We start from the raw sequence: 144179 nt of genomic DNA on the forward strand, positions 1-144179 counted from the left end.
CCTGGGCTCAAGTTATTCTCCCACGTCAACCTCTCAAATTAGCTGGAATATAGGGGTATGCCACCATACCTAGCTAATTTTTTGATTTTTTTATAGAGATGGAGTCTTCCTGTGTTGCCCAGGCTGGTCTCAAACTCCTGGTCTCAAGTGATTCTCCTACCTCAGCCTACCAAAGGGATGGGTTTACAGGCATGAGCCACTGTGCCTAGCTCAATATCTTTTTTTACAGACAATCGAGGGCACTGATTTAGGTTTATCATATAACTGGTGATTGGTGGAAAGAAATTCTGGTCTATAATTAAAAAATTTTTTTTAAATATATATTTTATTGCATTTTAGGTTTGGGGGTACATGTAAAGAACATGCAAGATTATTGCATAGGTACATAGATGGCCATGTAGTTTGCTGCCTTCCTCCCCATCACCTATATCTGACATTTCTCTCCATGTTATCCCTCCTCAAATCCCCAACCCCCACTCTCTCTCCCCTAGTTCCCTGACAGACCCCAGTGTATCATGCTCCCCTCCCTGTGTCCATGTGTTCTCATTGTTAAACACCTGCCTATTAGTGAGAACATACAGTGTTTGATTTTCTGCTCTTGTGTCGGTTTGCTGAGAATGATGGTTTCGAGGTTCATCCATGTTCCTACAAAGGACACAAACTCATCGTTTTTTATGGCTGCATAGTATTCCATGGTGTATATGTGCCAGATTTTCCCTGTCCAGTCTATCATTGATGGGCATTTGGGTTGGTTCCAGTCTTTGCTATTGTAAACAGTGCTGCAGTGAACATTTGTGTGCATGTGTCCTTATAACAGAACTATTTATAGTCCTTTGGATATATACCCAGTAATGGGATTGCTGGGTCAAAGGGAATTTCTATTTCTAGGTTCTTGAGGAACCACCACACTGTCTTCCACAATGGTTGAACTAATTTACACTCCCACCAACAGTGTAAAAGTGTTCCTATTTCTCCACACCCTCTCCAGCATCTGTTGTCTCCAGATTTTCTAATGATCGCCATTCTAACTGGCGTGAGATGTTATCTCAATGTAGTTTTAATTTGCATTTCTCTAATGACCAGTAGTAAAGAGTATTTTTTCATATGTTTGTTGGCCTCATGTATGTCTTCTTTTGTAAAGTATCTGTTCATATCCTTTGCCCACTTTTGAATGGGCTTGTTTTTTTTTTTTTTTTTTTTTTTTACCTTGTAAATCTGGTTTAGTTCTTTGTAGATTCTGGATATCAGCCCTTTGTCAGATGGGTAGATCACAAAAATTTTTCCCCTTCTGTTGGTTGCCGATTCACCCTAACAATTGTTTCTTTTGAGGTGCAGAAGCTCTGGAGTTTAATTAGGTCCAGCTTGTCTCTTTTGGCTTTTGTTGACAATGCTTTTGGTATTTTAGTCATGAAGTCCTTGCCTATGCCTATGTGCTGGTTGGTTTTGCCTAGATTTTCTTCTAGGGTTTTTATGGTGTTAGGTCTGATGTTTAAGTCTTTAATCCATCTGGAGTTAATTTTAGTGTAATGTGTCAGGAAGGGATCCAGTTTCTGCTTTGTGCACATGGCTAGCCAGTTTTCCCAACACCATTTATTAAACAGGGACTCCTTTCCCCATTGCTTGTTTTTGTCAGGTTTGTCAAAGATCAGATGGTTCTAGATGTGTGGCATTGCCTCTGAGGCCTCTGTTCTGTTCCATTGGTCTATATCTCTGTTTTGGTGTCAGTACCATGCTGTTTTGATTACTGTAGCCTTGTAGTATAGTTTGAAGTCAGGTAGTGTGATGCCTCCAGCTTTGTTCTTTTTGCTTAGAATTGACTTGGCTATGCGGGCTCTCTTCTGGTTCCATATGAAGTTTAAGGTGGTTTTTCCAGTTCTGTGAAGAAGGTCATTGGTAGCTTGATGGGAATAGCATTGAATCTATAAATTACTTTGGGCAGTATAGCCATTTTCACAATATTGATTCTTCCTAACCATGAGCATGGAATGTTTTTCTATATGTTTGTGTCCTCTCTTATTTCGTTGAGCAGTGGTTTTGTAGTTCTCCTTGAAGAGGTCCTTTACATTCTTTGTTAGTTGTATTCCTAGGTATTTTATTCTCTTTGTAGCAATTGTAAATGGCAGTTCATTCTTGATTTGGCTCTCTTTAACTCTACTACTGGTGTATAGGAATGCTTGTGATTTATGCACATTGATTTTGTATCCTGAGACTTTGCTGAAGTTGCTTATCAGTTACAGATTTTGGGCTGAGATGATGGGGTCTTCTAAATATACTATTATGTTGTCTGCAAGTAGAGACAATTTGACTTCCTCCTTTTCCTAACTGAATACCCTTTATTTCTTTTTTTTTGCCTGATTGCTCTGGCTAGAACTTCCAATACTATATTGAATAGGTGTGGTGAGAGAGGGCATCCTTGTCTAGTGCCAGATTTCAAAGGGAATGCTTCCAGTTTTTACCCATTCAGTATGATATTGGCTGTGGATTTGTCATAAATAGCTTTTATTATTTTCAGATACGTTCCATCAATACTTAGTTTATTGAGAGTTTTTAGCATAAAGGGCTGTTGAATTTTGTCAAAGGCCTTCTCTGCATCAACTGAGATAATCATGTGGTTTTTGTGTTTGGTTTTGTTTATGTGGTGAATTACGTTTATTGACTTGCGTATGTTGAACCAGCCGAATGTGATGGATAAGCTTTTTGATGTGCTATTACAATTGGTTTCTGTTAAATGTTTAAGAGCAATGAAATATATTAAACTGCATTTCTTAATCTTTAGGAGCTTGAGAAAAGGTAGAGAAGAGTAAAAATGTAAGACTTCCTAGTTGGATACAAATCCACACTTATGTTTCTGGAAGTGAGGTTAAATGCATAAAGCTGAATAAAGGTGAATTCTATTCATCTCAATGAGTTTTGATTCAATTCAGAGGGAAAGAAAGAAGATCTTTTTGTTCTTGATGATAATAATGCTGTGACAATAATGACTATCAGATTTAGGCCAACCATGTATTTCCTCTAGATTAAAAAGTTAAAAGCCTGAAGTTCATTCTACACTTCAGAGATGTTTCAGTGAGGTCGATTCAGGTGCTTAGGAGTTGAAAACATATAAATAAATGAAAAATATATGATGAAAAGAATAATAAGCCTGCTTTGGGAGGCCGAGGTGGGTGGATCACAAGGTCGAGAGATCGAGACCAACCTGGTCAACATCTCTACTAAAAATACAAAAAATTAGCTGGGCATGGTGGTGCGTGCCTGTAATCCCAGCTACTCAGGAGGCTGAGGCAGGAGAATTGACTGAACCCAGGAGGCTGAGGTTGCGGTGAGCCGAGATCATGCCATTGCACTCCAGCCTGGGTAACAAGAGCAAAACTCCGTCTCAAAAAAAAAAAAAAAAAAAAAAAGAATAATAAGCCTACTGATGACAAGTAAAATATAAGGATCAGGAGCAGTGGAGTCAAAGAGTGACTGTTCTTTTCAAGTTTATCTCAATGACAATAATAGTAATGAACAACAGAATCTAGTCTAAAAAAAAGTATGAGGTTGAATTTAATTCTATACATGCTAAGTTGACATTAATAGTTGATCATCAACTATACATTTCCCAAATCAGGAGGGGGTAAATACTTGGGACCCATCACCTTGAAAAGTAGTAATGCAATAGATGCCTATTCTACAAGAAAACAATCAGCAAAGTGAAGAGACATCTCATAGAATGGAAGAAACTATTTGGAAACTACCCATCTGACAAGGAATTGATAAATAGAATATACAAGGAGCATTAACAACATAATAGCAAGAAAGCCAAATAATACATTTCAAACATGGACAAACAATCTGAAAAGATGTTTCTCAAAGGAAGAAATACAAATGGCAAACAGGTATGTTTAAAAAATGCTCAGCAACATCACTAATTGTCAGAGAAATGCAAATCAAAAGCACAATGAAATATCATCTCATCCAAGTTGGAATGGTTTTTATCGTAAGGAAAACCATGGATGTTGGTGTGGACATGGAGAAAGGAGAATTCTTGTACACTGTTGGTGGGAATGTAATTAAGTACAGCCACTGTGGAGAACAATATGGTGTCGGGGGGTTCTCAAAAACTAGAAATATAACCGAGGGAATATATTCTCTTCCTGGGTCCACAAGAGGGCATAGTTTCAAAGACAAGAACTTCCCAGTGCCATACTCCCACTTCTCCATCAGGGATCTTAAGTGTCTTTGTTTAAACTTTGGCACACCGGAACAATCAAAGACCAATCACTCCAGCGGAAATTTAAAGGAACTCCTTTCATAGACCAGGGGGCTTGGATGAGCTGGGAATCCCTCCCGGGTTAAAAATCCCCTTCTTCCACATCTCTTTGGACTCCAATCTCTTGGAAGCTTCTCTTGCTCATCTTTTTCTCTCTCCTTTCTCTCTTTCTCTGCCTGAATAAATCACTTTCTGCAAAACTCTTTGGGGTCTGTTATTTACTTAATGGCTCACCGCATCTGGTGTGGTCCCCTCTCCCATTCTTGGGTATGTGAGAGACAAAGAGCCTGGAAGAACACCTTCTAGGGGGAGCTGAGACTACCCTGCTCCCCGGAAATCAGTTAAGGAACTACCATATGATCCAGCTATGTCACAACTGAGAATATATCAAAAAGAAAAGAAATTAATTTATTTAAAAGATATCTGGCTCCGATGTTTATTGCAGCACTATTTATTCACAATAGTCAAGATATGAAATCAACCTAACTGCCCATCAATGGATGAATAGAAAGAAAATGTGGTATATACACACAATGAAAAATTATTGGACCATTAAAAGAATAAAATCTTATTATTGCAGCCAATGGATTGACCTGGAGGTCGTTGTATTAAGTGAAATATTACAAGCACAGAAAGACAAATATGGCATGCTCTCACTCGTATGTGGGAGTTAAAAAATTGATTTTGTGGAGATAGAGAGTAGAATGACAGTTGCCAGAGGACAAGAAATGTAGAGGGGTCAGGGAATAAAGGCAAGTTGATAATAGGTACAAATTCACAGTCTGATAGGAGAAATAAGACCTAATGTTTGATAGATCAGTAAGGTGGCTATAACTTACAATATCTATTGTATAATTAAAAAGAGCTAGAAGAGAATAATTCATATGTTTCCAGCATAGAGAAAAGATAAATGTTTAATGTGATGGATATCCTAAGTTCATTGATTTTTTTGTTTACAAATTGTATAAATATATTGAATTATCACATGTACCCAGAAAATAAGGGATGGAACCAACTCTAAAATGAGAAATAAGAATGATGATTAAAAGAAAATTCTTAACTAAAAAGTGCAATTATACGTGGAGCTACTGCAGTTAAAATCATGATTCCGATTAGGTTTAGAGTAAAAGAAAAATGTTATCAGCATTTATTTCAGCAATTGTCTTTATTTTCATGTAATTCTACATCCTGCATATTGTAAGTTTTGGAACAATAAAAATAGCCTAGATTGAGAGCTAGTCTGGTAAATATTTGGTTTAAAAAATAATTTGCTTTTTTGGTATCTTCTCTTCAGCTGTACTGTCTAGGCAAAGAACACAAACATTATAATCACCACTTTAAGCTTTAAATTGAAAACATTTTATTGGTTGACTAAATTTATCATCCGTTAGGAATGTCCACATCTGGTCAGATAGGGATTTCACTGTTTGCATTCCCCAATACTCACTGTTGTGTTATGATACTTTGCTGGCTAGTTTACAAAGATTTACTTTTTTGTTGCTACCCTATGTACAGACTTCTATAGCATGTACCTCCCTGAAGCAGTTTCTTTCTGATACCATCTGGTAATGAGAGGATTATTTACAGTACATAAAACCATGACATCTGGAAAGGAAAACTAATCTGATAACATCAGATCCACTACCAGGAATGATTGCATTTCTATTTTATTTGGGGGAAATTATTCAATACTAAAACAAGATTAAAAAGAACCAGTATTAAGTAAAAATGTGATGAAGTAATAGCAATCACATTTTTTATTGGTATCGTCCGTATAAACTTTTTTAGGAAAAATGTTCAAATAATTTAAAGTATTTTTATAATTTTAGTGAGAGTTAAGGCAAACATTTGAAGAGTGAAGGAAGTGAATTTGAAATGAATGTCAACATTATTCTTTAAAATAAATTTGGAGGTTGTGACAAGACCTCCATCCCCACATATGTAGCTTTTTGTCGCGTCTGAAGAGCAGTTCAAGACACCAGAGCCCCTGAACGTGGTGGTCAGCTGTGAAAGTGCTTACTGATTATGTATTCTAGGGAGGAATAAGAGATGAACTCATTCTCTCAGGTCCCTATCTCTGTACTTACTGTGTGCCCTGCATTGTTGTAGGCACTAGGAGACAGTGCTGAATATAGAGATGGTTCATGCCCTCTTGGGCTTACATTCCAGTGAAGGAGGAGCAAAATGATACAAATAATGTACATGCTGCAAAATAAATTTAATAGAATGAGTTGAGTAAGTAACATGATGGGAGAGTAATGGCATGGTCGAGGTGAGATGGCTACTGAAAACAGGTTAGTCCAAGGAAGGCCTATATTAGGAAGTGAATTTAAGATGGCTTCTGATTGAATAATAAGAAACGACCCTGCAGATAACGTGGCAAAGGTTATTGGGAGCAAAGACATTGAGCCCTGGTTAAGGAAAAGCCTAGGAAGTGTCAAAGAAAATAAATGGAGTGAAGAAAGATTGCTGTGAAATCAGACTATTGGACTAAGAAAGGAAGTGTTTAGTACTAAGAGAGTTGACCATTTCTCAACAAACTGTTCTGTCACTTTAAAAAAAAAAAATCCTAGTTTTTGTGATTTGTAATTTTTTCACTTTTACTGATTGGGAAGAAATTTCTAGTATTTAGTGAGCAAAGGCCACAGAGGCAGTGCATAGAACAGTCCTGCATATCAAATAATGTCTTCATAGAACACACAAACTATAAATAGTCTGTGGACAAAACTTATTTCAATTCTAGGAGTCTGTACATCTAATTATCATATTACTGAAAACAAAATTTTCAGGAACTTTCACCCAAGAGGCTAACAATTTAGGAGAAAATCAGTGTGTACATGAAAGATTAATAACAATAAAAGTATCTTATTGATTCTACTAAGCATTAGAATTTGTTCATTCAGACATCCTATCTAGTCTATCAGTAAGTGCCTAATTTTGAGGCCACTGTACTAAAAGTAAATAAGCTGAAAATAATGTTGCTAATTTATTATATATCTCTATTTATACATTTATACCCATGTCTGTATCTATATGCATTTATGGTATATGTTCATTTTAACATGTTAACACCTTGGTTGAGAACAGAGCTAGGTATTTCACACCTTAATTTTTTCACTTTGGTAGTCAATAATGTATGATTTTGGCCTGACCTGTTTTTATTTTACCCTCTTTCTCATCACAGACAAGTAAGTCTAATTTATCATTACTTATCTTAATAAGTGTTTATGTTTCAATGCCCACATGTCTTTGCTTTTCATTTTCCTTTATTTCACATGAAGATTAACTTCTAGGCATCATAAATTAAATAAGAGATATATTCATTATAAACTGGTGAAAACATCTATTTAATTAAACATTTTAGGATGACCATGCCATAGGATTCATAAAGGTTAATTTTATCTCTGAATTACATTTTAGGATAGTAAAGAGAAAAATGTCAAATTATTTATTAGTTGAAAGGTGCTTGTGTCTGATGAAACTGAAAAATTACAGAACAGAAACATCTATTTTAGAAGATGCATTTTGGACTTGTTTTTGTGCAGCTGTAGTCAAATTCCAAAGTAATTGGAACTTTAGTTCATGTCAATAAAAGCCCTTTAAAAGAGTGCTTGAGTCAGGCTAGAAAATTGTTGATATTACATCAAAGCTCTTTCTCAAGTTTTTAAACATGATATGAGAAACTTTAACCCTCACATGATTAATTTTATTTGTAAATATTGAGAGACATATGTAAATATTGAGAGACAATAAAGAAGAGTTATTTTTATATTCTCTTGTAGACTTGAATATGGAGTTTTCAATGTTTTTTATATCAATTATTCTTTTAAATTACCCAGATAAAAGTTCTAGGTATAGATTAGAGATTAAATTTTCTAATTTATTTGCACATAATCCTAAATAATAGTTTATAAAAATAAGCAATTGATTAATTTTCCTCATGCTATGTGTGGTTTATATTTCTGGTCAATGGGGAACTCTATGTGAGCAAGTATAAATGTAGCACACACAATGGAAGGAAAATCCAAAATACTATAGATCATTCAATACAGTTTTCCAAAGTCAGCCGAGTTTCCATACATCTCAACAGTATGGGAAATTTTCCAAGTCAAAGACAGTCTAGAAGTGATATTTTTTCTCCCTCCCAAAAGCTGAATAGACTTCTAAAACCCTTTCTTTGTGTCGGTATAACACAAAATGAATAGCTTGTACAGACACAATTTGCACAGGCATCAGCCATGTTGGAGAACACAGTTTCTTTTTTTATTGCATGAATTTGGAGAATTAAGAATTATTGAAAATATATATAAGAATTATTAAGAATAATAGCAGCTAACATGTACATACAAGTATTTAATGAACATTCGTTTTAACATACCTTCTATTGTGAAGAATATATAGGATGTACAGAGACTAAAGAAAGGATGCACAGTGAGAAAACTGAGCAGCGAGAAACTGACTAGTGCCAGGACACAAAAGCAGGCATAAATAATGTATTGACAATTGCATAATGAGGCTGGATTGGCATTGAAATAGGATGTATGGGATGTATCCACAGTATATCTGATATGTAGCCCCATGTTATATGCTTTAACACATGCCTTCTCCTTATTTACTAACTTGCACATATTTTCATTGACAATTGTGACTATAAAAAGTACTTCATGTAACTATTTTATCATTGGATCCCAGAATAAGTAGAGTAGTTAAGAACCAAGAACCTGATTGATAAATGAATAAAAGGTTTCATAGTTATTTATTTAATTCTTATTGAATATGTGTAATTTTCTAACAACCATGTGATACTGATATTAATTTCTCTGATATACTTTTAATGAAGTTGATGAATTAAGATCACACAATTGTAACTAATACTAGGTTTTGAGATACCTTAATCAGATTCCAAAATCCATAAGCTGCACTGTAGTATGCTGTCTCCAGAAACCTGAATCCAAGTTTCTATTCCATTAATCCTTGTGAGAGATGTTATATTAAATTACTATATTTATGTGACAGTTTCCTTTTTATAACTATTAAATGCAAATTACAAAGGTTGTGCTTGACATATAGTGTTCAGAAAGTCTTAACTACCTCCTATTGTCAACCAATATTTTAGGAAAGTCCTACTGAACATTTTCAAGTGTTTTGATGACACATTCATTTTTTTCTGTCAATCACTATTAGCTTTTATTTATTTATTTATTTATTATTATATTTTAAATTCTGGGGTACATGTCCAGAACATGCAGGTTTGTTATGCAGTATATATATGCCATGGTAGTTTGCTGCACACATCAACCTGTCATCTACATTAGGTATTTCTCCTAATGCTATCCCTGCCCCTGCCTACTCCAGCCCTGACAGGCCCCAGTATGTGATATTCTCCTCTATTGTGTCCATGTGTTCTCATTGTTCAACTCCCACCTATGACTGAGAACATATGGTGTTTAGTTTCCATTCATGTGTTAATTTGGTGAGAATGATGGTTTCCAGCTTCACCATGTCCCAGCAAAGGACATGAACTCATCCTTTTTTTATGCCTGCATAGTATTCCATTGTGTATATGTGCCACATTTTTTTTTAATCTAGCCTATCATTGATGGGCATCTCGGTTGGTTCCAAGTCTTTGCTATTGTGAACAGTGCTGCAATAAACATATATGTGCATGTGTCTTTATAGTGGAGTGATTTATAATCCTTTGGGTATGTACCCCGTAATGGGATTGCTGGGTCAAATGATATTTCTAGTTCTAGATCCTTGAGGAATCGCCACCTGTCTTCCACAATCGTTGAACTTATTTACGCTCCCATCAACAGTGTAAAAGTGTTCCTATTTCTCCACAGCTTCTACAATATCTGTTGTTTCCTGACTTTTGAGTGATCGCCATTCTAACTGGCATGAGATGGACAGATTGCAAAAATGTTTTTCCATTCTGTAGGTTGTCTGTTCATGTTGATGATAGTTTATTTTGCTGTGCAGAAGCTCTGTAATTTAATTAGATCCCATTTGTCAATTTTTGCTTTTGTTGCCATTGCTTTTGGTGTTTTAGTAATGAAGTCTTTGCCCATAACTATGTCCTGAATGGCATTGCCTAAGTTTTCTTCTATGGTTTTCATGGTTTTTGGTCTTATACTTAAGTCTTTAATTCATCTTGAGTTAATTTTTGTGAAAGATGTAAGGAAGGGATCCAGTTTCAGCTTACTGCATATGGCTAGCCAGTTCTCCCAACAACATTTATTAAATAGGGACTCCTTTCCCCATTGCATATTTTTGTCATGTTTGTCAAACATCAGATGGTTGTAGATGTCTGGTGTTATTTCTGAGGCCTCTGTTCTGTTCCAGTGGCCTATGTATCTGTTTTGGTACCAGTACCATGCTGTTTTGGTTGCTGTAGCCTTGTAGTATAGTTTGAAGTCAGGTAGTGTGATGCCTCCAGCTTTGTTCTTTTGCTTAGGATTGTCTTGGCTATGTGGGCTCTTTTTTGGTTCTGTATGAAATTTAAAGTAGTTTTTTCCAATTCTCTGAAGAAAATCAATGGTAGTTTGATAGAAGTAGTGTCAAATCTATAAATTACTTTGGGCAATATGGCCATTTTCACAATATTGATTCTTCCTATCCATGAGCATGGAATTTTTTTCCATCTATCTGTGTACTCTCTTATTTCCTTGAACAGTGGTTTGTAGTTCTCTTTGCAGAGGTCCTTCACATACCTTGTAAGTTATATTTGTAGGTATTTTATTCCCTTTGTAGCAATTGTGAATGGGAGTTTACTCATGATTTGGCTGTTTGTCTGTTATTGATGTATAGAAATGCTTGGATTTTTACACATTGATTTTGAATCCTGAGTCTTTGCTAAAGTTGCTTACCAGCTTAAGCAGTTTTTGGGCTGGGATGATGGGTTTTTCTAAATACACAATCATGTCATCTGCAAACAGAGGCAATTTGACTTCCTCTTTTCCTATTTGAATATCCTTTACTTCTTTCTCTTGCCAGATTGCCCTGGCCAGAACTTCTAATACTATGTTGAATAAGAATGGTGAGAGAGGGCATTCTTGTCTTGTGCCAGTTTTCAAAGGGAATGCTTCCAGTTTTTGCTCATTTAGTATGATATTGGCTGTGGATTTGTCATAAATACCTCTTATTATTTTGAGATACATCGCATCAATACCTAGTTTATTGAGTGTTTTTAGCATGAAGGACTGTTGAATTTTTTCAAAGGTCTTTTCTGTGCCTATCGAGATAATCATGTGGTTTCTGTTATTGTTTCTGTTTATGTGATGGATTATGTTTATTGATTTGTATATGTTGAACCAGCCTTGTATCCCAGGGTTGAAGTTGACTTGATATATACTTGGTATACAAGCTTTTTGATGAGCTGCTGGATTCTGTTTGTCAGTATTTTGTTGAAAATTTTCACATGGATGTTCATCAGGGATATTGGCCTAAATTTTTCTTGTTTGTTGTGTCTCTGCCAGGTTTTAGTATCAAGATGATGCTGGCCTCATAAAAGGAGTTAGGGAAGATTCCTCTTTTCCTGTTGTTTGGAATAATTTCAGAAGGAATGGCACCAGCTCCTCTTTGTACCTCTGGTAGAATTTGGCTGTGAATCCGTCTGGTCCTGGACTTATTTTTGTTGGTAGGCTATTAATTGTTTCCTCAATTTCAGAACTTGTTATTGCTCTATTCAGGTATTTGGCCTCTTCCTAGTTTAGTTTTGAGAGGGTGTATGTGGTGACACATTCTTTTTTTTTTTTTTTACTTTTATATTTTATTTTATTTATTTTATTTTTTAATTTTTTTATTGCATTTTAGGTTTGGGGGTACATGTGAAGAACATGCAAGATTGTTGCATAGGTACACACATGGCAGTGTGGTTTGCTGCCTTCCTTCCCCTTACCTGTATCTGTCATTTCTCCCCATGCTACCTCTTCCCACCTCCCCATATCCCCATCCCTCCCCCATTTCACCCCAATGGACCCCAGCGTGTAGTGCTCCCCTCCCTGTGTCCATGTGTTCTCATTGTTCAACACCCACCCATGAGTGAGAACATGTGGTGTTTGATTTTCTGCTCTTGTGTCAGTTTGCTGAGAATGATGGTTTCCAGGTTCATCCACGTCCCTACAAAGGACGCAAACTCATCGTTTTTGATGGCTGAGTAATATTCCATGGTGTATATGTACCACATTTTCCCTATCCAGTCTATCGTCGATGGGCATTTGGGTTGGTTCCAGGTCTTTGCTATTGTAAACAGTGCTGCAATGAACATTCATGTGCATGGTGGTCACACATTCTTAAATGTGTATGGTCCCAGACACAGGCCAGCCAATTCCCACACACTTACTTAAATTAAAAACTAACAATAACGTCTCCAATAATAATTGTTAACATGGTGAGATTTTAACTATATTCTGATTAGGATGTCAAACTAAGTTTCATAGTGAGAAAATCAGTTTGAAAATCATGTTTCTCTGAGATGTAAAGTGCATATTAGGACAAGAGCAAAAACAGTTTTGTTAAAAATACGATTGATCTTGAAATTAATTTTATTCAGGTTGGCTACTCTACCATCCTCACATAAAATAACTTCCTTATTGCCATAACCTAAGCTTGACAATGTATTTAGTTAATTTGTATCATACTTTCTTTTCAAAATTGATAAATATTTTCAATGACAACATAGGTTAAAGAAATATACATCAAGTTTAATCTTACTGTAATATGTCACTATAAAATATACCCTAAAGTGCCGGGCGCGGTGGCTCAAGCCTGTAATCCCAGCACTTTGGGAGGCCGAGGGTGGATCACGAGGTCGAGAGATCGAGACCATCCTGGTCAACATGGTGAAACCCCGTTTCTACTAAAAGTGCAAAAAATTAGCTGGGCATGGTGGCACGTGCCTGTAATCCCAGCTACTCAGGAGGCTGAGGCAGGAGAATTGCCTGAGCCCAGGAGGCGGAGGTTGCGGTGAGCCGAGATCGCGCCATTGCACTCCAGCCTGGGTAACAAGGGTGAAACTCCGTCTCAAAAAAAAAAAAAAAAAAAAAAAAAAAAAAAAAAATATATATATATATATATATATATATATATATATATATATATATATATATATTTATATATATACCCTAAAGTAACATGGGTTCTGTCAGACATATCCTCATTTTTTTTAACCTTTATTGGATCACTTTGCCTCATACGTTGTTACTCTTGTAGAAAAAACATCATTCTTATTAGAGATTTAGAAATACTTAAACAGAAAAAATGCATATAAATTTTGTGAGAGGCTTTAAATCTTTAACTCCCAGATCTTATTTGAAAATGTGTGTGAATCAAAACATGTTACTTTAGGGCAATAGCATGCTGATTCTCCAAAGGATGGGAGAAAGAAAGAAAACTAGAAATAGAGAAATCTTAGAATGCAAGGAATTCTCTTACTTTGGGATTATTATCACTCTTGCATTAGGGTTCTCTAGAGATACAGGACTAATAGGATAGCTGTATATACAAGGGAGTTTATTAAGGATTATTACTTGCATGCTCACAAGGTGAGGTCCCACAGTAGGCCGTCTGCAAGCTGAGGAGAGCAAGGAAGCCAGTCTGAGTCCCAAAACCTCAAAAGTAGGGAAGCCAATAGTGCAAACTTCAGTCTGTGGCCAAATGCCCAAGAGCCCCTGGCAAGCCACTGGTTTGGGTCCAAGATTCCAAACACTGAAGAACTTGGAGTCTGATGTTTGATGGCAGGAAGCATCCTGTGTGGGAGTGAGATGGAGGCCAGAAGACTTAGCCAGTCTAGTCTTTCCACGTTCCTCTGCCTGCTTTTATCCTAGCTGCGCTGGCAGCTGATGGTGCTCACCGGGTGGGTCACCTCTCCTAGTCCACTGACACAAATGTTAATCTTCTTTGTCAACAAGCTCCCAGACACACCCAGGAACAATACTTTGCATCCCTCAATCCAATCAAGTTGAGTGTATTAACTATCAGAGCTCTTGAATGAAACATGAGTTTGTATACGTCTCCAAGGAAATCTAAGCAGGTTAGAGAGCATCAGAGTGGAACCCTGGACAAAAGTAAAATTATTAACGTGGTAGTTGACAGCACAATTCCTAGAAATCTTCTTAGAGAAATATTCTAGCTAGACTATGCAGAGAAGCGTTCATGTTTTGAAGGCAAGGGAACTTGCAGACCCTGGGTAAGGGTTCAAGCTCCCAGAAGGACTGGATGTAATTCAGAACAGGGATCCAGCCCTAACAGACAGATAGGGGTCTGATAGGGGGTCTGGAATATATGCCTAGGGAACCAATGAAGAAGAGCAGTCATAAATTCTTCAAAAGAAGGTGGAAAACAGGACAGACACTGTGAAGATACAAACATATGTATTCTAGCTCTAGTCTGACCTCCAGAAGCACAACTAGGATCAGCCATTGAAAAGGAAACACTTCCTAATACAGCTTCTCAATAGGTCAGTAACTGAGTGGTGCATAAATTTTTGCCCTGGAGTGGGATAAAACTGGGTCTGGCAGGAATTTATATTCAATACTGTCATCATTATGTACAGAATCTTTTATAATATCATATATATTAGAAATTTAAGTTGGTTTTATGATTTAAATTAATGTAGTTTATAACCAAAAACAAGTTTAAAAATGTGTATTTAAACCGAGATTCTTAGAAAATAAATGTGGAGGGGTAAACATAATTGCCAAATTTCATTTCAGTCCCAGAGAAGGAGTAAAATAATTCAGACTTCATACTACAGATCCTTAATCTTGTTTTTTTGTTGTTGTTGTTGTTTGTTTTTTTTAGACAAAGTCTTGTTCTGTTGCCCAGGCTGGATTACAGTGGCAATCTCAGCTCTCCTGGGCTCAAGTGATTCTTCTGCCTCAACCTCCTGAGTTGCTGGAATTACAGGCGCATGCCACCATGCCAGCTAATTTTTGTATTTTCCGTAATGACAGGGTTTCTCCATGTTTGCCAGGCTGGTCTCAAACCTCTGACCTCATGTGATCCACCTACTTCCCAAAGTGCTAGGATTACAGGTGTGAGCCACCACAGTGGGTGCCTAATCTCTTATCTGAAGCCCTTAGAGTCCAATATATTAATTTTCAGAAAATTTTCGGCATTTGTAAAGATATTAAAGTACAATTATTGCATTTTTTGTAACGTCTAGAATGGACATCTAGGGAAGTTACCACTTCATCAAATAAAAAGGAAGTATAATAATTGAGATTAGGAGTTGAGTCCTTACTAGGAATTGTATTTCTGTACCTGTATTTCAGAAAACCCTCAAGAAAACATTCATTTAAGATTGTCTGATACAACTCTCATAGATGACACAGAAACTGTCCAAAAAACTGTACCATGAACAAGCCTCAAAGGAACATCAGTTTTCTGCCTTAACCTCACCCTGCATTGTCTGTTCCTTTTCAGAACTCACCTACTATTACTCTAACCCTGTAAATCTCTCTAGCCACTCTAATCTACTAGTAGTTTTCATATACCAGATGCACTTCTCCTCTTAACATCTAGCTAGCCGTTCTTTCTGCTGAAATGCTCTTCTCCCAGATAACTTCATAGGAAATTCCTTTATGGGCTTCAAGTTGTTGCTTAAATATTACCTCCCAGTGAAATCTATATACCCATTTTACCTAAAACTGCAACACAGAAAGGAAATTGCTAGATCACATGATAGTTCTATTTTCAACATTTTGGAGAACTTCCATGCTGTTTTCCATGGGATTTATAAAAATGTTCAACCCCACCAACAGTGTACCATGGAGTTCCAATTTTCAATTTCTCCATGTCTTCAGACTTGTTATTTCCTCTCTCTTTCTCTCTCTGTTTCTCCCTTTTTTGAAGGGATTTGGGCAGATAGTGGCCATCCTAATGGGTATGAGATGATATCTCATTATGGTTTATATTTGCATTTTCCTATGATTAGTGATGTTGAATATTTTTTCATATGCTTGCTGGCCATTTGGACATCTTCATTGGAGAAATATATAAATGTCTATTCAAATTCTTTTCTTTTTTAAAAAAAATTAAGACTTTTTTGTTGTTTCTGAGTTGTAAGAGGTTCCATTTATTCTAGATATTAGTTTAACCCCTTATTAGAAATATAATTTGTAAATATTTTTCTCATTTTACAGGTTGCCTTTTTACTTTGTTCTTTCCCTTAATGAGAAGTTTTAAAAGTTAATGTGTTCCCACAAAACTATCTCAAAGAGACATTTGCATGCCCATGTTCATTACAGCAATATTCACAGTAGGATATCCTGGTCACATGAATGACTTAATAAAATGCATTTAGGGGAAAGTACATAGCATAAACATTATTTTTATGAGAATTTCAGCTGGAGGATGAGCAGAACAGTTGTCAAGGAATAACACAATCTTTTAGTCATCATCTAGTTCAGCTTCCCTGATGTAAGCTTAATCTGCTGTTAGAAAAGATGTCCCTGGTGATCCATGTTTTTCTATTAGCATAATAATGTCTGTAAAAAAAGTCACTTATTGAAAACAGGACTCAAAATTTTGCCTGACAAGGCAAGTATACACTCATGCTTTCCTGCTGCATTGACACATCTTGGCACAATTATTCTGTTCTTGGCATTTTAAGCTTCTGTAGGGACTATCTCAACAGTTGTAGTCAATGTTTTTTCTAGGACTATAACACCAAGGCAGTTATGTTTTGTCAGCATTATAGAGTTGTTCTGGCAACAGGTTTTCATTAGTGATGACCTTGGCGAACTTATTAATGAATTTCTTCACTGCTATGTGACCAGCTGATGCTTTATCAAGACAAATCTTTAAAAACTTAATTTTGTGTTCTTTTCTTAATTTTCTGCAATCAGTCTGTTGAATATTTATGGTTCCCTTCAGTTTATCATGATAGATCTTATTTCACGATCAGCATATAATTGTTATGTGCTCATTGTGACACTGATGGATCCACTCTTTTAATACATGATCAAGATCTCCATTTTTTTTTAGCTTAATGCAGTGTTTTCCTATTTTTTCATTAACTTCTGCTCATTGTTTTCCACATGAAACTTCAACAGTTTATCTTTCCGTTTCTTCAGGTTATATACAGTGGTCATTCCAACACCATACTCTTCTGTAAGATGTTTCACACTTACAGCACTGTCCAGTTGCAATGACTTGACTTTTGGTGCTATAGATAAAGGTAAGTTCTTCTGCTTTTTGTTGTCACTCTCACTCATTGGGATATCTGCAGGCCGTTTTGATGTTTTCAACAACATCTTTACATCACAGAGCAGATAATAAGCAAAAACAGTGACTAATGCATGTAGGTCTTGGCTCAAACTGGTGTATCATGGGGAGACTCTTATTGGTGCATGCATCATGGACATGTGCCATTTTATGACCCTTTTGGGGCATGCTTACATGGGGAAATCTGGGCATGTGCAGAAAAGAAATATTGCAACTGAAGGTGGCCACAAGGGTCTTTTTTCTCTTGTCGATATTAAGTGAATTGTGTATTGTGCACCTTTACCCCTCACATAAGGTCAGGTGTAAAACTTTCTACTAGTAAACATTATGTTGACACTTAAAAAGTTTTGGATTTTGGAGCATTTTAGATTTTGGATTTTCAAATTAGGGATGATGAACATGTACCATCATTAGGAGCTAACATTCTACTGCCCAATACAAATTACAAACACTTCTGTGTATTAAGTCATTTGATTTTCTCAACTACCAAATTGATATTTTCAACAAAATTATGATTCACATGTTATAAGTGTGGAAAGTGAGGCAGAGAAAAGTTAAATGATCAAAGATTGGCCGGGTGTGGTAGCTCACTCCTGCAATCTCAGCACTTTGGGAGGCTGAGGCAGGTGGATCACAAAAGTCAACAGATAAAGACCCTCCTGGCCAACATGGTGAAATCCTGTCTCTACTAAAAGTACAAAAATTAGATGGGTGTGGTGGTGTATACCTGTAGTCTCAGCTACTCGGGAGGCTGAGGCAGGACAATCACTTGAACCCAGAGATTGAGGTTGTAGTGAGCTGAGATCATGCCACTGCATTCCAGCTTGGTGACAGAGCGAGACTCTGTCTCAAGAAACCAAAAAAAGATCAAAGATCAAGTCACATAACTAACAAATGATGGTACCAGGAGTATAAACTTCATTCCAAAAGAGTAGAAAACATAACCCACATGTCTCCGGAGTCTTGTGCAGTGTGTGGCACTTAACGGTGCTCAATTAATAAATAAACAAATGAACAAATGAAGAAACAAGATGTGGAGGTTTGCATACCATGTTTTCTTGCTTAGCAGCATGTAAATAATGATGCAACATCAGAAAAAGATAATTTGACAAGTTATCTGATGAACCTTATTTCTCAGTAAAGACTTAGATTATGTCCACATGGATACAATAAATATACTACAGCATATTGAATCTTCCCTTTATTCTGCTTTCAGTGAAATGAAGCATAATATTATATCACTGATTTGATCTCAGAGACAAAGTAAAATTAGGTTAATTGGGTATGAAATGTATTCAGAACTTAACATTGAGGATTCCTGTACTCAGTTAATAGATAAAATCATCAGGTATATTTAAATAGATGAAATTCACTTATATTGAAGAAGAAATAATAGTCAATTTTTTTATAAATAAAGGTAAAATAGGCAATATGAAATCATTAGAAATATTTGCAACTGACAGAAACCAAAGAAGAAACAGAAAACCAGGTGAAGCTTATTTTTTGTAGTGATAAAGAATAGGAAAAAATGATGAAAATGACTGTGTTGGGGCTTAGATAAAGGGATCTAAGAGTCTTTCAATATCTTTAAAGCATTTAAAATGCACATTAAGTTTTGAATTCTTCTGGGAAACTTACAGAACACATTGAAATCAACTAATTTTACATCTCTAATTTTTCTTCCCAAAAGACAAAACACTATTTTATTACAGAAAAATATACTTTGATCTTTTAGGTAAACATTTGTCACAGACTAAGATAACAACTTTATATGATTCTCATATATTTCCGTGTTACCAGAAAAGTCTGAAGTTGATTTCAAGGTCAAAGCTATCAAAGAAGTAAGATACAACAATTTACTTTTATTTTTAATCCTGTACAAAAGCAACTCATATTAATTCTAAAAAGAGAAAAATTAAAAATATGTAGTTCAATATTTACATATTTTCTTCATAACAAAAATGGTGTTTAATATTATTAGTCAAAAGGGAAATGGGAAAAAATTGGGAGGTGAGCTGAAAAGCAAGTGCAATTCAATTGTTTAAAAAAGATTCTAAAAATAAAATATTTTAAAATGTGAAGCAGTTTTACAGTGTAACACTATTTAAAATATTTTGCTCTCTGGTATTGCACATAACATGAATCACTGCTGGTAGTTTTATAGGAGTAAATAATGTAAATAACTGTATGTGAGATAAATCACATAGCCTTTGACAGATTTTCTTCATTAACGTGTATCAGTGCAAGTTGAATATTGTACTCTTCCTCTTCTCAAAAGATCCTTGGAATCAAAAGTGGCCTCTTAAATCTACAAATGCAACTTATTCCAATTCCCTTATCTCAAAATTGTGAAGATGAAAAGACTTGTCTCACAGGAAAAAACGCTTTAGGTGAATTAAGTACTGTTTGACAGTCGGCACAAATGCAGAGACATTAGGCTGTTACGTGATCACATGTATATACACATGTTTAGTGTTAAGGCCATAAAGCAAACATTAGCAATCAAGAACATCAAATTGATTTGGGAGCATATGTCTTCCAAGATCCCATGAAATCTGGACAACAGCTTGGGAAAGATTCAGACAAGTTCTTACACAGTATGTCTCATTGTCAGTTGCAAGAGACCGTGCTCATATGCTAAACTCACTCCGAGAGTACCTACAAATCCATCTGTACCTTTGATAGAACCAAAAAGTGAAAATAAAAAAAAAATCTGTATCATCATCCTTGACCAGAAGACAGAAATCAGTAAGCGTCATCAAACTCAACTGGCACTTCTGACACATTTAGAGACATTAGTGCAAAGTTTGCTATTATGCATTCCTGTATGTGCAGGCTCACATTATCTTAATTGCATGGTATGAGGTATTTGCACATATGCCTACAACATGTTCCCACCAGGCACAGTAGGTCATCTTTGGCAGCTCAGGAACAATAACAATGCTGTTTTGTTTGGTTGTTATGGTTTTAGACAAAACTTGTCATTTATGCACAAAACTTTCCAAGCTTCTCATTTATGTGTAAAATGAGATCTGCACAATTGTGATCATCTAGATAATTTATACCAAAATATCACCTATTTAGAGCAGTGGCTTTCACATTTTTTTTTCTATTTTTGCAATTAAGAAAATTTTTCCAAGCACATCTTGCACAGATGAATCAGATAGAAAAATGGTGTGTTGACACAATAGGTAGGATGTAAAGGGTGGGAGCTTCACCTTCTTCAGGGGCTATTTCATTATTAAGCAGCCCCTGAAGTACCTCTTAATTACTTTGGGGAGCTGTGCAGCACTCTGAAAATTACAGAAGCCCAGAATGGCAGAAAAAGCAGTATTATTCTTTTCCTGGGTTAGACTAATTCAGTCAGTGAAGCCATTACTGTAATGACACAATAATTAAGGAAGGACATTTGATATTATATTGGTACAAAAGTAATTGTGATTTTTGCCATTAAAAGAAATAACCTAAAAACCTATAACTTTCAGGCACAGAACATTTCTCCCGAGGAATTAGTTAGTACTCATCCTAGTGTAGGACCCAAATTAATGTGGCTTTTGGCATTTTAAAATAATTGGACATTGTATTAGCCATCATCAATCATCACCATAAGGCAGAACTTTCATTCTGTAGTAAAAATGGGCAGCTTGAAGTTTCATCAGTTCAAATCAGGGAATGATTTGAATTCTTACTCTTATAATAATTCTTGGATTATTATATGTGCATGCAAGCCTCAGAAGTAAAAATATACCTGATCCTGGAATTTTAAGAGAGTAATTTTATCTGCAATAGAGCCATCTGAGTTTCTGAGTATCCTTCCTCCTTTCAACTCACGACAACATTTGACAAAAAAAACAGGTAATCCCCTCAACCACATTTTGTGAATGAAAATGAGTTTTTTAAATGTATTTCTAATGAAACAATACAATTACCATATATTAAAATATGAGCTTGAGCAAGGTTTTCTCCTCAAGTTTAAAAAGCTGCTCTCTTATTCTACTCTGAGCTTCATCATTGAAAAGTAGAAACATTCTGACATGTTATATATTGTTCTGCGTCCCAGGATTCAAAATTGAAAACATAGTTGGGCATGATTACTGGAAACTCTTATTGGGGAGAATCACATTGCAGATGTAAGTTCATTGGTCCAGTGACATGAAAAGTGTCTGCTACTAAATGTAGCTTATGTAAGGCCTAAGCTGTAATTTTAAATGATTTCTAAAAATGCTTGTATTTCTTCCATGACTGCTGAATAAGAAACTCTCATTTGTCAGGCCAAAGCACTATGGCAATGATAAGCTATAGTTTTCTGTTGTTTAATACCTTAGATTTTGGTTAGCACCAGATCTGGGGAAGAGATAAAGAAAACAGAAAGCTGTAAGAATTGAGCCTGAAGTACTCATGTTATTAATCTGGTGGTGTCCTATGAAAGAATAGATACCAGAATGCAAGATGGAGCATCGGGACAGATAATACTGTACCTAAAAATATTCTGCAGAAATAGAATTCTATTTTCTATATTTATGGAAAGAGAAGCAGTGGGATGTACTCACTCAATTTTTTCACTGCAGTGTGTTTCCTATAGTCAAAGGAAACTATAGTAACCTAACTCAGAGGTTCTAGGAAAGCAAGGGGCTGACTTTATGTGAGCAGTCGTGAAAAAAAAGACATGTTTATATTTTGTTTTAATTTAAAGCACCTGTATTGTTAGGTAAAATGCTCACTTTGACTTTACTGTGTCTATATTTGTATTAGGTTATTTCTCATATTGCTACAAAAAATAGGTGAAACTGTGTATAAAAAAAAAAGAGGCTTAATTGGCTCACAGTTCTGCAGGTTGTACAGGAAGCATGATGCTGGCATCTGCCTTGCTTCTAGGGAGACCTCAGGGAACTTGCAATCATGGCAGAAGGCAAAGGGGGAATAGACACTTCACATGGCTGAGGCAGGAGCAAGAGAGAGATGGGGGTCTGCTACACACTTTTAAACAAATAGATCTCATGAGAACTCACTCAGTACCACAAGGACAGCATTGAGAAGATGGTGCTAAACTATTCATGAGAAACTGCCCCAGTGATCTAATCATCTCTCACCAGGGCCCACCTCCAACATAGGGATTATGACAGAACATGAGATTTGGGTGTAGACACAGATCCAAACCATATCAATATTTATTCTCCACTATATGAGAGCTTATGAGGGATAGGCTTCTTAGCAAAGTATCTGTACATATCACTGTAGGTTTAGGACCAAGCACAATTAGTTCCCTAAATGTGACCTGTGGCCAACACCTTTTGCAATTGCTAACATTTAACCCAGATCTAAGGAGTCGAAAATGCCAGTGTCAGAGTCAACTGTGAGATGATCCTCTTATAAAGTGAATAGAACAAAGTGGGTATAATTTGGGGTATATCATGTTTCAAAAATTCAGGTGCATGTTCCTGTTGTTGTATCATGGGCACTCACTTCCCAGCATATTAGGTGAATTTTGCCTGCTGCTTTATATTTTTAAAATTGGGTCTGTTGGCTTCTATGAAGACAATAGTTTCTGTGACTTTCTTGAGAGGTACTTTTCCTTCACTCCTGAGTGTACAACCACCCCAAACCATTTTAAACTAAATTTTCAGCTTGGAATGCCTTGGGGGAGCATAAAGTTCATCTGTAAACACATATGAGCACTATCTAGTGTGGATAACTTCTCATGGAAATGATTTTTTTTTTCTCTTTTATTTAACTATGTGGCAAGGTCTAAGGCAAGCAATTTCCCTTGCTGATTTGTGTATGTGTGTGTGGTGGTAGAGTTTATTTCTAGTTTACCCCATATATTGCAGAGCTTCATAGAGAGGATATCTTCTTGCACTCTTAACATTGGACAAGCTCTGAATGTTTTCTTGCTTTCTGTCCCTTGTGATTTGTGAAGACAACTCCTTGTGATTCAAAACATTCCCCAAGGTTACAGTCACCTTTGACCCTCTTTCTACCTCTCAGTCACATTTTTTGGCCTTCCAAGTATTACTTGCTAGATTATCAATTTGTTTTAAAAGACTTTCTACATTATTTATCATATTTAAATTAATTTCATTGAGGGTGTACCTATTAATCCTAATAAATGATATTGTGGCTATCACTACTGCTTTTACTACCAAGCTCCTGAGAAACAGGTATTTAGTAATTCTGTATACACTTTATTTTTTAGCATTTAAATAAGAAAGTTCTTCTTAAGAGATAAAGGGGTTGGATAATGCTTCTCTTTTTACAATACTTCTACTGGCAGACGAAAGTGGGTTAAGGAGTGAACACAGAAAAGAGTTCAGAATTTTAATAAGAAAGTAAAAAGTTCAAGAAAAGAGGCAAATGTGAAACTACCTACTACTAAAGCTTGAAATGTTACTATCTTACACTCTGACAACGATCCATTTCTCTTCCATTCATTCTATTTCTTCCCTAATGTCATCAGTTATCAGTCTCTTCTATCTTTCCCCCAGTTATTGTTTACTTTCTTGTCTATCCAGGATATACCACATATTGTTTTGCCTTATTTTGCCAGTAACATTAAAGGTTTTACTCCTTACCATCCCCATCTTGACCAGTTCTTCTTCCACACTTACTGGTGAAATTCCAACCCAGAATTCATTAACTACAACAAATAAAATCTCATTTTTTAAGAAATGTGTTCCATAATAAACCCAAAGTTTCACTTCCAATTGGATTTTCAAAACTGCACAATTTTTGGTTGTATCTGTCACTTCCTCTAATTCCTCCCATTTATTTCAACCTTTAACAATTTTTTAAGCTCCTTTTCTAATATATACCCCTTCACTCCTGCAAACTATCCCATACTTCTATACATAGCAAATGTGTATCTTGGATGTGACTCAAATACGTACCCCTCTGCCTTCCAATTAATGTTCATCTACTTCCACCCTTAATGCCTTATCTCAGTGAAAGTAGTTCTTCTACCACACTACAAATTTACACCCTTTCCCAATAGCTCTGGTTTCACCTTCTTATATTTTGCCATATTTTTGTGTACATTTTATATCTGGCATTCCATTTTAGTTAAAAATCCTCTGGTTACTATGTTATCTTAATCTTTATGTCTTAAAAAGTGAGTATAAACTCTAAGTAGTTTGTAGCCTGTTGAAGATCCAAACTCAACATTGTTATGATGTTATAATAATATTTACAAAATTTGAATAGATGGCATAATTATGCAGAACTACTTAGGTTATACTTACTGATACAGCAAGACTATAATACATTGTGTATCTTCTAATAATTTTACTTCTTTATATACTTCTTTACAATTCTCCTGCATTACAACATATTTATCAAAAATTTATGCTCTGGTACTTTTCAGTTATTTTAGCTGCATCAAATGCCAGAAAATTCTAAACAAACAAATACAAAAACTTCTATAAGCTTTCAGTTTAAATACAATTTTACCAGATCTCTGCTAATTTTATTTAGTTGCAAGTTCCATTTCCTTAAATCTTCTATTTTTTCTTATGTGTTTTAAGTGACTAAAGGAATTGGATGTTTTGACTAAAGCTTTTAATGTCTAACTAGTCTTGGAAAATGAAATGCTTCAGTGTACTTTATTGATAATTCAAATATTCTTAAATAATGCATACTTAGATTTCCTTTTTTTTTTACTTTTATGTCACTATCAGGGTCTTTTGCAGGGAAGATCCTGTTAAAATTTTGGGTCATTAGTTATGGCTGTTTTAAAAAAAGAGCTTGATAATTTAGTGGAGATATGAATCCATATATCAACGTGCTGAGAATTATTCTCAAGAATTTCTGGAAATATTGGGAAGAATAAAAGTCATTAATGGAGTGATCATTTGTGTAATTGTTTTACTGCTGAAGAACAAAGTGACTCCGTCAGCCTAGAGAATTTTGGTAATCACTGCTGAGAAAGAATAATGGAAGATGACAGGCTAAGAAGTTGAAACCTTAAAGAGACTTAGAAAAGATGTTGAAAGTTGTAACAGCAAGATTAATCTTCTGTGAATGACAAGAGGAGATATCCAAGTCCTCCTTTCATTAAATATCAGCCTATCAAATGCCAATGAGCCCACAAGAACAATGGAGTTAGGAGGAGAAATAATAATAATCAAGCATTCATTCCTTTAAAGGAAGTATAATTTTCTTCTGCTCTAGCATCTTTTATGGGAATGTCTGATACATTCTATGGGAATGTCTTCTGTGGTTTCAGGTAGTGAAATGTCTTTTGGTTTCAGATACTGATATAAAAGTAAAAAACTGCAAAAGGAAATCTAAGTATGCATTATTTAAAGAGTATTTGAATGAGCAGTAAAGTACACTGAAGCATCTCATTTTCCAAGACTCATATTCCATAGGTGATTCCCATTCTACCGAGTTTTGGGATTCTAAGGTTCACTGAGCGTGAAAAAGCCAGAGTACATGAATTTGTTTTCTGTTTCTATCCAATTCACTCATTCAGGAGTTGTAAAAAGGCCGAACTTTCTATGTAACTTGTACTTTTAATTTGGGTTGCCAATATGTAGTAGAATTATAAACTACATTTTTTAAAGTAAAGGTCAGTGAGGTCTAGCTGAAAAAAGCAGAGTAGTACTCAGGCCACATAGCCTGCCTTGGTTAGATTCTATTTAGGTTTAATTGTTTAGAAAATGGGGTTTCAATATATCATTGATTCTCATACATATTTCGCATATTGAGAAATCTAAGCAGAGGTAAGTGTTTTGAATGGAATTCAGACGTTGCTGGCATCCTGAAAAAAAATGTTATCTTAGTATCATTTGATAACAACCCAGGAATTTGTAAAAATACATTTCTGTGCATTCACTCACCAGGTGGAGAAGGCTCAAACTTTCATCTTAACAATAATGATTATAATTAAAGCAACAGTAGATACTGACCAAGAAGACCTTAATGTTCCCCTCGGCGGAACTATATTATAGACATTTTTCCTGACTGTATACCCTGACTTAAGAGCATTTATTTACTTTAGAAAACTTGTTTTGTAAATTCTTTCTTTGTTCCTTTGAGATGTAAATCTTTTTTAAGGCCTCCTGCCAGTTTTCTAACAAAAGAATGTCTTCCTCAAGGACCTGGGAGTCATCCTTTCCAGACACAATAGCTCCTACCTCGTAGCCCCTGTGAGAGGGTACCAGCCTAATGTGGGTGAGTGATGTCACTTAATAAACAAAGATGATCTAACCATGCAGAAAAATAAAATAAAAACTCATAAATAACTCAGTATGCTCTGCACAGTGACCAACTTCTCTGCCTTTCCTCTAGTACTTTTTCACTCTCTTACCACAGCACTTAAGAAGCCTCCCACCTTTTATTTCAGGGTAGTTGAGCTCAGTCTGAATTCTGGTCTCTCTCCCCTATTTCAGTAGGCTTAAATAAAATATCCCTTTCTGTTTAACTTGTCCAGTAACAATTTTTGCTTCAACAAAACTTGCATAGCACTCACGACTTGCCAAGTGGGTGAAAAAGAGGCTCAGAGAGATTAAGCCAAATGTGGGTGGTTAACCCGGTTACTAAGGAGAACTGGGGTTTGAACTCCAGCTGTCTGACTCTACAATCTATGCTCTCAACCCAATGCCTTAATATCATCTGGACAAGTTCAAAGTTCACAAGTATTAATACAGAATTAAAAAAATAAAAAGAGCAGAGACACAAATCACAAAACTTGTGTAAGATGCTGTGGAAAAAAACACTTCAAGGTGTTTCTGAATGAAATGTCTAGTTATATTGAAACAGAAGTGACACCCACATGCATTTAAAAAAATGTTTTTAAAAATTTTAGTTCTTGGCATAGGACATTAGAAGAAAGCTTTAGGACTCATATAGATCAGGGGTGTCTCCCATTATTTGTCTATGCTCAAATTAATCATTTTTTTGAAAGTAGTGAGATAAATATTCAAACTTTAAGAGAAGAGACTCTCCCTTTCAGGCCAAATAAATTTAACAATACAAACATTCTACCTTAAGGTTACCTGATTGTTGTGTGATATTTTGCAGTTGCTATGAATTAATAATTTTTATATCACATTTTGCTTGCCATTCTGTGGTGGATGGAGGGCATTTCTTTTGAAGGAATGGCTTTTCAAACAAGAGAAGATATTGCTAAACCCTGGGTGGTAAACCTTCCACAAAGAAAGTCTTGTCTTTCAAATGTCAGCAGCAGAACATTCTTACCAAGAGAATCTTGTCTTTAAAATAGCAGCAGTAGAGCATCATTAAGGTGCCTTTGGTTTAAGAATTTTTTGGGCAGTGTTCTTTTTCTCCTGACTCCCAGTTTAGTTTTGCTGGCCAATCTGGCTTGACTCACACATGGTCTTTATGGGTCAGTGCTTCTCAGAAGAGGGGGCCACAGGCTTCCTTGGTGGTCTTTAGCAGATCCGTGGTGTTTGGTTTGCTAACCTGTAGCCTGTTCAATACCAGCTGTATCTGCTGAATACAATTTAAGTAAACTTTCTCTGCAGGTAATGAACTCTGTGCCTTCTTATGAACTCTGAATCCTACTCAACTGGCTTACATTCATAAACACTCTTACTTGATTTTGACAACAATCTTTTTTTTTCTTTTTTTAAGTACCAGTTTTATCCTTTTCCCAGTATTCTACTTGCAGTTCTTTAGCCGATACCTTATGTCATTCATTGAACAGAATACTGAACTCACAGACCTCAATTTGGAATACAACCTTTTATATTATAAAGAAGAGCAGAATAATACAGCAATGTGGGTCTTTAGGCTACTGATCCTTACTAGTGCACATAACAGACATGGGAATTTCCCAGTTTTATACTTCTTAATTAATTTCTGCTAGTTGAATTAGACTCTAATCAGCTTATGTTACATAGCAACATATAAATCTATATCAAGAAAAAAACATTAAACTAAAAAACAATAAAAAAAAAAAAAAGAAACATCTGGCCTTATATGACCTTAATGATACTTATAAACAGGATCCCTTTATTGCTCTCAATTCATTAGCACTTGTGAGTCTTAACTTTCTTCTTTATTTAATGGGCTTAGTTTACCTGGAGCACCTTTTTAGTAATAACATACGTTCTTGACTCTCTGTTGTTTTGCATTATATCCCCACACACAATCCTAATCTTGGATGATCCCAACCTTGCATTTTCTCTGGACAAAGAATGTGGAAAGAGGCCCATCAGCAGAGGCAAGTTCTATTATAAATTGTTCACAACTCAATTGGGAGGCCCTCAATGCACTGCTTGTAATTTTGTCATGTCTCAAGTCCAGTCTACTCACGTGGTCTCTGAAAAATTATGTCAACACTCTAACCACTCTTATTCTAACCACCCTCACTCGCCTCTCTCCAACTGTTTGATGGCCATTTCTAATTAATAGAAAATTACAACCAGATGCTGGGGAGCTCGTCATTTATTAGTATCAAACATAGAAACACAGCCTTCCTGCTCAAATGTGATCTGCTTACTGCAGCATAGAAACACCCGGAAATCTATTAGAAATGTGCAATCTAAGGCCCCAACTCAGACCTAATGAACCCAAATCTGCATTTAAAAGGCTCCTAGTTGTTTTTTGTCTATATTTAAGTTAGAGAAATACTGAAATGGAAGAGCTTACCAATTGTTTCTGATTGTTTCTTTTTCTCTTTTGAAAAGTAGGTTCTTTGCCTGAACAACGCATATTTCTTTTCTTTCTTCTCCTAGTTACTCAGAAACTTACATTGAAATTTTTCCTTCTCTCTTCAGTATGTTCAATTTCCCTCTCAACTAAAATTCGTTGTACTCTATTATTAATTCTCAAATTTCTCCATTAAGCACTCACATTTAACCAATTAAAGTAAAATAAACACACTGGTTACAGCACTATTTTTTTTCTAGTCTCCTGAGCCAAACTGATGAAAAATGTTTATAATCAATGTGTCCATTTCTTCATCTGACACTTTCTTTTCAACCCATTGTAAAATGGCCTTTGGGCCATCACTGCATTAGATGTTGTTCTACGTTGTTCACCCAGTCTTTCAGTTTCTTCACATGTGATTTCCCTCCTTACTCCCTCAGCAACATTTAACACAGTGGAAAGTATGTATGAATGACCAAAGGACAATATAAATCATTGACATTTCAGGATTGTTACCTTTCTACTCTCTTTTCCAAAATATAATATTTTACCCTTTTCCCTTTATATTTCTGATACCTAAAGAAAATAAGCATACATACATACATACTTTATGGTCACATGCAAAGAAGTTTGTTTTTGTAACTGCTCTATGTCTAGCACACAGCATAAAACTAGACACTCAAATTTTATCAAAAGAACTAATATGTGCTTTAGGTGAAATGTTCTTCCCCTGATCTTCTACTAGAAGTTTTACTTCCTTCTTTATTTTAGTTCATGTAGTAATCACCCATTCATTACACAAATAAAACATCTAGCCTATTTTCGTTACCCACCCGGGGATAGACTTGTGTGTACATCAAAGAATGACCTTATATGTTGAATAAACAGGATGAAGATAAGGAGCTTTTCTACGCTTTTATTCTTGGGATTTTATCCCTTATTTAACTCTAAAGTTTCTTAAGGCTTATGAGCTAGAAATTGGGTTTTTACCACTTTCATTATTTGAATAACTGTTAGAAGTAGCTACCTGAATTCATGAAAAGGATGAGAGAATTTCCTAAGCCTTTTCCTTATTACAGAATTCAAAAGTTTTAAAAGCTTAACTCAATTTTATTTTCAAAGACCTTATTTTCTGCCACTGTACACAGAAAACTTACTCAATTTTTGATTTTTCTGCTGGTTATCACAGAAAGACAATTGGGAAAAAGTAGTATAAGCTCATTACAATTGTGTTGTCTCAGGGTTCAATCAATATCCTACAGGAAAGAAAGACCCTATTGTTAAAATAATTTTAGGAATGATTATATATTATAATATTGTTATACCTCCATTACAAAATTCATAATTCTCATTATTGTATAATCCTTATTTTCAGGGATCACTACTATTTTATTTTGTAATTCTTGACAATTTTAAGAAATAAGTTTGAGGAAACACTGATTAAGAAGGTGACTCAAAAGCAACCATTAGAAATAGGAATAAGGTGATATGACACCAAAAGCACAGGCAAGAAAAACAAAAACAAACAAATAGAACTACATAAAACCAAAAAGCTTCTGCTCTGTTAAAAACAATAAGAAACAGAGTGAAAAGGGTGAGGAATGGGATAAAATATGTACAAACAGTGTATTTGATAAGCAGTTAATCTGCAAAAAATATGGGAAACTCACAGTAAAAGCAAAAATCTAATAACCTGATTTAAAAGGGATGAGGGTAATCCCAGCATTTTGGGAGACCGAGGTGGGAGTATCACTTGACTCCAAAAGCTAGAGACCAGCCTGGCAATATAGAGAGACCACCATCTCTATGTAAATAATAATAATAAAAATACTAGGGACCTGAATAGATATTTTTCCAAAGAAGACATAAAAATGGCCAACAGGTATATGACAAAGATGTTCAGCATCACTAATCATCAGAGAGATGCAAATCAAAACCACAATGAGATATTACCTCATACCTGTCAGGATGTCTGTTATCAAAAAATCAAAAGACAACTGCTGGTGAAGTTGTGGAGAAATTGAAACCTTTGCACACTGTTGGTGGGAATGCAAAAATGTGCAGTTTCTATGGAAAATAGTATGGCGGTTCATCAGAAATTTAAAAATAGAACTGTGGTATGACATACAGCAATCTCACTTCTAGATATTTATACAAAAGAATTGAAATCAGTATCTTCAAGCAATATGAGTTCTCCCATGTTTGTTTCAGCACTATTCACAATAGCTAAGATATGGAAGCAACTTAAATGTCCATGAACAGATGAATGGATAAAGAAAATCTAGTAAATACATACAATAGAATACTATTAGCCTTCACAAAAAGGAAATACTGCAATATGTGGCAATATGGGTGAATTATTTTGTTTTGTTTTGTTTTGTTTTTGGAGATGGAATTTTGCTCTTGTTGCCCAGGCTGGAGTGCAGTGGCATGATAGCGCACTGTAACCTCTGCCTCCCAGGTTCAAGTGATTCTCCTGCCTCAGCCTCCGTAATAGCTAGGATTACAGGCAAACACCACCACACCCAGCTAATTTTTGTAAATTTAGTAGAGATGGAGTTTCACCATATTGACAAGGATGGTCTTGAATTACTGACCTCAGGTGATCCACCCACCTCGACCTCCCAAAGTGCTGGGATTACAAGTGTAAGCCACTGCACCTGCCCAATATGGGTGAAGTTTGAGGATATTATGCTAAGTGAAATAAGGCAGTCACAGAAAAACAAATGGTGCATGATTCTACTTACATGACACATTTAAAATACTCAAATTCATAGAATCAAAGAATGACATAATGGTTGCTAGGGGCTGGAGGGAGGAGAAATGGGACTTACTAATTAACAGACACAAAGTTTTGGTCAAACAAGATGAATAAGCTCCAAAAATCTACTATACAGCATTGTACTTATAATCATGTGTACACTTAAAAATTTGTAAAGAGTGAGATCTTGCATTAAGTATTCTGATCACAATTATTTTTTAAAGAAAACTAATTAGGAAAGAAGCAAAAATAAAAAGTACTTATAAGAGTAAGGCTGGCTTACTAATAACACCACTTTTGGAGCTCCTACTTGCTCAGGCAGTATAGACATAGTTATAGCTATATAAAAACATTTAATAATCTGCATATTTCTTTTATATGTGACAATAGTAAAACTGAGATGAATTAAATATCTTACCCAAGATCACTCTTTACTGAAAGGACCACAAACCAGGAGGCTCTGAATTAAAGTTATCTTTCTTTTACCTTCTCTTTTTATCTCCTCTACAATTGTCAACTAAGCCATTAGAGTAGAAAAACCATCTGTTTAATGCAAGTTATCCATGTTTTTCATCCATTATTTGAGTTCTGATGGGGAATGTCTGCTTAAATTGATGTAATCTTTGTGTACTTATTTATTTGGCTTTCTAAAGAAACAGCAGTAACATGATGGCTTGATTGAATGTCCTGACAGCTGTGCCTTCCGAGAGTGTAAGGTAAAGCCTGCAATTTTCTGAAAGACTTCGGTTATTTTCCACTGACCCCAATCAAAATTTTTCCATATAAAAATAGAAATTTCCATACAAGGAATAACCAGTATCATAGTAAACTTTTCCAGTTTCCATTGTTTATTTCTTCTTCTGTAACCTCTGTCACTGAAAAAATAATCTCTTGCTCACTCTTAGACTTTCTGACATGAACTAAGAAAATGATGAACATAAATGAATCACTTCTAAAAAGAGAAAACTATTGAAGATGCCTCCTTATATTTTAGCTGTGTGATGAGGGATTTGTCTCAACATGGATATTTACAAAGCTTTAGTAGAAATTACATTTTACTTGTAGTCTTTCTATATAAATTAATAATGTTAAAAGTCTATTTATAAATTATCTGAAATTTAGCCATAATGGAGTTAAATTATCAACAACATTTTGATATGTTTTTAAATATTACCCCTAGATAAGAACTTTTGAGCACTTTACATACTGGGCTCACTTACTACGTGAAACTTAAGGAGTTATTCTTCTAAGGTTTCATTTATAAAAAGGAGCCATTATTAGTTTCCATGGTTTAGAGTTGTTCTCAGAATGAATAATATAATCTTAATAATATTCTTAGCACAAAAGCCGGTAAATGGCATGTGCACATAAAATTTTAGAGATTTGGTGTATTATTTGGTGTTTTGTTTCCAAAATAAAGGTTGGAATTAGATAAAGATCTTATTTTCAGCATTAAAAATGCTCATTTACATTATTACACTTGTCTTTTCTTCTGCAACACATTTGGAAGTAATCTTGAATTTTGTCATTTTAATTCTTTGATGAGAGGATTACATTCAACATAACTCTCCCTCTGTTCTTTGGAGGAGCTTTTGCCTATTGCCTCTGCCCTCCCGGCACCATGGGACACATAAAGTAGCCTTAGTTCCAGCAGGAGATGATAACATCAGGTAAAGTGCTTTTAACTCATATATGTTTCATGCTTCATGATATATAACATTCTTTTTTAAGTTAATATTAAGATCCCTATACTTAGGGATTACATTAAATTTTTTATACTCTTAAGGGCATTTGAGATCAATTGACTGATCTTTCAGAAGTCCAGCTGATGAATAAAACAGACATATTTTGAAATTGGAACTCCTAGTAACACCTACTTATCCCTTCTTCCAAATAAGAAAATTATATTTAAATACACACACACACACACACACACACACACACACACACACACACACAGACACAGAGAGAATGGTAAACATTTGTATTATTGTCTCATCACTCTTTTAATTCTCACATATAAGATCTTTTAATTATTCACTCAAAGTTTTAGTTAGCCAGATTTCTAAAATGTGACATTTAAGCTGCCAAAAACCAGACAGAGTTTTGATTTACAGGTCTAACACCATGTTATTCGTGTGTATGGTGTTTATGCTTTCTGTTAGAGATATTTATATTATTTGAGATCCTACTTTTTTGCAGAGTGACTATGAGCTGCTAGCACCTTGGCATTCTCCTTGAAAGTTTGATTTGATGAAAACATAAAATTTGGTTATAGGATCATATTAATAGGCATTCAAGGTGGAGCAATAATTTTTTAACATGAAATCAGCTTTCTTTTTTTCCCACTATTGTCCGTGAACGTAAACAATATTCACAAACAACAAAACTCATATGAAGACTAGCACTATGCTGTGGGAGAATTAGAAAGCTACATTAAATGTATTGAATTCCACTTTTGCCCAAGAAAATCCTCAGTTTTAGTGTCTGTAGATGATGGTTCTATATTCCTAATAGCATTCATTTCTCAGTGACATAGCTTAAAAATAAACTCTATATTGAATATATTTGTATGTGTGTTGTATGTATATAATCTACATGTACACATCTTTAGCTATTTTATGACACATAGCCCAGTAGATAACATACCTCAACTAACTGTCAGCATCTTCTGCTAAATTCCCCCAGCTGGTACAATCAAGAAGAATTACCACACCAATTGCTGTGTTTATGCTGTATGAAAAAGTTTTGGATATATGCTTTGCAATTCATTCTGATTGCTACCAAGTAATTCTTTACAGACCTGTAAGTCCAAACTGTGGCTGAGTTTTGGCAGCTTGTCACGTTTTAGAAATTTGGCTAATTAAAACTTTGTGTGTGAACAATTAAAAGGAAAGCTCTTATACTTGAGAATTAGAATGGTGAAGAGAAAAGAATGCAAATTTTTATCATTGTGTATATGTGTGCATGTGTGTACGTAAATATAATTTTCTTTTTTTTTGAGACAGAATTTTGCTCTTGTTGCCCAGGCTAGAATGCAATGGCACGATCTCAGCTCACCACAACCTCCACCTCCCAGGTTCAAGTAAGTCTCCTGCCTCAGCCTCCCAAAGAGCTGGGATTACAGGCATGTGCCACCATACCTAGCTAATTTTGCACTTTTAGTATAGACAGGGTTTCTTCATGTTGGTCAGACCGGTCTCGAACTCCTGACCTCAGGTGATCGGCCCACCTTGGCCTCCCAAAGGGATTACAAGGTGAGCCACCGTGCCTGACCAATATAATTTTCTTATTTGGGATTGGGGATAAAGTTATTAACACATGCAATGATAATTTTTATTTGCCCTCCAAGTCTTCTTAAAGTGTCATTGTCCTTGCCTTCATGATGCAAATCTACTTTCTTTTTTCCAGTATGTCATGATACCATATGCCACACTTTCCAGGGCAGATTCTCTAAATTTAACTAAAATGAAATATGCAACTAATGGGCAGAAAAAGTTTCAGTTGGATGTCTGCAACTATAAGCTCTCATAAAGGATCTAGGAGAAAAGTTTTGTTTAAAGTGTTCCTTAACAAAAGTGAAATACAATATCTAGTTAAAGGAAGGGAAGAGTTGGAAGCCTGGCAAGACTTTTTGGTTCTCCTAAGTTTTGTATTTGACTAAAACCACTAAAACAACTGAACACATTTGCTTAGTGGCGGATTTAATGATAAGCTTAGTATTATGACCTCCGTATTTATTTGAGAATACTGGTTTGCATTTGGTTTAGATTCTCATTTACAAGACTTTTCCAAATGTCCCAAAGAGACCTGACATAAATAAAGCAACACAGTATTTGTAGTGTGCTTTACATTATGTTTGCTATTCCATCGGCTGTCATTTCTGGAAACACAGGACAGAACGGTCTTAACTCCCAGGTGCTATGGAGCCTTTGTAAGAACTTCCTATATGATATGATGAAAACATAAAACTCACTTATTTAATGAGGCCTGTTTGTATGTGCTATCTCTGGGGGTGGTAACATTTTAATATGTCAACCACTTAAATTTATTAGACTGAAAGCATTTGGGGGTAGATTTTGAAGTAAAGAAATCAAGGAGGGTGTGTGAAGCATGTCATTCTGTTAGGATGTTTTGATACGTAGTGCTTTACTAACCCTGCCAAGACTGTCTCTCCTAGGGCTAGCTAATTCCTAGAACCAGTAAAGGATCCACTGTGTGTGTGTCTTTTATATGCAGACTAATTGATGTAGAATTCACAGCCACCACCACACTCCACCTCTTCTATAAGGTTCTGAAACTCTGGACCAATATTCCTTTGCTCTAAACACCCCAAGGCCAGGTACCAGGCATGTAGAAACAGTCCTTATGCCTCAGAACCTGTGGAGATTACTTAAACTAGTGAACCCTAAACCTGCTACCCCCACCGGGTCCATTACTTTCCCTGAAAAACCACAATAAAGTCTCCTGACCTTGTTTTTCCACAGCTTCTTGGCCAACTCTGGCATTTCCCCAGGGAAGAAGGGAAGAGAGAATAAGGTTATTAATATATTTAAGTGATAGTTTTTTTCTTTAATTTTTTTTTTTAAAAAGTCTCATTTGACCTCAGTGCTTATAAATGAATTAATGTGGTTTTTCATGGCATGGTGTACCCCTTTTGTGAACTTAACAACAAGGTATGTTTTCAGTGTCAGTCATCCTTTGATCTGTTGGCCTGGCTAGACTTGAATAATAATAGGATCTATATTGTAAAACAGAAAGATGCCTTGAAAACTAACATTGGGAACAAAAGGAAGAAAAGTAAAATAAAAATAACTGGAGGTTTTCAATTTATGAAATTCACCATTTTAGGATATAAGATGAAAAACGATACTTTCCCAAAGATACTTCGCAAAGAAAAGAAAAGATGAGCAAATTTGTCTTTATTATGCATCTAAAATATTTTATAAACAAGTTCAATAAATTCCAAATTGCAGGTTGTTGACGATTAGTTGCTCAAAATAATAAAATTTCTTTCACCATGTGATATGGTTTGAATCTGTTTCTCCACCCAATTCTCATCTTGAAATATAACCACCAATGCTAGAAGTGGGGTCTGGTGGAGGTGATTGGCTCATGGGGGAGGTTTCCTCATGGTTTAACACCATCCCTCTCTTACCACCCCGCCATCCCCGGTTTTGCTGCAACAGTGAGTTCTCCTGTGATCTGGTTGTTTAAAGGTGTGGTCTCCCCACCTCCTTCCTCCTACTCCCGCATGTGAAGTACCTCCCGTCTGCTTTGCCTTCAGCCATGATTGAAGGCTTCTTAAGGCCTCCCCAGAAGCACAAGCTGCTGTGCTTCCTGTACATCTGCAGAACCGTGAGACAATTAAACCTCTTTTATTTTCTTTATAAAGTGCCCAGTCTCAGGTGTTTCTTTATAGCAGTACAAGAATGGACTAATACACTCTGATTTTAAAACTTTATGATGTTCTTTATTGAGATATAATTCACATATCATAAAATTCACTACTTTATAGGATAAAACCCAGTAGTTTTATGTATATTAACAAAATTGTGCAATCGTCACCACTACCTAATTCCAGAATATTTTCACCATGCCAAACGGAAACCGCTTGCCTTAACAGCCATTTCCTTTCCCTCCCGCCCCACTTCAAACTCTGGTGAACACTTAGGTACATTTTAATCTATTGATTTGTCTGTTTTGGATGTCTCATATAAAGTGAATCATACCATATGTGGTCTTTTGTGTCTGGCTTCTTTAATTTAGCATAATGTGTTTGATATTTATCCATGTTTTGATATGTATCAGCATTTTGTTCCTTTGTTGTTGTTGAGTAATATTCCATTGTATAGCTATATCACATTTTGTTTAGCCATTCATGGATGGATGGGCATTTTGGTTGCTTGCACTTCTTGGCCATTTTGAGTATTCCTTCAGTGTACATTCATGTACAACTTTTTATATGAATATATGTTTTCACTTCTCATAGGTATATACCTAGAAGTAAAATTTCTGGTTCATATGGTAGCTTTCTTTAACATTTTATTTTTGAGAAAAACTATTTTTTAAAGTAGATATACAATTTTACATTTCCACAGTAATGCACAAGTGCTCAGTTTATCCCCATTATTGCCAACACTTTTAATTATTAGTCTCTTTGATGTACAATTATCCCTTTATTTATTATATGAAGAAGATAATTGTATTGCACTGTGATTTTGATGTGCGTTTCCCTAATGACTAATGATGTTGAACATCTTTTCATGTGCTTATTGGGTATTGGCACATCTTCTCTGGAAAAATGTCTATTCACACTTAGCTCATTTTTTAATTGGGTTATTTATCTTCTTATGTTTGAGATGTTAGGGTTCTTTTTATGTTCTAAATACTTTAGATATATGCTTTGCAAATATTCCTACACATTCAGTGGATTGTCTTTTCGCTTTCTTGATACTGTTCTTTGAAGCACAAACATTTTTTAAATTTTCGATGATGTCCAATTTATTAAAATTTATTTTGTTGCTCGGGTTTTGGTGTCATGTTTAAGAAACTATTGCCTAACTCATGACGTAAATGTTTAAACATATGTACTCTTCCAAGAGTTTTATAAATTTAGCTCTTACCTCTAGTCTAGACCTTTGGTACATTTTGAATTAATTTTCATGTGTGATATGAGCTAAGGTCCAACTTCATTCTTTTGCGTGTGTATATCCTATTGTGCCGGCATCATTTTGTTGAAAAGAAAATTTTTTCCTCATTGAATTATTTGGCACCACTGCTGTAGATAATTTGACTATAAATGTGAAGGTTTATTTCTGGAATCTGAATTCTATTGATCTTTGTGCCTATCCTTATGTTAGTACGACAATGTCCTGAACACTGTAGTTTTGCAGTCAGGATGTGAGAGTTCTCCCTCTTTGTTTTTTCTTCGATATTTTTAGTTATTTTCAGCTCCTTAAATTTTCATCTGAATCTCACAATGAGCTTGTAAATTCTTCAAAGAAGCCAGCTGGAATTTCAGTACTAATTGCTTAGAATCTATGCATAAACTTGAGGAGTACTGGCACTGGCACTATAACAATAGTAAGTTTTTCAATTAATAAACATGAAGTAGCTTTCCATTATTTCAGGTCTTCTTTAGGCTTTTTTTTCTCTTTTTGAGATGGAATTTCACTCTTTTGCCCAGGCTGGAGTGCAATGGCACGATCTCAGCTCACTGCAGCCTCTGCCTCCTCCTGGGTTCAAGCAATTCTCCTGTCTTAGCCTCCCAAGTAGCTGGGACTACAGGCACATGCCACCACTCCCAGCTAATTTTTGTATTTTTAATAGAGATGAGATTTCACCATATTGGTCAGGCTGGTCTCGAACTCCTAACCTCATGATCTGCCCACCTCAGCCTTCCAAAGGGCTAGGATTACAGGCATGAGCCACAGTGCTCAGCTGTCTTCTTTAATTTCTTTCAACAATGTTTTGTAGTTGTTTCTAGGTGTTTTGTTATTTTTGATATTATTATAAGTGATTGTTTTCTTAATTTTATTTTCAAGTTGATCATTGCTGGAAACATAGTTGATTTTTGTATTTGAATCTTGTGCTCCACATCATTGCTGTACTAATTAAAACTTTCTATGTACATCCTTTATATATTTTAAGATAAATTTCTGTATATCTTTTGATCAATTTAATATTTAATAACTGTACCAGTCAGGTTTCTTCAGAGAAACAGAACCAATAGAATTAAATAGAAAATGGAGAAATATTCAATAGAGATTTATTTTAAGAAATGGTTTATAGAATTGTGAGTGCTGGCAAGTTGGAAACCTGTAAGACAGGCCAACAGGCTTGAAACTCAGGCAGATTTTAGGCTGTCATCTGGAGACAAAAATTCTTTTCTAGGAAATCTAGTATTTGCTCCTAAGATCTTCCATTGATTGGATAAGGCCCTCCCATATTGTCATGAGTAATCGTCTTTACATAAAGTAAACTGATTACTGGTGAAAATGATATCTACAAAATAGCTTTGTTGCAAATCTTGATTATGGTTTAAATTGACACTTCAGACAATCACAGTAGCCAAAATATTACTTCCTGCTGTGTGCATTGTTAGCTACATTATTTCCAGAATTTTCAGTGAAATTTAAAATATATCAGGGACAGACTCAAAAGAAACTAAAAATCTCTGTTGTTTTGAGAAAAATCTACAGGTTTAAACATATCATTTATTTTTCTTTTTTTAACTACTCTTTGCAGAGCAAGCCACCCCATAGACAATGTACCCAGAATAGCCTAAACACTACTTTTTCTTTCCTAGGGTACATTGATTAAACATATAATCTCAAAATTGTGCTTTGGGCACTGAATATTTTCTTATTCACCAGGTGATCACAGTGCAAAGAACATTACTTAACTCTCTGGTATGACAAGGGAGAGAGCCCTACCAAGACTTTATCTTTTCCCATATCACATTTAGTTGCAGTGTGTGTGTGTGTGTGTGTGTGTGTGTGTGTGTGTGTGTATTACATATAACCATGCCTGTATTTAAACAAGCACAGGGGGATGAGCCACTGATTCACAGAGTGGCAGTGGGAATACTTCAGGTCTAGACTTTGTCTAGAGTATCCTTTCAGAGCTACTCCTACTGGTTTCTCTTTGTCATGCTGGGAGTTGTTGGGTGGTCATTAAACAGTAGGTGAAGGGTGAGTGAGTAAAGAAAGCAATCCATTCTGATCTCCATAACTGGCCATTACCTCACCCCCTGCTGGGTCAGCATCTCCAGGAGGGAATAAGATGGGGCAGTTATAAAAAAGGAACAGCTATAGAATGGCTTTAAAATGTTTATAGAACACCTATAAAATGACCCTCGAGGCTCAGTGTAAAGGCTGTTTTATGGTTAAAGCATAGATTCCAGACTACTGGCAGGCCCTCTGCTCAGCAGAGAGGCCACCTTCACACTCTCTAACCCAATTCAACCCACACTTGCTTCTACTGTTCTTTTTACCCTCTTACTTAAGAGGCTTATGATTGGGCAACAAAACAAAACAAAATAAAAACAAGTGCATCACATTTGACTTTTAGTTCTTTAAGTTACTTAAGTTGTTGAGTCAAATCTGCTGATAAATATACTTACACTTATGTTGCTTGTCCATATAAAATATCAAGATCTGTTTGGGCTGAATTGCTATCAGTTATTTATTGAAGCAATGATAGGTGGGACAGTTTCTTGATCCTGGCAAGGTGATGTTGGTGGTTTGTATAGTGAACAGTGAGACAGCCTTGTCCTCTAAATAAGTTTTATTTTAACTTGTAATTTATTAAATAAGTTTGTCCTCTGAGAGATATTAAGTAGACTAAGAAATTACTAAAAATATAAGTAAAAAGATTAGAACATTCTGAAACTCTAGGTCAGGTAAATGTATAATTCCTTTATATTTTTTGATACATTTTATTAAGAGGTTAACCTGTGATGAAAGAAAATTTAGAGTGATACTTCAACTATAGTATGATAAGATAAGATGAGTCATTCCCCCTACTTGCTAAATTGACTGCTTCAAGAGCTACAAAATTTATATCTGCTGTATTTAGTTCCTGACTTTTGGATATTACTAGAAATTTTCTTGCTTTTGTGGCTTGAGATTATCATTTTTATTCTTTTCTTAATAAGTATGAGAAAATTAGATATTTTCTTTTTAATTATATTTCAGTCAGACTGTCTTTTAATATTATACTTTGATGAAAATAAATTGATGGACCATGAGATACTAGAATACCAATACCTGGGATTAATAACTGGAATATAGAAGGAGCTCAGACAACTCTATAGGAAAAAAAACTAATAATCTGACTTAAAAATGAGCAGAAGATTTGAAGACATTTCTCAAAATAAGACATTCAGATGGTAAACAGACATATGAAAAGGTTCTCAACATCATTGATCCTCAGAGAAATGCATATCAAAACTACAATGAGGGATCATCTGAATTCCCATGTTTGTTACAGCTCTGTTCACAATAAACAATATTTGAAGCAACCTAAGTGTCCATCAACAGATGGCTAAAGATACACAACGGAGTACTATTCAACCATTAAATAAAAATGAGATCCTGTGTTTGTATCAAGGTGAATGGAACTGGAGGTCATTATATGTTAAGTGAAATAAGCCAGGCAAAGAAAGAAAAACATTGTAGGTTTTCACTTATTTATGGGGTATAAAAATCAAAACAATTGAATCTATGGAGATAGAGAGTAGAAGGATGGTTACCAGAGACTGGGAAGGATAACGGGAGAGTTGGGGGTAGGTGGGAATGTCTGTCTAATGGGTAGAAAAAAATAGTTTGAATGAATGAATAAGGCCTAGTATTTGATAGTACAGCAGGGTGACTACAGTCAAAAATAATGTATTATACATTAAAAATAACTAAAAGAGTATAATTAGATTGTTCATAACACAAAAGATAAATGGTTGAGGAGATGGAAATTCCATCTTCCACGATGTGATTTTTGTGTATTGTATGCCTGTATCAATCAAAACAGTTCCTGTATCCCATAAACATATATACCTACTGTGTATCTCATGTAATTAAAAAAAAATTAAACACATACTATGTGACAGGAAAATAAAAAAGAACAACCTCAGCAGAAACACTAGAACTTAATGTCGCAACACAGCCTTCATGTAATTTGCATCTTTCTCCAAGAGAGGAAGCAAAAAAATAGGCAAGAAGAGACTTTCTGTAAAATTAATTACTAAAAACTCAAAGCCAAATGATGTCTCAGGTTTTTTTTTTTCTTTCTAAAATATTATCTTATTAAGTGTTAAAATAAATTCTTTCTTTTGTTGGTATTCAAATGTATTCATTTATTCTATATCAATTCTCTTTATTGTTTCAGACTTTGGTAGATTCATTTGGTGAGATCTTTCATCAAAATTTAGAATATTTTATTGCTATAAATGTAATTACAATAATAGTAAATATCTGATATGTTAAGTACTACTTTTTTGCAGAAGCTTAGTAATACTTTACTATTTTTTAAAAATCTCACATCAAGAATGGATTTTAAAATATTTTATGTAATAAAATACAATTTTTATATAAATCTTTTAAATATATTATTAAGGAATCTTTTTTTTTTTCTCTTTGAAATCCTGATTTAAATTTTTAAAAATTTTTTTTATTTTACTTTAAGTTCTGGGGCACATGTGCTGGTCATGCAGGGTTGTTGCATAGGTGCATACATAACCAGGTGGTTTGTTGCCTCTTTTCCCCCTGCAACTATATCTGGCATTTCTCCCTGTGTTATCTCTCCCCACGCTCCCCCCACACCAGTGTGTGATGCTCCTCTCCCTGAGTCCATGTGTTCTCATTGTTCAGCATCTGCCTATGAGTGAGAACATGCAGTGTTTGGTTTTCTGTTCTTGTGTCAGTTAGCTGAGAATGATAGTTTCCAGATTCATCCAGTTCCTACAGAGGATGCGAGCTCAGTGTTTTTTTATGGCTGCATAGTATTCCATGGTGTATATGTGCCACATTTTCCTTGTCCAGCCTATCATTGATGGGCATTTGGGTTAATTCCAAGTCTTTGCTACTGCACACAGGGCTGCAATGAACATACATGTACATGTGTCTTTATAATAGAATGATTTATAGTCCTTTGGGTATATACTTAGCAATGGGATTGCTGGGTCAAATGGAATTTCTATTTCTAGGTCCTTGAGAAATCGCCACACTGTCTTCCACAATGGTTGAACTAATTTACACTCCCACCAACAGTGTAAGAGTGTTTCTATTTCTCCACATCCTCACCAGCATCTATTGTCTCCAGATTTTTTAATGATCACCATTCTAACTGATGTGAGATGATACCTCAGTGTGGTTTTGATTTACATTTCTCTAATGACCACTGACGATGAACATTTTTTCATATGTTTGTTGGCCTCATATATGTCTTCTTTTGAGAAGTGTCTGTTCATATCCTTCACCCAGTTTTGAATGGGTCGGTTTGTTTGTTTCTTGCATATCTCTTTTAGTTCTTTGTAGACTCTGGATATTAGCCCTTTGTCAGATGGGTAACTTGCAAAAATTTTTTCCCATTCTGTTGGTTGTCAGTTTGCTCTAATGATTGTTCTGTTTGCTGTACAGAAGCTCTAAAGTTTAATTAGATCCTATTTGTCTATCTCAGATTTTTTGTCATTGCTTTTTGTATTTTAGTCATGAAGTCCTTGCCTATGCCTATGTCCTGAATGGTTTTACCTACATTTTCTTCTAGAGTTTTTATGGTGTTAGGTTTTATGTTTAAATCTTTAATCCATCTGGGGTTAATTTTAGTGTAAGGTGACAGGAAGAGGTCCAGTTTCTGCTTTCTGCACATTGCTAGCCAGTTTTCCCAATACCATTTAATAAATAGGGAATCCTTTCCCCATTGCTTGTTTTTGTCAGGTTTGTCCAAGATTAGATGGTTGTAGATGTGTGGTGTTGCTTCTGAGGCCTCTGTTCTGTTCCATTGGTCTATGTCTCTCTTTTGGTACCAGTACCATGCCATTTTGATTACTGTTGCCTTGTAATATAGTTTGATGTCTGGCAGAGTGATATCTTCGGCTTTGTTTTCTTTTACTCAGGAATGTCTTGGTTATGTGGGCTCTCTGTAGTTCCATATGAAGTTTAAAGTGGTTGTCTCCAGTTCTGTGAAGAAGGTCATTGGTAACTTGATGGGGATAGCATTGAATCTAGAAATTACTTTGGGCAGTATGGCCATTTTCATTATATTGATTCTTCCTGTGAGCATGGAATGTTTTTCCATCTGTTTTTGTCCTCTCTTGATCTGTCGAGCAGTAGTTTGTAATTCTCCTTGAAGAGGTCCTTTACATCCTTTGTTAGTTGTATTCCTAGGTATTTTATTCTATTTGTAGCAATTGTGAATGGGATTTCGCTCTTAATTTGGCTCTCTGTCTGTTACTAGTATAGTACTTGTGATTTCTGCACATTGATTTTTGTATCCTGAGACTTTCCTGAAGTTGCTTATTAGTTTCAAGAGATTTTGGGCTGAGACAGTGGGGTCTTCTCAATATATAATCATGTTGTCTGCAAATAGAGACAGTTTGACTTCCTCCTTTCCTATGAATAGCCTTTATTTCTTTTTCTTGCCTGATTGCTCTGGCTAGAACTTCCAATATTATGTTGAATAGGAGTGGTGACAGAGGGCATTCTTGTTTAGTGCCTGATTTGAAAGGGAATACTTCCAGCTTTTGCCTATTCAGTATGATATTGGCTGTACGTTTGTCCTAAATATCTTTTATTATTTTATGATACGTTCCATCCATACCTAGCGTATTGAGAGTTTTTAACATGAAGGGCTGTTGAATTTTGTCAAAGGCTTTCTCTGCATCTATTGAGATAATCATGTGGGTTGTGTCTTTGGTTCTGTTTATGTGATAGATTACATTTATGGACTTGTGTCTGTTGAAACAGCCTTGAATCCCAGGGATTAAGCCTACTTGATTGTGATGAACAAGCTTTTTGATGTGCTGTTGTATTCAGTTTGTCAATATTTTATTAAAGACTTTTTTCGTTGATGTTCATCATGGATATTGGCCTGAAGTTTTCTTTCTTAGTTGAGTTTCTGCCTGGTTTTGGTTTCAGGATGTTGGTCTCATCGAATGAGTTAGGGAGGATTCCCTCTTTTTGTACTGTTTGGGATAGTTTCAGAAGGAATGGAGCCAGCTCCTTTTTGCACATCTGGTAGAATTTGGCTGTGAACCCATTTGGACCTGGACATTTTTTGGTTGGTAGGCCATTGATTGCTGCCTTAACTTCAGACCTTGTTATTGGTCTCTTCAGGGTTCAACTGCTTTCTCATTTAGTCTTGGTAGAGTGCAAGTGTCCAGGAATGTATCCATTTCTTCCAGATTTACTGGTTTATGTGCATAGAGCTGTTTGTAGTAATCTCTGATGGTAGTTTGTATTTCTGTGGAATCAGTGGTGATATCCCCTTTATTGTTTTTTATTGCATCTATTTGATTCTTCTCTCTTTTCTTTTATATTAGTCTGGCTAGTGGTCTATTTTGTTGATCTTTTCAAGAAAACCAGCTCCTGGATTTACTGATTTTTTTTGAAGGGTTTTTTGTGTCTCTTCTCCTTCAGTTCGGCTATGATCTTAGTTATTTCTTGTCTTCCACTAGGTTTTGAGTATTTTTTTATCTCGTTCCTCTAGCTCTTTCAATTTTTATGATAGAGTGTTGATTTTAGATCCTTCCTTGTTTCTCATGTGGGCATTTATTCCTATAAATTTCCCTCTTGACACTGCTTTAAAGGTGTCCCAGAGATTCTGGTAAGTTGTGTGTTCATTCTGATTGGTTTTGAAGAACATCTTTATTTCTGCCTTCATTTCATTGTTTATCCAGTTGACAATGAGAAGCAAATTGTTCTGTTTCCAAGCAGTTGTGTTGATTTGAGTAAGTTCCTTAATCCTAAATTCTAATCTGATTGCACTGTGGTCTGGTAGACTGTTTGTTATGATTTCCATTCTTTTGCATTTGCTGAGGAGTCATTTGCTTCCAATTATGTGGCCAATTTTAGAGTAAGTGCAATGTGGTGCTGAGAAGAATGTATATTCTGTGGATTTGGGGTGGCGTGTTCTGTATATGTCTATTAGGTCGGCTTGGTCCAGCTCTGCATTCAAATCCTGGATGTCTTTTCTGTCTTGTTGATCTGTCTAATATTGACAGTGGAGTGCTGAAGTCTCCCACTATTATTGTGTGGGAGTCTGAATCTCCTTTTAGGTCATTAAGCACGTGCTTTATGTATCTGGGTGCTCCTTTGTTGGGTGCGTACATATTTAGGATAGTTAGTTCTTCTTGTTGGATTGATCCTTTTACTGTTATGAAATGCTCCTCTTTGTCTCTTTTCATCTTTGTGGGTTTGAAGTCCGTTTTATCAGAGACTAGGATTGCAACTCCTGCTTTTTTTGTTCTCCATTTGCTTGGTAAATCTTCTTCCATCCCTTTATTTTGAGTCTATGTTTGTCTTTATATGTGAGATGGATTTCCTGAATACGGCACCCCAATCGGTCTTAACTCATTATGCAGTTTGCCTGTCTGTGTCTTTTGATTGGGGCATTTAGGCCATTTACATTCAATGTTAATATTGTTATGTGTGAATTTGATCCTGCCATTTTGTTACTGGCTGGTTTTCTTGCTCGTTAGTTGACTCAGTTTCTTCATTGCATTTTTAGTCTTTGCCACTTGGTGTGTTTTTGCAGTGGCTGGTACTTGTTCCTTTTCATGTTTAGTGTTTCTTTCAGGAGCTCTTGTAAGGCAGGTCTGGTGGTGATGAAATCTCTCAGTAATTGCTTGTTCATAAAGGATTTTATTTCTCCTTCATTTATGAATCTTAGTTTGCTGGATATGAGATTCTGTGTTGAAACTTGTTTTCTTTTAGGAAGTTGAATATTGGTCCCCACTCTCTTCTTGCTTGTAGGGTTTCTGCCAAGAGATCTGCTTTAAGTTTGATTGGCTTCCCTCTGTGGGTGACCTGTCCTTTCTCTCTGGCTGCCCTTAGCAATTTTCCTTCATTTCAAACCTGGTGAATCTGACAATTATGTGCCTTGGGGTTCCTTTTCTTGAGGAATATTTTTGTGGCATTCTCTGCATTTCTTGGATTTGAATGTTGGCCTTTCTGTGCTGTGGAAGTTCTCCTGGATAATATCCTGGAGCATGTTTTCCAGCTTGAATTCATTCTCCCCATCACATTCAGGTACACTGATCAAGCATAGATTAGGTCTTTTCAAATAATCCCACATTTCTTGGAGGCTTTGTTCATTTATTTTCACTCTTTTTTTCTCTTGTCTTGCCTTCTCTTTTTGTTTCATTGAGTTGATCTTCAATCTCTGATATCCTTTCTTCTGCTTGATCGATTTGGCTATTAAAACTTGTGTTTGCTTCACATAGTTCTTGTGCTGTGTTTTTCAGTTCTATCATATCATTTATGTTCTTCTCTTAGCTGGTTATTCTAGTTAGCATTTCATCTAACCTTTTTTCAAGGTTTTTAGTTTCTTTACATTGGGTTAGAATGTGTCCCTTTAGCTCAGAAAAATTTATTGTTACCCACTTTCTGAAGCCTGTTTCTGCTAATTCATTGCACTCTTTCATGGTCATGTTGTGTTCCTGTGCTGACAAGGAGTTGTGATCCCTTCAAGGAGAAGAGGCTTCTGGTTTTTGATGGTTTCATTATTTTTGTGCTGTTTTTTTCCCATCTTCTTGGATTTACCTAGCTCTCCTCTCAGGGAGCTGCTCGATGAGCTCTCTTATCTGCCTATGAAGGCACTAAAGGGTTTCCAGGGACTCCTTTAGGTTACTAGGTAGGTTTCCTGTGTCTTTTTTGTTTACACTGGGAGGCTAGGCCCACCTCTTCCACTGACTTGGAGGCACTGCCAGGTGGTCAAGAACACTATCCCTTTGTTACATAGGTTTCCTGTGTTTTTGTTAAAATATGAAGCCTAGTCCCACCTCTTTAATGGTGAGTTGGTCTTTCCTTCAAGGAGCTGGATCATTCAGGTTCAGCTCAGACTGAGGCACTGGCTGTGTAACCCACCAGAGTTAGTGCTTCAGCCCTCTGGGGGTTGTGGGGAAGGGTAGGGACCCACGCGGCCACACTGTCTGTCTCCCACTTTCAGCTCCCTCTCTCTCTGTGCAGGGGAATGGGGTGATAGCTTGGTCTGCAGGCTCTCCCGGCTGGCTTATGGGCTTATGCATTTGCTTAGATCTGTGCGACAAGCCAGGACATGGTTCTGGATTATTATTCAACTCTGTGCTTGTAATTCCCGGCACTTGACTGGCAACGATCCCCTGTTCTGTGTATTGCTGAGGCTTTGGGGGAAGTGCTGTATCTGAACCAGGGTATCAGAGGGGGACCCTCCAACTCACAGGTCAGATGCACTTTCCGGGTGAAGCAGCACCCCTCCCCGTCTCGGTCTGCTCTGTCTGGGCTTTGCTCATTGTTTGACCAGACCCATTGAAATGTACCTGGTACCTTGGTTGGAGCTAGGAGATCTCTTGATTTCTGCATCTCTCTTGCTGGGTGTTGTGCACCAGAGTTGTGTCTGTTCAGCCATCTTGTTCCCCCATCTCTGGAATCTTTTCTATAGCAATGTTTGCTGTTTCTATTTCAACTTTATTTTTTAATTTATGATTATTAATATTATTTTTCATTGAAAAATCATAATGGTATATATTTAAGGGATATAATGTGATGTTTGCTATATGTATACAATATGAAATGTGTAAATCAAGCTAACATATCTATTATTTCACGTATTTACTATTTTTTATTTTAGACCATCATTTTACTCAGTACATTTGTGAGTTCAACTTTTTTATGTTATACCTATAAGTGAGATCATGTGGTATTTGAACTTTTGTGTTTGACTTATTTCACTTAACATAATGTTCTTCAGATTTATCCTTTTCACAAATGACAAAATTTCCCAATATTCTATTGTGTATATGTACTACATTTTCTTCATTCATACACTGATGAACACTTAGGTTGATTCTATATCTTGGCTATTGTGAATAATGCTTCTATGAATGTGATAATACAGATATATCTTTGACATACTAAATTTGCTTCCTTTGGATATATACCCAGAATGGTTTTACTGGATCATATGGTAGTTCTATTTTTAGTTTTTTGAGAAAACTTAGGCTGTTTACTATAATGGTACAAATTTACATTTCTACCAACAGTGTATAAGAGTTCTGCATTTGGCCATTCTTGCATTGCTACAAATACCTGAGATTGATTAACTCATAAGAAAAGAAATTTAATTGGGTCATAGTTCTGTAGGCTGTACAGGAAGCCTAGCAGCATCTGCTTCTGCAGAGGCCTCAGGAAGCTTCCAATTATGTCAGAATGTAAAGGCAGAGCAGGCATGTCACATGGCAAGAGCAGAAGCAAATGAGGTGAAATGGGGGAGGTGCCACACACTTTTAAACAACAAGATCTTACAAGAACTCAGTCACTATTGCAAAAAGAGTACCAAGCTATAAGAGATATGCCCCCATGACCCAAACATCTCCCACTAGCTCCTGCTTCCAGCTTTGGGGATTACAATTCAACATATGATTTGGACAAGGACAAATATCCCAATTGTATCAAGTTTCTTTTTCTCTGCATCCTCATCAACACTTATTATTTTTCATCTTTTTGCTAAGAGCCATTCTAACAAATGTGAGGTGGTATCTTACTGTAGCTTTTTCATTTCCCGAATGATCAGTGATGCTGAGTATTTTTTCATATACATGTACGTCTTCTTTGAGAAGTGTCTATACAGGTCTTTTGCCAATGTTTTAATTGGATTGTTTGTTTTCTTGAAATAGAGTTAATTTTTTTTTTTTTTTTTTTTTTTTTTTTTTTTTTTTTGAGACAGACTCTTGATCTGTCACCTAGGCTGCATGGAGTGCAGTGGTGCAATCTCAGCTTACTGCAACCTCTGTCTACCAGGTTCAAGCAATTCTCCTGCCTGAGCCTCCCTATTAGGTGGGACTACAGGCTCTTGCCACCACACCCGGCTAACTTTTGTATTTTATTAGAGCCGGGGTTTCACCATATTGGCTCTGCTGGTCTGGAACTCATGACCTTGTGCTCCACCCACCTCAGCTTCCCAAAGTGCTGAGATTACAAGCATGAGCTACCGCGCTTGGCCTCGAGTTAATTTTATATGCAAAAAACACCCTAAAGACTCCACTAGAAAACTGTTAGAACTCATAAATAAATTGCTGTATAATACACAGTCAACAGACAAAAACTGGTAGCATTTCTATATATTAATAATGAATTATTCTAAAAGGAAATTAAGAAAACAATTAAATTTATAATAGCAACAAAAAGTTAAATACTTAAGTGTAAATATAATGTAAGCAAGGAAGCAAAAAAACCTGTACAGTATGCCATTGTTACCTGCAGATTCTGAATCCATGGATTCAACTGTGGATCAAAAATATTTTTTAAAAATTATCTCTATATTGAGCAAGTACAGACTTTTTTCCTAAAAAATAATTTTCTAATCAATTATTTCCCAAGCAACATAGTTTTAACAACTATTTCCATAGCATTTTCTTTGTGTTAGAATCATAAGTAATCTAGAGACGATTTGGAGTATATGAGAGGATGTGCATAGTTTACATGCAAATAATATGTGACTTTATATCATAGACTTACGCTTTCATGGATGTTGGTAACTGTGGGAGGTCCTGGAAACAATACCCAAGGATACCAAGTAATGACCGTATACTGAAAAATATAAAACACTGGTTAAAGAAAGGCAAGAAAACACAAATAAATAGAAAGTTAAGCCACATTCATGGACTGAAAGAATATCTGTAAAATGCTGATGCTACCCAAACGATCTGCAGATTTATTGCAATCTCTATCAAAATTCTCATATCTTTTCTTACAGAAATAGAAAAAAATCTTAAATTAATGTAGAACCACAAAAGATTCTCAATAGCCAAAACAACCTCAAGCAAAAAGAACAGAACTGGATGTGTAAGACTCCCTGATTCCAAAACATATACTAAAGTAATTGTGATCAAAACAATATGGTCCTGGCACAAAAACAGACTTATCAACCAATAGAACAGGATAGAGAACTCAGAAATAAACCCATGTTTAATCAATTAATTTTTGACAAAAGTTCCAAAAATTCATAGAGAGAAATGACTCTTGAATAAATGATGTTTAAAAAAAACTGAGTATCCACTAGAATGGCGATCATTATAAAGTCAGGAAACAACAGATGCTGAAGAGGATGTGGAGAAATAGGAACACTTCCACTGTTGGTGGGAGTGTAAATTAGTTAAAACATTGTGCAAGACAGTGTAGCAATTCCTCAAGGATCTAGAACTAGAAATACCATTTGACCCAGCAATCCAATACTGGGTATATACCCAAATGATTATAAATCATTCTACTATAAAGACACAGGTGCATATATGTTTATTGCAGCACTGTTCACAATATCAAAGACTTGGAACCAACCCGAATGCCCATCAATTATAGACTGGATAAAGAAAATGTGTCACATATACACTATAGAATACTATGCAGGCATAAAACAGGATGAGTTCATGTCCTTTGCAGGGACATGGGTCAAGCTGGAAACCATCATTCTCACCAAACTAACACAAGAATAGAAAACCAAACACCGCATGTTCTCAGTCATAGGTAGGAGTTGAACAATGAGAACACATGGACACAGGGAAGGGAACATCACACACTAGGGACTATCAGTGGGTGAGGGGCTAGGAGAGGGATAGCATTAGGGTAAATACCTAATGTAGATGACGAGTTGATGGGTGCAACAAACCACCATGGGACATGCAACAAACCTGCACGTTCTGCACATGTATCCCAGAACTTAAAGTATAATAAAAAAATAAAAAATTTAAAAACTGAGTACATACAGAAGAACAAAATTGAACCATTGCCTCACATGATATACAATGACAAGTTGATGGGTGCAGAAAACCACCATTGCACATGTAACAAACCTGCCCATTCAGCACATGTATATCAGAACTCAAAAGTATAATTAAAAAAAAAAAAGAAAAAAAGAAAAAGAAAAACAGAGAGCCGGGTGCGTTTTGTAATCCCAGCACTTTGGGAGAACGAGGTGGGTGGATCACTTGAGGTTGGGAGGTCGAGACCAGCCTGACTAACATGGAGAAATCCCATCTCTACTAAAAATACTAAAAATACTCGGCTAAAATTAGCCGAGCATGGTGGCACATGCCTGTAATCCCAGCTACTCAGCAGGCTGAGGCAGGAAAATCGCTTGAACCCAGGAGGCGGAGGTTGTGGTGAGCTGAGATTGTGCCATTGCACTCCAGCTGGGCAACAAGAGTGAAACTCCATCTCAAAAAAAAAAGAGAGAAAAAAATAAACCTGGTATCTACATACAGAAGAATGAAATGGAACCATGGCCTCACTTTACATACAAAAATGAATTCAAAATAGATTAAAAACTTAAACATAAGACATGAAACTGTAAGACTACTACAAGAAAACATAGGGAAATATAACTATATTTGTTTTATAAAAAGTATGAAATTATTTCTCAATAGGTTGATTTGATTCACAAAAAATAAAACTATAAATTTGTTTCTTGTCTCTAAATCTTCATTCTGAAAAATCACTCTTCTGTGTAATATGTGCAGATCACAAAGATCATGCATATTGCCTTGGAGCCTGGGGATTCATTCAGCCCCACCAACCACCACTGGCTCGCATGCACACCATACTTCATGGGGCCAAGGAGAGGACTGGCCTACCCATCACTAGTGCCCATGCATATGATTTGGGAGTCTGGGGATCAATCTTGCTTCACTGTGGGTGTCCACATGTACCATTAGGGACCTGAGGAAAGACCTGACTTGCCTTCCACTGATGCCACATTAGCAAGTTATTGGGAGGCCTAGGGACTGACCTGCCCTACCTGCTACAGCCAACACCTGTGCATCAACTAGGGGCATGAGGATAGGCCTGACACACTTTTCATCTCTACTGCAAGTATCTGAGAGCAGAGTCCAGGAGTCTACAGATTGACCTGCCCTGACCACTGTAAGTGGTACCTGTGCACATGCCATCAGAAAGTCTAAGGACAGACCCATCCTGAATTTTGCTGCTGCTGCCACCATAGATGTGCATTATTTGAAAGCCTGGGGATCAACACACTCTGCCCACTGCTGCCAGTGCACACAATCACTATGCAGGGGCCTTAGGCCTTCTTTACTAACTGCCACTACTGCCAGCACATGAATATGCCATGCAGGAACCCAGGGATTAAATGGCCCCACCCTCTGTTTCCAACACTTATGTATATCATCGAGGGACCTGAGGATAGGCCTGCTCTGCCTACTACTGCTATCACTGGTGCCTGAATAGTGATCTTCCTGGAGTCACTCTCTCCAGCAAAGCCTCACCAAAGCCTCCACTAACAATCATTGTCTAAGTCACTGAGGAACTCACAGGAACCTCTGATGCTGATTACAGAAAAATCCTGAGGAAACTACACTATTGTGTCCATGCAGAATCAGAGCCATGTCACCCTACTCAGCCAACACTGTAGATACATCTAAAGGAAAAAGTATTTTCCTACAAAAGCCAATCCATAAAATAGACAGAAAAGACTGACACCAAATGCACAGATACCAACTTAAGAACACAAGAAACATGAAAAAAAAAAAAAAAAAAAAGAAGGAAGCATAACATCTTCAAAGGAACATAGTGATTCTCTAGAGACAGATTCTAATGAAAAGAAAATTTATAAAACGACTAAGAAAATCAGAATAATATTAAAGCAACTCAGTGAAATATAAGAGGGCATGGATAAACAATACAAAGAAATCAGGAAAACAGTGATCTGAATGACAAATTCAGCAAAGAGATGGTTATCATAAAAAAAGACCAAACAGAAAGCTTATAACTGAAGAATTCAACAAAGAAAATAAAAAATACAATTAAGAGTTTTAGCAACATAGTAGATCAAGCAGAAAAAAGAATTTCTAAACTTGAAGCAAGTGTTTTGAAGTAACACCGATTTTAAAAAGAATATAAAAGAATGAAGAAATTTTATGTGACATAAGGGATAATATAAAATGACTAAATATCTAAATTCAGGAAGTGCCAGAAGGAGAAAGAAGGGGAAAGACATAGAAAACCTATAGAATAAAATAATAGCTGAAAACTTTTTTTAAAGAGTGACAAGAGATGTAAACATCTAGATACAGGAATCTCAAAGGTACCTGAATAGATTCAAACCAAAAATGTATTTTCCAAGATATATTATAGTAAAAAAGAGAATGTTAAAAACAGCAAGAGAAAAGCACCAAGCTATAAAAAAGGTAATCCCCATCAGACTAATGGCAGATTTATCAACAGCAACCTTATAGACCAGTAGAAAATGAAATGACACATTCAAAGTACTGAAGAAAAAGCATATCAGATAAGAATATTATATTCAACAAAGCTATCCTTCAAAAATGAGGAAGAAATAAACTATTTTCCAGAAAAGCAAAAGCTAGGAATTTATCACCACTAGACAGGCCCTAAAAAAAATGAATAAGGGAGTCCTACAGATGGAAACTAAGGGGTGATATCTAACATCATGAAAACATACAAAATTATAAAACTTACTGTCAAATATATACTCAAATGAGAATGAGAAAAAAAGTTAAATGTTACCACTACAGAAAACCACCAAACTGCAATGTTAATTAAGAGAGTACAGAGGGGCAAAGGATACACAAAACAACTAGAAAACAATTAAGAAAATAACAGGAATAAATTCTCATCTATTAATATAATATTGAATGTCAACAGATTAAACTCCACACTTAAAAAGTTTATTAATGGGTAGAAAGACATAACTCAACTATATGCTACCTATAAGCAACTTACTTGGCCTATAAAGACACTTATAGACTGAAGGTAAAGGGATTGAAAAAATATCCCACACAAAAGGAAACTATACATGAGCAAGAGGTGCTATATTTATGGCAGTTAAAACACACTTTAAGTCAAAAACTGTAAAAAGCCACAAGGAAGGTTATTATATAGATAAATATAAAAAGATCAGTTCAACAAGAGGATATAACAATTCTAAATATATGTGTACTCATCACCAAGACATCCAGATATATAAAGTAATTATTAGAGAAAGACTCCAATACAGTAAGAATTGGGGACTTGGGAACTCCACTGTCAGCATTGGACAAAACATCTAGACAAAAAGTTAACAAAAAAACAGTGAATTTAAACTGCTCTTTAGACCAAATAAACCTAATGGACATTAATGGAACTTTTCATTCAATATCTGTGGAGTAAACTTTCTTCTTATGAGTGCATGAAACATTCTCCAGGACACACCATATGCTAGGCCACAAAACAAGTCTCAGTAAATTTTTTTTAAAAATCAAGATTATATCAATAATTTTCTGAGACCAAAATAAAATAAAACTAGAAATTAATAACATGGGGAAAATCAGAAACTGTAAAAATGTGTGAAAATTAAACAAGATGCTACTGACAAGTACTGGGTCAATGAAAAATTTAAATAAAAAAACCAAAAAGTTCCTTGAAACAAGTAAAGACGGAAACACAGCATACTAAAACCTGTGGGATACAGCAAAAGCATTGCTAAGAGTGAAGTTTATAGTAACACCTACAATAATAAAATAGACTTGAAATAAACAACAATGCAGCTTGAAGAATTAGAAACTTCAAGTTCTTTTTCATTATGTGAAAAAATATTCTTGATGCTTTTGCTTTCATTCTGGTCTAGGCTACTTTTCTGCCAAGATCCGCTGGATGATTTCTAGCCACACTATTTAAAATAAATACCTATATTTTTTATTGACAGCAGCTATCTTGAAAATGTCAAATCTACTAATAAGTGTGCAAAATATTTTAGCAGGTGCAATACTGAACACTAAGGCCAAAATGAAATGCCAAAAAAATTGACAAGACTTTGTGCTTTGAGAATATTTATGAAATTCTTGTCATTCTCCCAGTTCAAACGACGGTCAAGGAAAAGAATTTGTGTAGGGGTTAAGGTGACAGTATAAAATGGTTTGCTCTTGTTATAACCATTTCAAAAGATAAATTAAAAAATCATTATAGAATGATTGCCTACTGAATAATGACTAAGAGAAAAGATAAATTTAACTTTTTAAAATAAAAGTTTCCCAGGACAGGTGAAGCAGAGGGTCTGGACAGAAAAAAAAAAAAAAAAAAAAAAAAATGCTCTTTTACTTCAAGGATTTTCATGCAACTAGCGTTCACCCTGGCACATTCACACGGAGACCTCGGCTGTGACTGGCTATCTGGTATGAAAGTGAAATGTTTCCTACTCACTGAATCTGTTGCACTAAATCAGACTTACATTAACAGAGTAAATTTGTCAACATTCACTCAGTTGTAAGTAAAAGAAATCCAATGTGCCTTAGAAATAAATATCTGAGACAATCTCCATTCGTCATTTGGGCCTAGGTTAAATAAACTAATGAAAACAACAACAAAATCCATCTTGGTATGAAACTTTTTTTCATCGTTTACTGAAGTGCCCTCAAGAGTTAAATCCACACACCATATTTATAAAGGTGGTGGGTCCAATTTAAGGCTAATCCAGTTGTCTTAATTTAGGTAACACTGATATGTCAGTGGTAGCACGTTTTATCCGTACATTTGCAAAAAATTGAGGGGTCACATTTTGCCTAGAGATTTCCAAATCCTGTCACCTTTGCAACTTTGAAGATAGTATATAAATCCATTATGATTATTTTTTTTAATTTAGGTTCAGGTGATGTATAGGCAGATTTTTAAATGTATATATTGCATATGGTGAGGTTTAAACATTGAAACCAAGAGTTAAATTTTTAACCCTCACCACCCCCACCACCCTCCCTGCTTTTGGAGTTCCTAGTGTTTATTATTACCATTTTATGTCTACATGTACCCATCATTTAGATCCCACTTAAAGAGAGAACATGAAATGTTTAATTTTCTGTTTCTGAGTTACTTAGAATAATGGCTTCCAGTTCAATCCACATTGAGGCAAATGACATGATTTCCCCCCGCTTTTTTGGTTGCATAGTAGTCTATGCTGTACATATAGATATTTTCTTTATCCAATCCACCATGATGACACTTAGTTTGATTCTATGATTTTGCTACTGTAAATAGTGCTGCAATAAACATATGTGTGCAAGTATTTTTTTTTTTTTTTTTGTAACAGAATCTCACTCTGTTACCTAGGCTGGAGTACAGCGGCATGATCTCTACTCACTGCAGCCTCTGCCTCCATGTTCAAGTGATTCTTCTGCCTCAGCCTTCTGAGTAGCTGGGATTACAGGTGCATCCACACCCGGCTAATTTTTGCATTTTTAGTAGAGATGGGTGTCACCATGTTGACCAGGCTGGTCTCAAACTCCTGACCTTGGGTGATCCACCCACCTTGGCCTCCCAAAGTGCTGGTATTACAAGCCTGAGCCACAATGCCTGGACATGTGTCTTTTTTTCATAACAGTTTTTCTTTTCCTTTGGATAGAAAGGAAAAGAAATCCTATTGGGATTTCCGGGTCAAATGTAGTTCTATTTTTAGTTCTTTGAAAAGTCTCTATACTGTGTTCCATAGAGATTGTTCTAATTTACATTCTTACCTACAGTGTATAAGGGTTCTCCTTTCTCTGCATCCATACCACATCTGTTGTTTTTTGACTTTTTCATAGTAGTCATATTGACTACTATAGCATGGTATCTCATGTGGTTTAAATTTGCATTTCTCTGATGATTAGTGATGAGGAGATTTTTCAAATATAAATGTTGGTCATTTATATGTCTTCTTTTGAGTAATGTCTATTCATGTCCTTTGCCCTATTTAAAAAATTATTTTTATTTTAAGTTCCAGGGTACATATGCAGGATGTGCGGATTTATTTCATAGGTAAACGTGTGCCATGGTGCTTTACTGCACATAACAGTCCAGTGCCTAGGTATTAAGCCCAGCATGTATTAGCTCTTTTCCCTAATGCTCTCTCTGCCTTCCTTCTCTCCCATAAGGCCCAGTGTGTTGTTCCTCTCCCTCTGTGCACACGGTCTCATTGTTCAGCTCCCACTTACAAGTGAAAACATGTAGTGTTTGGTTTTCTGTTTGCATTAGTTTGCTGAGGATGACGGCTTCCAGCTCCATCCATGTCCCTGCACAGAACATGATCTTGTTTCTTTTCATAGTTGCATAGTATTCGATGGTATATATGTACCACATTTTCTTTATTCAGTCTATTATTGATGGGAATTTGTGTTGATTCCATGTCTTTGCAAGTGTGAATAGTGCTGCAATGAACATACGTGTGCATGTATCTTTATAACAGAATGATTTCTATTCCTTTGTGTAAATACCCAGTAATGGAATTGCTTGGTCAAATGCTATTTCTGGTTCTAGATGTTTAAGGAATCTCCACACTGTCTTCCACAATGGTTGAACTAGTTTATATTCCCACCAACAGTGTAAAAGCATTCCTATTTCTCTGTAACCTCTCCCAACACCTGTTGTTTCTTAACTTTTTAATAATTGCCATTCTGGCTGGCATAAGATGATACTTCATTGTGGTTTTGATTTGCATTTCTTTAATGATCAGCAATGTTGAGCTTTTTTTTCATATTTTTTCGCTTCATGAATATCTTTTTCTGAGAAGAGTATGTTCATGTTCTTTGCCCACTTTTTAATGGAGTTGTTTGTGTGTGTGTGTGTTTCGTACATTTATTTAAATTCATTGTGGATTCTGGATATTAGATCTTTGTCAGATAGATTTCTTTGTCCTATTTTTAAGAGATTACTTGTTTTCTCTTGTTCAGTTGTTTTGTTTCCTTTGTATTCTGGATATTAATCTTCTGTCAGAGGCATACACTGCAAATATTTTCTCCGATTCTATATGTTGTCTGTTTAATCTGTTCCTTTGCTGTGCAGAAGCTTTTTAGTTTAATTAAATACCATTTGTCTAATTTTGGTATTGTTGCATTTGCTTTTAGGATCTTAGTAATAATTCTTTGCCTAGGCCAATGTCCAGAGGAGCTTTTCCTTTGTCTTCCATGACTTATATTTTCAGGTTTAAATTTTGGTCTTTAATCCATATTGAGTTAATGTTCATATATGGTAAGGTATATATGTTGAGATATAATTGGCTAGCCATAGTTTCATTCTTCTGCATATGGCTAGTCAATTTTCCCAGCACCATTTATTTAATAGGGATTCCTTTCCCCATTGTTTACTTTTCTTGATGTTGTCAAATATCAGTTGGTGTAGGCATGTGGCTTTATTTCTAGGTTCTCTATTATGGTCCACTGATCTATGTGTCTATTTTTGTACCAGTATTATGTTATTAATATAGCTCCATAATATAATTTGAAGTCAGATAATGTGATTGATCCCCCTGATTTTGTTCCTTTTGCTTAGGATTGCTTTTGCTATTCGGAGTTTTTGTTATTGTTGTTGCTCTACATACATTTTAAGTTTTATTGTAATTCTTTGAAGACTGATGGTACTTTGAAAGGAATTGCATTGAATCCATAGACTGCTTTGAAAAGTATGGTCATTTTCATGATATTGATTCTTCCAATCAATGATCATGGGATATTTTTCAATTTGTTTGTGTCAGCTATTTTTTAAATCAGTATTTTGCATTTCTCCTTGTACAGCTCTTTCATCTTGTTGGTTAAATGTATTCTTAGGTATTTAGTTTTTCTTTCTGGCTATTGTAAACATCATTGAGATTTTGACTTGGTTCTCAGCTTGAATATTATTGGTGTATAGAAATGCTACTGATTTTTGCATGCTAATTTTATATCCTGAAACTTTATTGAATTCACTTTTCAATTCTAGTATTTTGGAGGATGATTTCGGGCTTTTAAAGTATAAGATCATATAATTAGTAAACGGAAATAATCTGATTTCCTCTTTTCCAGTTTGGATGACTTTTATTTCTTTTTCTTGCCTGATTGCTCTGGCTAAGAATTAATTCCAGCACTAAGTTGAATATGAGTGGTGAGAGTGGACATCCTTGTCTAGTTCTATTTTTTAGGGGGAACGTTTTCAACTTTTCCTTATTCATTATGGTGTTGAATGTGGTTTGCCATATATAGCTCTTATTATTTGAGGTATGCTTCTTCAATGCTTAGCTTATTGAGGATTTTCTTTTTATCAAGAAAGGATATTGGATTGCACTACTAGACAGGCTGAAGTGATCCTCCCACCTCAGCCTGTCTAGTAGTTGGGACTACAGACCTGCACCACCATGCCCAGCTAATTCTTGTATTTTTTGAGAGATGAGATTTTGTGGTGTTGAACAGACTGGTCTCAAACTCTTGGGCTCAAGCAATCCTCCTGCTTTGGTTTCCAAAGTGCTGGGATTACAGGTGTGAGCCACCCTGCCCAGCCACACTTCGCTAGTTTTTTCCTAAGAAGTTTTGCATCTATGATCATTAGGAATATTGGCCACAGTTTTCTTTTTCTTTTCACTTTTTTTGTCATTGCCTGAATTCACTTTTCAGGGTGACACTCGTTTTGGAGAATGAATAAGGTAACAACCCCTCTTCATTGATTATTTGGTTTAGTTTCAGGAAGGTTGGTGCCAGTTCATCTTTGTACATCTGGAGAAATTTAGCTGTGGATTTATCTGGTTCTGGTGTATGTGTGTGTGTGTGTGTGTGTGTGTGTGTGTGTGTGTGTGTGTGTTGGAAGTTATTTTTATTACTTATTCAAATCGTTACTCATTTTTCATTGATTCAAGGTTTCTATTTCTTACTGGTTCAATCTTGGAAGGTTTTCTGTTTCTGGAAATTTATCCATTTCCTTTAGATCTTCTAGTTTGTGTGTATGTAAATGTTCATATTTATCTCTGATGATCTTTTGTATTTGAGTGGTATCAGTTGCAGTGTCACCTTTGTCATTGTGCTTATTTGAATCTTCTATCCTTTTTTATTGGTTAATCTATATAGCAGTCTATCAGTTTTGCTTATCTTCTGAAAGATCCAACTTTTCCTTTTATTGATCTTTTGTAATTGTAGTCTCAATTTTATTCAGTTCTGCTCTGATCTTTGTTATTTTTTTTCTTCTGCTAGCTTTGGGTGTGTTTTATTCTTGTTTTTCTGTTTCTTTTAGGTGTGAAATTAGGTTGTCAATCTGAGATCTTTACTTCTTTTTGATATAGACCTTGAACCTATAAGCTTTCCTTTTTGCATTTCTTTTGTGGTATAGCAGATATTTTGAAAAGTTTTGTCTCTGTTTTTACTCATTTCAAACAATTTTTAAAATTTCTGCATATTTTTGTTCAATATGAATTTTAGAAGAGTTTTTTTTTTTTCTAGTTCTGTGAAAAATGGCATTGGTAGCTTGATAAGAATAGCACTGAATCTGTAGATTTTGTTGGGCAGTATGACCATTTTAATGATACAGATTATTCCAATCCATGAGCATGAAACGTTTTTCCATTTGTTTGTGTCATCTATGATTTCTTTTAGACGTGTTTTGCAGTTTTCCTTATAGAGATCTTTTACCTCCTCGGTTAACTGAATTCCTAGGTATATTACATTATTTTATTTTTTGGCTGTTGTAAATGGGATTGCCTTCTTGATTTGGCTCTCAGCTTAAATATATTGATGTATAGAAATGTTACTGATTTTTGTATGTTTATTTAGTATTTTGAACCTTTACTGAAGTAGTTTATCAGTCCCAGAAATCTTTTGGGTTTTTCAGGTATAGGATTATATTGTCCATGATGAGAGATAGTTTGCTTTCTTCTTTACCTATCTGGATGTCTCTTATTTCTTTCTATTGTCTTATTGCTCTGGCTGGGACTTTCAATACAATGATAAGTAGAAGTGGTAAGTGTGGGCATCCTTGTCTTCTTCCAGTTCTCAAGGAGGATGCTTCCAGTTTTGCACATTCAATAAGTTTCTGGTTGTATGTTTGTCATAGACGACTGTTGTATTTTGAGGTATATTCCTTTGATGCCTAGTTTCTTGAGAATATTCATCATGAAGTGAAGTTGGGTTTTACTGAAAGCTTTTTCAACATCTACTGAGATGATCATATGAGTTTTATTTTTAATTGTTTATGTTGTGAATCATATTTATTGATTTGCATGTGTTAAACTAACCTTACATCCCAAGAATGTAGCCAACTTGATTATGGGAAATTAACTTTTTGATATGCTATTGAATTCAGTTTGCTAGTATTTTGTTGAGGATTTTTATGTCTATGTGCCTGTGGAATATTTATTTATAGTTTTATTTTTTCACTGTGTTTTTGGTAGGCTTTGGAATCAGGAGATAATATTGGCTTTGTAGAATAAGTGAAGAAGGAGTACCCCTTCCTTGAATTTTAGTAAATGGTTTCAGTAAAACTGAATCAGCTCTTTGCATGTCTGGTATAATTTGGCTATAAATCCAGCTGTTGTATAATTTTCATTTTAATCTTTGGTTCATTTGTTTTTAATTAATTATACAATATTGAAATTTGATATTTGTTTGTTCAGTGTTTCAACTTATTTCTGATTTAACTGGGGAACTTGTGTGTTTCCAGGAATTTATCCATTTTCTCTAGATTTTTCTCATTTGTGTGTAGAGGTGTTCATAATATTCTCTGATTATCTTTTGTATTTCTGTTGGATTTGCTGTAATGTCACCTTTGTCATTTCTGATGTACTTATTTGGATCTTCTCTCTTTTTTTGCTTCATTGTTAATCTAGCTATCAGTCTATCAACCTTTTATCATTTCAAAAAGCCAACTTTTGATTTTGTTGATCTTTTGTATGTATTTGGGTGTCTCAGTTTTGTTCAGTTCTGCTCTGATATTAGTTATTTTCTTCTGCTAGCTTTTGTGTGGTGTTCTTGTTTTACTAGTTTCTCTAGGTGTGAGGTTGGATAATTAACCTGCGATCTAATTGTCTTAATGTAGGCATTTAGTACTATAAAATTTCCTTTTGACACTGCGTTTGCTGCATCCCAAAGATTTTGGTATGTTGTGTCTCCGTTTTCACTTATTTCAAGAATAGTTTTTTATTTCTGTCTTAATTTTGCTTTTTACCCAAAAGTCATTCAGGAGCAAGTTATGTAATTTCTATGTAATCATGTGAATTGAAAGATCTCTTTGGTATTCATTTCTGTTTTTATTCCACTGTTGTTCAAAAATACGGTTAGTACAACTTTGTTTTTTTAAAATTTATTTAGACTTGCTTTATGGCTGAGCATGTGATTGGTTTTGCAGTGTGTTCCATGTGCACAATGACAAAAGCTTCCATGTGCACAAAAGCTTTCATAATAGAGACAAAGGCTTTCATAACAGAGAACCTAGAATGTAAATTCTGAAGTTGATGGATGGAGTATTCTGTAGATGTCTATTAGATCCAATTGGTCAAGTGTCATGTTTAAGTCCAGAATTTCTTTGTTGATTTTTTCCCTCAGTGATCTGTCTCATGCATCTGTCACTGGGATGTTGAAGTTCCCCGCCAGTAGTATGTGGCTAAGTCTTTTGGTAGGCCTAGAAACACTTTCTTTTGATTAACCTGGGTGTTCTAATGTTGGCTGTATATATATTTAGGAGAGTTATGTCTTCTTGTTGAATTTAACCCTTCATCATTATGTAATCTCCTTCTTTGTCCTTCTTTACTATTGTTGCTTTAAAGTTTATTTTATCTGATATGAGAATAGTAACCCCTGTTCTTCTTTGTTTTCCATTTGCATGGTAGATCTCTTTATTTTACTTTGAGTCTATGGGCATCATTATGTATGAGATGGATTTTTGATGAGAGCTGAAGAATGGATTTTATTTTTTAATCTATCTTCTTATTCTGTGCCTTTTGAGTGGGACATTTAGACCATTTATATTTAAGATTAATCTTTATTTATGAGGTTTAGATTCTATCATGAAGTTATTTGCTCATTGCTTTGTAGTTTCTGTTGCCTGGTTGCTTTATAGGATCTGCAAATTATGCAACTATAGTAATTTTTTTTTTTGTTTTAACAGGTATTGTTTATTTTTTCCCCATGTTTGGAACTCCCTTAAGGATCTCTTTTAAGGCTGGTCTAGTGGTAATAAATTCCCTTAGTGCTTTCATATCTGTAAAAACTGCTATTTCTTCACTGCTTATGAAGCTTAGTTTAGTGGAATAAGAAATACTTGGGTGAAACTTATTTTCTTTAAGAATGCTAAAAATAGGCCCTTAATCTCCTCTGGCTCGTAAGATTTCTGTTGAGAAGTCTTCTGTTAGCCTGATAAGTTTCCCTTTAAATGTGATCTAACCTTTTTCTCTAGTTGCCTAAGATTTTTTTTCTTTAGCAGTGAGTTTGAATAGTCTGGTGACTATATGCTTTGGTGATATTAGTTTTTAAAATAACATCTTGCAATTGTTCTCTGGATTTCTTGTATCTTAATCTCTAGCAACATTTGAGAAATTTTCTTGAATTATTCTCCCAAATATGTTTTTCAGGTTGTTTACTTTTCTTTTTGGCATTTCTCAGTAATGCCAATAATTTATAGTTTTAATGGCTTTACATAATCCTGTATTTCTTGAAGACTTTGTTGATTTTCAAAAATTTCTTTTTTTTTTTTAAATTTTTGTCTGACTCATTTATTTGGAAAGGCTGGACCTCAAGCTCTGCAATTCTTTCTTCTGCTTCGTCCACTCTATTGATAAAGCTTTAATTGTATTTGTTAGTGTTTTATTCCTGAAGCTCTGATTGTTGTATTTTCATGTTTAATTCTTCCATCATTTCCTGGACTGCTTTGAAAGTTTCTTTGTTTTGATTTTTAACTTTGTCTTGGATATTATCGAGGTTATTTGCAATCCATGGTTTGAAATCATCAGCTGTCATTTTTGAGTTTCCATTTTGGTTAGACAGCATTGCTAGAGAGCTAGTATAATTTTTTGGTAGTGTCACTACATTGAGATTTTTTTCATGGTGCCACAATTCTTGTACTGGTTCCTTCTTATTTGGAGATGCTGGAATTTTTCATATTACTGTAATTATTTCCATGAGGCTAGGATTTTTTTCTTTTTCTTTCATACTCAATAAAATGATAATTATGATTTTCCTTTTTCTTCCTCTACTCCCTGGGGGAATGACTGTACAGAACACTACGTAAGGTCTTTTGTCTTTGCTTCTATAGCTCTATGCATTTCATTTGGCAAGTTTTATATTGGGCTGTGCAGTTTGACCTACAAGCCAGTAGATGGCACTTATGGGTAAGAACTCCCTGTTGCCAATGTGCTGCGTATATACTTGATCCTTATTTAGTGGCAGAAGATTTCTGTTGCTTAAGAAAATAGACTAATTCGTGGAGTGCGCAGTGGTCTGAGTTCTCTGCTCAACCCCAAGTCGTTGGGGGAACATCATAAAGGGTAGGGGCAGACCAGGCAGGTCCACTTACAGGGTCCAATGGCAGAAACACGCAGCATTACTTGAAAAGATTCCAATGGGCTGCTGCCATGTGCTCAGTAATGTGCCCACTTGTGGAGCTGGGAAATCTTCCTAGCCCCATGTTCTCTGCACAGGGATAAGGGGCCCCAAACCCTAATCCAAGGGAATGTGTGTTCCATATGCCTGGAGATCTGTCTGGGCTTAAAGTGGGGAGGGCCACGCTGCAGCAAGATTTCTGCACAGAAAGGGTCAGGTAACTCAGGCTCCTCATATGAACTGGTGCTCCAAATGCCTGGAGATCTACCTGGGCATTGAGTGAAGGCCTCGCTGCACCGTAATCTATGTCCGGGAATGATGGGGCAGCTCAGGCTTCCGAACCAAATGAATGGGTGGTTCTAATACCTGGTGATCTACCTGGGCCTGAAGCAAAGAGGGCCTCTTTGCAGCAGGATCTCTGCTTAAGAAGGGTAGAGAAGGTCAGGCTCCTGCTCCAGGTTTGTGGGTGTTTCTAATGCCTGGATATCTGCCTGAGCCTGGAGCTGGGTGGACCCCTTGCATCAACATTTCTGTACAGAAAGAGTAGGGTGACTCACACTGCTGGATCAGGCAAGCTGGTGTTCTGAAAGCTTGGAGATCTGCCTGGGTATATAGCAGAAAAGCCCCACCTGCACCAGGATCCCTGCACAGGAAGGGTGGAATGGCTCAGCCTACTACTAGATGAGTGGACACTAAATGTTCAGAGATCTACTTGGTCATGGAGTGGAGAAAGTCCCTCTGTACCACAATGTATCTGTGAAGGGTGGGGCATCATATGCTACTGGTCCAGGCAAGGAGGCACTCTAAATGCCTGGATTTCTGCCTGGAGTAGAGCAGAGAAAGCCTTGCTGCACCATGATCTCAGGGGAGTAGGATGGGGCACCCAGCAATGGCACAAGCAGATTAGCTTCACATTGCCAAGCCGGCCCTGCCTGCGTTACTTGGCCTTTGTTGATGGAGGAAGTACTGGTGCATCCCTGGTGATGTGCAGGGCATAGGGTTCTCAGGGTCCTGTCCTGTAATCTCCTGCCAAGCCAGCCAAAGGAAGAAAACCTGGGTCAGTCTCGACCAGGCAAGCTGGCATCCAGGCTCTCCATGGCAGGTCAAACACTGGCCTTGGTTGGGATCTAGTGGCAGCTCTCAGGCCACTGCAACAACCCTCCAGGGTTGGGCGGAGGCACCTCTGCTGCACCACAGAGTTAACTCAGGTGAAGAAGGGTGGCCGGGGTTTTAAGCCCAACAGTTTGCCATGGGGCCCACCCAGCTCCCACTATCCTGACCTAGCAGGTCTCTTTACAGCATCTGGCCCTAGCAATAGGCCCACCATTTAGGCTATTCCCAAGCCGTCTACGCCCAGATACAAGGCCCTCCAATTGTTTCAGTCTGTGAGACTCTGTGGCAGAAACCATGGCTATCAGGCCACACCCCTCCCTATTCAGCTCACAAAAGAAAGACCTAAATTCTTGACCGCTATCTTTGGGACCAGGTTCCACATTCCAAAATGCCATCTTTCCCTAAAAAAAGCCAAGGGAGGTTTTGGGCTCTTTCTGGAGCATCCCAGATCATCATAAGAGACACATTCTGATTCAGGTATTACTGATGCACTTGCTAAGACCTACAGACAGAGCGTTTGCTCCTCTTCTGACAGTGAAGAATAAAGGTTGTTTCAAAGATATCTGGGGAAGTGCAAGCCATTGTGACTTGATTAATTCACACTTTTCTTCCCCACTGTTGATAAGATTCAAACCAGACAAGAATTTGCTTCTTTGTCTAGGATTCCACACCATAATCTTTCACAATAAATCTTGGAAAGGAAGGAGATAGCTTCATAGATGGTTTGTGTTTTACCAGACTCTAATTCATGTGTTAAGAAAAGAACCTGCTCTAGTTTTAACTATAAAATCAAACTATTGAACTCATTGAAATTGATAATCCAACAATAACAAAAACAATAAAACAAAACACATATATACACATATTTCTATATAGAAACATATATAGATATGTGTTTATATGACCAAGAGATAAAATGATAAACATGAATTTAGATATGTCATAAAAATGACAAATTGGCCAGGCACGGTGGCTCACACCTGCAATCCCAGCACTTTGGGAGGTTGAGGTAGGCGGATTATGAGGTCAACAGATCGAAACCATCCTGGCCAACATGGTGAAAACCCATCTCTACTAAAAATATGAAAATTAACTGGATGTAGTGGTGCACACCTGTAGTCCCAGCTACTCGAGAGGCTGAGGCAGGAGAATTGCTTGAAACTGGGAGGTGGAGGTTGCAGTAGCTGAGATCGCACCATTGCACTCCAGCCTGGTGATAGAGTGAGACTCCGTCTCAAAAAAAAAAAAAAAAAAAAAAAAAAATGCAAATTAACATCCTTTCTAAATATCAAAACAAATAGCCTTCATAAAATTTTGGCATTTTCATCAAAACCAGTTTGAGTTTATTTCAGAAAGGCAGGGCTAGATTTTTATTTGAATATGAATAAATATAAATGTATACGCAAATGAGAAAAAATAATATCATCTCAATATATGCAGACAAAACATTTGATAACATTCAACACACATTTTTTCTAAACACTCTCAGGTAACTGGAAATAGTAGGTCATTTAATTAATGTCAAATTATATTTATGAAATATCAATAGCAAAATTATAAGTGAAACACTGAATTCTTTCTCTGAAGAATGTCTGCTCTTGACATTTTATTCAACATTGTATTCAAAGTTATATCCTAGTTAATAAGACAAAAAGTAAAATAATGACAAAGAGTGAAAAGAAAAGTTAAAAAACTTTTTACACACAGACTATACACTGTTGCGCAAAAATATTCTAAGGAATCTCTCACTCTCCCTTGTTCACCAGATATATTAGAATTAGTAAGCAAACTTAGCAAGCTCATAGGAGAAAAGGTAAATAAACAATAATCAAATTTTATTTTTGTATTCAATTAAAGAAAAAATGAAAATAATTTTTAAATGCCATTTTTAAAGTACATCAAAATGAAATTATTAGGTATGATTTAGAAGGTATATGCAAAACTCGTACACGGAAAATGAATGAAACGTTAATTCCCATATTGATGTAAAGATTCAAATCAATTCAAAGTAAATGTTTTCTTTCATTTGTTCATTTATTTTACAAATGAAAACTAAATCATATAACAAGAAATTTTACATAACATAAAATTTCCAATTTTAAAGTGTATAATTCAGTGTTTTATCATATATTCAGAAAGTAGTGCAACTATCACCAGCATATAATTCCAAAACATTTTCATAACCCCTCAAAAACATCCCATACCTGTTGGCAGTCACTCCAAGTTCCTTCCTCCTCCCAGTCTGTGGCAACCACAGATCTGCTTTGTCTCTACAGATTTGCCTATTCTGAACATTTTATATAAAAGGAACTATGCAGTGTATGTCCTTTTGTGTCTTTCACTTAGCATAATTTTTGTGAAGACTTATGAATGTTGTAGCATATATCAGCACTTCATTCCTTTTTATGGTGGGAAAACATTCCATTGGATGGATGGACTACATTTTGTTTAGCCATCGTTCATTCATTTAGCAATATTTCAAATCATGGCAAAATGCATAAAACTTAAGATGTGCCATGTTTCAAGTGTACAGTTCAATAGCATTAAATATTTTTATATTGTTGTACAACCATCACCACCATTCATCTACAGAACTCTTCTCATTTTCAAAACTAAAACTCTATTCAACAGGTTTTTCAGTAAATATTCTCAAGCATGTTCTACAATATATGTGCCAAAGTATAGTACCAATAATCATTTGAGTATTTATAAAATAAAATATCAACATTGGAGGAATATATTGCCTGAGTTGAGGAGTTATTATAAAGCTATAGTAATGATGAGACTGTATTTTTGGCATAATAGTAGAAAAATAGATCAAAAATATGAAATAGGCATTTTATAAATATAAACATTTTTGGCTTAGGCACCAGGTCAATTCAGAAGAGAAAGAAAAGTCTTTTTTACATATGGTCCTTTAAAAAAAAAAAAAACTTAATAGGGAAAAAAATACTACTTCACTCCTTCATACTTCACACAAATATTAATTTTAAAAGGATCAGTTATAAATTCAATAATCATATATGATGTTAGAAATCAATAGTGATAGAACTGAGTTAATGGTGGGAAGCAGAGATTGAAAATGAGGGAAGGGAATTTTCTGGTGTGATAGAAATGTTATCTATCTTAAGCCGTTACTTGAATATATATATTTGTCAAAATTTATCAGAATATACATTTACAATTCCTGCTTTTCTTTGTAGGTAAATTTTATCTCAATGACTCAAAAAATAAGTGCTAATTTTGCAAAATTTTATTTGCATGACACCCACGAGTTATATTGAACTATCCAAAATAAATAAAAATAAGTTTATTGCAATTAAAATCTGACTTGACTTAGTGAAAATACAACCGTCCCTTCAATTTAGCCAAAAAGGAAAAAAAATAAACTAAAAAATTATCTTTCAAGAATTGAAGAACTGACCTCCAAAAAAGTCAATTATTTAAAAGAAAAATATTGCCATGTCTCTGGAATACAATTATGTCTATATGACATTAAAACATCCAAGAAGAAAGTGAAAAATTCAATAATGCAGATATTTTCATTCGGGCCAACCAATATTCTGATGCTTCCAACTCTAAAGATAGAAGTTTTTGTATAAAATTGAGTTTTGTTGGAATAACCAATTATGTTAGACAAAGATGAATGAGAATGCTAGAGATAAAGTTAAAATTACATACTGATGAAAGTTAGCTAAGAAAATGTGTATTTCTGAAGTACAAGCATCCAAAAAATTTTGTTGGAATTAAAATTGAAATGATGTTTGTGACTGAAGCTCTACTTATTTTTATTTATTTTTTTCCCAATTTGTGTTCGGTTATTCATGCATTTTCTGAAAGTGCATGGGATTCTATTTTTAAGTACTTTTAATTTGAAAAGAAAATCATGACAAAAGATCTAAAATATATTACCAAGTTACTATCAGACCATGGACAAATTACACTTTCTATATTTATTTTTTTACCTATGTAAGAAAGCTTATCCTGATCCTCCCACATTATGAAACTATGAAGCTTAACTGACAGTGTGTGAATGAAGTCAGAAAACTATTAAATGTCATGCTCACTACATGTGCCATCTTAAATATTATCACTGCATAGTTTTCAGGTCTGAAAGATATTAATAGTGTCTCATAAACCTGTTTTAGGGAAATATTTATCTTTTTACCTTTATTTTTCTCTATTTTATATTTATCATTTTTTGTTTTGCTAAAAATATTTTTGCAAAAAACCTCTAAATTCAAGTAGAGGCTTAACATTGCTCCACACTTGGTTAGCCTAATCTTTTATATTTATTTTGAGACAAAAACCAGAACATTTTATTTTTTATAAAAATCTATGACCATTCAGAATCCCTTTGATGTTCAGGATAAATATATATGAATCAAACAGCTTTATTTTGTTGATCATAGTTAGCATTATCTTCTTTTAGGGTTTTAAAAGGAAGACTGGACACTAAGCAGAAAGGAAGTATTAACATTTTGTTTATGAGGAGAGACTCAGAGGCCACTCTACTTGGGCTAAGGTTATTACTTTTTCAGTTTACCAGCCGCATAATTTTGAGAAGGACCCTAAGCTCACTGTGAATCCATTTTCTCATCTTTAAGTGTATATCTTTAATTTTATAAATTTCATAATTTAGTTCTGCAAATTTAAAATTATCATATTTAAAACACTTTTAAAAGGGTAAGAATATAGCATATAGTCATTATTTTATTAAAAATAAACATCATTAGTATCAGGCGTCTTAAAAGTACATAGGTTAAAAATAAACTGCATGAAAGGAAGAAATAGATTCATAAAAGGAAGTTAGATTCTGGAAGAAAGTTTATATAATTATAGTTAACTGGGTTCTAGGAGCTTTAATGTGGCACTTAATTAAAAAGCAACAGGGCCTGGCTGATTTCTAGTCCAAATCATCTTTGAGGATTATTCGAAGCAATCTGGCATTAATAAGTGACTTGATATTTTTCTTTTTAGTGGTTTGGCCTCAATTATATATGAAATTAAGTAAATCAGTCTTAACACTCAATAAAATTGTTAGAGGAAAAAGTGTTTTTGTGTTTTTATATTTCAGAGCTACCAATCAATTAATCTCTTTTTTTTTCTTAAAAGTCATTTTAAAGAGAGGCTTCAAGAAAGCAAACAACATACGGAAATATCAAATCTTCATTTTTATATTCTCAACTTAAAAGCTTAAAAAATGATAGAACATGATACATTGCAACTTTAACTATCTTCTTTTCCTGAAGATGGAGGATGCTGGTTCAAAGGTTATTTATGACTGAAGATGTAATTGATTACAGGGGTGGACATTGACTTAAGAGATGATCATAGTTTGAGAATACTAGCTTCAATAATTATGTTGCTTTTCTTTTCTTTCATCTCATTTTTTCTGTTGATAAATGACAGATTTTGGCTATGAGAGAAGTGTGTATTTTTGTGTTTCATGTATATAATATAGATAGATACAGATGTATATTGTGATAATCTCAGCTAAATAATGCATAGGAAGTTGTAGGATTTACTGGAGTGTATTGAGAAATTACTTTGGCAAGAAGAACATAATCTTTTTTGACGACAGTGCTGCCTTTACTTGTACTTATTTTTTTCTTGTCTTCAAATGTGTTTAAGATGGCGTGGGCATATGCTCAGATACAATTTGTAAAATAAATCACATTTTTATTTTCTGGGACATGAGATTTTAATTATTTTATAAAGTTACTATATACTGTTTCTTTCATGTAATTCTGAAACACGATTCTTCAAAATAAATTTCATTTACTGATATATAATCCATTGAAGTACATATGTACACAGAAATTATCGCATAGTGCTGCAATTAAATCGGTTTAAATAAACCATCTTTTAGTGATTCTTTAATAGTTGAGCAACTGTGTTCCCCCTGTGTGGTCTACAGTGCATAGGTATGACTTTGTAAGAGCAGCTGTGAAAATAGTCTGCCTTCCTTATGTTTAGATACCTATCTAGGATCATGATATAATGGAGGAAATAAAAACTCCAAAATGTAGTAAGACTGGAAAATACACACTAGGTGTATTTCTCCTTAATCCTACTAAGAGAACCCAGCTTGTACACTTCTTTTTTTCTGTCATATATTTAATATATTGACCTCTTTTAGAAACCATATATACTACATATCATGTTTCAATACCTAAACCTACTCTTTTGTGGCTTTAAACACAAGTGATACACAAATGCTGTAACTTCAGAAAGTGTAAGGGTAAAAGGATAATTCCACTGTATAGGAACACTCCATTATGAGATATTTTTTAAAATTTGGATTGTTGGAAAGCTTTGTGGAGGTGGTCTGGCATTTCATTTTAATCAAATATTTCTTTTCTATTGAATCCTTTAAATGATGCTGAATGAATCAATTTGAATTATATTTAAAATACGGTAAAAATGAGTCCAGTTCATTCAGTAATGTGTTTAAGGTAGACTTCAGATGGGGTAGGAGAGAAACTCAAATTAATACACACATATGCGATAAAAATTTTATTTCATTTTATTTAAATTAAAGAAGCAAATGACAATATCTGCTGCATCATTTTGTATTTAGAATAAGAAATGGTTGGCAAAACTTTTTACTTTATGGACAAAACCCTTATATTTGAGGAACGCAAATTAATATTTTTTGAAATATTTAAATTTAAATATTTACTTAAGAAAAAAAAAGAACAAAAACTTTAAAGCAAAATATTTGTTGTAAAACCTAAATCTAAATTAATTCAGAATCCTCTCCATTAAGAGAAAAATATCAGAAAAAAATGTGGCTTAGGGCTTTTAGTTTTCTTGCATTAATGAGTATTATCTTGATAATTCATAAATCTCTTTCTAACTGACACGTTTTAGTTGGATACTGGATATCTTTTTGGAAATTATAAGAACCATGATATATTGAAAAAATAAAATACATTTTAAAATAGAGTTATGAACTTGGGAATTAATAGATTATAATACAATAGAAAATGTTTATTCAAGTTCTTGCATACTAATATAAAATATAGCTTTGGTAGGAAATGAATTGTTGACTGGCCAGTACAGAAAAAGGCAGGGAGAAAAGTTCAGTGTATAATACCTGGAAGATACCTTTGGCAGGAAGCTGTGCTAAAAACACACAACAACCTTTTGATGGTAGGAGAATTAAGTTTAGGGAAAAAAAAAAAATGCCCATGGCTAATGGAAGCATAAAAAATCAAAAATAAGTAATCCAGATCTATGGAGGCAGAGCAAGATGGCTGAATCAAACCCTCTGGTGATCATTCCACCAATAAAACACCAAATTAAACAACTGCCTACACAAAATGTCATCTTTACAAGAACCAAAAATCAAATGAGTGATCACAGCATCTGGTTTTAATACCATTTTAAGGAAAGAGGTACTGAACAGGATATGAAGGACAGCCTTGAATTGCCTATATGGCCTCTCCTCTATCCCCTGGCAATTCCATGTGGTGAATGGAGAGAGAATCTGTGTGTTTGGGGGAGGGACAGTGCAATGAATATGGGACTCCAGATTGGAATTAAGTGCTGCCCTGTCACAGTGGAAAGCATGTAGGGCAGAATTTTGCTGCCAGCAACAGAGGGAGCACTTAGATCAGCCCTAGCCTAGGGGAGAAATGATCTATCCCAGCAGTCAGAACCGGAGTTCCTAGTGAAGCAAGAGCAAACAAAACCCAAAATTATTAGAAGAAAAGAAATAAAGAAGATTAGAAGAGAAATAAGTGGAACTGAAAACAAACCAAAAAAATACAAAAGATCAATGAGATGAAAGCTGATTTTTCAAGAAGAAAAAAAAGTTGGCAAATCTTTAGCCAGACTATAAAAAAAAGAGGATCCATTCAGTAAATGCAGCTGATTGGTTAAAATTTTAAAAGTATACAAGAGGATCCAAATGAATAAAATCAGAGATAAAAAAGGAGACATTACAGCTGAACTGAAGAAATTCAATGGATCATTAAAGACTATTAGCAACAATTATATGCCAATACATTGGAAAACCTAGAAGAAATTGATGAATTCCTAGACACATACAACCTAATAAGACTCAGCTATAGAGGAATCCAAAAGCAGAATAGACCAATAACAAGTAACAAGAAGAAAGCTATGATTAAAATGTCTTGTAGTAGAGAAAAGTTCAGACCTAATGGCTTTACGGCTGGCTTTTACCAAACATTTAAAGAACTAATACCAATCTTATTCAAATGATTCCACAAAAAACAGAGGAGGAGGGAATACTTCCAAAGGCATTCTACAAGGCCAGTACTATTCTAATAGCAAAACCAGACAGACACATCAAAAAAAGAAAGCAACAGGCCAATATCTCTGATGCACTTTGATGCAGAAATGCTCAACAAAATACTAGCAAACTGAATTCAAGAGTATACATAAAATATCATCCATTGTGACCAAGTGCAATTTATCAAAGGGATGCGAGAATGGTTAAACATAAGCAAATCAATCAACATAGTACTTCATAATCAACAGAATGGAGGAAAAAAACATATGATCATTTCAATTGATACTGAAAACACATTTAATAAATGCAACATCCCTTCATGATAAAAACCCCCAAAAATGGGGCATAGAAGGAACATACCTCAACACAATAAAAGCTATAACAGAACAGTCCCACAGCTAGTATCATACTGAACAGTGAAAATGAAATATTCTTTAAGATGTGGAAGATTATAAGTATGACCACTTTCACCACTATTATTCAACATCGTTCAGGAAGTCCTAGCAAGAGCAATCAGAAAAGAAAAATACATACAGGGCATCCAAATTGGAAAGGAAGAAGTCAAATTTTTCATGTTTGCTGATGGTATGATTTTATATTTGGAAAATCCTAAGGACTTCACACACACACACACAAAACTATTAGAACTGATGAACAAATGCTGATGCAAATACAATACTGTATTGATTTTGACACAAAATCTATATGTAAAAATTAATGGCAGTTCAAAACGCCAACAGTGAACAATCTGTAAAAGAAATCATGAAAGAAATCTGATTTACAATAGTTACAAACAAAATAAAATACCCAGAAATAAATTTGATCAAAGAAGTGAAAGATCTGTATCATGAAAACTCTATAAAACATTGCTGAAAGAACTTGAAGATGACACAGACCAAAAAAAAATGTCATGTTCTATGATTGGAAGTATCCATATTTTGTTAAATTATCCACAGTACTCAATCTACAGATTCAATGCAATCCCTACCAAAAGACCAATGATGTTCTTCACAGAAATAGAAAAAATAATTTTAAAATTTCTATGGAACCACCAAAGTCTCAAAATAACTAAAACTGTTCTGAGGAAAAGGAACAAGCCTGGAGGAATCACATGACCTGACTTCAAGGAATATTACAGGGCTATAACAAGCAAAATAGCATGGTACTAGTATGAAAACAGACACATAGACCAATGGAACAGAATAAAGAACCCAGAAACAAATTCTTCTATCTACAGTGAACTCATTTTTTATAAAGTTGCCAAAAATATACATCGAAGAGCGGACAATCTTTTCAACAAAAAGTGCTGGGTAAACTGGATATCCATATGGAGAAGAATGAAACTAGACCACTATCTTTCACCATTTTAAAACATTAAATGAAAATGCATTGCAGACTTAAATCTAAGACCTCAAACTGTGAAACTTCTAAAAGAAAACACTGGGGAAGCTCTCCAAGACATTCGACTGAGGAAAGATTTCTTGAGTAATACCCCATTAGCACAGGCAATCAAACAATGGAAAAATAGGATCACATTAAGTTAGAAACGTAATGCACAGCAAAGGAAGCAATCAACAATGTGAATTAACAACCCACAAAATGGGAGAAAATGTTTGCAAACTATTTATTTGACAGGAGACTAATATTCAAAATATATGAGCAGCTCAAACAATTCAACAGGAAAAATCAAATAATCTGATTTAAAAATGGTCAAAAGATCTGAATAGACATTTGTCAAAAGAAGAATACAAATGGAAAATCGTTATGTGAAAAAAGGCTCAACATGATTGATATTCAGAGAAATGCAAATTGAAATTACAGTGAGATATCATCTTAGTTAAAATGGGTTTTCTTTAAAAACAGGTAATAACAAATGCTGGTGAGGATGTGGAGAAAAGGAAACTCTCATACACTGTTGGTAGGAATGTGTATTAGTACAGCCACTATGAGAACAGTAGGGAGATTCCACAGAAAACTAAAAATAGAACTATCACATGATCCAGCAATCCCAGTTTTAGGTGTATACTTGTTGGGAAAAACAGCAGAGGAGAAAGGACTTACAGAGTGCCTACATACATTGGTTATGAGTAACACATAAACAAGGAGCAACAAACTGCAGAAGGCCGCAGGAGGCCTCTGAGGAGGAAGGCCTCTCCATGCCTCATGTTCTGGTGCAGGGTGACCTCGGCTCTGTTACCATAAACATTGTGCTTAAGGACATAAAACCCCTTCGTAGCACTATGATGTAGCCAGACTTGTAGGCTCCTTGTAAGGCCCGCGTTCCATCAGCTGCACATAGATAATAAGTTAAAGATAACCACATGTTCTTGTTTTGTGAAACTCCCAAACCACCACTGTTATCAATCCTTAGGATGACACACCAGTTCCAGCTCACTGATTCACTTCTGGCTCACTGATTCACTCCGTCATCACTCCACCCGTACCCTGTAGATCAAAGTGATTGTAATCAATAAATAGTGTGGATGATCAGAGCTTGGGGCCTTCACTGTACTCCTCCAGAGTAAAAAAGTGATGGTCCCCTGATCCCACTGTCTCGCTTAATCTGTCTTTTTCTCATTCCTTTGTTGCTACTGAACTCAGGGTACCCACAAGTGAGGTAGGGCTGGCTCCCAACATTCTGGTACCCAGTGTGGGGCTCATGGACTCCCTACATTCTGGCACCCAATGTGTGGGGCTCATGGATTCCATACATATACCCAAAAGAAATGCAATCAGTATGTTGAAGAGGTATCTGAAATTCCATGTTTATTGCAGCACTATTCACAGTAGCCAAAATTTGGAAGCAGGGTAAGTGTTCAACAGAGGAATGGATAAAGAAAATGTGGTAGACATACACAATAGAGTACTATTCAACTCTAAAAAGAATGAGATTCTGACTTTTGCAATAGCATGAATGAAACAAGAGTTTATTATGTTAAGTGAAACAAGCCAGGCACAGAAAGGCAAACTTTGTATGTTTCCACTCTTTTACGTTTGCTGAGAATTAAAACAATGGAACTCATGGAGATAGAGAGTAGAATACTAGTTGAACAGATGCTAGGACAGGTAGTTTGGAGGGGAGGGAGAAATGGGAATGGTTAATGAGAACAAAATATAGTCAGATAAAATGTATAAGATCTAGCATTTAATCACACAACAAGGTGACTATAGTCAATGGTGATTTATTGTACATTTAAAAATAAAAGTATAATTGGAATATTCATAGTACAAAGAAATAATAAATAGTTGAAGTGATGGATACCCCACTTAACTTAATGTGATTATTATGCAGTCTGCTGGTATGAAAATACTTCTTGTGCCCATATAGACTTTGTTTGTACAGCTAATGGCTGTGATCAAAACTTCAACAGAAATCAAACTTGAAACATTTTGAATGCAAACAGGAAAATCAACAAAAACAACATGTATGCAATTTTGAAGGTTGTAAGAACCTGTAAGAAACATCAGCAGCTGAAAATCCATCAGTGCCAGCATACCAATGAGACCTCTATTCAAGTGTACCCAGAAAGGATCTGGGAAATACTTTGCATCACCCAGCAAGCTGAAATGACATGACAAGGCCCACGAGGGGTATGCATATCAAAAAGGGTATTTCTTTGTGGCAAAAACATGGACAGAATTTCTGAAACATACTAGAGAAACCCATAAAGAAGAAATACTATGTGAAATATGCTGGAAAATATTTAAACACAAAGATTACCTTAAGCAACACATGAAAACTCATGCCGCCATAAGGGATGTATGTTGCTGTCCAAGAGAAGGCTGTGGAAGAACTTACACAACTATGTTTAATCTCCAAAGCCATATCCTTTTCTTTCATGAGGAAAGGCGACATTTTTGCTGTGAACATGCTGGCTGTAGCAGAACATTTGCAATGAAACAGTCTCACTAGGGATGCTGTTGCACATGATCCTGACAAGAAGAAAATGAACCTCAAAGTAAAAAAATCTCATGAAAAACAAGAGTTTGGCCTCTCATCTCAGTAGATATATCCCTCCCAAAAGGGAACAAGAGCAAGGCTTATCTTTGTGTCAAAACAGAGAGTCACTCAACTGTGTGGAAGACAAGGTGCTCTGACAGTTGCAGTACTTAACCCTCAGCTAAGAACCACACTGCTTTATTTAAAGGACTGTAGACCAGTGAACTTAGTTACTTTCTCTCAGAAGCATATTTTTATTAAAATTACTGATGTAAAAAAAATTTAAAATAACATTTTAAATTTTAAATTAGGTAATTCATAAAAAAATAGAGACAGTGGCCTTCATATCAGAGGAGTTAAGATATAATGAATTACTGATGATTTTAAAACTTCTGCCTTTTTTCTTTTGCATCGTCCATCTAATAAACCACATGCCGGTAGTTGAAAATAATTGCTAGAATAGAAAGAATAATAGATAGAGTGCCCAGGCTTTTAAGGTTGGGTAACTGAGTTTGCTTCCTGTTTCCACTATGGGAATATAAACTGAGGCCAATCATATTAAACTCTTTGATGATTACATCTAACTTGATTTTAACAGACACTTCATATATTTTCTTTTCCTTCTACCTCTACACTCTTTAAGCAGATTTTTTAGGGTTTACAACCAACTTTGCTATGCTCATTAAACTATTTATGGTCAAGTTATTATGGGATTCTTAGCTTAAAGATTTAGAATTTATGAATAAGTGTGTTAAATTTACTCTTTGCCAATTTGCTTGAATAAGGCTATTTTCACTTTCTGTTTGTTTTTCTGGAAAACAATTTCCTCTTTCCAGAAAGGAATATGTCACTTCATGTAGAACAAGGGAGGGAAACACTTCTTCCATTTCTCAAGCAGGAGTAAAAGTGCAAATAACTAATTTGCCCAGTCAGGAGAGGGAAATGCGTGATGTAGACCACGTGGGCAAATGGAAACAGATGTGCCTTAGTCAAATGTTGCTAATAAAATTGAGAGCTTGGTTTGGCCACATGCTCACAATTTTAAGGAAAGCTGGAAATGCAGTTTTTTTAGTACAATACTCTGATTTTTGCTATATTAGATAAATCTAAATATTTTAAAACAATAGGTGAGAGAAACAAAACTTAAGTTGTGTCAGATAGTTCTTGCTGCTTTTAAAAAATAGGCACCAGCAACAATCAAACCATGAGAGGGTAGCTGCAGATTTAAGTTCTCTGAAGTAAAGTTGAATAATTTTCTCTGTATCAAATAGGGTGACTTCTGAATGATGAACCTCACTTCTTCCAAAAAGCTTTCCCAGGTCCATGGTACTACATAACAAGGTTTAATATGTCTTTTCTTAATTTTCTCATAGCATGTTTTGATATTTTTATCAGGAATATGTAGTAATACTGTTCTATAATTAAAGTAGAATATGAGATATAAAAGGTAAAATTATAATGATGTTGTATTGTAGAAAACATAACGCATGTACTATCAGAAAAGCTTTAGAGCTGTAGTTTGCATGATAGAGAATATATATCAACATTTCCTCACATTAGAAATACACACAATATTAGACCTATTGCTTTGTAACATTTTAGGGAAGAAAGGACTAGGATTTTACTTTTGTATTCCAATGATTGTGGCCAGAGTTTGAATGTTTAATATTTGTAGAATTGAATAAAATGTATTTCTAAAAGTTTATTCTGATTTTCCATATCTTACCTGCTTAAAAGTCATGACTCCTGGCACTCATTATTTGAGGAGTATTGGGGAAATGATTATTTATTCTTTGGCTCCTCTAAAAATAGTATTATTAAAGTAGGGCTGATGCATAGTACCACAAAAGTAACCTGGAAAGAATGAGATATAGCAAAGGGTGTTACATTCTAATTTAGAAACTGGTTGCCTAGTGAAAGATGCAGTGAAGGATAACTACTATTTTACATTTTTCATCTGGAAGGAATCCATTCCATTCCAAATGTGAACCACAGAAACCTTTGGATCCAAATTTGACCGAGTAAAGTCTTTCTATGTGCTTTCTCAATGTATAGTTGTTACCATTTATGCTTAAATTTCTAGTCACTTAAAAGAAGCTGTCCTTGTATTTCAGTATTAAATTTTGAGTCACATATTCTCTTGAATTATTTTTTTATGTCTATGATTTATTTCACTTGTTCTAGGTATATTTACACCTCTACATACCACACAGTCACACACACAGGCACAAAAACACAGACATATTCAGCAAGTTTTTGAATAGTAATTAAATGAAATCTTTTTAAATGCCATTTACTAAATTTATTGGGAATTATGAAATAAGGACAATGATGGAAAATATCAAAATGCACAAACATATTTCATTGTGTTTATCAAGTGCTTAAGTCCTGATTCAGTTTTATAGATATTAAACTGAGTAAAGAACATATCAGAAGTCTTAAAAATAATTACAAAAAACATACCACAAATGACACCAAATCATTGTCTATGCTTGAAATATTCTTCTGGCCTTAAACTGGACACAAATATGTATCTTGGCACAATAGTGAAACACATATACATGGACAGATACATGCATACACACATACAAATTTTAAAATTACATGCATACACACATATGACTTTAAAATTAGAATTTTAAAATTCAACCTATGCAGACAAATTTTTAAAATGCATGTTTTCACATATATCATTAAAACATTATGGCAGTGATAAACTGTGAACACCTGGCATGCCATCACTGATAATGACAGAAGGCTATATACATTTGATATATATTACTTCTCAATAGGAAAAGTCATTAGACTTTATGGAAGCAATAAACCAGAGGGTGTACAGTTGGCCCCTTTAAGTCTGTTATGATGGTTTTATTCTTTTCCTCAAATAAAGGCATGACTCAGAGTTAAATAATATAATAATTTCCATATAATTTTAAATATTGTGAGGTTTCCAAAATATTTTCCATTTTTGAAGCAAAGTTTCAGAAAAGATTCTCTTTTAAAGATATTTAAAATTACCTTAACCAATAAAAACACAGTTGCCTCCTTGGTTAAATGTATTCCTAATTATTTTATTTTTATGCAATTATTTAAGTAATTAATTATTTACTTAATTTTACAGATAAGTTATTGTTAGTGTATAGAGTTGAAACTAATTTTTTTATTGTTGCTTTTGTATCTGCAAATTTATTGAATTCATTTATTAATTCTAACAGTATTTTGGTGGGGTCTGCAAGATATGCTATATATAAAATCATTATCTGCAAATAGAGACAATTTTACTTCTTTCTTACTGATTTGGAAATTTTGTGTGTGTGTGTGTGTGTGTGTGTGTGTGTGTGTGTGTATGTGTGTGTATGTGTGTGTGTGAAAGAGAGAGAGAGACAGAGTCTCACTCTGTTGCCCAGGCTAGAGTGCAATGGTGCCATCACAGCTCACAGCAACCTCTACTTCCTGGGCTCAAGTGACCCTCCCACCTCAGCCTCCCAAGTAGCTGGGACCACAAATGTGCACCATTATTCCCAGATAATTTTTGCATTTTTATAGAGATAGGAGGTCACCACTTTGCATAGACTGGTCTCCAACTTCTGGACTCAACCAATCCACTCTCCTCAGCCTCCCAAAGTGTTGAGTTTACAGGTATGAGCCACCACACCCAGTCAGAAATGTCTTTTATTTCTTTTGTTTGCTTAATTGCTGTCTAGGACTTCCAGTACTACATTTAATAGAACTGATGAGAATGGGCATCTTTGTCTTCTTTCTATTGAATATATAGTTTTTAATAGATAGGTCTTCCCTTCTTAAATACTGGTACTGTAATAAATTTATTAAATAAGGGAAACTTAGCTTTGTCTTAAGAATAAATTTCCAGTAATCAAAACCAATGACAAAAGGAACAGTGATTTTTTTTTTTTCTCTCACATTCAAACATGTTTGGATTGCCCTAAAATAAATAGAGGCTTTTATTCTCAAGACATTAAACATAGGGTTTTATTTAATTTATGAAGTATAGTAAGTGTTAGGTAGATCGATGGATCTAGCTGCTAGCTAGAAGAAAGACAGAGAGAGAATAACATAGCATACAAAATATGCACACATTTTTCTTTATAATGTCATAAACGGTTTTACTGCTGAATTTGCATATTTATCATCCTAGATGACATAAATTTTAGCAACAGTGGCCTTTTAGCCAATTCTAACACAGCATTAATTAAAATGTAGTGAAACAAAGCAAGATATGGGAATATATACATTAATCACTACAAAGTTACTTTAAAATTTATAGTAAGACTGCAATTCCTGGATATGAAGAGTAAATTAATAAACAATTAGATGAATGTTGAATACCAAATAAAATATCAAACTCTGCCACTTTCTGTTCATTCATTGTCTAATTTCTCATCCACTTGTGCATAATGGGCAATTCTTTAGGGATATTTCTTTCCCATATCTATTAGAATAAGTGTATTCAAAAGAATTTGAAGATTAACACATGTCCTTCTACAATATTTTGATTATAAGACAACTAATAGCTATAATAAAAATAATAAAATCATTACCAATTATAATGGCTATAACAATAGTAACATGATGAATAACAATAGCTGAAATTTATATGGTCTTCTGAATTCTACAAAGCAATTTATTTTTGCCATAGTAACATTTCATTTTTAAAATGCTATGAGGTAATTATAGCAGATATTGTTATTCCAAGCATTAAAAATAAAAACAAAGAAGCTTAAAAAGATTAAAATATATATACAAGTTTACATATATAGACATAAAAGTTAAGCCTTTTAATTCTGAACTAAACCCCATTACTATAAGAGCACATACATTCTTTTTTTATTCAAATAAAGTTATTCATTATTTTGAACTGAGATTGATGACAATATTTACAGAGTGAATGATAATGTAAATTATGTAAGCATGTATAGATTTCATACCTGCTGCATCATAGATGTAATATATTTTTGGTCAATATTTTTAAGTTATTAAGAATGGTGATTAAGTCTTAGTTGTACTTGGGTTAACAAGTGGTCACTTTTTTCAAGAGAACAACAAATTGGCTAAATCTGATGTTTTTTTTTTTTTCATTTTAACACTCTAAATTTGCATATAAAATAATTTAGCCATGTCTATGCTAAAATAAAGGTTGCATGGAATGGCTTAAGACAAATATAAAAACTTAGGCTAGAAATATAAAACTAAGATCAGCTAACGGTATCAAAATCACTTGTATATATAGATTGCTTTGAAATTAGGCTTTCTTTTCTCTATATAATTCAAATTCTACATAATTATGTTTTTTGATGAAAGGAAACACTAGACAGAATAAGTTAGACAAATAATTTATGCCAGTAAATAAGAAGAAACATAAAAAATTTCCACCATTATAAAATATTCTTACAGTTTAAAGTGTAGTCTTTATTGATCTCTCAACTTTATTGATCACTAACAACTCATGTGTTAGTGCTTTAATTTAATGGAAACTAATTTATTTTATTTTAGCCAAATGTTTTTAGTTATGGAAACAGATTATATACGATTTGATCTTTTACTTGTCTGAGTTGATCTTTGATTATCTTTCCTACTCTTCATTTTAGAATGCTAGCCACCAAGACTGTGTTTACCCTTATCATCAATCTTTCTCATGGTAGAAATTGTAATTATGTGAGATATTTAAGTTGGATTAATATTCTCACACACAGGCAGTTTAGATTTTTCCTAATAGAGCTAGAGAATAGATCACATATTTCTCCTTTGCCTTTCAAAGCCTACATGACTGTTTTAAAGATATTATTGGGTATTCACCTTAAAAATGCCTCTTATTATTATAAAATAAGAATCCTGGTAATATATCCTACTCTTCAATTTTGAAATCTATTTGCTAGAGTTCTACAGATTTCAGTATGGGGTCTAGAAAGATATGACCTTTGTGTCATTGAGCACAGTCATTTAGAAAAGTTAACCAATTGAGTGGTCACTGCAAATGGCAGTGTTTTAAATTTGTATACAGCCATTTATCAGCTATAGAACTTTGAAGTATCTGTGATCAGAGCCTCATGGTCTCTGTGATGATCACTTAGTTTGGCTAAAATAACAGAAGGGGCACTTGAGTACAAATACGCCTCACACTCCTTGTTTTTATTTTTTTAAGTTTTAAGAATTAAGCCCTTTCTGTTACTGCTTGTGGCAGATAACTAGTTTCTCATATGGTAATTAATTCTCTTCCTTGTATTTTTGTACTAGAAGCTTGGTGTTTAGCTTTACTCATGCACAGTAAAACATTTTGCTTCTCTGCCTCCCTTGCAGCTACTTACAATCATGTGATGAAGCTCTAGCCACTGAGGTGGAAGTGGAAATCTTTTATCAGATTTCTCAGGAAATTGCACAAAGGAATCTAACTTAGTGGGGAAAGGTCACTTTTTCATTCTTTCCTCTTGTTTTGGCTTTCTTTAGACGTGATGGTTGAGGAAACAGTAAGAAATCAAGACCATGTGTTCATTTGAGAGAGGGAAGACAGATTGGAGCGTGGAATCTTAATGTAATCTTAAATGTAATTTAGTACATTTCTGCACTGCTCACCTCCAAATTTCTTTTACATAAGAGAGAAATAAATTTTTATTTCATTTAAAGCACTGTTAATTTTTTCTTCTATATGTAGCCAAACCTACCTCAAACTAATAGTTTAAGGTAATTAAAATATATATGGTGTAGATTCTTCAGTAATATGATGTTAATTTTTTTAAACTTCTGTCTCATTTAAGCAAATGTTAAATTTTTTCTTCTAGACACACCCAAATATACCTTTAATTAATTAATACACAGTTTAACTTAACAATAAACGTATATTGTGTGAATTTTTTTTGTCCTATGATGTTACCTTTTTTTCTTTCATGTTATTTAATACTGCCTTTTTCTAGAAACACCATTAAAATGAAATAAAGTGTGAGGTCAAACTCTACTGCAGAACCTCAGACAGCATATACAATCTGCTTTCGATTTACACCTTCAATAATATCTTTTCAAACATTTTTCTTTTTATGGTACTTCTAAAATATAAATGCTGATGCTATTTTATGGAACTATGAATTTTACTTTTAAAAAAGATTACTAATAAGGGCCTTATAACACCATAAAAATGAGAAATTCAGAACTTTGGCTGAAATTTATGCTCAGTACTCTGTCTTCTATATAAAGTTCACCAGACAGGAAATCACATTTCTAAGAGAAAATTTGGTCAGATATTTGGTCATATTATCTTGATCATAGACCAACTTTGTTTGAAATTGGGAAAGCACGCTTAAATTTTTCTTACATAAGATTGTCTAGTCACTTTATAAAATTTATATATATATATATATATATATATATATATATATATATACATAAACAGAAAGTGCTTTCCACTGGAAGTGCTTAAAAGGCATTCTTCATTCTAGATAGTAAACTAGCCCTGGCTGTGTCTCCTTCACATTAAATTTAGCTCTAGATAAGTGATGGGAAAAAAGAGAAACATGGATTCCAGAAACTAATATCTCACCTGGGAAGACTAAAGCCTGTCTTAAACTGATAATTTTCAGAAGCTGATGACTGTGAACTGGGATGGGGTAATTTGGGGGCAGCAGGAAGTGAATAAGCTGAAGGAGTTGAAGGAAAGCCTTCTGTGTTCTGCTCCTGCCTACTTCCTAGGTTGACCTGGGACGGTAGTCACTGGTCTCTTATGTGCAGAAATCAGGAGTTATTGCCAGGCCTTCAGGCCAGTGTAACCATGATAATATCAGGGAATCAGACCTTGTTGGGGGCAGTTAATAAAAACAGGCAACATGATAAGCTGTATGTGTTTTCTCTACTCCTATTCAAAATACCCTGTTGTTTCTCCCTGAGGGTGGGAAGTAAAACCCTGACCATTTCTGGAGTTTTTTGGTTGCCCGTGGCAGCAAAGGCATGTAACCTATGGTGCTTAGGGGAAGCAAAGGCTTTTTGCCCATGGGTCATCACCTCTCTGCTCTTTAAACACATTGTGCTCTGCACCTATTAGGGCCTTTTTCCTCTTCTCCATGACACTTGTTAAAGCAAGAATGTAGCCCTAGGGAAAGAAGATTTCAGAGGGAAAATATTGTTTTACATTGCGACATGGGAAGTCCTTATAGAAATACTATAAAAGACATGAAAAAGAATAGCATTTACCTTCTGAAGCAGTATTGTTGAAATGCTTTAGTTGTGTATTTAAACTGAACATAATAAACTATTTCAAAGTAAAAGGATTGAAAAGATTTGTTGATTAATATGTCACCATATGTACAGTGAATTCTGAATTGATCACAGCCATAATTTTGAGAGGCAATAAAATTTATAAAAAGTAAAAAGGATTACCTTTGTCATGTAGGAAATTAAAGGACTTTAAAAAATAATTTCAGAATTATGAACCATAAGAAAATATAATTAATTTTATTATATATTTTTTAAATATTTATGTTCAATGAAGAAGAATCCTGGTCAAAGGTTCTATAGTTGAAATAATAAAGGAACATTTGCAATTTTAAAAATGCACAATGAATTAATATCTAGACTATTCAGAGACTTTTTCCAAAGCACCACTTCCTCTCCCCCAAAAATAGCAAAGGATATGACTTGATGGATCACAGAAACATTAAAGCTAACATGCACATCAAATGATGTTAAAGCCCGTTGGAAATGGCAGAAGTAAAAATTTAAAGGAAAGTTTTCCCTTTGTACTCTTAAACTGTCAAAAATTAGAAAGCTGGCTAATGCCAGTGTTGGTATATGTGTAGGGTATAGAAACCCTATGTACAGCTAGTAGTATATCCTAGCTTTATCACAATGGAGAGCATCATGGCATTACTATGTGAAATTACTGATATACTCTGTAAGTGGCCCAGATATTTTATTCCTAGGTATTTTTCTGAGAGAAATTTTCAAACATGTTCATAAAATATTCACAGCTGTGTACTGTGGAAATGCTTTTGAAGGTAGAGTCGGGAAGTCACCATCATCAAGAAATAAAGTAGCTACGATGTTTAGAATTCACCGTGTGAAGTACTGTGAATGCAGAACTTAGAACAGAAAATCAGATGCACACATGGAAACGTGATCAGATCCGAAAAACAGAGTGTTGGATAGAAAAATAAAGGATATATCCATTAAAATACTGTTTCTGGGTTTTGGGGTGCAGAGGAGCGCTCAGTTTGCTCCCCAGTGGGCTCTTTCCAAGCTGTTGGGCCCTCACTCACCCAAGAATGGGAGAGGGGACCACGCCGGGAGTGGTGCACTCACAAGTAAATACTGGACCCAAAAAGATTTTGCTCAAAGTGATTTATTTAGGCAGAGAGAAACAGAGAAAAAAGGAGACGGGGAGAGAGGGAGAGACAGCTAGCTCTCACAGTGAAGGAGAAGGGCTTCCAGAGGGGGAAAATCAGGGAAGGAAAGCTCCTCTCACCCTGAGTGAGAAAATCCAGAAAGATGGAAGCCAGGAGAAAGCAGCTTCCACACTGAGTGGAAGGGGACCCCTGAGGGGGAATCCCAGAGAGGGAGAGCAGATGAGAGAAAGAAAGCTTCCAGGAAGATGCTGGAAGGGGACCGAAAGACGGAATCTGGCCGGATGTGGGGACAGGGACTTTTGACCTGGAAGGAATTCCCACCTCCTCCAAGCCCCCTGACCAATAAAAAGGGTTTCTTTAAACGTCCACTGGAGTGATTGAATTTGATCCTTTTCCCCTGCTTGCCAAAGTTAAACAGAGACCGTTAATTCTCCCAGAAGGAAACTAGGGGAACAAAGCATGGTGATGGCAAGTTTCTGCCCTAGAAACTACACCCCCTTGTGGACCCGGGAAGAGAATACATTCCCTCAACACCATTGATAAAAGTTATCATATGCTCACAAACAGCACACATTTTCCAGGAATGCATGAAACATAAAAATAATTAAACACATAATTTAAGTTAACAAACCTACAGGTGGTCCAAAAAACACAAAATGAAAAGAAAAACTAAGCGAAACAAAGAAATCAATATTTGTTAATTGCTAAGATTAAGATAATGTTCAGGCTTAGAATAAGTAGAAGATACTATCTGGTCCAAAATTTTTCATTTTCTGTTTAAGAAATTTTTGTTCAGAAAACGGAAGTGACTTTGTATGTGGAAGTAAAGCAGGAATATGAACCCAGATATACTGACACACAATCCTACATGGGACCCTGATCACATAGCACTCATTCACTTCCCTGTCACTATCTGTAGGAAAATAACTATCTTGTTGATACATATGATGCCCTTAAACTTTTAGATGTCTTTTCTTTTTGAAAAACGCTTTACTAAATGAGAATAAGATTTACATATACAGATAGGGAATACCAAAATGATTGAAAAGATTTGTTTATATAATCACTCATAATTTGCTTCTCATGTTTTCTTAGCGTATCTATCCAAACTTATATTAAGCAGTTTAGTTTGATGAACCTAGACTAAATTTTAAATGAAAGACCTTTGACAAGATATCTAGTGTGTGTGTGCTAACTTAATAACAAGTTAGCTAAAATGCTACTTTTCCCCCAATTAAAACTAGAAAATTCAGAGGTACATGAAATAATAATTACAGATCAAAATCAGCCAAATAAAATATTGTTGTGACATCTATAGAAGAGTGTTTTCTAGGTACAATGAACTAAAATAATAATGTTGACTCTGAATTAGAATTAATTTTCAAAATGTGCAACATTTTTTAACATAAAAAATGATTAAAACTGTTTCAGAGCACTCCACTGTTAGAAGGTGAAAGTTCAGGAAGGAATTTAATATGAAGCTGATTGTGGTTAGAAAACCAAGAGCTGACCCTATTTTTCTTGAAAAAGCAAAATCAAAAAGGGCTTCAAATTTTACCCTTTATCCAAAAGCCAACACCTAAAGCAACATTGTGACCTCTTCTTAAGTTGCTTGGGGACATAAACTCAGGACTTATTTGCAAAGTGGCTTTGTAACTGAAATTTTAACATCACTTTCCAAGCAGACTTCTTCTCCTTGGGTGTCCAAAGGGTGCCACAGACACTTTCAGGTTATAAGTTCCTTGCTGATGGGGTCCCAGAACAAAGTGGGAGGGCTCCAGACCACAGAAAGTTAACTCAAATTTCTCCTCACTTTAAATAAGCAGAATCACAAATTGTAGTGAGCAGAAGGCATTTCAGAATCCCCTGATGCTGGGAAGGAATGTATTCCTTCTTTACCTTTTTATCTAAGTGAGACACTCTGAGGAACTCTGTTAACCCCTCTCTGTTACCTATACCTAAACAATAATATGCAAATAGCAATCTCAAGAGGTCACAAACCTCCCACGGTTGAATCTAGTACAAAGTTCCAGGGTCTTGGCAACCACAAATTCTGATGGGTTTGTGAGTCTGCTCTTGGGCAAACAATATTTTATTTTTTAATTTACAAATTCAATAATACAGAACTATTTTAAGTACATGAACCCATTTAACACTTGTAAACTCTCTTCTAAGACAGAACATACTTCATTTTCTTAGTGTGAGCTTTCAGTGGGGAAATAAAACAAAACCATAAAACAAAAACAAAAACAAAAAGCCTCACTATATTTCTTCATCTCAGTTCATTTCCTGGCATTGACTGCTTCCAAAAACGACAGAGTCGATCTACCACAAGAAAGCCTTTTGTACTGGAATTCCAAGTCAGGCACAAACCAAAGCCTACTGGAAATGTCATGGGAAAAAAACATTCTATAAGGTTTTCACTCTTAAGAACCTCAGTTGATCATTTGAGTCAGCAGGTGATTCAACATCATTCATCACTAATTATAGCTTTATTATTACTTCTGAAAGAAGTCCTTCTCTGTATCTTTGAACATATTATTATAATAAATTTGTTTCATAAAAGGTATTGTCCAGATCTAACCATTTCTGGACAAAGAATTCTCTAATTTTTTAAAGTATTCTACAACTGCAGTCTCTTGAAATACCTACTGTAAATTATATTTACTTCATCTCAAAGTTTGGGGAGACCTTGCAATAAGAGAAAACACATAATGTATTCTTTAGTTTTGTACACTTTTCTTTTTAGCACATGAGAGCTGAAAATGATAGACATTATGGACACTTGGAATAAAAACAGAAAGACCACCAGGTTGTGCGTGAAAGTAAGAAAGACTCTGAATACTGACTGGTGATGTGGGCTTCTTCCCTGGGCATATTCATGGCCCACCTCCTTTTTGATCCCTGGAGTCTTTGATTTGACATGTATTGTGATACTCATTTCCTCTCTGATATCTTTTCCCCTTAGGGCTTCTACAGGGCCATACAGTATTTTCCAATTATTATTCATATCTGGTGTCTCTGCACAAAGAACGTGACCACCTTTTCTTGTTTTAACGATTTTTAAGATTTCTAGTAAAGAGATGGGATTAAGAAAATTGATGAAGTTTGCAGCAGTTCTATCTTGTGATAGCTAGTAAAATCATGGCTAAGGTTGTTTATATGCTTGTCATACAAACCATGTCAACCCACTATCTGCCTTTTTCTTATCCCAAGCTGAAGATTCACTCTGTGTAAGACATTTCACATTTAGTCTGGCCCAATTAAGTGCCAAACCTACTTCCTCTAACCAACATATATTAGCTATTTTTTTTTTTCTTCTGGATCTTCATCTGCACATTGTTTATTGGGTCATTTTCATCATCATTTTAAACAAATTCACTACCCTTCATTCTTAAAACGTCCCTTTCACCCGTATCTCCTCAAAGTCACTTCCACATATTACGGTTTCTATAAAGCTTTCTCTGTCTATTTTCTTTGCCTTTGCTTCCTCACTTCCATTAATTTTGATTCACTCCATTTAGCCTCTCACTCCTCCAGTCTACTGAAAGGGCTCTGGTTACCATGCTGCTAAAACTAATGTAAACCTTTTAATCTTCTATGGCTATTTCAATCTTTCAGAAGCATTTGAAAAAAATTCTTTCCATACCTGTCTTTGTGAAATCTATTCTGTTGCTTCTTATGACACCAAATTCTCTTAATTTCTTCTTAAATATCATTAGTAATTTTCATTTTTCTCTTGCAATTTCTTCCCTTCTCAGTCTTTAAATAATCTTTGGACATTTGGAGATTTTTACTCATTACACACCTTCACTCAAATCAATCTCATCAATTTTTATGTCTGGAAAAAAAATGTATTTGTGAAAGACTCCCAATTATTATCTCTATTTTTTATTTCTCCTCTGAGCTCTGCAGTCCTCTATCCAAATGACAACTCAACGTTATCAATTTTGGTGATAAACATCTCAAAATTAAGGTATTCAAAATGGCAAAAAAGAAAGAAATTTATAAAAACAAACAAACAACAACCAAAAATATCTTTCTTTCCAAATGTGCTACTTCTCCAGAGTTGACCCATTTAATTTATTGGCTTCAATGATGTCAGCCAGGAATTGGAAAATTTCACTATCCATTGCGTATCTTCTACTCACAATTCATCTCCAAATACTATTGACACATTTTCCTGCTTTCATTCTAGTCCACATCATTATTCTTTTGTATTAGACTCCAGTCTGTTGTATCCATCCTTACCTCTGTCTAATGCACTCTTCACCCAGAAGATAAAGTGATTTTGTTCAAAGGCAAAGGAGGTCATATTAGTCTCAGTTTAAAGTCATAAAACTATTATTTATTGAATTTAAAATAAAATCTCAAATTTTTATTATTAGCTAATCATTTATACAGGGTTCATCCCTTATTTAATTTTCATTGCTTGTTTCTAGCTGTTCTCTACCAATATTTTCCCTGCTTCAGCCACACTGGGTTTTTTTTTTATGCAAAATTCAAGGGCTTCCTCAAGACCTTTGAACATGCTCTACCTTTTGCATTCAATCATTCCCTTGACTTCACCAGTTCAATCTCATTATGACTCAGGATTTTCTTGACTTCACAGTCTAATCGAGGTGGCTTTTGTTATTTCTTTTTATATTACTCAGTTATTACCCTTAGAAGAGATAATGCAGGCACCATTAATATGTTTTTTTACCTTGGATTATTGTCAAGCTTTATCAAGCCAGAAACCAAGGCCATGTTTTTCAATGGCATGCGTTCAGCACTTGGCATGACTCCAGTGTGTTTTAGAATTTTTGTCTTAATTTTTTTTCTGTAATATCATTTTTCTGCCACCTTAGTTAATTTCAACCTTGTCCCAGCCTTATTAATTAAAATATTAAGTGCTTTACTGCATGTCCCCCTTCTCTATCTTTTCTATTCTTATCCCCTAGTCCTTAAGATATTATATACCCAATGTGGATAATGCTTTTAGCAATGGTAACTTCATGGCATGGGCAGTGGTTGAGTCTGTATAGCTAATTCTCACCAGATCCTCTTATTGTAGGCAGTTACGTTCAAAATGAAAGCAGAGTGTCATCAAGCATTTCCAGTCAATGATACTCATATGGAGAGCCCTAAGGGAAGGGAAAACAAGAACCAGAAAGTTGGCATGTGCTAGGAATTGCTGCCTGACAACCAGGGCCTTATGCCAAAATCTGCCCAGAGGTCAAGTGACCACAAAATCAGTATGTCATGAAAATGTTCTTTATTCTCTACAAGAATGCCCCTTCTCAAATCCAAACCAAGCAAACAAAAAACAAACAAACAACAAAATCTAAACAACAACAAAACCACAGAAAACAAAACAAAAGAAGCAATCACTGCTAATCCCAGATAACATAAAAGAAAAAGGGTTCAAATTCAGCAACTGCATATCAAATTAACCATTCTAGTAACTTTTTGGATGAAGATAATAAGATAGAGCTGTTTTTGTTCCAGGAGTTAGTCTTTCCTTTAGGCCCCACATAGCTTCTGTCTGTGCTGGAGTATCTAATGTCTCTTATTTATGCTACATGGATATGTTTTGCTTATATACTTATTCTAAGTATAATTTTAGTTCTCAGCTTTTATCATGGAAAAATATGCCTTCCTCAATATATTCTGCAAATTGCAACTACCTGATATATTTTAACAAACAACAAAAAATTTGTGGTGCTCTAATATTCTCTAAAATGAAACCTACATGCCTGCATTATTCTCGTCATGTAAGATGTGCTTCATCATGATGCTGTGGTGGCAAAGGAAGCAAATTTCTAGTTGTGTTAGTGAGAAAAGGTCAATTTCCTGTGGTATAAAAATATGTATTCCTATCAAACAGAATGTATACTACTCTATTTCTGTCACAAGATTTAAAAGCATACATGCAGCAGCAATAACTTGGTAAAAATCAGTCACCTCATTTACTATATAATGTAGATTGCATAAATATTACAATAATTTGCTCTGTGCCATTTTTAGAGTGATTATAAAAAGCACCTTCAAAATCCTAAATCTTATAAGTCGCAATATTTGAATCATTGATACTAGGTCTTCTTTAAATAACAGTTTAGGCAGGAGAACAAAATATGTTATTGCTTCTCTTAATTAAGTAGTAGCACATGATATTCTCTGCTTTAATAACAATATGATACTAAATACGTATACATCTATACACCAGAAGTACAGGTGGGTTCCTCCATCACTTTACTCCAGACCTTCTGCAGTTTACTTATCAGTGAAAGTTTTCTTGTCGACTTTATCTAAATATCAAACCCATACAGTCTAGAACTCCCTATGCCCATTGCATTGTTTTGCATTTCTACATATGATATAACACTATTTGAAATGGTTAATTTTGTTTTCTTCCTACTACTAGAATGTGAGCCCTTGAGTGTGGAAAATTTATTTTCCATACTATATCCCCTGATGTAAAACAGTGCCAGATATTTGAATAGACATTTCACTATAGAAGATAAATGAATAGTTTACAAGCACATGAAAAGATGCTGAACATACTGAGCCATTGGGGAAATGCATTTCAAAATCACAGTGAGGTACCAATTCACACCAACCAGGATGGCTATAATCAAAATGACACATAAAACAAATGGTGGGATGTGGCAAAATTGAAATTCTCATACATTTTTGGTCAGAATGTAACTTAGTACAATTAATCATTTTGGAAAACAGATTGGCAATTTCTTAGAAAGACATACATTTACCCAGGATTTTGACTCAGAGGTATGTATACAAGTGTAATCAAAACATATGTCTATATGAAGATGTGTATATAAATGTTAATAGCATTGTTATTCACAAGAGCCGCAAACTGAAACCAACCCAAATGCCAACCAACTGGTAAATGCTTAAACAAAATGTGTTATAACCACACAGTGGAATACTATTCAGCAATAGAAAAGAGTGCATTATTGATATATTCTACCACATAAATGAACCTCAAAAAACAGATGCTAAGCTGCAAATGCCAAATATAAAAAAGCCCTTTTGTATTATTCCATTGATATAAACTTTTCAAAAAAGAGAAAGCAAGTTAATTAGAGGTTAGCTAGGGCTAGGGATGGAAAAGAGAAATGGTTACAAGTGAACTGGAGATGTTTTGTGGAATAAAAATGTTTGAAAACTGAGTTGTGCGGATGTTTGCACCATTATATAAATTCACTAGCAATCATTGAATTGTAAACTTAAAACAGTGGGATTTTAAGAAATGTAAATTAGACTTCAAAAAACTGTTAATGAAACAGTCTGATAAAAAGTAGGACTTAAATACTTGTTGAATGAAAACACAATCAATTACGGTTCTTACACAGTAATGACTACAACTTCAGAAGAAAAAACACACGGATGTGTTTTTATGCCTTATGGATTTGTATGTATTTGACCTATGAAATATGTGTGAAAAATACATAAACTTACACAAAAATGTACATTATACAGAATGTATATATATGTGTGTATGCATATGCATATACATATATACACACACAATGCGGATATACATACACACATATATACATACACACACACATATATGAATGTATCTACAGTCTCAGGATATATATTACACTATAAGACACAAACGAGCCTGAAATATATTTATGTGATGTGACATTTTAGACATGGTTATAAATCAAAAAGAAATAACAAAGAAGCCAAGATTCCATTGCCACAGTGGATTCTACAGAGAAGAGTTTTGCCCATCTACTGTCCCTAAATGCAGTCATGGTGGTTGAAGAATAAAGGTTTAATGAAAAGGTGTTTCTGTAGTCTTAGTGAAGTAGTTAAATAACCAAAAGACTGCTCAGATTTGATGGTCTACTGAAGACACAAGCACGTGGGGCTTCTGCAAATTCTCACTACTCTGTGTTGCTGTCTCTTTCTCTCTTCCTTTGAAAAGTAACCAGAAACGCTTAAAGTCATTATTTATAATAATAAAACACAACATGGATATCTTAAATTATGAAGCTGTTCATGCAGCAGAAAGGGGAAAATATGGCAGACTGAGACCGTGATAGATGCTTTCCAATATAGTGGACATTTATGAAAGAAGTTTTGTGTGACTTTTAAAGTAGAGGCTTGGGTTTTAAAACTTATTTTTAATAACAGACACTTGCTTTGTAAATTAAGCTTTGGCTTGAAATCCTTTCATTTAAAATGTTAAGTCTTGGTTTTTCCATTTTAGGAATTATTCCAAGTCTCATCATTTCCTTTATGAAAGGAAGCAGTTGGGCTGGGTTACCTTGTTCCAGCTCATGAATGTTTGACATGGCTTTTCTGAGTCCATCAGAGTCAGCTCACAGTTACTGCTCTGAATGAATGAATGAAACTAAAGGGCAGGTTTATGAGGAGTAAAAGTGCCCTGAGAACAAATGGTCAGGTTCCCGTTCTCCATTGTCTCTTGTGTGAGATCATTGTAACTGATACAAACTATCGTCTTTTGTAATATGCAACTTAAAAAACATTGCTCATAGAAAAGTAAAGGAAACAAAGTTTATTTAATCTATTTTTAGAAAATAGCAATTTGAGAGGAAGAAACCACTTTAATGTTATCTGAACATTTAGGCTTTTGTAACAAATTTCCCTGATCACATTCCTCTCAAATAAAAGCTGGAGTGTTTGCGAGCAGAGCTATGTCAGTAGTAATGAACTGGTCAAGGATATTAAAATATTCTTCTCTTCTCATGTGGATCCAAAAGACTATCTGCCAAAATTTACTAATTGGATATTTGCTCTCCAAATTATTTACATATCTGCCAAAAGTACTTTTGAAATTTTTGGCATGAGTTACTCTGGATAACAAGAAATATGAGCTGTAAAATAATAAAATAATGTTGAAAATAGCAGCTTAGTGTGTTTGATTTCTTTATGAATGCCAATACCTCTATTATTCAAAGTAATTTGAATCTTGTAAAAATTATATGTATAGGGTATAGAGGATAAAACGACCACGGGAAATCCATCATAGCAATCTTCCTTACGTTCAAAATTTGCTATGAGAAGGGGCCATTTGTTATTCATCGAAGAAGGTTTAGCTGTAGATGTATAAAATAGGCCTTCTTATTAGGTGCTTTTATTATTTAGAGATCTCCTGGCATGAAACCAAAGGAAAGCATCAGAAAAATGTTCTAATATACATGAATAAATGAGCTCTTCAGAGGTGAGTATAAACAGACATTTCTTAAAGTACTTCTTAAAATTACAGGGTACTTAGAGAAAATTCTTACAAAAACATCTGTAAGGACAACAGTTTTGGCTAATATTTAACATGGCAATGGTTTTTGGTGTGTATCTACCTGTACATCTCCCATCTCATTTTTATACATTTCTAAACAATAACAACTTACAATATGATATAAGGTATTTCTTGTTTCAAACCTATTTAAGTTTTTTTTTTTTCACCTGCTGACTTTAAGAATTTGGAACAATTTGAATTAAATTTTCCAACTGCTCAATGCAACAACAGTTCATGACCTTCATTCTATATCGATGAGAAAGGTCCATCTTAAGTTCAAGCTATTGAAGTCCCTGAAATAGTCCCAAGTTGTGTAAGAGGCAATTTATGAAGTATCCATTTAGGCTAGGAATAGACATGGCCAAGAGGTGAAATGCTGAAGGAGACGATGCTTATTTGTAATTTAAGATAGAATGTAAGCTCCTGTAATGATTCCTACATTTTTGTTTGAGAAGAGATGTTGATCTATAATTATATATATATATATATATATATATATATAATATATATATATTTTAGCAACTATACGACAGATGTGGACAGTGATAATGCAGTGACATTTTTAGGTAAATCCTAATGACTAATTTTAATAGTTGCTTTCTAATGTACCCATACATATATATATATATGTACATATGTGCATATGTATGTTTACATGTTTGTTTGTATGTCCAATACAGCAATTTTTTAATAAAATGAGGATATTTACTAAGTGGTTGCTTAATTAAATTAATTAAATGATATATTGATTTTTAACATCCTAATTTGACAAAATTAAAAGTTAGTAACTTTAAGGGGAAGATTCCTTTAATTAATGATCCATGAAGTCTCAAGTTTTAAGAAACCAAGTGTTAGAGTGACCATTCGCAACAATGAAAAGTAGAAATGTGTGCCTTCCCTGTGGTCCCTCACATTTGCCACCCTTCAAGTGCATGTTATTTCAATATTTATTCAATAAACTTTTTCTCCAACCTTTCATTTTAAGTCTGATGGATGTCAAAGGGGATAATTTTAATTAACCGTACGGTAAGGTTAATTAAAACATTATGTTTAATGGTTAATTAACCGTACTGTATGGTTAAAGTATGAATCACTGTTCTTTCCTCCCTTGGTTTCCTTCAAGTTAAGAATTAAAAGTGAAAAATATTTTTTTATTCATTGAAAGACTTCTAGACCTAAACTACTTTGTTGATTGTAAGCAAAACATTAGTGCATATCATGGCCTCAAACTCCTGGTCCCATCTCTGCATAGGATGGTGATTTCTCCCCAGAGGAATCTGAGGAAGAAAAATTGTGACACAGGCTAGGTTTCCTTGTAATATTCTTCCCTTGATTCATTGCAGACTATTCTTTCCTCTAATATTCAATTTCTTTATTCATCAAAATAATTTGCACTTGGCTCTACAGCTGCATCAGACATTAATCAAGGGTTTCATGTAATTAAAGGGAATAATTACACAGGATGATAATTTCTTTTTAATGTGTTTCATATGAAAGTTTCTATAACACTAGTCTTCCTTCTTTGCCTTCAGATCTGCCTAACTCTAAAATAATTTTCTACCCTTTTAATCTCCCCCAACTATTGGGACACTTTTCATCTTACCCATATTGATATGAATCTCTGTAAGATCCTTTCTTAGGCAGCTCAGACTGTTATAACCAATTATCATAGAGTGGGTGGCTTAAACAATAAACATTTGTTTCTCACAGTTCTGGAGTTGGAAAGTCTGTGGTACAGATTCTGGCACACTCCGGTTTTGCTGAAGGCCCCCCTTCCTCATTTACAGATAGCGAATTCACCTGGTAGACAGCAGAGAATCATCAAGCTCCCCTGTCTCTTCTTATAAGGGAACTAATCCCATTATGAGACCTCTACCCTCATGATCCAATTACCTGCCAAAGACTCTATCTCCAAATACCACCATATTGGAGGTCAGAAATACAGCATGTAAATTTTGTGGCAATACATTCAGTCCATAGCGGATCCCTACTCTTATTAGTGTAACATTTTACCCAACTTGGGTTGTTCCCTCTGCAGTAACAGTCGATTGCAGGCTGTACAAGCCCAAACCTTGAATATCAAATATTCTTATATCTTGGTGATTTCCAGAATTTCTTATAATTGTTCCTGGTATTTAACAAGTAACTTTGGATTGAAAACTTTGAATGAAAAAGCACACACACACACACACACACACACACGTAAATACATATATCCTCTCAAGGATTAGAGGATATTAAGAACAGCAAGCATAACCTAAATCTATAGTGAACAGACGGATGAACATCTTTCTAGCTATATTTGATTTTTACAGTTTCATTTATGATAACATGTCAAATGGCTTGTGGCTACTACAGAGGCCAATTATGTTTTGAAATGACTGCATCTTAACTATAAGAAAATAATGTTGGTCTACATCCAGAACCAAGAGAAATTCTTAGGAAAATATTATGCTCTTTTCATAATCTGGTACCAGAATATAGGTAATATGATTGTTTATAATTTTTGGCTACAAGCAATCTTCAAGTTTGAGGAAGGGGATGTCACTTTTTATTAACCTTGGAAATTAAATTCCTCTATAGAGTGCCATCTTGACAGTACACAATTGTTCAATTGTTTTTTATGCAGATGACTTTATTTATTTCTCAACCTTCCAAATAATTTTTTTTTAAGTTTTGACTCGGGGTTTTTAAGGTGCAGGGAAATAAAATAATTCTAATTAACTCTTTACTGTCCATTGATGTGCACTGCATTCCTGGGAACATGATGTCTTAAACTCTATTTGGGAATGATTGTGAAGCACATGGTTTGCCAATAGCTGGGAAATACAGAGGGCAGAGGGAAACAAAGAGAGATTATCTTTGTGACCTTTTCTGTAGAGGACAACATGCTGCCATCCTTTTGCCTGATTTTACCAAAACCTGGCACTTGACATTGTGCTCAAGGATTTATCTACAAAACATAAAGTGAAGCAGATAAAAATTAATATATAAAATATTACATTTAAAAATTATTTAAAAAAAAGGTTGTGGCAGAGTTTCTCAGTCTGAATTTTATGGAACATGGGGTGTTCATATATGGATTTCCTTATAAATGGAAATCTGTAAAACAGTAAACTGAGTCTATATAATCTCAAACCTTGAATATTAAGTATGCTTCAGCCTGGGTTTGTGGGATTCATTTATGGGCATTTGTGATGTGGGGTATAAATAAATGTTTTTAAATTAACAATGGAATGGAAAAAAATCAGAATAAAATATTTTTAGTTTGCTTCATGTCAGAGCATTTTCTTTAAAATATTCTGCAAACATCTAGGTGAAATTTCTGCCCAATTCAATTTGATCATTCTTTTCTTTCAAATGGGGTCATGTCAGAAAACGATAAAGCAGTGTTGATTCTAGATAGAGTCTTGGTTTAATATTAGTGAATTAAAACTATATAATTTTTGTTATTGTTTCTATGCTAAATGGGAGAGAATAGATTCAGTAGAAACATGTGGCGTTATCCACATATCACACACAGGCATACACACGTTGTTCTTTAGGCCTTTCTTCTGGCAGACAAAATATGTGTACAAGATGTGGGAAATGTGTTTGTCAGTATCTGTGCCTACTTGAACAGGAAGAAAGTCAAATTTTGTTTATCCATCTTGTCTGTATGTAACACCAATGCAGCTGCAGTCTTGGATTTGTTTATTCTTAGGCTTGGGAGGAAGAGAGTGTCTAGACAAAAGAATGGTTTGTTAGCTTCCTGCTATTGTCAGTCATGAGCATGTTCTTCTTGCCATGGTGCTGCTATTAGGTGTGTATTCCAGATTATAATGAGGCCGTTAAAGTCACAGATACAGCAGGATCACTCGATGAGAAAGATAGACATTCTGTTCAGCAACAAGGGAGCAAAGAACAAGAACACTTATAGCTTTAAATATTTGAGAGTGAGGATCAAATTTGTTTCTTTCCCTTCTTGTGCTGGCACTTATTCAAATGTGTAGATAAGTCCAAGAAAAATACAAAACATCCAAATATTATGAACATAAGTCATGCCGGTCTCAAAATCCCTACAAGATACATCATCGTAACAGTTGGCTCATATGTCCTTGAAATGAAAAAGAAAATGTTGAACAGCTTTGCATATTCTGTGAAAAAGATTATTCAACAATGTTGACTGTTATAATTTTTAAGAAGTAATTTGACCATTTTGTTATTGTAGAGTAGAGTTGGGAGGTTCCCTGCAGCTTGCTTTCCAGCTCTTTGATGGATCATTTCTTTTCTTTTATTCCCATAGATTTAGAATCATAGTGTTATATTCAGATAGTGTTTTTAAGAATAATATTATAAACACAAAACTATTTTATAAATTCTGGGCAATAGTTCTTCTCAAAAATAACTTTGTTCCATATGACACTTACCATAGCAAATACTGAAAATAGTCTCTTTTTATGTTTTATCTACTTAAAAGTCTCTCCATGTGATAGTGAATATGAGCAACATGCCCTCTTCCACTGTTCATGTTGCATCTATGAACCAGTTTTCTTAAATATTCGAAAAATATTTCCCTAAACCATCTATAAGAAAATGTAGCTAATGCTACTTAAATGTATAGTAAGAAACTCATGTCCAAGAATCTCTTTGGAATAGTATTGTGCTCAGGAATCAATGCATAATAGAATGCTAACTATGGAATTCCTTTTTATGTTAATATGACTGAAAATATATAAATGGCTTGAAAAGGGAGTTGGTGGTTACAGTGTTTCTCCAAGGGAAGAACTGCTATAAAGAGGGTTATAACAGCTCTTCAGATTGTTCTAAAGTTTCTATATCTAGAATCTTTTTAGTGCCACCTCCAACACACTCATTGAATTTATCCACTTCTCTTCATCTAGTTCTGCCTCTTCTATAGTTCCAACTATTGTGATCACTTCCACGTAATACTGGTATGTGCACCGCGGGGGTGGATCACCTAATGCCGATGGAAACTCAACACGAGCTTGCTTCCAGGCTCTCAACATCATCGTGGGAAGGAGCTTAAGATTGAGTCAGAAAATAGTGAAAGTACAGAGATTTATCGAAAATAAAAAAGTACCCACTAAATAAATGGGAATGTAGTCAGACTGAATAGAGAGTCATGAGCAAGGGGTTTGGGGACAATTGCCATCATGGATTTCTTTGAACAATAGGTGGAACATTCATGAAAATTCCTGGAAATAAGTGGATATTTTTCAGAACTGAAGTGTCACCCATTTTATATCAAATATGGGTATTCTGGGAACTGTCATGACACTGACGGGTGTGTTATTTAGTATGTAAATAAGCATCGGATGAGGTCCTAAAAGCTCTCTATAGATAATGGGCTAAGCTATTATTTCTTCTTATTCATAAAAATGCCACTTCATTTCCTTAAAATCTCCTGAAGTCAGTTAGACTGCCTCTTAACAATGCAAATAACATGTTTTCTTCCTCTTCAGTAATCCTTATGAACTCTTAGAACGAATACTAATTATAATATTTGATTGCATATTTTGAGGTCTAGGGAAAAATAAATGTATTTTTTCCATAGTATATTATTCTCCGACTTTGTTACATGACTATTTTTAGATTACCGTGGCTGCTTATGTAAAACTGAATAGTGGTAGATGACTTTGTGTACACAGCCTCTGAATCTTGGAGATTCAGTCACCTGAACTTCATTTGTATACTGATTTGCTGAGCAGGGTTTCTTTGGGCTTTGCTTTTAATGGGTTTTTATAATGGCATTAATTTATATTTTCTAAAATTAGGTCTTTCTGTATGCAAATATAAGTTTTATGAATTTTAGAGTTTAAGAAAGTATCTTTAAATAATTTGAATCGTGATTATCTTGAGCTATGTATGTTTTTAGATGTGTAAACCAAAGAGTACCTGAGACAAGTATCAATCAATTTAGAAGGTTTATTTTGCCAGTGTTAAGGAGGTGCTTGTGACAGAGCCTCAGGAGGTCCTGATGACATGCGCCCAAGGTGGTCGGGGTGCAGCTTGCTTTTTATATATTTTAGGGAGAGAGAATGCATCAATCAATGCATGGAAGATTTATATTGGTTCAATATGGAAAGGTGGGACAACTTGAAGTTGGGGGTGCTTCCAGGTCAGAGGTAGATTTAAACATATTCTAATTGGTAATTGGTTAAAAGAGTTATTATCCGTAGAGAGGAATATCTGGTTTGTGATAAGGGGTAGTGGAGACCTAGGTTTTATCAAGCAGATGAAGCCTTCAAGCAGCAGGTTTTAGCAGACGCAAATGTTTCTTATCAGACTTAAGCTTTGTGTTGATGTTAACGCTGGATGGTATAATAAGGCAAGTCCAAGCCCTACTTCCTGTCATGGCCTACACCACATTTTCAAGTTAAATTTTAGAGTGCCCTGGCTGAGGAGGAAGTCCATTCAGACGGTTGTGGCAGGGGCTTCAAATTTTATTTTTGGTGTACATTTGCATCTAAAATAAGTATGCAAATACATATGCAGGACCTATTTAAAGCACTAGTGTGATGGAACTTTGTTACATGACTTTGTTTTCCTTAAGTCTCACATTCTATCATATGATCCTTTAAAAAACTCTAAACATCTTACATAAACCTTTTGGAAATAATTTATGCTTTTTTTCTCTATCTTTGGCAATTACCTCTTGGGTGTTTTCATTCTTGTCCTGTGTCTCTAATACTTAGAATTAACCTGTATGTGAAGCATTTATTATTCTCTCTAGTAGGGTGTAGTATCTTCCTCTGGACCACCTTAGCGTTTTGTACCACCTTTATTTTAACCTACTTTTTTTAACCTTAAATTGTTCAGATTAAGGTTAAGTGAATATGTGTGCAAATAATTAATCAGACATTATCGTAAGACATTGGTGTTTTTTCTAATTATGTGTATTGATAACTCCTTTATTAGATCATAATGTGCAAAATTCTTATGTTAAGTTTACTTTTCATCTGTTAAATGCCAAATATTTGCCTTCAATAAAAATTTGTTAGCATTCATCTGAATATACATAAAACCTATTTTCTGTAAGGTTCCTCAGTGAAAAAATATTATATAAATCACCATTTCAGTGTGACCACACTAGCTGAACCAGTTTCTTCCTACCTTTCTCTTCCTTTTCTACCACATTACTTTAGAGTCTTTGAAGCAGGTATCTGTATCTACTTTTTGAAAGTTAATATAGTGTAAGTATATGTAAATAAAGTAAATCAATTAAATACTTTATACTTTTAAATGCAGTATGTGTTGCCTTTTTATAATTGAGAATGCCAATAAGATCAGTCAATTGAAGGAGGATACAAGAGCCTGGGACCTGCCCACTGTTGGATATAGAAAGGCCCCTGTGGGTCTAAAATATGATATGCAAAGTGTTTTAATCTAATTTTTTAAAAATCCTGACATTAGCAGTCTAACTAAAAATATCAAGGTATTCCAACATCAGTATAAAGATGGGGCATCCATAAAAATGTACTATTTAAAAATCCACAGACAGGGCAGTGATAGGTATAAGAGAAGTTCCTCTGTTGGTAACAGGTGTCATCAGGACTGTTAGATGCCTAGAAGCATCATATTAATTGGGAAACATAGACATTAATTCACTTACCATGAGTTAAATAAGAAATCCTGTTACTACCCCAAGGCAAAAACTAAGAATTAAAGTTGCAGGAACCAGTCCAACATTAATATATCAGACTGGATTATTAGGTTAATAGTGGAAGAACAGCAAGAGAGTAGGTATAGACATCCACAGAGGAGTCTGGAATAGCCAATGGATCACCTGCCTCGCATCAGAATTTATTCCCTTGGCCTACAAAATGAGTTGTGAGGGTATTGCTGAAGGAAGAAAAAGGCCTCAGATTTCAAAACTGGCAGAAACGGAAATAATTATAAACATAGTGACTAAAATACTTTATATATCATAATAATAGTATTAAACACTGTCACAATCATGAAAGAATATAATCATATTTTGTAATCTCTACTGAGTCAGTTAGCATATTGCTACATAATCTTAATACACAGACTTATCTTCTTAATGACTTTTCCTATATCTAAGCAGCACTTGGGCTACTACATATTGCTTTATTTTAAATTGAATACCTTTACAAAGATAGTTTTAATGTTTAAAATATTACTACCAAAAGTAAGAAATATGTAAGTAGCTGTGGAAATAAGTGTAATAAAGAGCAATAGTATTATTGAATTTAGCTTGATTTATGTGCTTATCAATGTCCTCACCACACTGGCTTGTTTCTGTCCTGTTATAAGAGGAGATTAGCATGTGCTTAAACGGATACTGAGTTTCTCCTTTATGTAATCAAAATGATTACAGGAGAATAATTTCAAAGTTCTGTGGTTTAAAGTTATTTAATTTCAATGAGTTTGTAGCACCTAAGATCTTTTACAGTCAACAGAATCTCACTTTTGACAAGATGTTCATAAAGTGAAGATGCCCTGGTGTATGCAAATTTTAATCACCCTAAGTTCAAAGAAAAATGAATAACAGATAAAGATATCCTAACCACAAATTGTCTACTCAACACTTCTTCAAACATTAGATGATTCTTTCTTATATCTGATATTCAGAGCTTATTGTCTTTACCAATAGCATAAAAATTTACATGGTGGTAAGAATATTTAATGCTTGGGTTGGGTTTTTCACGTTTAAATAACAATGTTATGTTTATAAAAAACTTTCTGCCAAATTAATCATTTTGTCTCTCTCCGTAAGATACATTATTCCCTTTTCTTAATCATATATAGGAATCTCAATTACCTACATACATGCACATTTAGAAAAAAATTTTAAAAGAGCATGTTTTATGCCAAATACGTTAAGATACCTGATGTTTTCTAAATATAAATCTAATGCTTATACATAATTACTTTGCAGACTTTTCCACAAAGTTAGAAGTTTGAAAGGTAAATATTAACATTTTATTCTGAGGACATATTGACTCAATATCATAGAAATATGTGGAAACATAGATATCCTCTTTCAAAATATAATGTTTAGAAACACTTTTATTAGTTCCTTACTTTCTAATGATTTTAACTGGAGATGTTTTAAACTCTAGTCAGGAAACTTAGCTTTTGCCATTTATCCCATGAAACATAAATGAATTATTTCCAATTGGAATGAGGCTCATCTCTTCTAGGTAGGCACCTGTCTATGGTAACAAGACTAAGCCTACCATTCATTATTCACATGCCACATGGCAGATGGAGGATGACAATGACCTTTAGTCATTTTGGCCAGTGAGAAATTAAAGTTAGCTCATAAATTGCCAATCTGCTAAGCCATCTGGTCTTTCATGGCAGATTTTTAAAGTCATTCACATGGTTTAGAAAAATAATTTATTGACCACCTATGTTCTATATATTTAAGACTGTTTTACAGTGATAATCTGTAAACATTTCAGGATGTCCAACAGGAGAGTATTCTCAAAATGCTCTATGTGGAATATGTGTAATATATCTTATAGATATATATGTTTAGAATATTTAAATTCTTTTTACATGAGATGTTTTGACATCTCATATTTTCTCTGCTATAAGAGTGAGGTAGGGGTATATTATAAATATGCTAAATGAGAAACCACAGAGTGAACAGCTTTTACTGGGATTATCCATAAATTTCGCTGACATAATTTTGCCACATTGATAAATAGGTCATTCATACTTTTCTAGCACATGTATTTTGGCATTGCTGTCGTAGTTTTAAAGTAGAATTAGAGTAAGAACCAACAACATTGTAATGTGGCAAAAGATTTCAGTAAGTCCACATTCTGATCTTGATGTCTAGCAGGGAATTTTTAATTTTTTTTTTTGCATTTTAAATATGAAAGGCTCCGAGAAGACTGACTTTCCTAGGCATACATAATAGTTGTGAAAAATTGGCATATTTTAAACTTGTGAACACTCAAAATTGGTGTTCATTCTTGTGGAATTTAGAAATTATTTCAATTAACCATTTTATAAAGAAATGATAGAAAATGACCTCTTTTCTGAAAACAAATATGCATTAAGACTTGCATAGTATGACATCCTTAGAGAATACTTCTAAAACTAATATATCAAGCAATTGTTTTCAGAAAGCAAAAGTGTAAATAATGATCATACCACGGGATAGCCAACACTTTATTCAAACCAACTGCTGCCTTGGCAAGCAGTCAATATGACTTATTTGCTTTTTTTGCTTTTTAAATTGTTATCATTACTACTATTATTCTATAAAACAGCTATCATGGACAGTTACAAGCTACATTCTTTTAAAAAATCTTTTTTCCTTTTTCTTTTTTTTTTTTTTGTTTAAATCTATGGCTTAAAAAAATACTTAAAATGCCAACTCCATGGCTGCTAAATTGGTAATGGTCTTTGACTTTCAGAAGATTGCCAGATGAGGAAGTGTAAACATGGTTCTTGACTTCTCTATTTCCTGGCATTCCATCTGGGGACCACTATTCACTATGATTATTGCAGTGTGGGAAGAATCTTATCCATCTGTCTCCAGGCTACAGTGTAGACAATGTATGTGCAATTGCCAAAGAGGGGAGACAATGAGAAATGCTACATAAATATACAAAATCAGATATAGAATGTAGGGTTAAGTAAAAATATCAAATGATATTTGACAACATATGTGAAAGTTTGGAAGTGCTTTAATTACAGAATCTTTTCTAAAAGTAATTTTCTTCTTTATCCTGTGTAAGATAATAGAGCAGCATCTTCTTCTTTTTTTTTTTTTTTTTTGAGATGGAGTCTCCCTCTGTCACTCAGACTGGAGTGCAATGGCACGATCTCAGCTCACTGCAACCACTGCTTCCATGTTCAAGCGATTCTCCTGCCTCAGCCTCCAAGTAGCTGAGATTAGAGGCACCAACCACCATGCCCAGATGATTTTTTTTGTATTTTTAGTAGAAAAGGGGTTTCACTATGTTGGCCAGGCTGGTCTTGAACTCCCGACCTCCTGATCCGCCTGCCTCGGCCTCCCAAAGTGTTGGGATTACAGGCCTGAGCCACCATGCCCAGCAGCAATAGAGTATCTTAAATGTCATCGAGGTGACTACTTCATCTTTTTTATTTTATTTTATTTTATTGCGTTTTAGGTTTTGGGGTACATGTGAAGAACATGAAAGATTGTTGCATAGGTACACACATAGCAGTGTGATTTGCTGCCTTCTTCCCCGTCACCTCTATCTGGCATTTCTCCCCATGCTATCTCTCCCCAACTCCCCACCCCGTCCCTCCCCTATTTCCCCCCAACAGACCCCGTTGTGTAGTGCTCCCCTCTCTGTGTCCATGTGTTCCCATTGTTCATCTTAAATATATTTCTCACATATACACATAAGTACCTTAAGTATTATTTATTTATTATTTTTCTTTAGGTTGACTCGTTTGACACCTGAAAATTTTAATGAACATTCTATTTATAATCGAAAGACTCACCTGTAATCCCAGTAATTTGGGAGGCAGAGCAGCAGCCAGGAGTTCAATGCAAGCCTGGCCAAAGTTGAAATCCCATCTCTACAAAACTACAAAAATTAGCCGGGCATGATGACAGCTGCCTGTAATCTCAGCTGCTAGGGAGGCTGAGGTGGAAGAATCATTTGAACTTGGAAGGCAGAGATTGCACTGAGCCAAGATGGCCCCATCGCACTCCAGCATGGGTGACAGAGTGAAACTCCATCTAAAAAAAAGTGAAAGATTAATATTAATACATATTATATAACTAAAAATAAATATAATGAGAAGAAAATGACCAAAAATTTACATAGCTATTGTTGCCTATGAAAGGCTCTGATCTGAGGCCTTCTTTGTTAACCAAAAAGTGGAATTGTCAAGTACCAGAGAGGTATTCAGTGTAAGGTATTCCCAAACTGCAACTTGTTCCTTGACCAATACAGAAAAATGTAAATAGAAGTAAAAAGCAAGTAACTTTCAAAGTATCTGGATCAATGTCATTAGAGTCTGTGGCTATGTACCATGTAATATCATCTCTCCATTTCACATTTTGGTGACCTGAAATAGGTGTTAAGACTTTAGAATCAGAGGCATCTGATTTTAAAACCCAGTTTTGCACTTTTGTAATTTGTGTTTTTGGATAACTCACAATTACCTGAGTTTCACCTTCTTATCTATAAAAATATTGCTTATCTTAGAATATAACAATGAGGACTGAACAAAGATGTTGTTCTGCAGCTGTAATGTACAGTTTCTGCAGCAATTTGTAGCTATCATAATTGTTGAGGATAGAACATGAAATGAAAATATGAAAATATTAGTCAATGCATGCTAACCTAGTACATGGCCAAAAAAGTCTGGTATTCTTTGTTTAAAAAAATATGAAGTCCACTGTGATGTATTTTTAATTCTTTGACATCATTTGTCTTTTTCTCACTTAATTTTAGATTTAAAATAGTTCATAAATTTACATCAGTTTTAATAAACACTTATTCAAAAACGGAATGAATAATTCTTCAGTGAAGCTATATTTTCCAAAGATAATCTCGGTGATATCTACCATCCCATGGGCTGCAAGGTAGGCTTTTGTGGCTATTTCCACCAACAATGTCCAGTGAACATAATAGTAGGTGACTTCTGAGAGCAAGTTGAAAAAAACCATGCATCTGCCGGTTTGTTTACCAGAGGACTTCTCCTGGAGCTCCGCACCTCCAGGTAAGGAGTCTGACTGCCCTGTGGTGGCTCCAACATGAAGAATGTCCAAACTAGCTACTACAGAGAGACCCATGGAGACACTCTGAGTGAAGGTGCCAGGGAAAGTTCAGGCTGCTTTATCTCCTCCTGTCCCGGCTCCGGGGCTCACCTGACATCTACATGACAGACCCTTAGCCAGAGAGCCCAGTCAAGCCCGTCTGACAGAGACCAGGAATAATACAAAAGATTTTCATTGTTCTACAACTCTAAATTTCAGAGTCATTTGTTGTATAATAATAACTACCCAGATGAATTTTCAACAAGATGTAATTCTTGATATTTTTGTATGTAGCAATACATACATGACTAATGTGTTTTCTCTTTCTCAAATAGCAGCAGGCTGTTGTTCTATCTGGAAAACATCATGTTTCCAAATGTTACCTTCTGGTAATCTTCCCACCTACTTCATTCTCCTACATTGTATTTGGCAGTGTTATTATTCTTGTGTACTGTTTTCAGTAATAAAATACTTTAGAAGGATCAGGTAAATTTAAGTAGAAAGCTATGAAGGAATGCAGTACCATCTTGAAGAAAGTTTTTCCCAATCTCTAATTAAAGAATATTTGATTTATTATCTGGTTTATTCTTAATTGCTGTTTTCTATTACAGAAGCCCAGAGGTGTGGGAAAAGAGAAAGCCTAGCAACAATAAAACACATATAAAAAAAATTTTAGAGAAAATTGATTAATTGAAAAAACAATTTTGAGTATTTGTAATAATTGAGAATTTACCCCTATAATACAGAATGTCAATGTTAAAAGAAATAAAAATAATGCAGGGAATATTTTTTCTGTCATCAACTTGAGAAAAAAAAGGGCTTAAATTATTTTAAGAAAAGTATCCAGAGCTATAATAAAAATTTGGCATTTCTTGAGGTCTAGTTTGTCTCTAGTTAGCCTCTCTTTTTCTCTTAACCACTACCCAGCGTTCTCTCATTTTTTGTAATAACTAGAAACATTACAACCTTGTCACCTGAGCCTCTTTCTCTGAAACTTTTCATCTAAAATAACAATTTAAGAAATATTTTCTTTAAAAGAAGTTTTATGTGCTTCTATTTTTAAAGGCTGATAACAGTAAACAACAGAGCATTTTGATTTTTGTTTGAAAGGAAATCTAAATTGTCTACAAAGACTCTGAAGATTCACTGTATGAGATCAATACAAATTTAAATCAAATAGAGATTCAAATCAAATACGAATTTATTTTTTTATCTTCTGATTGTCAAAAAAGCAATGCATTTTCCTTTCATTGTTTTTGTCTGTTGTTTTTAGTTCTACAAATTATGTTTACACTAGATTACCAATCATATTGAGTTTAGCATCCAGCCCTTTTACTGAACTTGAGATTTGTATTCTGCTTCACCGTTCAGTGGTATGTGCATCTTACTCCTTGTCTCTTAGAACTTAGGGAGGCTTGTCCTTTAATAAACACCTTTAGAATAGGTACCTTCCTTCTTATATTAAAAGTTTCCCTTTATATGCAAGTTATTAGCTTGTATATTTTTATTGAACACAAACACCCCCCACAGCCCCCCACACACATACACACACACACACACACACACACACACACACACACACCCCAGAGAGAGAGAGAAAGAGTGATGTTATTTTTGCTGTTTCTAATCAGTAATAAACATCTCCATTCATCAGGACTGAGACACAAATATTTTAAAATACTATTTTTTTTTCAAATGACTGCAGTAATAGTCTATCTGAAGCAGAGATTAAAATGGCAGATGTATGCACATGAAAAGAAATATGCAATAATATCATGTGAAGGGTAATGAAAAAATTCTTTTTCTAATAGAGTGAGATATGTTAAACTCAGTGACTTTTTTTTCCTTGTTGGACTGAGCACAACACATACAATCACCCCCTTAATGATGCTGAATTTTGTCATTTTTATGTTTCACTATGTTTTGCTTATTTTGGACTCTGAAAAGAGAAACAATTTCCAGTTCTAAGAGAAAAGTGATTAAAATATGTTACATCTTTCCTTTTGCTGCTTCCCTTTGAAACACCATAGCAAATATTGATTCGTGGTCCGGGAAGTTTATTCAAGTATCTTCCATTAAAGTTATTAGAATAAAATTATTATATGCATGTCTGAACCACACTATAAGTATCCACTTAAAAAAAAAATTCCTTACTGAGTTTGCTATGAAGACCCTCATGGCTACTTCCACTATTTGCTTTTATTTTTCCCTTCTCTAATTTTCCTCAAATTCTCCGAAAAGTCTATTTATAGAGCCCAGTATTTTAATAGTGTCATGAAGCTTTTAAATAGTGAACACTCATACATTTTTCCATATTAGTCCTTCTGAGTTAAAGGTTTTGAAAGTTCAGACAAACTGTGCCTCATGGTGTAGAAATTTTTTCTACAGTTCTAGAAGCTTCATTGTTTAAGTCTCAACAATCACATATAAAAATAATCTTTTGTTGAAGACAGGTTTAGAATATTCATTATAATCTTAATAATGCCAACAAAAATAGGAATTTTATTTGCTGAGCATACTACTCAATAAGCACTAATAAAATCATTTGCTCGGAACACAGGGATTAGTTTCACTAAAAATGATTTTGAAATAGTTTGCCTTTTACATTATTCCATGATAGGTTAGGGTATTGCCTGCTCTCAGAATTCAGATAAAACACATAATTTCAAGTTAACTTAAATTTGAGTCATATAAACATTTAATTAAGAATGAATGAAATATTGTGCTTGGACAAAATATAAATAAAAAGCATCTGTTCGGCAATTTCTGAAAGACGAGCTGCATTACATTCTGTTATAAGCCTTTTAAAAGAAATGTATAACATAATTTAAAGTGGCAGACATTTTCCTTATAAACACTGCCAACCAGTTTTATAGATAGTGTTATTCTAGAATGCTACCAATATCTTGCCAAAGTACATACTAAATAATCTTTTCTTCCCCCTAGACTGACTCTGCCCTCTTTACAGAATTTGACTTTGGTTAGGAAGTTGAAGTACCTAAGACTTGATGTTACCTTCTCTGAGGAAACCAGGTTGAATCAATTTAACTTCATGCAGCAATCAGCTCTTGTATTTTCTAATTCATTTTTGGTCATTTACTCTAAAGTGTTTTCACCTTTACATACTACTTCAAAAAAGGATAAAACTGCAGCTATAGATAAATGAAGAACTCTTTTTGGTAAATTTATTACTAAAATTGATGAAGAGTGTCTCTAAAAGTCCCTAACAATTTAAGTTTTTTAATCTTTATTTTTTTTAACTGGCTAGTTTACACTGGAATCTTTCTTGTTCTTTTCTATGTGAAATTTGGAGGCAATTTTTGAGAGATCAATTTATTTGTTTTTATAATCATCTTTATTGAGGTAAAATTTACAAATAAAATAAAATTTATCATTTTTAAGTATTATTATTTTTTTCTTTTTTACTGTATTTATTGTCCTGCTATTTTTTAATCTTATTTGGGGAAACAAATTCAGCAAGGGAAAAAACACTACTACAACAACCCACCACCTGGAATTAAATATCAACATTAAAAATACATATATCTTGTCATCTTATCTTCCCCCCACCACCACCACCCTCCCACCCACGTTGGAGTTTCCGTCTTTTGCCCAGGCTGGAGTGGAATGGTGATCTCAGCTCACTGAGACCTCCACCTTCTGGTTTCAAGCAATTTTTCTGCCTCGGCCTCCCGAGTAGCAGGGATTAGAGGTGACTACCATCATTCCCTGCTTAATTTTGTATTTCTTGGAAGAGACGTGGTTTTACCACGTTGGCCAGTCTAGTCTTAAACTCCTGACCTCGTGATCCACCCGCCTCAGCCTCCCAAAGTGCTGAGATTACATGCTGGAAACATGATACAAACAATGTTTTAAAATGTATACAGTTATATTACCAACGTCACAATCATGATAGGGAGTATTCCATCACTCCAAAAAAGTCCTGTGTATAATCTTGTAGTCAATCTACTGCCCTAACTCCATCCCATGAGAACCATTGACTTTGTTTCTAGCTGATACTTTTGCCTTTTCCGAATGTCACATACATAGCATCCTACAGTATGTAACTTTTTGTGTCTGGCTTCTTTTACTTAGCACCTTGTTTTGGGGATTCATGAAGATTGCTGCATGTATTCACAGTTCACTGCTTTTAATTGTGGAGTGGCATCTGACTGTGTTGATATACCACAATTAGTTTATTCATTCACTAGTTGATTGCTTCCAGTGTTTGTAAAACTAAATAATGCTGCTTTGAACACTGAAATACAAGTCTTATTGTGAATACATGTTTTCTTACTAAGTTGTATGAAAACTTAGGAGCAAGATTGCTGGGTCCTTTTGTAAGTGTATGTTTATATTTCTAAGAAATGGTCCAACTGCCCTCCAAATTATCTGTACTCCATGTAGTACTCCAACCAGCAATGACTGATAGAATGTTCAAATTGTCCACATCCATACTTATGCGTGATATTGTGAGTATATGTGATTTAGATCATTCTATTGGGGTGTGTAGTGGTATCTCTTTGACAGCATTTAAACGTAGTTTTATTCAGTTATCATTGACAAATAATATGGTGTACATATTAAACTATATAGTTTAATAAGCTTTGACACATGTATACCTATGTTACACCCGTGAACTTTTTTCTAAAAGTATGAAAATATTTATCACTCCAAATAATTTTCTGATGCTCCTCGGTATTTCTTTCTCTGCTTAACCCAACTCTACCCTATGAATTTTTTTGTTAGTATAATTATTTTGAGATTTACTCATGCTTCTGCATGTATCAATAGTCCTATTATCAAGTAGCATTTCATTGTTGAGTACAGCACAATTTGTGTGTTAATTAAACTGGGGATGGACATTTGGGTTATTTCCGCTTGTAGACTATTGCCAATACATTTACTATAAATTTTCATCTGCTAACCTCTTTATAGGCACACACATTCTTTTCTCTTGAGTAAATACCTGGATGTTAAATAGCTGAATCACATGATATGTGCATATTTAACATTTAAAGAACCTGTCAAACTGTTTCCCAAAGTAGTAGTGACATTAATATTTTCATCATCATTCTATGTGTATTCCAGTAGGCCTGTGTCTTTATTCTGCTAAATAATGGGTCTATTTTTACTATTTTTAAAATAACATGTTCTCTTCATCATAGGTTTTTAGTAGGTTGATTACATTGCAAAGATGTACTTTATTTTTTTTCTAAATATAGTTGAAATATTTGGATCTAAGGGATAGTAATTTTCATTAAATTTAAAGAGATTTTTTTGTCATTAATTTGTTAGTTCAATGTCCTGCTTTTCACTTTTCCTCTTCAGAAATTTTAACTAAACAAGTTTAGAATGCTTGATATTGTCCTCAGAATTTCTTTTTTCTGGTCTTTTGTCTATGTTTCTTTTTGATAGTTTAGTGCTTTTTTTTATATTACTGATTTATGTTCTGTAGTTTCTAATATGATAGTAGTTCCATTCAGTGTATCTTTTATTTCAGAAATTATGTTTTCACCTGGAATTTGTAATTAGCTCTTTTTCATATTTTTTTCTCATCATATTTATAATTTCCTCTCTCTCCATGAAAATATGCAGTGTATGCATAGTAGCTGCTTTAACTTCTCTTTCTGCTAATTTCATCATCTATGTTAATTTTATTTTTCTATGGGCCATTTTTCCTGCTTCTCTAATGTCTGGTAATTTGCATTAAGTCCCAGACATTTTGAATCACATTGTTTATTGCTGAATTTTCAATTGACTACACATTGTTTATTGTTTTATCACTTTAAATATTTTTGTTGTTCTAAGATGCACTTAAATTACTTGGAATCGTTTTATTTGTTTTAAGAGTTAACTTGAAACTTATTTAGGGAGGTTCAGACTAGTTATTATTCTATAACTAATTTGGATCCACTACTAAATAGTGGCTTTTATATGACTATCCCCTTAAGATGTCATTCAACTCAAATTTGTGGGAACACAAACAATTCTTATCCACAAGAGAACTTCAGATATTGTTTCACCTATTATTTTCTGATAGAAATTATAAATTATATTATGAAAACTAATGATGTTTTGGAAACACTAAGCAAAGTTATTTTATTAATTACATTTTACTATAAATTAACTATAATCAATTTATATTACATAGATATGGGAATATTTGTAGAGCATAACTTTAAATTTACATTATAAAATATTAGTCACAATAAATCATATACTATAGTTCTTTGTCTATAAATATGTCAATGCACATGTCTACATGTTTGAGAGAGTTTGGCTCTCTGTGTAGAGGATTAGACAGGAACATATTAAAGAAAAGTGAAGAATGTGACCTCCTCTCATCCCTTGGTAAAGAGGAAGAGAATTTAGAGAAAAGAAAGTTTCTACTTTATATAATTGTGTTTTTTTGATGATTTGATTCAAGAATGGCATATTTGTTGCTTGAAAAATTAAAAATTACACCTTGGTATGTGATTGCAAAACATATGTATTTACCTTCACTACTCGAAGCAAAATAAAAATAAAATCCATGAAAACTCAGTTACCTATGCGTGGCTCAATTACTCAAAATGCATCTTGAGTATCTGTCTGGCCCTAGGACCTAAACAGAACTACTGTCAAACAATAATAACAGCAGCACAGGAATCCTTCCCCCTAAAGAAAGTTTTCTTGTCATTAATAATGTCAGTACACCTACTGAAAACATCTGTGCATGTCTAGGTGAAAGATTTATTCTTTCTTTTCATTGTCTAATTAAACATTCCAATGAATTTTAAAATTGAATACGAAAAGTTCCATGTTTTTCCACAGTTGAGAAAAAAATATGAAAAAAGAAGCATGGAATATTTATTTTTAGTATTAATTAAATTTGTTACAGGTGTCATTATAAGTGAACATTGATGCTATTCTGTTTTGCATTTTTTAATAATTCCTGTAGACTGATTTTTTAAAATTACTATAAATAAGACATTGTATAACATTGTTTTCTTGAAAATGACAAAGAAAATATTTAAGATTTAAACTTATGTCTGGATAAAAGGAGCTGAGATATTTCAGAAATGAAACTTGTTCTCCTAAATATACTTAACAGTTATCCATGATTCTTTATTATTTTACTTCTAGCGTATTACTGATTTTTAGGGAGAAAATGCTGGTTCTGACTAAGGGAAATTTTAGGGAAGAAATAATTTTCAATCAAATTATGTGATTTATTATATTCAAACTTCTAGTTAAAATCCACCATATAGTGTGCAGAGTCAAATCTCATTAACCATATTTTCATTTATTAGAATTTCATTTTGCAGTAATTTGGTTATTAGCCCTCATAGAACCAATTCTATTGTTATTAAATGAGATGAATCTTTATTCAATTGCAAGAAAGAACACTAGACTTATAAGAAAATATTTGCTTGAGTTGTTAATTACATAACTCTCATTAGAAACTGAGAGATATGATACTTTGGGGAATTCATTTGAAGAATATGCACTTTTCTCCGTTTCTATTTACTTTATGTTCTGAACTTATAAGCTAAGCATACTAAAAATGAATAGTATGCCTACATTACATTAATGTAGTGATTTCAAAATATATTAGAAGAAAACTTTCCTTCTCTTTTTAAATAAAATATTTTGTAATACACATTCAAATAAAATTCATACAATTTTATTCTAACATAAAACTTCAAATCTAAAAACAGACATAACCTATAAAATACCCTAATGCTAATGTAAAAGTTATGTAAGAAGAAAGTACTTCTTAATAAATTAATAATTTTAAATATGGAAATGTACAGGCATGAGGCTACCTTGGAAGGTATAAGGAAGAAAGTTTATTACCTGAACCTCGAACTAGGGTAAACACAACAGCTATAGAAACAGACTTATGCAAATTTGAGAACGGCAATTCAAATACTTTGGTATTATTGATATGACTTTCCCCAAATGAAAAAAAAAATGATAAATTTCCAAACCAAATAAAACAAAATCTTCTCACTCTATTACTAATTACCTGCTGTGCATAGTAAAATGTAAGAAATGTTTTACATTTTTTAAAATGTAAACTAGTTTCTAAGCTCAAATGATCATAAATACGCTTTCTACCAAGGTGAATGTCCAGCAGGGCATTTAAAATTCAGATAAGTCTTAATTAACTGTATTGTGCCAGACCGTTGCATGCATTATCATATCTGCCATTCCTAGCCTCTTTTTGCTAAGCACCAGTAATGCCTCCCTCACCTCAACAAATTTAAAAGTGTCCTAAGGAGTTGAATTACTCCCATGGGAATAATTGCCTTCATCACTCCATAAGCTTCTAATAATCTTTTTCCTGGGCTGAGTGTTGATGTTATTACTATATGTTTTATGTTGGAGGAAGGTCTCTGAAACAAATTGCAGTGAGGCACAGTTCAGTTTTTCAGTTGCTGCACAACTGTGCTATTTAAGCAGTACTCTCCTATGTGGAGCCCACATAATAAACTGTATTTTGAATTCACTTTTTCTCTGAAGCACTAGTATGCTTTAATTATTCTGACAGTAAAATATGTCAGTGATTTTGCACTGGTGGCCAAGAAACTCAGACTTGAATTCAAAGCTCACTACAGCAATTATATAGAGAATTTTATCTGTATTCTAAAACATAGCTCTGATATTATTTTCCAAACCAGCATGTTGTTTGTGATTTGAAATATTTGCTTTGTTTTCCAATGTGTCATAATATCATGTGTGTGTGTGTTCTGTAAACTCTCTCAATTTCTCTATTAAACAAAGTTAGCGATATGAAGTAGTGAGATAGAAAATATGATACATGCAACATATATCAAACACTTAGTGTCATAGGTTTTCCCCAAGTTGGAGCATTCTGCAGAGATTTTGGAATTTATAGAAAATGTTGAGTAACAATACTTGGAATTTAAAATTTCCTAAGTGGCCAAAAATGTATGTAACTTTTAATAATTAAATGTAATGTAACAGGACTGATATAAAATGTTTCACATTTGTTACATACATTGTATCATATCTGTGTTATACTTCATTTACTATTTGTCTTAATAATAAGGAAAGATGACATACAGCTATTTCAAGTTATGGTTCCTTGAAATGGTAGAAGACTAAGGTGAAGAGAATATACATGAAATAGGAACATACAGAGAATAAATAACTTCCATCGGCTTATTCTGTCAATTTTCAGTAGAATTTTATTAGGAGTGAAAAAAATTAGGTGGTTAGAATATTTTGGCAATTCAATATTTGACATAAGTTCTTTCAAAACAAGAACTTTTTTTTGTTACCCAGGCTGGAGTGCAATGGCGCGATCTCAGCTCACCACAACCTCCGCCTCCTGGGTTCAGGCAATTCTCCTGCCTCAGCCTCCTGAGTAACTGGGATTACAGGCACGGGCCACCATGCCCAGCTAATGTTTTGTATTTTTAGTAGAGACGGGGTTTCACCATGTTGACCAGGATGGTCTCGATCTCTTGACCTCGTGATCCACCTGCCTCAGCCTCCCAAAGTGCTGGGATTACAGGCTTGAGCCACCGCGCCTGGCAAGGAACTTTTTTTAAAAAGCACATTTTTATCTGTAATACATTATGAGAAGATATTTATTTGATTTGATGTGATATAAACAATGTCCATAGAGATAAAATGTGCATTTCAATGATTAAATTTCCCTATTCTTTATATAAAATGAATTGTACATTGTAAAAATTATAAATCAATGTACTAGGAAAATTATAAGTCAATATATTTTATCAGAGCTAGCTTATTGTCTTAGAAACCCCTGAGGCAGGATATCGCTTGAACCAGGAGGCAGAGGTTGCAGTGAGCCATTGCACCACTGCACTCCAGCCTGGGTGACAGAGAGACTCCATCTCAAAAAAAAATCTTACTCATGACACATGAATAAGATGTGTTCAGTTCCATATAATGTACATGATAAGAATTTGATACTAAAATATAAGAATGATTAGTTATAAGAATAAAATTTAATTTCTCCTATAAATCTAGTGAATACATTTTTTAATCACAGAAATAGGAGTCTTTAGTTACATGATAAAAATCAAATGTATGAATAATGATAAATAAAATAAAACTGGAATTGAAAACTACACATGAAATTCTTATTGTATTAACCTAGCTATAACACATGTTGGAAAGTTTCCAAAAATGTTCTTTTAGATTGCAGTCTTTCCACTATTTTTCCTAGACTTCATCACCTTCTAAGGCATTGTAGAATTCTGGCTTTTCTGTACATCAGCAAAACACAGGCACACATGCCCATACACAGAGTCAGATTGAAATGTCCATAGTTGGACAAAAACAGGAGATTCCTTAGCTCATTGTCATCAAGTTAGTTTAAGTAAATTACTTTATTCTTAACTTTACTGTCAATGGGAATATGTACAAAGCAAATGATATTTATGATTTTTATTTGATAGTAGCTCCCTAGGGTATAAAAACATAAGTGGATAAGGTGGATAAGGGCATTTACTCTGGGGCTAGCTTGGATGTGTTCTACTGAAGTCTCTCAATTAGCCAGCTAGGTGACCTTGGCACTCAAAAAGGAAATGAAGAAGCACCTACCTCATATGTTGATACAAAGATTTAATTGAAATTACATATTTAGAAAAATATCTGAGGTAAAGTGTGACATAAAATTACATATTATTAGTTTATTGTCTATTAAACTTAGTTTTTGATATAATAAAAGGCAAAAAAGTGACGTCTTTTAAAGAAATGATATCTCCCAGTGTATTCTTATAATAATTAGCATACAAAATAATTATGTTCTTTTTGATTACTGTTAAATAAAAATTTAAATCTCATTTTCTCCTCTCCTTTCTTTCTTAATGTCTTTCTTCTTTCTTAATGCCACTTTCCTTCCTTCCATCCTTTCTTTCTTTCTTTTCTTTCTTTCTGTTTCTTTCTTTCTTTCCTTTCTCTCTCTCTCTCTTTCCATTCTTTCTTTCTCTCCCCCTTCCCTCCCCTCCCTTTATTCCACTCCCTCCCCTTCTCCCTCCCTCCTTTCTTCCTTTCTTCCTCCCTTCTTTCTCATGTCAGATTATTATTTACACATAATAATATAGTCTATAATCGCAGGTATTGTTTAGACCATGTCAAATATTATTGGCCATTGAAGATTAAGTTTCAAAATGTGGATTTGGGGAATGGAGAAATATTTAGTCTATAGCACTCAAATCTGTGATAAATCTTAAAAATTTGGCCGGGCGCGGTGGCTCACGCCTATAATCCCAGCACTTTGGGAGGCCAAGGCGGGTGGATCACAGGGTCAAGAGATCGAGACCATCCTGGTCAACAAGGTGAAACCCCCGTCTCTACTAAAAATACAAAAAATGAGCTGGGCATGGCAGCGCGTGCCTGTAATCCCAGCTACTCGGGAGGCTGAGGCAGAATTGCCTGAACCCAGGAGGCGGAGGTTGCGGTGAGCCGAGATCGCGCCATTGCACTCCAGCCTGGGTAACAAGAGAGAAACTCCGTCTCAACAACAACAAAAACAAAAATTGCTTTCGTTTTAAAACCAATTTAAATTTGTATTTAGACTATAAGATTTATATGAAGCCGGGCGCGATGGCTCACGCCTGTAATCCCAGCACTTTGGGAGGCCAAGGCGGGTGGATCACGAGGTCGAGAGATGGAGACCATCCTGGTCAACAAAGTGAAACCCCGTCTCTACTAAAAATACAAAAATTAGCTGGGCATGGTGGCGCGTGCCTGTAATCCCAGCTACTCAGGAGGCTGAGGCAGGAGAATTGCCTGAACCCAGGAGGCGGAGGTTGCGGTGAGCCGAGATCGCGCCATTGCACTCCAGCCTGGGCAACAAGAGCGAAACTCCGTCTCAAAAAAAAAAAAAAGATTTATATGTAAGTAGTTTTTAACTGCTCATAATCTTAAAATTTTAATTTGTCACTGGATAGAGGCTCATGCATGCAATCCCAGCACTTTGGGAGGCTGAAGCAGGTGGATCATGTAGTTAGGAGTTGTTCAAGACCATCCTGATCAACATAGTGAAACCCCGTCTCTACTAAAAACACAAAAATTTTCTGGGCGTGGCAGTGTGTAGCCTGCAGTCCCAGCTACTTGGGAGGCTGAAGCAGGAAAATCGCTTGAACCCAGAGGAAGGAGGTTTTAGTGAGCTAAGATCATGAGACTGCACTCCAGCCTGGGCAACAGAGCAAGACTCTGTCTCAATAAATAAATAAATAAATAAATTTGTCAAAAGCTTTCATTAAATAAAAACTATTATCATCATTAGTTTTTATAAAAATGCTTTTATAAATTTATTAATTAGTATGTTTATTTTCTGATATGTACAAAACATCATATTAGGCCCCAGGAAGGTATTAGTGAAGCGAAGACTTTATATTATCATAGAATTACATAGAACATATCTAAAACAATTTAATAATATGACATCTGGTATAAGCATTTATACCAAATTTAATAATATGACATATGGTATAAGCATTGTGAATAAAATGTAAAAGGAAAGGTTAATGAGGAAGATCAAAGGATATGTGGGTATAGATTTAAATTTTAAATAGGTGAACAGGAAAATCCTCATTAGAAGCTAGTATTTGAGCAAGTATATGTAAGAATTAAGAGTAGAATGATGCAACTCTTTGAAGGACTAATGACTCCAGGCAAAGGAGAGAGCAGTAAAAATGCTGTGAGACAGAAGCATGCATAATGTGTTTGATGAGTAGCAAGGCATCCAGCGTGGCTGTAGCAAGGAGAGAAATGGAGTAGTAGGAGATGAGGTCAGAGTCAAGGGAAGGGGCTGTGTTAAAACGCAGTAACTTAAGACCTTGAAGAAACTTCTACTTTAATTCTGACAAGGACTTCGTATTCTACTTTTAATGACATGTGAAGAGCAGTTATATGACCAGATAAACATTTCTAGAGAATTATTCACTTGTTGCATTGAGGAAATACTGAAGATGGCAAGATTTCAAGCAAGGAGACCACACGAGAGGGTATTACTACACCAATAAATAATCCCAAGAAAGCTGCAGAAAAGGTAAGTTTACATCTGTTAAAACTAATAATGATAATAATAATGCTTCAATATATTGTGTCTTTCATTTTGCTGCTAATTTTTATTTTATTTTATGAAAAATTTTGACAAGTTTAAATTTTAAAAACAAAACAAGCAAAAAGAAACTGCCACTTCTCTATATAATTTTAGATGAATTGCTTTTAAGTAAGGTGAGTCCAGGATAGTTCATATATGTGTATGTTACTCAGCCTCTACTTTTTCTTATGTAGTACATTTCCAATTTATTATACAAAGCTTATGTGACCCTGATGCAAAGCCTAGAAAAACTTAGCACATATACAAAAATTTACAAACATACTTGATTAAAGTAGATGCAAAAATGTTAACCAAATATTAGCAAATGGAATTAAGCAATATATAAAACTAATGTACAGTATAATCAACAGGGTTTATTTCACGTATGAAAGACTAGTTTAAGAAATAAAAATTGATGAGTATAATCCATCATATTGATAGACCAATGAATAAAAACCATGTTTATTACTTTAATAATAAATCATGTTTATTTTAATAAATCAATGTATATGTGTGTACATATGCATATATATGCATACATATGTACATACATGAGTGTGTTGCTCTGTGTGTGTGTGTGTGTGTGTGTGTGTGTGTGTGTGTGTAGTAACTGATCTATGCAATGCTGGAAACTGTGAATCTCATGATCTGCTGTCTGTCTCAGAGAACCAGCACAGCTGGTGATATAATTCAGTATAAATCCAAAGGCCTGAAAAAAAGGCAGACAACGGTTGAATTCCAGTCTGAGTTTGAAGGCTCAAGAAACAAGAGAACTGATGTCTGAAGGCAGGAGAAGATGGCTGTCCCAGCTCAAATGCAGCAATTTCACACTTCCTCCTTTTTTTGGTTCTATTCAGGCTCTCAAAAGATTGGATGATGTTCCCCCAGCATTGGTGAGGGAAAAGTTCTGTACTCAGTTTGTTAATTACTATATTAATTTCTTTCAGAAACACCCTCAGACACACCCAAAATAGTGTTTTATCAGCTATGTTGGCACTACTTAGCCCAGTTAAGTTGACACTTACAATAAATTATCAACAAGATGGAAGTTCTAGCCAATGCAGTAAGAATAAAAAAAGACAGATAACAAACATTTCCATTGGAAAGTAAGAATTAAAACTGCCCCTATTTGTAGATGATATGATTGTTTAAATAGAAAATTCCAGGCTGGGTGCAGTGGCTCACACCTGTAATTCCAGCACTTTGGGAGGCTGAGGCAGGTGGATCACCTGAGGTTGAGAGTTTGAGACCAGCCTGACCTACATGGAGAAACTCCAGTCTCTACTAAAAATACAAAATTAGCCAGGCATGGTAGTGCATGCCTGTAATCCCAGCTATTAGGGAGTCTGAGGCAAGATAATCTCTTCAATCTGGGAGATGGAAGTTGTTGTGAGCCAAGTTTTCACCATTGCACTCCAGCCTGGGCAACAAAGAGTGAAAATTTGTCTCAAAAAAGAAAAACAAGTTAAAAAGAAAAACACATAACATGAAAATCCCATTGTATTTTCAAAGAAAGCCTTCTAGAACTAATAAGTAAGTTGAGGAAGGTCACGAGACAGAAGATAAGCTTACAAATTTTATTTCTCTGTATTAACAATGCATATATGGATGTGAAAGTTAAACACCGAAAAATATTTACATTCGTTCCCCTCCCCCCCAAAAAAAACCTAGGTACAAATTTAATGAAATGCATATAGTCTCTGTATGCTGAAAACTACATGTTGAGAAAAGAAATCAAATATAAAAATAAATGCAGAGAATTACCATGTATTGTGTTGGAAGATTCAACATTATAAAGATGCCATTTGTCTTCAAACTGATATACAGATGCAGCGTAATTCCTATCAAACTCCCAATAATATTGTTTTTAGATATATACAAGAATATTCTAAAATTTATACGGGAAGGGAAAAGAACCAAAATTGTTAAAACAGTTTTGAAAAAGAAAGAAAATGGGAGGAAGCAGTCTAACCAATTCAAGACATTATATAGCTACAATAACCCATACTTGGTGGTACTGGCAGTGCATCAACGGAACCCAACAGAGAACCTAGAGATAGACACATCAGTATGACTTCCTGAATTTTGACAAATCTGTAAAAGTAATTCAATGGAGGAAAAATTGCCTGTTACATATCATCAGGCAATTCAAAATCCTCAGGCAAACCACTAAAGCAAAAACAAGCAGACTTATGACTTATGACTTATGTAAGACTTATGACTCACACCTTATACAAACATTAACTCAAAATACATCGCAGATTCAAATGTAAAATATAAAACTATAACTTTTTCAGAAAAAAAACACACTCATAACAAAATATTTGGGACCTTAGGCTAGGCAAAGATTTCTTAGAATTTACACCAAAAATACAATTCATGAAAGGAAAAATTGATATATTATGCTTAATCAAAATTAATTTTTGCAAATGTATGAAAGATTTTAAAAGTATGAAAAATGAGCTTCAGATTGGGAGATAATGTTTATAAGTTATATATCTCTTAAAAACTATTTAGAATATATGAATAAATATCAAAACTCAAATACATTAAGACAAAAATCTAATTGGAAAAATGGTACAAAAACATGAAGATTAGTTTCACTGAAGAGAAAAGGCAAATGAAAGATGAGCACATGAAAAGATTTTCAACATCATTAGCTATTAGAGAATTGAAAATTAAAACCATAATGAGATATCACTACGTATCTAAAAGAATGGCTAAATTTAAAGGTAGTGACAACTCTAAATTCTGCTGGGGAAAGAGAGAAAATATATTACTCATACATTGCTGGTAAGAATGTAGAATATTACAGTTACTCTAGAAAATCACTTGGCTTTTTATTAAAAAAATACAAACATCATATGACCAGTTTCTACATTCCTACACATTTACCGCAATGAAATAAGAATTACTCACACAAAAATCTGCACGTTTATAGCAGCTTTATTCATAATAACCCAAACTGTAAACAGCTGTTTTCAATAGATGAATGAAAATATCTGCTTAAATAAGAAATAAAATTGAATTTTAATGAAATATAGAAAAAAGTTGAGTAAAACTATCCAAGATAATTTTTTAAAAGAAGAGTATTGAGGAGAAATTGCATCAACAGATATTAAAATTTGTAATTGTAAAAGCAAAGGATGTGTTATAATCACAAATATTTAAGGGTATTACAATAAAACAGAAAAAATGTTTGGAAAATAAATGCTGTTTTGTGCAATATTTGTTTGTATTATATTACATATTATAACATATCCACAGTCATATAATATATTGTAAGGGCTTAATAATAGCCAAAAAAGCAAAGTAAAGGAGCCAAGATTATCCAACCTCATTCATATTCGTAGTACTGCCAGTCATAATATGAATGAATATTTAATCTTATTATTTGGTGGATATTTATAATACAGTTAGACTTGGTGATTGATATAGTTTGGCCCTGAGTCACCACCCAGATCTCACCTTGCACTGTAATCCTCATGTTGAGGGGAGAATCAGGTAGAGGTAATTAAATCATGGGGCAGTTTCCTCCATGCTGTTCTCATGATAATGAGTGAGTCTCATGAGATCTGATGATTTTATGTGTCTCGCATTTTTCCTGCTTGCACATATTCTCTCTCTCCTGCCACCCTGTCGAAGAGGTGCCTTCTGCCATGATTGCAAGTTTCCTGAGGCCTTCCCAGCCATGCGGAACTGTGAGTCAATTAAACTTTTTTCCTTTACAAATTACCCAGTCTTGGGTATGTCTTTATTAACAGCATGAGAACAGACTAATACAGTGATAATGAAGATGTAAATTAATAATAGCCCATATCGATATTGGAAATTTTATTTTATTTAAAAATTGACACCCACTGCCAATTGTTTCAAAATTACATTGCTAGGAATCTAAAGCAATTATTGAAAATGTATTGAAATCATTTCTTATGTAATAGTTTATCTGATAAAATACTACTTACAATATTGAAAAACTTGAAAATAAATAAATAAATAAATTACTGCATCTATGGATTTTGTAGGGATTACAATTATATTTTTTAAGTAAAACAATGTTAGTATAGTAAATAAAAATAAGTCATTTCATATAAAAAGTTACCAATATTTTTTCAATATATATCTTTTACCTTGTTATTTAAGTCTAGTCTACCTACAGAAAACAGTGTATATTATACATATGTATATATATAAAATATGTAAGTAAATAGATTAAAAACTAGAAGACATTTCACAAAATAATAATAGGGTTTATCCCTGTATTGCAGCATAATGATTTTTTTTTATGTTTAGGGCTAAAAATGTTAAAGTAAAATTAAAGGAAACCAAAAATGAAGATGCATTCTGATCATCATTGTATGTAAGAACTGAATTAGATAAAGGATTTATTGATCAAAAGGAATGGACTGCTTGAGATGCTGCTGACCTGGACAATTCCTTCAATAATCTGGTCCAGCAGATATTTCTCTACATTTCCTCTAGTCCATCCCAATTAGTTCATTCTAAAGAGGTTAAATAACAGACATCCTGACCAAGATGCCAAAAAGCATTTGATGATGGGTTAAATCTGCCAAGCCATCATTGCTATTCATTGGTAAAATTAGATGTCCATATGAATGTGCATATAGAGGAAATTTCAGCATGTATTCTAACTGTGTGTGGCAATCTGTTGCCATGTAACGCTCACTTCTCTGATATTTACTGTCAGACTTCATTCACAGATATTTCACAGACAGATGGTTCCTTTCACTGGCTCAGGAGCCACTTCAAAGTGTTCTGATTCCGGACCAAATCATATATCATACTTCCTTTAGGAAGATTTTATTCCCAGCTGCAAACTTTAAAATAAAATCAAGAATAATCAGAAGGCTACACAACCCTTTCAGTTTAACTGGCTTCACAAGGGCAGACCACAAAGGCTTCTTCACCATGGCAACGTATTAGAAATTAAATCATATTTAATACTTCTTCAAAGACAAAATTAACATCATGGGAGAGACTCTTATTAAGACAACTGGCAGGAAATGTAACAAGAAATTCCACAGAGATTTGTGCTTGTCATTCACATTACTTCCAAACTAAAACTGAAGGCATTGAATATACTATTTTCCTCTTAATTTGTATTCATACAGGCTACTCAGGCCTAAATTCTTTCAGCATTAGAACTTATTTTTCTGCTTGATCAGAATCTGAGAGTTACAAAATACATAACTTTTTTACAGTATGAGCTTAAGATTTGGAAGAATTTTCTAGACAAAATTTTCACTATTACATTAAGTAGTTGCAGTTTGCGGGAACATTAACATTTTAAAACAATCAAATTTAAATATAAGATTTTAATACAAATTATAACAATAAACACACTGCAATAATGTCGAGTTTTCAATTCTTACAGCATCTCTATATTTCCTCTTTTAGTGTTCCTTTATCATTCAGACTCAGTTGTAGCTATTACACAGTTTAGGATCTGACTTACATCTGGACCTGGGAAGGCTGACATTTCAAAATGTCTATTTTTTGCATGCAGTAGGCAATTCTCATGAATTTTAGATCTCAGAGGGCTCAGAAAGGCAATTTTCATTTTTAGTGAATACAATAAAAACATAAATAATACTAATTTCAATAATTATAGGAGTAGAGTTAATAAGAGTTAAAAAATAGTCATTCAAATCGTGGCTTCTTGAAAAATTATTATTGAAATAGATAATTCTATTTGTGTTTAATCTTATAAAAATAAATAAAATACTGACCTAAACTCTTTCTTCACTAAAGAAGTAAACAATTTAGGGATATTTTAAATTTTTGCTTTTCTAAGTGGACAATGAAACAAAACCCATGGAAGGAGCAACTTTTTTAAAAGCTTCATTTTATTTTTAATTTACAAATAATTGTGTACATTTATAGGTTATAATGTGATGTTTCAATACATGTATATTTTGTAGAATAACCAAATCAGACTAATTAACATATTTATTATATCAAATATCTATAATTTTTTTGTAGTGAGAAGACTTAAAATCTATTCCTTTTGCTATTATGAAATAGATCCTACATTATCACTTACTATGGTCACTATGCTATGTAATAGATTACTAGAAGCTTTTTCTCCTGTCTAACTGTAAGATTGTGTACTTTGATCAACACATTCTCTTTTCTCATCCATCTCCCAGCTCCCAGCTTCTGGTAAACACCATTTTACTCTCTGTTTCTACAAGTTCCACTCTTTCATATTTCATATATAAGTGAGATCATATGGCACTTTCTCTGTGCCTGGCATACTTCAATCAGCATAACATTCTCTAGGTCCATCCATGTTGTTGCAAATGACAGAATTTTCTGTTTTTTAAAGGATGAATAGTATTCTATTTTGTATATAGAGCACATTTTTTAATGCATTCATCAATTGATGCCCACTTAACATTGTTTCCACATCTTGGCTACTATGATTAGTGCTGTATTAAACATGGTAGTGCATGCATGTAATCAACATACTGATTTCAATTGCTTTAGCTATATGCCCAGAAGTGGAAATGGTGGATCATATGGTAATTCTATTTTTAGATTTTTAAGGACCCTTCATACTGTTTTCCAAAATGGCTCTATTAATTTACATTTCCACCAACAATATACAAGTGTTCTTTTTCTCTGCGTCCTTGCCAATACTTGTTATTACTCATCTCTTTGATAATAGACGGTCTAATAGGTGCAATATTGTATCTCATTGTGGTTTTTGTTTGCATTTCTCTGGTGATTAGAGATATTGAACTTTTTTTTTATATCGCTGTTGGCTCTTTGTCCATCTTTTGAGAATTGCATATTTTATGATAGGTTATTTGTTTTCTTGTTATTGAGTAGTTTGAGTTCCTTCTATATATTAGATATTAGCTCTTTATCCATGTTAGCCTTTGTTTATTCTATTTTGTGTGCTTGGTATATCATTTCTTCATTCACCATCAATATTTGAGTAAGGTAACTTTTTACCCATTGTTAATGCCTATGAATGTCTTCAATCTTGTTAATGACCTTCTGAAAATCAAATGGTTTCATTTTTTAACCACATTCTCCTCCCCTTTTACTAACCCATTTTTACATTCCCAGTATCTACAATTAAGCATCTTGAGACTCAAATACTTAGCATTCTCATTATGTATTAGCTCAAACTTTACCTTTTTTGCTCTCTAACCCATATTTGATGGGAGCTTATACCAGAGTTTCTAAGCTCCACAGATGAGAATCATACAGACACAGGAATGATTTTGTTTCTTACTCCCTTATAATAGTAGACCTGACTCACCAGGCATTTCTCATTCTAATATAGTGCCATGCCATATTCTCCTCCCACTCTTAACAATTCTTCTTAATTTTTACTAAATAGAAATCACTGTCTATTTCTCTCAAAATTGTATACCATCAAGTAAGAACTCCCTCAAACTCCTCTCCTGTCCTTGTTCCCCACTAGGTGCTTCCTCTTTTCCATAACAAGTATCTAAGGATCATTCCTGAAATGACACTTTGGATCCCTTGCTTTCTCACCTAATTCTTGCATCTTTTGATACACTCATAACTGCTTGAGATGGAAACAAGAATTTACATGGCATCAAATCCTATAAATATCACTATATATATATATATAAATAATAAAATAATTTTATTAACTACCCTATGGAACTTGTTGATACTTTAAAAAAAAGGAGGAGGGCTTCAATCTCTTTGACTGCTTCTTCATAATCTGATAATACAAGTTTCCCTACTAAGAATAGAAAAAAGAATTAAGAAGGTCTTTCAAATTATTATTGCTGATATTTTGAAAATTTCCCTACTTCATTCATAATTTGATATTGGGACTGACATACAAAGTTTTATGATTCATAGCAGATTTGGAAAACATTTAAGCTTCTTTTAAATGTAACTTGATAGATTTCGTGACATATGTGATAGAACCTCTGATCCTGTCTTTCTTGTCAAGGAGATGGGTGAGTTGGCACAGTGAAGGTGAGGAACATTCTTTGCAGTCATTGCTGTTGCATGCTGGCTTTCAAGAATATAACAGTACACTGAAATGACTGTGAACCACAAAAATACATCCCACTAAACCAAAACTAAATGTATTTCCAACTCAACTTCCTTTTACCAGATCCCCAAAAATGTCTGTGGCCACTGCAATGCTACCTTAGATGAAAGGATGTGTGTCTGAGGGAGGTCTAAGTGGAAAAAGACAGTGGTCTTTACAAGTGTGGTTAAAATACCTTACTTCTGCACATTCTGAAAGAAACATATGACCATACAAAAACATTTCTAGAGTCCCCCCTCGGGCCATAAAATCCAGGCTCAAGCAAGTGAAAATTCTGTGGCTTAATGAGAAATATCCTTATGAAAATATATGTTATATTTTTACATATCTTTTTCACACTTTCTTCAGTTATTTTCATTGCCTTCTCTTGCTCTGATCCTTGATCTTCTTGTCTGTTTCTCCACTACTCTCTGCACAAGGAAGATGTATAATTCTTCACATGTCTTCTGTGTCTATCAAAGTATCTAGCACAGAGACACTCATTGAAACATAAAGAAAAAAAGGTTTATAATTCTGACAATTATAAAAAGAGGTGTAAAAATATAAAAACTTAGAAAAATAAAATATTTTCATAAATAATCAAACACATTGAAAGTATTATTGGGGACCCCTTGTGGAAAATCAATTGAGAAATTATAGTAGTTTGGACAAGGCCAGTGGTAGTAAAGAAGGGTACAGAGGATATTTCAAGATGTATCTTTTGTAGGTAGAATCAGTAGAACTGTCTGACGAATTTGAGCTAGTAAAGGGAGAGAGAGGTATAGGAAAGCACTGAGTGTTTAATTTGGGGTTCCATGTTTTTAGCTTGACCAACTGTACAGAGTGGAACTAAAATGAGAAAGACTGAGTAAATATCATGTTCTGGATAGAAAATTGAGACTTTGCTTTTTGGCATATTTTCGTGTGCTTGAGACGTATTGAAGATTAGATGTTGAATAGGTAATTCAAAGTGGCTGACAGCAGAAAAGACCAAGGAGCCTCAGAATATCACAGAGTAAAAACAATGGCTTTGCCAAGAAGCCTTTCAATAATCCAATGTGGTCATGAGTGTTAGAGGTAAGTAGAAGCAAGTGGTCAGAAGTGAAGAATGAAAAGTGAGTGAAACAGTGATAGAATGGAGAGAGGAGGCTAAAATACAGGGAGCTACTTGGCTTAGTACTATTCAATAGTAATAGTAGTCTGAGTTAGTAGGAAGCATGAATGTGCTTTGGACAAATTCACAGGCAAAAATCTATTGTCTAAAAAAATCAGTTTAATGACTCTATGCAATGTAAAGAGCCACTCTGGACAAATCATGGAATGTCACTCGACAGGAGGAAGGGGAAAGTATTTTCGTAAGGTTTGGATTTCCTCAGATTCCAACTGAAGGGTCTGCGGAATTAACCAAGAGTACCATAGATTTGCTGTTTCTGTGATGAGTTTAGGAGAAGGGGAAGTAAGTAGGGTTTGGTTGCTGCCATGAGGAGAGAGTAGTTTAGCAACTTGCGAGTATCACCAGTAAGAGATAGGTGTGGCAAAGTGGGTTTAGAATATCGCTGTTAAGAAAACAGTAGTTACTCTTGACCTCGTGATCCACCCACCTCGGCCTCCCAAAGTGCTGGGATTATAGGCTTGAGCCACCGCGCCCGACCACCCCGGTCAACACGGTGAAACCCCCGTCTCTACTAAAAATACAAAACATTAGCTGGGCATGGTGGCACGTGCCTATAATCCCAGCTACTCAAGAGGCTGAGGCAGGAGAATTGCCTGAACCCAGGAGGCGGAGGTTGCAGTGAGCCAAGATGGCGCCATTGCACTCCAGCCTGGGTAACAAGAGCGAAACTCCGTCTCAAAAAACAAAACAAAACAAAACAAAAAACAGTAGTTACTATAATGGGTGGTCACATCATTGTATAGCTGCTGCATGACTTTGGGAGAAACTATGTCTCCTGTTAACTTTGAAGCTTGGCTTTATGTGTCTGTTCTCATAGCCTAGTTAACAGTGAGGTTACTTTTTTTTTGGGGGGGGGGTAATAAACTGATTTTCAGTTTTAGTCCCAGCTAAGCTTTACCTCTTTTTAAAAAGGATGAAATGACAAGCTGGTAAACATGACTGCTTGGGGATAAAATAGGCAAAGCTGGCCCAGTGGTAAACAGGGGCATTAGTGACAAGGCCTACCTGCAGGCAGATGTTTGACAGGTATCCTCATCTCTTTAACAAGATTTGTAATGATGATACTACCACTTGATCCTGTGTATTCTTTGAATGCCAAGTTTTCCTTTCAGACATCTATCCCAGGAAGATATATGCAGACGTATACAGGCTTTATACAAAGATGTTCATCACCACACTGTTTGTTACCCAGATGTCAGTTATGTTTCCTCGGTATTTTAAGGTTACAAAAAAGACTACCTCATTTCTCCTTTGTTTGGGCCCATATATTTCAATATCATTATTTTGCATGGATCAGTTTTTTTATTCTTCAAAATTTTTGACTAATTCCCCGTTGGATTTGAGTTTCTTCTTCCAATAGAATTTAAGTATCAAATGCATGTATATGTCCTAAGTCTTTTCTCTTTACTACATAACAAACCAGATCTCATATTCCTTAATTTTTATCTCTTCTAAAATACATTTATAAGGCCGGATGCAGTGGCTCACCCTTGTAATCCCAGCAAGTTGGGAAGCCAAGACGGGCGGATCATCTTAAGTCAGGAGTTTGAAACCAGCGTGACCAACATGTCAAAACCCCATCTCTACTAAAAATACAAAAATTAGCCAGGTGTGGTGGCAGCGTCCTGTAGTCCCAGCTACTTGGGAGGCTGAGGCAGGAGAATTGCCTGAACCTGGGAGGCAGATGTTGCAATGAGCCAGGATCATGCCAATGCACTCCAGCCTGGGTGACAAGAGTGAAAACTCCATCTCAAAAATAAAATAAAATAAATAAAACACATGTATGTGTGAATAGTAATCTTCCTTGGGGTTTTGAGAAGCTCAGTTCATTCACCTTGTTCAAATTATTTTGAAACAGACTTTCTTTTTCTTAAAAATTTTTGCTTCTTAATATTAATTTCTTTTAGGTCTCTTATTCTGTAGGCTCCTAGATTATTTTATTTGTCTCTAGACTAGAGTTCTAGGTTATAATCTAAGTCATAAGCATCCTCAAAACATTTGCAGATAAAAATTCTGGAATCTGGTTAAACTTTACAGGAACAAATTTTATCTATATAATCACTAACCTCAAAACTATTAGTAGTACTTATGACTCTGTCACCAATAGATATTTCTTTGATTCCTTCTTATTATCTTAAAAATGCTGTAGAAATCTTGAAATGTTATCTACCTTGTCACTCCTTTGAAATCACGGTTTTAATTAGAGCCACCACTGTATCTGTTCATTAAAAGTGGAATTTGAAAGTCCTTCTATTTTAATATAATTGGGTTTTCTTATAATTCTTATATTTTATTTTTTTCATTTCAAAGCCATATTGTGAAAAGAGGTCCATGTGTGATAGCCCATGTGATTCTTCTCTTGAGGGACTGAGCAGATCATATCCTTCTAAGTAGACTATATCCCTATAAATTTGGGATTTCCTCCAAAGAAAGTTAACCTTCCCAATGTCAGTCATTATGGGAATAAATTTATCATGGGACAGAAAATATGAATTCTAGAGATAGAATAATGTCTTTCTTTCAGTGCTTGCTGTGAAAAACTGTGTAGATTATGAAAAATGAGGATATCAGAACATTTCTGGTAATGAGAAGTGATGTTATCCTTCCTAGTGGCGATAAACAGTGACTCAGTTCAAGATGCAGCCACATAAGAGACCTTAATTAGACCTTAATAGGCAGTCTCTTGGAGGTGCCCTATCCATCAGATGATAGAAGTCACATGCTGTGCTATTTTTTTCTCAAGCAATATGCATTTCCTAAGTGAGAGACTACATGAAGCCCCAAGTCTCCTCTCTCAAAATTAGGTAATTAAGAGAAGATGAAAATATTTTGTAGTTTTTCTGATATACCATGTGGTACAAATACAATCAAAATCTAAAGTTCAGCAAATAGTCTAGGATAATCAGATATTAACTATTAAAGTATAGCATGACCTCTGAAATACTGTCATACATAAATAAACACATAATTAATTCTGGCAGGAGTAGAGCATTTCACTCCAGAGAGAGCAGACAAGCTATCTACCCCAATCTCAAAAGATGTATTCACACTTGTAAAATCCTTTCAGACATATTTACTTACCAAGTGTTACTCTTTGGGAAATTATTTAATCTCTCCAGTCCTCAGTTTACCTATATGTAAAATTTGGATAATAAGACTACTTAGTGCATAGAGTTTTTGTGATTATAGATGAGTTAATTTAAGAAAATAACACAGAATTGTTATTGGAATATATATGGTAAACGCTCAACATTTTAGTTGCTTTTTTTTTTTTTTTGAGATGATGGAGTCTGGCGTCTGTTGCCAGCCTGGAGTACAGTGGCGCGATCTCGGCTCACTGCAACCTCCGCCTTCCGAGTTCCAGCTATTCTCATGCCTCAGCTTCCCAAACAGCTGGGGCTACAGGCGCATGCCACCACGCCTAGCTAATTTTTGTATTTTTAGGAGAGATGGGGTTTCACCATGCTGGCCAGGATGGTCTCAATCTCTTGACCTCGTGATCCCTCTGCCTCGGACTCTCAAAGTGCTGGGATTACAGGCGTGGGCCACCATACCCGGGCCCCTAGCTGATCTTTTAATCGTTGTTGTCATGTTGTTACTGAGCCTTGTAAGAGCCTGTAGGGCATACGAAAGTTTCCCATGTTCTGGCTTCCTTTTCCTGGTACATTGTAGATCTTAGAAGACACAGAGAGCACTGGCTTCTTGGCTTCTACTTTGAAATGTAATTATGCATTCCATACTAGATTTAGCTACATAATGAAATCCAAATTAAAACAAAAATACCCCATGTTTCTTGTTAAACGCTATGGAAATCCTGATGCATAATGCAATAGGATACATAGGATAGACATACTTAAACACTTCAGTTCATTCCCAGTCTATTGCTTGCAGCCACAAATTTTTTTTTTTTTTTTTTTTTTTTTTTTTTTTTTTTTTTTTTTTTTTTTTGAGACGGAGTTTCGCTCTTGTTACCCAGGCTGGAGTGCAATGGCGCGATCTCGGCTCACCGCAACCTCCGCCTCCTGGGTTCAGGCAATTCTCCTGCCTCAGCCTCCTGAGTAGCTGGGATTACAGGCAAGCGCCACCATGCCCAGCTAATTTTTTGTATTTTTAGTAGCGACGGGGTTTCACTATGTTGACCGGGATGGTCTCGATCTCTTGACCTCGTGATCCACCCGCCTCGGCCTCCCAAAGTGCTGGGATTACAGGCTTGAGCCACCGCGCCCGGCCCACAAATTCTTAAATACATACTCAAGTTCTAATTTTCCTTACTAGTGCCTTGACTACCTAAACTGAAAGACTTGTTCTGGATCCGGTCTAGATATTGATCTGAATCAAAAACATGTAAGGCTGTCACTGATAATTAAAACCTTCTAAGGAAATGTCTCACTCTTTTCACTAATTAAAGTTAAAAAAGAACAAAAACAAACAAACAAACAAAAAACACCCTATTAAGGACTTTGTTGGCTTTCCACATTGTTTAGAGACTGTGGACCTGAAAAGCAAAAGCATATTTAAATGCTCAGCTTACCAGGACTTTAAGCTCTTTCTTATGTGATCCAGAAGAGATACAGCATTTTACATGTTTTCTACTTCAATATGAGATCAAATTCTATAATGCCCTCTTTTATTATTAATAACATAGATCCCATTTATTAAATTTCTAACATGCACCAGGTATAGAATGAAGTGCTTTACATAGATTTAAATATTATAAAACTAAAAATATAATAAAAAATTTAATTTATAAAGTTAATATTTCTTTTTAAATTATAAAAACTAAAAAATTAGAGTCTAAAATTGATGACACTTTGGCCACAGCATACAGCTTATAGGTGTCAGCATTTGATTCAGAATAACCATATTCTGACTATAAAACTATATAGTTTACCCAGCTGATGGAGGCAATTCTGTACATAAACTTGCCAAAAAATACTTATAGAGCAGCCAGCACTCATTTATGTGACAAGGGTACAGAAAATAATAAGAAATCATCTTTCTCATGTAAAGACTAAAATCTATATTTTGAGCTAGAAAATTATATAGATTCAAGTATAGCCTCACAGGCCATTAAACCAGAAAATGTGGTATCTCTTGGGTGCATTGAGGAAGGCATTTGGCTATTTGCAGGGAGACTAATCAAATGATAGCAAATATCTAATTTGTTGAATTGAAGTGTATCTATTAAAAACATAAGATTCCTTTACACACATATTTAAAGACTATTTGGGGACTTACAATCCTTGTGTTTTTAGTATTGCCCTTGCTTACTTCATAATGTAATTTCTGATTGACATCATTTTTATGCTACTACTTTTTCCATGAAAGTTTATCTTTTTTTCCTCCATTTTTTCTATTTCCTCTGAAGAAATGGAACTTTGTTCTTTGCATCTACTGCCATGTCCTGAAATTATAATTCTTAGTTCTTTCAACCTGCCACTTCCAATAATGACACGAGAGAAAAAAAAAAAACTACTACGCATGCCAGTTGGCTCATTTTGTATCGTAAGGAAAAACTACATCTGCTTTTTGGATTAAATTGTGCTTATAAAACCATGCCTATTTAGTTGACGGGAGAAAAAAAAGTATAATTTACGTGTTTTAGTAGACTTCAGAGCTTTAATTCACGCTAAGTTTACCCTTGGAAAAAAAGAAACAGAATTTTAATCTGATGGTTGTTAGCCAGCTGTTTTCTTTTAGACTGGCAGCATGATGTTTGCCAGAGTCATGACCACTTATGCCAATCCCTATTAGAGACTAAATACTGTTTGCCCCACATACTTGTTTATCTGAAGTAAAATTAGTTTCAGTAAACAGTCATCAAAACTGTAAGTTAATTCAGAAAGTACTTTTAAGTCACTTGTGCATTGTTCAGTGCTGGTGCTGTAACAAATATTGACTATATGGCCTATGCTTAGTGGGAGGGAAGGGAGGTTGCAAAACCTGTAAAACTTTGTAGAGTCATTATTAAATAAGATTGGGGGATCTCTGATTCAAAAGACATGCAGATTATTAACACAAAATGAGTTAAGTGGTGAGAGAAAATGTGTACGGCTGAGGTGCTCAGATAAGTTCACTGAGGAGGTGCAAAATGGGAATAAAGTGTGAGGTACAAAGGAAACCACTCCCTGAAGAAAAGCATTTTTTAAAAATTAGAATAGAATGTACTGCTGTGAAGCTCTGGAGTATGTAAGAGTAAGAAAGGGATTTTATCACTTCTAATATTTTGAATTAATAAAGGCATTTAATTATTTAACAAGTTATTAAAATTTTACAGAATTTGCTTCTGGAGTAGAAAACAATGGATGAGTTGCTACCTCGGTATAGAATTTTAATAATAGCTTATGTTTGCATGGTTAATATTTAAAGTAGTGTCTCATAAAAATTTTATTCACAATGCTACTGTCTCCGGGTTCTGAAGGTAGAAAGCCTAATGATCTCTATTTCTTCATTTTCTTTTTATATTTTGAGTTTCAGAAACAAATTAGAGATAAAGGAGCAGAAGGGTGTACCTAAAGACCCTTATCTCTAAGTCAATAAGTCTCTTCCATAGACAGAATTAAAAAGGGATTTCAAGGATCCAATAAATTTTCAGTGCCTAAAACCAGCACTTAGGAAACATATTTGGACATGCTTTCCAAATACTTTTTTATGCCACTTTCATTTGACTTTTCATTATATCAAAAAAGACAGCAAATTCAGGAGGATGAAAATGAGAAAAAAGCATTAGCATTAACGACCTTAAGAATGCCATGTCAAAATTAAACAATCGATAATTAAGGTTGTTAAAGAATTTGAAATCTTATAACTAAAACTTCAGTGTCTGGAGACTAAGTGTCCTTGACACTTCAAGAGACTAATGTTGCATGTTTGTGAAAATGCAAACTTTGGTTAAATCCGCTTAGTTTTTTTGTTGTTGTTGGTATTTTTTTCTTGTAAGATAAAAGTGTATATTGATTTTGTAGAAGTCAGTTAAAATTTTTTGAGTTGTCAAATTAAATGAATTAGGTAGTTACTTTGGTGTTATGTACTCATAGTCTCAGTGTGGAAAAAAATAAGATATTTTCCATACTAAAAATAAATAATTTTAGATGGATATCTGTCATCAAAACATTTTCCAGCTCTAATACTACTGAAAATAAAGTTATCTCATTTTTATATTAACATTTGATAGCATCTTACATGGGGAGAATTTTATGAAACTGTTTTGCTAAAAATAGATAAAAATTGAAAGATTTATCATGAAAAAGTGCCAACAAATAGCAAGTTAGGGATTTTTATCAACAGATGGCTCTTAAAAATCCAAATTTTCTCCCATCTGTAAATGCTATGATGCAATTAAAAAAACACCTAGGATCTTTAGCTTATTAATTCAATTATTATTTCTTTAGACACATTTACAGATGGGAAGTTTTCTGCTTTAGTAATTTGTTGTTTTGTTCTGGAAATTAAGACTATCTATATTAAATGCTATTTTGTCTTAGTAACTCTTAAAATTTGAGCTGTAAAAAGTGTTCTTTATAATTTCTCTTAAATGTAGCATTATAAATGAGACAAAAATGAATTTTGCAATATGTTTAGAGTATTATTTATAGTAATACATATAGCATTATGTGAATTACTATAAATTTGAAATGATTTTGTGCTTCACAATAAAAGAATAAAATGTTCATATTTCTATGTATTATTACCTTGTAGTTAATCATTTTTTTTTTTTTTTGAGACGGAGTTTCGCTATTGTTGCCCAGGCTGGAGTGCAATGGCGTGATCTCGGCTCACCTCAACCTCCGCCTCCTGGGTTCAGGCAATTCTCCTGCCTCAGCCTCCTGAGTAGCTGGGATTACAGGCACGCACCACCATGCCCCGCTAATTTTCAGTATTTTTAGTAGAGAAGGGGTTTCACCATATTGACCAGGATGGTCTCGATCTCTTGACCTTGTGATCCACCCGCCTCGGCCTCCCAAAGTGCTGAGATTACAGGCTTGAGCCACCACGCCCGGCCTAATCATTTTTAATAAATTGTTGAAGAGTTTTATGACTGGGAATTTTATTATAAAGCATATGGAGTTAGACATGAAATTCCAGGTCTTGAACTTTTAAAATTTGAATTATCATCCAGTCATTCGCCAATCTATTCTTTCATTAAACAACAGAGATATAAAGACAGATGTGGTTTTCCTTATACTCAAAGACCCAAGATCTTATAAGAGAGACAGTCAAATAGGTAGACAATTAATTTAAAATGCTGTCAGTATAGAAAGGAATGTGCAGTTTCCAAAAAAATAATTTAGAGATGAATACATGAAGATGAGATAATTAATTTTACTGAAGAAGCTAAGAAGACAAAGTCATTGAAGTACTAGAAAATTTAAGGGAAACAAGACACTGTTATAACAAGATTAATTCTGATTTAATCTTGCTGGGAGATGGTTTATCAGTTCTACTTGTAAATATATTTTTAGAGATTTGTTTTCTAAACAGATGAACCTGGTGAAACAGGGAAGTTTGGGGAAAAAGAAGGAGGCCTTGCTGGACCTTGAGGATTACAAGAGCCTCCTTTTGTGTTCTGGCAGAGGAAGCTATAGAAGCCAGTGGAGTGAGATTGTATTGAAACACATGGCTATGCAAATTATTCTTGTCATCCAATCAAGATAGTGTTCAATGTAATTTAGATTTAGATTTTTTAAATGAATATATAGAAGAGGAATTATCAATTTACATATCCATTTAGTCATTTAAGAAGACTTTCTGAACTCATACAGAGAATTCTTCCAGGAATTAGATTTGTTTTTAATATTTTAATATTGAAATTATTGCAGCATCTACAAGCACTTGTAAGAAATAATAGAGATATCCTGTATATTCTTCACCTAGTTAGTAATGCTGATAACATCATTCATAACTGTACTATAATATCACATAAATAGAATGAGTTGTTTCTAATAGATGAGTAAATGTTTCACAATTCTGGCAGTCATTGTTGCAGTCACTTAGAAAAAAGTTAACAAGATAAAGAGGTCATAATATAAAACAAATTCTAGATAAAAGTATTAAATATTGAGGCAGTTGGATCACTTGAGGTCAGGGGTTCAAGACCAGCCTTGTCAACAAGGTGAAACCAAGCCTCTACTAATAATACAAAAATTATCTGGGCATGGTGTCACGTGCCTGTAATCCCAGCTACAGGAAAGGCTGAAGCAGGAGAATTTTTTTTTTTTTTTTTTTTTTTTTGAGATGGAGTTTCACTCTCGTTACCCAGGCTGGAGTGCAATGGCGCGATCTCGGCTCACCGCAACCTCCGCCTCCTGGGTTCAGGCAATTCTTCTGCCTCAGCTTCCTGAGTAGCTTGGATTACAGGCACGTGCCACCATGCCCAGCTAATTTTTTGTATTTTTAGTAGAGACGGGGTTTCACCATGTTGACCAGGATGGTCTCAATCTCTTGACCTCGTGATCCACCCGCCTCAGCCTCCCAAAGTGCTGGGATTACAGGCTTGAGCCACCGCGCCTGGCAAAGCAGGAGAATTGATTGTACCTGGGAGGTGGCAGTTGCAATGAGTAGAGATCCTGACACTGCATTCTAGTCTGGGCAACAGAGTAAAACTGTCTTAAAAATAATTAGCAAATGTGAGCAATATATGATAAATCCATAATGATTTTAAAATAGTATTATTTCAAGAATATAATCCATTAAACAGATATTTTAAAAGAGTAACCTACATACAATAAACACATTTTACAAATCATCAAAAAATAGAGACCACTAATGAAAGTGATACAATTGTTCACTTTCAGAAGAAATAATCTTTTAAAAAACCTCAGAAAGGAAGATTAAAAAATGTGAAGCAACCTGTATCATGATCTTTGTCAATCTTGTATTTGTTACTTTTAATATAATTTTAATCATAAGATTTTCTATTTCCTATTGTGAGCAAAGAAACAGAAACATTATACAAAGAAATGACAACTTACACTTAGATACATGACATTCATTTAATAAATATTATTTACATTTCTCTGTTCAACAGGCTTTATTCTCAGTCCTAGAGAACCTGACAGCCAACATTTGAGTGGTCTAAACAAAGAAGAAATGTCTAGTAGTGATAATTGCCATGAAGACTGAAGAAAAAAACAGGGTGGAGATTAAACTGAGTAGGAAAATGGTGAGGGAGGCTCTCAGGCAATTCCATGTGAAATCTAACCTTTATGATTCGGAGAAGACAACAATGGGTACTTTAAGATGCAGCTGTCCCTCAAACTTAATAGACTGTCACTGTGTGTTAATGAGGTACTCATGCTATCAGATTCTCTTACAACATGAGTTAGAAAATGGATTCTTACAAAAAAACTGCGGATTTTTAAATGCTGGCAACTAAATTAATTCTGCCCACTCACTCAATTCAGGGCAAACTTATTACACTATTATACCAAATCCCTCGAGCCACTGGTGTCCAACCACCAACATAGATCATCTTTATATGTATATTTTGGCCATGTAAATAGTTCATTTTCTTCATTAAAGAAATGAGAATATTCAAAATCCCAGTGTGTACTCCCATAATCCACCAGTTTGTCATTTGTATTCTAGATCATTAAATATTTTCTACTGCTATTCTTATAGAGTACATATTGCTTCATTGGGAATAGAAGTGGGAATTCTAAAATTCCTGAGGTTCAGAGAGTACTTACTGCCTGGTGATTTATATTATTTCACTCTATAGATTTTATAGGTTCACTTGTTATGATACATGATAAATATCCTTTGTCTGAGCTGCAGTTCTGGGATAACCATCAGGTTGGGAGCCCCCAAAACAATTAAACTACCTCTCATATTTTTTAATGACTACAGGGAGCTAATTATGTCTAATTTTATTGAAGGAGCATAAATAGGCATGAACTTCAAATATCATTTTCATCTTCTCTAATTGTATTTTGGAGTTTAAAAAATATGCATAGTCATTACAGTTTTAAACTTTTTTTTAAATAACATTGCTATACCCCAAAGTAGGAATTTCTTAAACCTGTTCTATCGATTTAGCAGTGGCCATAAAGGCAGAGAAATGAACAGCAATTAAAAAACACTAAAACTTTTTCAAATTAAAGCTTACCCGCCTACATAAAATAGAGTTTTAGTACTTTGAAAATCTAAACGAAAGTACAAGTTGTAAATGCTCATTAAATAATGCATAGTTAATAATTAATTTTATAATATGAATATTTCAAAATATTTTACACACTTTAATCAATGTTCATGAATCCCATTTGTACTTGATATTACTGAATATATATGTATATATTATGATAAATTTAGTGGAGAAGATAACTTTATTATTTACTCACTAA

The 144179-nt window shown here is 34.6% G+C and overlaps 1 pseudogene; it reads left to right on the top strand.

The window, feature by feature from the left end:
* The first annotated feature begins 14388 nt into the window (after positions 1 to 14388).
* Positions 14389 to 79324, top strand: LOC120367749 (transcription factor IIIA pseudogene; annotated as a pseudogene).
* The last annotated feature ends 64855 nt before the right edge of the window (positions 79325 to 144179 follow it).

Source organism: Saimiri boliviensis, chromosome 3 (genome assembly GCF_048565385.1).
Source record: "Saimiri boliviensis isolate mSaiBol1 chromosome 3, mSaiBol1.pri, whole genome shotgun sequence".
NCBI lineage: Eukaryota > Metazoa > Chordata > Mammalia > Primates > Cebidae > Saimiri > Saimiri boliviensis.